We start from the raw sequence: 132,725 nt of genomic DNA, 5'->3' as shown, positions 1-132,725 counted from the left end.
GTTCCCAGTTCTGTCTGGTTCTTTAGAACCTGTAGTAAAAGCGGCGGGAGGCTCCGCCCACTTGCCCAGATGTCATAATTGACAATCTGCACATGCACAGAAGCTTCCCCCATGTGCATTCCCATTGCTAAGCGGTAGTAAAGGTAAGTAGAACCCACCCCTGGAGTGCACGTAATGAAGTAGCCAATCAGCTAACAAGCTTGCCCTTCAAAAGAGCAGGTATCACAACGCAAAAGATATTCTTCTCAGTATCAAAGCTCAAAGTGGGAAAAGGGAGCCTAAAACTCATCACATACAATTCATTGCATGAAAAATAATTGAAAATGGCTTATGGGAATCTATCAATTCAGCATATAGTATTAATTCTTATTTCCCCCTCGTGCCAATGCACGCAAATATATCTTACTTCTAAAAGTATTAACTAGAATAGTGACAGTTTAATCAACAAAAAAATCCAAAATTGTTAAAGGGTTTGGACAGTATTTCCCTCCCTCAAATTGCTGCAACTTCAATATTTTGCAGATTTTAATAAGTCTGTCAGTTTTATTACTTCATACAAAACAGTGCCAATTTTAGAAACTATAATAATATTACAATCAGTTATTTCCCGACTCATTCCTAGCATTCTCTTGGAAGCAAAAATAATAGCACAATCCCTGAAGACATGAAACAAACTTTTGTTTAATCTAAAGAAATAATATACCAAGTGAACTACAATTGTATTACTGTTCTTCAAATATAATAAGACTAGACAATGTATTACAGCTAGTCCTTGACTTGATGATTTGCTTAATGACTGCATTGTTTCATGATCAAAATTCCCTTCCCAGTTGTGTTTTTAAGTCAAGGACTATCTGTGACTGGACCCAATTTTATGACCATTTTTACCACAATCATTAATCAAATCACTACAGTTGTTAAGTGAATCTAGCTTCTTTCATTGACTTTGCTTGTTGGAAGCCGGCTGGGAAGGTCACAAATTGTGAACAGAATAACAAGAGTTGGAAGAGGCCTTGAAGGTCTTCTAGTCCAACCCCCTGTTCAAGCAGGACATGCTATACTATTTCAGATAACTAGTTGTCCAGTCTATTCTTAAAAGCCTTCAATGATATAGCACCCACAACTTCTGAAGGCAAGTTTTTCCACTGGTTAATTGTTCTCACTGTTCAGAAATTTCTCCTTAGTTCTTTGTTGCTTCTCTCCTTGGTTAGTTTCTATCCATTGTTTCTTGTCTTGCCTTCTGGTGCTTTGGAAAATAGGTTGATCCCCTCTTCTTTGTGGCAGCCCCTCAAATATTGGAACACTACTATCATGTCAACCATAATCTTTCTTTTCACTAGATTAGATAATCCCAATTGCTGCAATACAATATTCTATATACATCTTGTGGTTACAACATACAACGTCCTATGTTTATCAGCAATCAGATATCCATAGGATGTTGTAACTGTTCTAAATGCTAGCTGTTTGCCATGCACCCAAATTTTGAACCTTTGATCGCAGGGGTGGTATGGTCATAATTTTGAGGACAGGTTCTACCGTATTTTTCGGAGTATAAGACGCACCTTTTTCCCCCCTAAAAGGGGGTGAAAATTTAGGTACGTTTTATACACCAAATGTAGTCCCGCCCACCCACTGGCCCCCACCCTTTGGCCTCTGCCTCCCAGCAGTTACCTCCTTGCAAGCAAACAGCAAGAAAAAACACCTCCTTGCAGCTTCAGCACAGCCTAATTAGCACAAGTTGATTGGATCAGCCTCCCGACTCTCAGCTGATTTGCTCTCAGCTGTTTTGTGCAGGGCTCTGCTGCTTGCTGCAAAGAGGTAAATTGCTGGAGCAGATTTTTTTTCCCTTGTGCTAATCAAGCTATGCTGAAAACGAAACTGAAAGTAAAGCAGGCTGTTTGCTGTTTGCTGCAACAAGGCAAAATTGCTCAGAGGCAGAGGGAGATTTCTTTTTCTTCTTTTCCTCACCAAAAAAGATAGACCAAAAGCATCTTATACTCCGGTGTGTCTTATACTCCAAAAAATACATTTCTTAGCACATCGTAAATCCGAACTATCATTAAACAAATGGTCATAAATCAAGGACAACCTGTAATCCTAAATCATTGTAATATGTTGTAAATTGCCTAGTCACTGTATCAGTGACATGGGCAGCACAAAAATTTAATGAATAAAATAAAAAATAAATAAATAAACCATGGAACCATTAATCTTACGGATCTTAGAACATCAAATCTCATTAAATTCTCATTTCTCCTACCCATCACAGCCAATTAGAAATAATGGGAATTTGAATCTTACAGTATCTGGAGAGCAAATGGTTTGATTGATTGATTTAAGTAATGTCTACAGTCACCAACCTCACCCTAGTTTTTCTAGGCACAAAAAAATTAAAGCAAAAGTTCAAAACATATTTTAAACAATATCCCGAGAATGCCATCATATTTCATGGTTTGTCATTGCAATATTCACCACATCTCAATTTACGTAGCTTTTTTCTTTTTTCTTTTTTTCAAATCAACCCAGGTAGCTAGGTCCTTCTTCCTGTTTTTAACATATTGACTCTATAATAAATGCAGTTAATAATAATGAACCTGGAAGGAGGAATATATACAATTTAGACAAAATAAAAATCAACCTACTTCCAAAAATGTTAAAATATTTCACAAATATATTAGTCAAAAAGCATTTAATTTTGTTCTTGCTTAAAAAAAGTAAGTATTCTACACCCTGACACTTACCAGAGGCTTTCTTTCTTTATAATTAATTTAAATTAATTAGTTAATAATGAAAATTAATAAAACAAAACAAATTACAGCCAAAATGTTTTGTTTCTATGTTTTCTTGTAAACTAGGTATTCATAAAGTTAATTAGCTTTTTCTGGGAAGCCGTTTGTAATATTGACCAATGTGAATTTATTATTAGTCCCAGGAGAGATGAGTATTCCATGGATAAGCAGTCTTCTTAGTGACAGCTCTTGTTAGATGAATCGTTTCAAGCATTACTTAGACATTTTTCTACAAATAAATTAAATAACCAAGGGGATGTCACACTACCTTGTCTCATCCTCTCCTCAACATTGAATCATTGCTAACTGTTCTACCAAAGCACCTGAAGGCCAGACAAGGAATAATGGATGGAAACTGACCAAGGAGAGATTCAACCTAGAAATGAGGAGGAATTTTCTGACAGTGAGAACAATCAACCAATGGAACAGCTTGCCTTCGGAAGTTGTGGGACCGTCATCACTTGAGACTTTCAAGAAAAGATTGGATTGCCATTTGTCAGAAATGGTGTAGGGTCTCCTGCTTGAGCATGGGGTTGGACTAGATGTCCTATAAGGTCCCTTCCAATCTGTCTTTTTGGAAGCCTTATTCCTCGTAGTACCAGAGGTGGGTTTCAGCAGGTTCTGACCAGTTCTGGAGAACCGGTAGCGGAAATTTTGAGTAGTTTGGAGAACCGGTAGTAAAAATTCTGACTGGCCCCACCCCTATCCTCTGCCTCCCGAGTCCCAGCTGATCGGGAGGAAATGGGGATTTTGCAGTATCCTTCCTCAACCACGCCCACCAAGCCATGCTACGCCCACCAAGCCACACCCACTAACCTAACACCAAGCCACACCAACCTACCTAACTGGTAGTAAAAAATTTTGAATCCCACCACTGCTTAGTACCACTTATACCACATGCTTTAATCAACTTCCAGCTTCATATTCATGCAAAATATATTGTACTACATGCCTATGTGCTTTATTGTACTCTTTTTCATTCAGCAAATTATGTTAGTTTTCCTTCATAGATTTAATTGGTCTGTTGCTGACAGAGCAGAAGTCTGGTTTGCACCTACACTGCCTAGGATAAAGCCTGTATTTTCCAAATTTTACTTAATGTCACTTTTATGTCCCTTTAATTGAAATCCTCCAAACATCTTCCCGGCTTATCCAATTATTTTCCACATAGTTTTTTGCATTCATTCTTGCTATTTTTTATTTGTACTTACGTTTTTTCCAATTGTCAAGCAAAGCAGCTATTTTCACATTCACATTAAACAGTCACTGCATAAACAAACCACCTCCATTTCTCCAGTTATGCTATTTATATCTGGACACTTTAATTTTTCAATATTTTCATGGCATCTATGAATTACATCTGTCCTCAAGTTACCTTTTTTCCCTGTGAACAGATTAAATACTTTGCTTTCATCCTAATTTCTGTAGTGATTCTTTCATTATACCCTTCCCTATTCTTATCTGCTTTCTAAAAAGTACTGTCTCATTCACTTTACCATTTACTCCTCTTATATTCTAAATTGCAATCATCCATGTGCCATGGTCATCCTCAGAAGACCCATAGATACTGATTTCCCTGACCTGTTTCTGGCATTAGACAGTCGAGGCTTTTGCCTAATGTGTTTTAGTAATAAACATAGGTAATGCTTGTTACAACCATTGATATAATGATCATTTGAAGTAACAACAACACTTTAAAAAAATGACTTATGATCAGTTTTCACACCCATTGAAGTATCCCCATGTTCACGGAGCCAAAATTTTGGCACTTGGCAACTTGCCTGTATTTATGATATTTGCACTGTCTCTAAGTCATATGATCACCATTTATAACCTTCCCAGCCAGCTTCCAACAAGCAAAGTCAGCGTGGGAAGCCAGATTTGCTTAGTGGCCACATGATTCACTTAACTGCAATGATTCATTTAACTGTGGCCAAAAAAAAAAACATAGTAAAATGGGGCAAAACACATTTAAGAAAATGTTGCCTTGCTTAGCAATGGAAATGTTGGGTATAATTGTGGCCATAAGTTGAGGACTACCTGTACAGGGAAGATGTTAATTCTATCACCAGACTTAGTCATGCTGGTGTTTACATGCAGCATTCTGTGCTATCTCTAAAGTCAGTACTGATCAGTTTTGATACAACTTGTCCTATATGATGCGAGTGCAGCCATGCCCAATTTTTTCCAAACATTTTCTATGGAACCTAGTATTTCTTGTCTAGAGACTACCTTACAAGACAGCACACTGTTGCCTTCATCCCAACTTGGAGGTGCATGTACCCTCTTTCCCTGAAAATAAGACATCCCCTGATAATAAGCCCAATCAGACTTTTGAGTGCATGCGCTAAAATAAACATTCCCCTGAAAATAAACCTTCCCAGAAAATATTTAAACGCAGAGCTGGAAATCAGGTAAGACGGCAAGAGAAGCCCTATCTTATTCCACGTACCCCAAAATAATAAGACCTCCCTGAAAATAAGGCCAAGCACTTATTTCGAGGTTCAAAAAAATATAAGACAGGATCTTCTTCAGGAAAAGCAAACAATTGTTATTAGTTTATCAACAACAACAACTTCATGCATTATTTATGGACACTAAGATTTTACCATCATGTTTAAAATGAGTATAAATTAAAAGAAACATTTTTATTTTATTTTTTTGCTTTAATTTATATGCCGCCCTTCTCCGGAGACTCAGGGCGGCTTACAATGCGTTAAGCAATAGCCTTCATACTTTTGTATATTTATACAAAGTCAGTTTATTGCCCCCACAATCTGGGTCCTCATTTCACCTACCTTTGAAAGGATGGAAGGCTGAGTCAACCTTGAGCCTGGTGAGAATTGAACTTGCAGTAATTGCAAGCAGCAGATGTTAATAACAGTGCTTAGTCCACTGTACTACCATCTTAATGTTTGGTTTTCTTTTCAGGCATGTTAAAAAGTTAATACACATGACATCTTCCAAGTCCAAATTGCGAAAACACTTGAGGTGTATTCTCCATCATTCAACTGTAAATGCACACTTTTCTCTAAACAGGAGCATTATTTCTGTGCTAATAATTATTTGTGAAGTAATTATTTATAAAATTTATAGACTGCCCATCTTATCTCAGTGTAACTCAAAGCATCTGAACAATGGCACAACTGTCTAGCAGAAAATACGGAAAAGCTACCTATCGGAGTCTAAGCAAGTCTCAACCAATTTATGCCACTGCTTGAAAAAGTCAGGAAGCTGTGTCCCTCTTCTGTAGCCAGAGTATATCGTACCAAACGTCAGCCAAACTATTTCAGCAGAAAATCCCATGGAACCCTGCCTCCTTTGCTTATAATAAAAATACAATAATAGAAAATAAAATAATAATCGGCTGTTTTTTTCCTGCTACACAGCTTTACAGAAGCAGTTGTTTCAATCTGCCCAGCTCTGAAATTGCAGCTTTCCAAATATTTATGGTGAACTAAAACTTTACTACCAATTTGCAACTATAGAAATGTAGAGATTGTTAATCGCCTCCCACATAATGATACAAAAACTAGGCTGTATTGCTTTGATGTGGTCACAAATTGTACAAGAATCTCTGGGATGGCTAGATAAGGTACAAGATAGGAACACACTTTTTTCAGCAGCTGTTGTTTGTGTACCATAAACCAGTTGACTAAATACACAATAGAAATTTCAGATAGATATTGCTTTTAAAATCACTCTGCTTTTAAACAGTTATGGCTATTTAAATAATTTTATTGACAAAATGCTATAATAGGTTATTAAAGAAAATGGATGTCAAACTGAATTCATCCAAGTGTTATGCAAAATCCAGGTTTTTATCTTTTATTTCAAATTAAACCTATCAAGAAACCACTAACATAACCTATTGGCTGGGTTTATACATCAGTGAGACACAAGCAAGCAAGCAATATTATATCTTAGAGCTATATGAATCCAGTCTGTCATATATGTGGATACAAGAGATTAAAATACTATCTTCCTCTGATGGGCCTACCATATACAGTATGTTGCACAAAAAAACAACTCTGGATGTGTTAGATGGTAACAAACACTGGATATTCAGTGTATTTTTGCTGCCATCTGACAATAGTTTGGGTTTTTGCAAATGATCTAATCGTGATAGGTTTTATTTTCTGATAGTACTTTGATCCTGAGTGTTTGGTGTAGTGAGCCACTTTGATATAGTGGTTAAGGCACCGGATTATATACTTGGAGATTCTGACTTCTAGTCCAACTTCAGGCACACGGCCAGCTGGGTTACCTTCAGCCTGCCACTCTTGCTCAGTCCTGAGAAGCAAGCAATGGCAAGCCACTTCCAAATCTTGCCAAGAAAACTGCAGGGCTTAGTTTATTCAGTTGTCAGGAGTCAACCCTGTCTTGAAGGCACATTTTGCTCAAATAATGTCTTAGTCCAAAGTAGAATTCTCAAGCAATGCTACTGAGGAAGTAGAATGAACTTGAAGGCCATATACAAGAAATCAAATAGAGAGTGTTATTATTTTTCATTCTGGAGGGGAACATGAGCTTAAAAAAAAGGTGGAGCTTTAATTGTGGTTGAATTGTGCAGCCACCATCTTTACTTTTTTTCCCCACTTCCCCTGCAGATGCCTGTGCTGCAGACTAAAACTTCTTTACAATCACACATTTTAAAAGACGACACTATACAGGTGAATGGTTTATAATTTATGCCTCACCATCTCTGATTTATCTTTTTAGCCCTTGCAAGGTATTTTTTTTATCTCTGACTGAAATTACTATATCTGGGTTGTAAAAGTTAGGATAAGTAAAGGATATAAGAACGAGTTCACTTTTTGCAGAAGATATGGTACCTATATCTACAGAGTAGTTCTTTCTGAGCAAACAAAAGTATAGCAATTCCAAGAAATCTAATATTGGTTGACATTCAACTTTTAAGGTTGTTTTTGCCCTTAACTTACATAATTTTACAAGTTCTTGGAGAAAGGAAAGTTTTCTGATCTTTTCTGTCTGGAGTTTCATGGTTTTCAACTCAGAAGCCTAGATTAGCCTTCCATCATTTTTGTGTCCCCTAGTTATGTTGAATATGACTAGGCTGGATGGGATAATGAAAGTTATAATCAAACATCTTGATTGGCCCAGGTTGGAAAAGCGCTGCCTAGAGTATCAGCAGAAAGTATCTGTCATTAAGGGCAGGAATACAGTGGCAAATTTACACAAAGTGTGGAACAGTGACCTCTTCTGGTAAAAGAAAGTTGTACTTAGTAGAAATGTATTGCGAGTGTGTTATGTATTTTTTCTCCACAGAGCAAAATGAATAGTATGTTTATCTGATCTCTTAATTTACTTAACTGAAAACTGTTGACAAATACATTTCACACAGAATGACTCAACATCATTCCTCTGCAGTGATTTAAGATTTTGTTCTTTCAACAGTTTCATGAATTTTAAGTTAATTTGATCATTTGTGAATCATTTTTAATCATAAACTGTCTCAGGATCTTGTTTAATGAAAAGTAGTCTAGAAATGTTTTTGATCAATCACTCTGATTGTGGAATTTATTATACTAGAGTACAAAGAAAATCTTGGATCAACTTTTAAAAGATGCGTCAAAAAGCAAATACAGATGCAACTACTTATATCTAGTTTTTGTAATCTCAAAAATATTTATTAATAAGAATAAAATAAATAAGACATTGTTATAGATTTAATGCAGGAACTTTGTGACATTTCTGTTCTGTCTTAAAAATCTGTTCATAAAGCAACATGTTTCATTAAGCAATTAAAATGTAAGAAAACACAAGTTATTATGTGAGGAATAGCATCTTCCCTGGTAGATAAGTACCTCCTTATTAAATAATATTTTTTTTCAAATGGATACACCAAAAGTTCACACTATATTTTTTATCAACAGATATTCTGAAAATTGATTAGTTGTTCGGGATTCCTTTATGTGGACGGGACATGTTCATTTCACTGCTTAACTTTCATGTAAACAGAAAACTAAAAAATTAACCAAGAAAACTTAGGGAGGAAAAGTTAAGAAATCTTTTAAGTACATATATAAGTCAACCTACATTAAATTTGCTGCTCTATCTCCTCTGTTTCTGCAAACTGACATCCAACTCTTCATATTTGGGATGGATAATGAATGAATGTATATCAAAGAAAGGGTGGAAATAATGTGGAGTAGCTAATTTACTTTTAGGATGGAATTCCTTCTGTTTTTTCCTGCCAGTCATAAAGAGGACTGATACTATTCTGGTGATTTTGGAAAACAATAGCCACTGAGTTATCCTCTGGATGGTCTATTTACTGCTGAGTTTACAACAGTTACAATGCTCAGCTTTTTCTGTTCTCTTGGACAGCCAGCCTTCCTTAGTCCAATCAACACACACAAAACAACAGGTTGGAGAAATGACATGGGAAAATACTTTAATTTATTCACAAAGGATTTGCCTTTAAGTGGAATATATTTAACCACATTTATTATTTCTATATGAGCAAAAAAGAGCAGTGGCAAAATAATTACCCCTAGTTTAAGAAGTTTAAGAAGACTACTTGAAGTGTTTTCCACAATAACCCTAGTGTAAAAACTTTTAAGAATCTAACTTTTTGTCTAACATGTTTTCAAAGAAAGTTATTTAGATCATTGGGTTTTATAAGCTTCTCCAAATCTCCAGCCAAAAGATTTGCAAAACAAAATGAAAATGTTCAGGAAATTGTTAAGGCTTTTAACCTCAAAAATTACTTCTATTCTGAGATGGTAGTATGATCTTGCTGATCCTGTCCACTTATCATTCTGCTATAGTGAAACAGATGCTGAATATAATGCTCCCAACAGGCCAGGGGTTTTTAGAACGACCAAACACAAAATCTGCACAATTCCAGATTAACTTTTTATAGATCAGAACTTCATATAAGGCAAAAACTGTATTTATGCTCTATGTGTTACATATTATACAGTGACTGGTAAGAGGAAAAATTAAATCAACTGGCCCAGGTTCCTATGGATCATCAAACATCGATCAAATGTTATTGAATACAACCAAATGCAAAGATGGGCATCATAGAAGTTACGTGCTTTGTTGGATCATTGTAAGAAATTATCAATAGACAGATCCAAATTCTCAGTTTTTAAACAAGGAAAATCAATCATTTTTAGAATTTGCAAGACTGAAACTTAAATGAATTATTATACAAGTTCTGGAAAAAATAAATGTGTTTTTTTCCAAACTAAGCAAGTGATTGAATAGCTGAAAGATAAAAACTGGTGGAAAAATTACTGTATGAATTAAGAGAAAAGTGATACTTAACATAAAGTAATTTTAGGTACCGTCTTTTGAAATTAGAAGCCAATACACTTTCCATGTTCCAATACCATCTTCAAACTTGAATTTGAAACTCTTGGTAAAATTATTATTGTCCAATCCGGCTATCTTAGCAAATGTGAGATTGTAGAATTTGTTCTTCTCTATACCCAAAAATATTAAGTATGAACATATTATGACGAGAATTGTTGTATGTAGGAATAGGAACATCTTAGCTTTTTCATATTTTGGAGATGGATACCCATGCTATCCTACTTGACCTAGATTAACACTTCTAATAATGATGACTGTTTCCAAGCCCAGAGTTTTTCAGATATATAATACTGCAACTTAGAAGCAAACAATTTCAACAAGTTTAGAGGCTCACATTCTGCTTTGAATGAAGTAAAAAATATCTAATTCTGTTGAAAAAAAAATCCTGAGAAAATTATGAACTTAATTAGTTCATAATTAAGTGTTTAATAATGTAAACACTTAATTAGAAAGCTTCTCCAAAACTCCAGCCAAAATATTTGCAAATCTAAAACACAAAATTCTCAGAAAATTCTTAAGGCTCTTTTCAGATTGCTTGCATTCAATCATTACCTGGAACCACTGAAAGACCTGGCATGGGTAGGCTACATCATCCCACTTAATGTAGAAAGGATAGATAAAAGGGACAATGGGACAGAGGCCCCTCTGTACAGTACTTGATTACATTGTTTTAAAAAAATTTCCAGCCTCTTGAACAGAACTAAAGCAAAGATTAAGGGAACAGCAAAAAACATATGGCACTCATTGTTGAAATTGATGGAAACATTATATGTCATTGTGATGTGCTAGACGGATGCATATTATTGAAGACAAAGAAAAGCCAAATTCCCAGAGATGTTATTTAAGCAACCCCATGAAAAAAGTTCCTAAGATTTCAATAAAGTATAACAAGTATAGAACGGAATTAGACATCAGATTGTTCTTTTGGGTACAATATGTTTTAGACAGTTGATTCTGATAGAAGCACAAGAAAACTTAAGACTATGCCAATCTATAAAGTCCAGAAATCTAACTCGCAGAGCTCTTCTCTATTCTGATTCCCCCCCAAAATTTATTAGATTTACGATTTTAGAGTCTTCAATCAACACAGTCAATGATGTCCATGTTCTGAGGAATTATGTGGGTTGCTTTCCCTTCTTCTCAGAAGGGTCTTTGATTTAAGATCATGTAAAAATCTCATCTGGAGACCAATTTTGCAGTAACCTGTCTCTACCCGATGCCATAAACTATGGAAGCCTATTTTATCTGTATGCACTTGGCAACTGGATGACAATCAGATCTGTGTGAGTTTATTTATTCTCAACAGTTACCAACACAAACTAAATCATAGAGGACAAAGAGCTCCAAGAAGTATATTAAAGCAGCCATACATAAATCAAAATATTATTCAATTAGTCCAAAGTGTATTTAGTTTAAATATCTTTTTATTATACAAAATATCAGAGTAAAACAATCCAAAAGTTTAAAAAATACATGTATATGTATTACAAAATACATACACATCAACATAAGAGTTGCCAAAAAAAAAGGGGGGGGGAGTACATATTTGAGAAGCCAGTGTGATAGATCAAGTCACTTTAATTTTGTTTTGACCTGAGATTGCTGCACTGTTATTATCCATCTCCAATAGTATGTGCAGTTTGGCGTCTCTATTCCTTGAACTCCAAGAACTGCTGCAGCCTTTTCTTATGTTCTGAAGACACTTGCACTGCACTAAAATGAGAGAGAGAGATCAGAAAACATATTTTGTAAAACTTGTTCCAAGATGCATTAAAATACACACTATAAAAAGTTGTGATGACCTCCTGGAACATTTTTCTAAATAACTTTGGCTGAAGAAAAGGGCTCTGAAATAAAAAAATTAAGAAAGCAAATTCAGATGTGAATTATTTCCTCCAATCCTGACACCGGAATGGGACTTTATGGCTCCTACCCTTGGCTGTGCCTGCTTCTCCGCCAGGGTTCTGCCTCTGGGCATTTACCTCTAGCTTTTCTCCTCGGCTGACACGCCCCTAGCTGTTCGCCCTAGTCAATGGGCCATGGCCCCTCTGTCCCACATGCTTTAGCACAGCCCATTCTTTCAGGGGGGGCGTGGCTCATTGGCCAGGGCAAACAACTAGGGGCGTGTCAGCCGAGGAGAAAAGCTAGAAGTGAATGCGCGGAGGTGGAACCCTGGCAGAGAAGCAGGCGCAGCCAAGGGTAGGAGCCGAAAAGTCCTAGACCCCCTGACATGTCTTTAGCCCTATTCAGACATTTGTTAAGAGCACATGTCTGAAGAGCTCCTGCCTCCAGAGGGCAGCCTCTAGAAAACCTGCCTTACCGGCTCTACTCCAGTCTTTCCACACTGAACACAAGGATCTGAAGCATGTTAAATTGAATGTACTTAAGCTCACCCCAAACTGTTTTCAATGCAAGATCAAAGGAAGCATAGACTATTTTTTACCTACTTTTTTTTAGATAGGTAAAACAGGCTTAGTTGCTGCAGCTGTTCTTTTACTACTTATTTAATTGATATAACAATGCATTACATTTCGTTGTGATGTTCTAAAGGTGCTTTTTCCAAAAGGCAACTGGCCTTTCTTACTTTTTTTTCTTTTTATATTCTTTGCAGCCATCCAGTTATATTCAGAAGAGAAATACATCCTTCTATTCCCCACCAGTTAGAATTGAAGAAGCTTTTTGGATGAAAAGTGAAATGTTTTCAAAGGAGGAAAAAAAACAAAGAAAAAAAGGCCAACTGCCTTTTGGAAAAAGCTCTTTGGAATAACCATGACCTGGATCAAGGGTCTCCAACCTTGGCAACTTTAAGACTTGTAGACTTCAACTCCCAGAATTCCTCAGCCAAGAAAGCTGGGAGGATTTCTGGGAGTTGAAGTCCACAAGTCTTAAAGTTGCCAAGATTGGAGACCCCTGACCTGGATGACTGAGAATCTCCATAGACATTTCAATGTGATGATTAAAATTCATCTTTTCTTCAGGAGCTCAAGGTAATGTAGACAGTGTTCCTCCCATATTTCCCAATAACCATCCATCATGTTTTTCATTCATCCAAAATATGCTTTAAAACATTAGGAAATGAATACTAACATAGTTTAGAACCTTCAAACTCACTTTAAATGTTCTCCAAAGGTGGTGGTTATCCGATAGATTGCAGTTTTTAGTGATGATCTCAAAGCAAATCGAAGGGTCTTGTAGGAAGTGTCTGCAAGATTTCCTGAAGTTTTGGGAGGTTTGCTGGAAACATGAGGAAGTTTGAAGTGTTTGTCCATAACCTAGAATGAAAAAAAAATCCAATAAAGAAACATACTGACAACATTTATAGGCTTATGTAAAAAAAACTATATACTGCTAAAACTCTTGTCTGTTTGTAACCTTCAATTAGCCAAAATAGGACAATATAGAGCAGATGTCAAACTCGTGGTGTGACGTTGCTGTCATGTGACATATCGCAATGTTTTTCCCTTTCGCAGAGCTGGGATGGATGCGGCCTGCGTGTGATGCATACAGCCTGCAGGCTGCCAGTTTGACACCCCTGCTATAGGGCAATTATTTTTTAATCAACGTACTTCAAATGTGCTAATTTAAAGAATGTGTACAAAATCAGAGATTCATTACTTCTATGGAACTGAATTTCAAAGGCTTTCAGGCCACTTGTATTTGCAAACTTTTGGCGGCTGCAGGGCCACCACACTCAGCCACATTATCATTATTTCTGATACTCCCTGCCAGTTTCCCACAAGCAAAGTCAATGGGGAAGCCGGCAGGAAGTCAGAAGTCACTCCTGCTCCCAGTGGTTTTTGCCCATATGTTGTCGTTCTATTTCTCTGTTTGGATAAAAATGTATCTCTGAAAGATGACCCAACACATCATGGGTCATTTAGTAAATACCAAATGCTCATCAAACGTACTAAAACAATTCAGAAATCAGAAAGATCAAGGTTCTAAACATAACCAACGTAATTCAATTCTATAAAAAAAACAGTATTTCCCTTATGAGAAAATGTTAAATATGTTAAGCCATGCTTTAACTATAGTTCACTAAATAAGCCAGTCAATCAACCACATTGTTCATGCTAAGTCATAGTCTACAAACAGTAATTATCAATCAATCATGATTTACAAATTTCAAGGGCTACATATCTACTAACCCAAAATTTAATGAACCACATGATCCCTTACTGCAACATGCAATCACGGAGAAAATCATGCCCAGAAAAATAACTACGCTAATGCAAGTTTAATAATTTAGATATTTTTTTTGTGGCTGTGCAAGTTCTTTCCATGTCTTCTCCAATGCAAACCAACTGCGGTAAAACCTAAATGATGAAAATGCTAGTATCAACTTTGGAGTCTAAGCCCCATGAAGAATAGAATTACCTGTATCAATCAAAATGCTGTTCTGAACAATACTGTTTAAACAACTAATTCAAGACTTCCAGACGATAAAATTCTTAAACAGAAGAACGGGTCACGCATGCTTTGCATTCAAAGGTGAAAAAATTGTTTCAGAAAGTATGAGGACAGGAAGAAAGCACTTATCTGCAGCTCCTTAAATCAAATACGAATCCTCCAGGGAATATACAATAGCTGTAGCTATGTGATTCAAAAAAAAAAAAAAAAAAAATACAGCTGTTTTAAGGTGCTGCAGAAGTAGTGCTACAGTCATACCCTTAAAAGCACCTTTTTGATTTTAGTCTAACCAATATACCCTCTTTAACCATAGGAAAAACATTTAATAGACTTTAAAAGAAACAGCAAATTAAATCATTTTTTCTAGTAGTATGTTATGGCTTCATATTTCTTTTCTGTGAAAAGAATTAAGGCTCCTTACCTCCTGAAGAGTTAGCAAAGTGCTCAGAATTGCTGGCAGTGTCGTCTGAACAACACCATACCTATCTTCAGTAAACGAGGCTGCTACAAGATGTGATAAACCTTCCAAAAAAAAAAAAAAAGAGTAATTTTTAATTCCAACCGGTCAAATATCATGAAATTTAAGATTGCAGTGTTTTGTCATGGGACTCTCAATTTACAAAACCTTGATTTTCATTTTCACCAATCTTCCTTTCCAACAATGTAAAACCAGCCTCCTCTTGGACAGCCGCCGGATTCCTAAATCTCAACTCTCTGACTTTCCCAGCCAACATGGTCATTGCGAGAATTCTGGGCGTTGAAGTACGTGTACACTAACAAGAAACATTTCAGGTACTGTAACAAATCAATATGCTCAAAATATGCACAACTGATGTTGTCTCTCCTATGTACCCTCAGGAAAAATATATCGATCCTCTCCTCAGGACTCCAGAGAACAGAGATAAGGAAGCTTGGAGGCCTTTCCACTACCCCAAAGGCTAATGTATTCTCCTCAACCTCTGGAAAAATTTGAAGCCCAACTCTGCCAAAGCCCAATTAGAAAAAAAAATCCCTCCTCCCTAATCATGAAACTGATAAGAAATTTTGGATCAGCAGAGTAGAGATTCTTCCTCCGACTCATACATAGAGGAAAAGGCCACTGCCATGAACTACTGAGACGCTTTCCCTCCTTAGCCACTGTCGTGAGAGGACAGTGGAGCTTGGCAGCCTGACCATGGACTGGAATTTTCCCTACGCTTATAACATCAGTGGTCCCCCACCCTTGGACTGTTTCCCCTGATAGCTATATGTACTCGGTGTCGGAACTCCTCGCCCTGCGAGATTCTCCCCTCTCGCAGATTTGGCCCCCCACATTATCGAGGGCCTATCTCGATGACGGACTTTGGAGTCCGGAGAGATGGCATGGAGCAAGGAAGAATTTATGGGGCTTTTTAGGGAAATTTTTAAAGATTTTAAGGGGTTCTGGGGGAGGGGGTTGTAATTATTCTTTTAAAGATATTGGGAAGACGACTAGGGCGGATTGGGGGGGAAATCCACCAGGGTCAGAGCCGTGCCCGGCACAGGGTAACGATCCGGGGGGCACCGGACGAGGGATTGGGAAAGGGATGGGGGACGATATCTATGAGGGCTGTACCATCGGCACGGTGAATGGGAGGGGCAGATATGGCGGGAGCTGGGGACCACATCAGGTGCTGGGGGCTCGCACTTGCTGTCTGAGAGCAATTGCTTGCCCCGGTCCCCAAGGCTCTGCTCGGATACTAGGTGGCTTAGATACTCAGGAGCTGGGCCTTCGGCTGATGCTGTGCAATGCCAGGTCCGTGGTCAATAAGGCCCCCCTCATCCACGATCTTATACAAGAGGGAGGAGCGGACCTGGCGGGTATTACGGAGACCTGGTTGGGCCCGGAGGGTGGCGTCCCTCTGGTTGAAATGTGCCCACCAGGCTTCAGAGCATTCCATCAGCCGAGGGCTCAGGGGAGGGGCGGGGGGGGTGGCGGTTATTATTAACGAGGATCTGGGTCCGAGGGAGACCACTGTGCCTCAGATAGCCGGATGTGAGTCCCTCCTTGTGAGGTGGGGCCGTGGGGTTCAGATGGGCTTGTTGCTTACGTACCTGGCTCCCTGCCGCGTGGCAACAGCCCTACCTGAGCTACTCGACGTGATAGCCACGGTGGCAGTAGATACACCCAGGCTTTTAGTCATGGGTGATTTCAACTTGCCATCCGTCGGTGAAACGTCTGAGGTGGCTCGGGAGTTCATGGCTTCCATGACGGCCATGGACCTGACCCAGTTAGTTCATGGCCCTACTCACAGGGGAGGTCACACTCTGGATCTGATTTTTGTCTCTGGCCAGTGGTTGAGTGGTCTTGTTATAGGGGATATAGACATGGAACCCTTGTCATGGTCTGACCACTCACTCCTTCGCCTAGATCTTCGAACCGCGACCCCTCGCCGCAGGGAGGCGGATCCAATTAGATGGATCCGCCCCAGGCGCCTGATGGATCCTGATAGGTTCCAGACGGAGCTTGGGCCATTTCCTGAGGATCTAGCACATGACTTGGCCGAGGACCTGGTAGCCGCCTGGGATCGGGCGGCTGGTGGGGCCTTGGACCGAGTTGTGCCTTTGCGGCCTCTGACCCGATGCCGATCCCGTGCGGCTCCTTGGTTTACTGAGGAGCTGAGGGAAATGAAGCGCCGGAAAAGACGCCTGGAGAGCGGTTGGAGGGCCAGTCTCGCTGAATCTGATCGAACACTGGTAAGGTCGCATATTAAGGCCTACCTAGTGGCGATAGAGACGGCAAAGTCTAACTACTTTTCCGCCTCTATTGCGTCATCAGGGAATCGTCCGGCCGCCCTGTTTAGGGTGACCCGCGCCCTGCTCCATCCGGGAGTGCGGGAGGATCCCTTAGAAGGCAGGGCGGAGGATTTCGGACAATACCTGTATGACAAAATCGCCCAGATCCGGGGGGATTTGGACTCTGACTGGGTAGATCAGGGCAGGGTGACGAGGAATAGTCTTGAGAATGTTATCTGGGAGGAGTTTGATGCTGTGACTCCTGATGATGTGGACAGGATTTTGGGGAGACTTAGTGCGGCCACATGTTTACTGGACCCGTGTCCCTCCTGGTTGGTACTGGCTTCCCGGGAGGTTACACGAGGCTGGCTCCAGGGTGTTATCAACGCTTCGTTGAGTGAGGGTTACTTCCCCACCGCCTTGAAAGAGGCGGTGGTGAGGCCTCTCCTCAAGAAGCCATCCCTGGATCCGGCAATATTGGCCAACTATCGTCCTGTCTCCAACCTTCGCTTTATGGCGAAGGTTGTTGAGAGTGTGGTCGCACGACAGTTTCCGCAATTCCTGGAGGAAACATCTTATCTAGATCCGTTCCAGTCGGGTTTCAGGTCTGGGCACAGCACAGAAACGGCATTGGTCGCGTTGGTTGATGATCTCTGGAGGGCTCGGGACAGGGGTTGTTCCTCTGTTCTGGTCCTGTTAGACCTCTCAGCGGCTTTTGATACCATCGACCATGGTATCATGCTGCACCGGCTGGAAGAGTTGGGGGTGGGAGGCACCGTGTTGCGGTGGTTCTCCTCCTTTCTCTCCGACCGGTCGCAGTTTGTGTTGGCAGGGGGGCAGAGGTCGACCTCGAGGCCTCTCATTTGTGGAGTGCCGCAGGGATCGGTCCTCTCGCCTCTCCTGTTCAACATTTATGTGAAGCCGCTGGGTGAGATCATCCGTGGCTTTGGGGTGAGATACCACCAGTACGCTGATGACACCCAGCTGTACATCTCCACCCCAGGCCACCCCAACGATGCCCTTGAAGTGATGTCCCAGTGCCTGGAGGCTGTACGGATCTGGATGGGGAGGAACAGGCTCAGGCTCAACCCTTCCAAGACTGAGTGGCTGTGGCTCCCGGCATCCCGATATAGTCAGTTGACTCCATCACTGACTATTGGGGGCGAGTCATTGGCCCCCACAGAGAGGGCTCGCAATCTGGGAGTCCTCCTGGATATGCAGCTGTCCTTGGAGGAACATCTGACGGCTGTAACCAGGGGGACCTTTTGTCAGGTTCGCCTGATTCGCCAGTTGCGGCCCTTTCTTGATCGGGATTCCCTGTGCACAGTCACTCACGCCCTCGTCACCTCTCGCCTTGACTATTGCAACGCTCTCTACATGGGGCTCCCCTTGAGGAGCACCCGGAGGCTCCAGCTGGTCCAGAACGCAGCAGCGCGGGTAGTGACGGGAGCAGCATGGCGCTCCCATGTAACACCGCTCCTGCGCGAGCTGCACTGGCTCCCAGTTGTCTTCCGGGTGCGCTTCAAGGTGTTGGTTATCACCTTTAAAGCGCTCCATGGCATAGGGCCTAGCTATCTTCGAGACCGCCTGCTGCTACCAACGACCTCCCATCGACCCGTGCGCTCCCACAGAGAGGGCCTCCTCGGGGTGCCATCAGCCAGGCAATGTAGGCTGGTGACCCCCAGGGGGAGAGCCTTCTCTGTGGGGGCACCTACCCTCTGGAATCAGCTCCCCCCAGAGATAAGGAGAATCCAAGACCTCAGTGCCTTCCGTCGCGCCCTTAAAACCCATTTATTTAAACAAGCCGGGCTGGCTTAAGATGAAATTTTTAACTGTTTTTTTAAATGTTTTAAACGTTTTTAATTGGTAAATGAGTTTTAATTGGGCCAAATTTATATATCTTTTAATTGTTTTTAATATTTGTTCTGCATGTTTTTTAATCTGGCTGTACACCGCCCTGAGTCCTCAGGGAGAAGGGCGGTATAGAAATCCAATATAAAATAAAATAAAAATAAATAAAAGATTACTCAGACTCGATCATAGTCTGACATAGCTACCAGCATGGAATCCTCCAGCTGAATGCCCCACCCTAATTCTCCTTAAAAAGGACCTCAATCTTGCACCTAGCCATAAAAGTTGGCCAGAAATCAGGGTACATGGTGAGGAAGAGATATTTGGGATCTGCAGGAGCAGCTCAACAGGTGGAAAAGGCCAACAGCTACCTATGTAATCGACTTCAATACCTATAGCAAATTCAAGCAGATACAGCTGCCTATGGCAAGCAAGCAGCAGGTGTTAGAAAGAGCAGAAAGAGGTTCCAAATTCTTGGCCACTCCACCTCTAAAGAAAGCAAGATTTTTCAGGGCTTCTTTAATAAATTTTACTGAAGGTGTTCCAAATAAAGTTACAAAAATTTTAACAAGAAGTTGGAGATTTTTTTCACCTTCAATTTATTCAATTTATATCCAGGTTTCTAAGGGAGAGATTTTCTCAATCTCTTGTTCAAGGCTTTAATGAAAACTGTGTGGCAGCCATTCTTCATAACAATGGAAGATTCTCTGCCTGGTTAGATTGAAATGACTCCAAAATCAAAACACAATTTTTACAAACCCCTGGATAAGTAAAGTCCCAAAGACTGGGTAGACGAGCTATTTGCTGGAATAAATAGAGAAGGTTCTGCAGAAAAGCAATACCCTATATACTGATCTACCACCTGTATCCATAAGGGTCTAACCTAGTCTACCGAAAGCTGATCTGGGAAACAGGTAGCAGAAAAAAGTATTGCACCTTCTCAATAAAAACCCCAATGATAGGGTTAGGCCTTTCAGTCCTGTAGGGCAGGGGTCCCCAATCCCCGATCCATGGACCAACACCAGTCTGCGGCATACCAGAAATTGGGCCGTGCAAACAAGGAAAGCGCCATCTGTGGGATCCAGGCAGCATGTGAAACCACGTCCCCTCCGGGCCATGGAAAAACCTCTCTCCAAGGAACCGGTCCCTGGCACCCCAAAAGTTGTAGGGCATGTGTGTGTATCTTAAAAAGTCACCCAAAGATGAATCTGTGATATTCAATTACCTTAAAAAACAGAGCAAGTAACAGATGTATTTATTTATTGTTCATATTTCTATGCCGCCCACTCTCTGGGTGGCTTACAACAATCGACAGTATACTAAATAGCATATTGCCCCCAACAATCTGGCTCCTCATTTTACTCACCTTGGAAGGACGGAAGCCTGAGTCAACCTTCAGCTGGTGAGATTTGATCTGCTGATCTGCTGAACTAGCTGCAGTTCAGCACTCTAACCACTGCGCCACCTATAGAGCCGAGGTGGCGCAGTGGTTAGAGTGCAGCACTGCAGACTACTTCAGCTGACTGCTAGCTGCAGTTCAGCAGTTCAAATCTCACCAGCTCAACGTTGACTCAGCCTTCCATCCTTCCAAGGTGGGTAAAATGGGGACCCAGATTGTTGGGGGCAATATGCTGGCTCTGTAAACTGCTTAGAGAGAGCTGTAAAAGCACTATGAAGCGGTATATAAGTCTTAAGTGCTAAGTACTATATGGCAATGTGTTATTTATTTGGGAGAAGTTTCAGATATAAAGAGATTGTTCCTATTATTTTCTGATTTTTAAAATTTATTTTTAAAATCTTGTTTAGGGGTATGAGGAGGTTGGTGGTTCATTAAGCTTTTAATATGGTGTTTTACTGTTTCATTGTTTACTTTCTGTATTGTTTATTTTTTGTAATCTTCCTTCAAAATATAATACAATGAAAAATGTTTTTTTTTTTAAAAAATGAAGAGATTATTTACCTTCCAAAGCCCAAATATGCATTTGGGTATCCGAAAACAGGGCTTGGATTGATGCTTCAGGGTGCTGAAGGGTAAAATGTTTTGCAGATTAATCAATGAAGTTAGCTGCAGGTTTTAAATACTAATAGCAAATTTAATCATCAAGAGTACTGCTTAATGTTTTAATAGTTTCAATGTTCAACCCATTAATTCTAATATCCTTGCAAACCAAGTTGCTGATAAATTAAATCAATTATTAAAATTTAAATCAGTAGTTAAAATGTAACTTTCCAAAGTACCATTTCAAAAATCATTGTACAAAATTTTTGTTTAAGGATTAAAGAAAAGCATTAGTAAGAATACTTGCCTTCCTAAAAAGGCCAATCGTTGACTTACGCATGCAGTCTTACCTTGTTGAAAAAATACATTATCAGGACTCGTTTTGACAGGAAATTTTTGATCTGGAAGAAGAAGAAATCTATGAAGCACTAAAGAATATATGAAGTAGTTCAGAATAATATATAATTCCAGTTGTAAGCTTTAATCAAAACTTTTCTGCTATACAGGTAGTCCTCAACTTACAACAGTTCATTTAGTGACTGTTCAAAGTTACGACATCACTGGAAAAAGTGACTTATGACCATTTTTCAGTCTTATAACCATTGCAGCATCCCCCTGGTCACGTGATCAAAATTCAGCTGCTTGGCAACTGATTCATATTTATGACAATTGTGGTCTCCTGGGGTCATGTAATCACCTTTTATGACCTTCTGACAAGCAAAGTCAATGGGAAAGCCAAACTGTGTTACTAACTTAACAACTGCAGTGATTCACTTAACCCTGTGGCAAGAAAGGTCGTAAAACGGGGCAAAACTCACTTAACAAATATCTTACTTAGCAACAAAAGTTTTGGGCTCAATTGTGGTCGTAAGTCGAGGACTACCAGTATTGGGGTGGACAACAGGGAGCACAACTGGAATTCTAAGAGTATATAAAATCATTGCCTTAGATGTGCCTATTCTCAAAATTGGTAGCCTGAGGGACACTCAATTAAAAAATACATTTTTACCAAAACTTAAACTAGCTCCCTGGAGCTCTCTCTACCACCCTAGCTGCACCCATGCTATCAGTTATGTTCTGCAACATGGCCACCTTTAATTAAAATAATCTTTATAAAACGTCAGCTGAATCAAGGAGCTTTGTGCTAAGACAGATATTTGGGTATCTAGAAGCACCACTTTGCTTGATCCTGAGTCAATGGGGAAGCCAACAGGAGGTCACCAAGGACCATCTGTAAAGAAAATATACCGTGCAGATGAATGTATTGTTTGATTCGTGGTAATACCTGTTCTTTCTTGTTCTGTAACCACATATAGAAAGAACCTGTCTCTGCTGCTTCCTTAGCATCTTTTGCAACCACCATCACTGGGTGAGGTTCATCGGGGTAGCCTGTCAATTGCAGATCTGTAAGAAAAATCCATTCCATTTTTTAAAAAAGTTATTTCTTTAAAACAAAGTTCCTTAATAATTATCTTACTGGACGATCAAGATCAAAATTAACATAATAATATTTCCTACCTGAACTTGATGTCCATAGTTTTGGTCCTCTTCTCATAATATGGGGACTTTGGACAGATCCATGCCAAGGAGAGTTTAACTCCAACAGTCCAGGCTTATGACCCAAAAGGGAAGTATTAAAAGGTGATCCTAAATTGCTTCCAAGATCAGATGCAGGTGATGTTTTTAAGGGCAACAGAGACGATTTAACCAGGGAATGCATATGGGCTCGAGGAAATATGCTGGTCCTTGGCGTCTGAAATGAGCTTTCTTCAGGAGCTGCTCCAAGCAAGGAATCATATTTTAAAAAGCTACATTCAGGATGCCTTGCACCAACAAAATAAGTGGCAGCTGCTAACTTAGATGCAGCGAAAAACGGAGTTAATTCTTTTTGTAGCTTGTATGAAACACAAAAGAAAATTACTAGTACAATTTCCACTAAGAAAAGCAAGACTGCTGAGCTCTGAAGTGGCTGTGCTAAATCGATATTAAAATATTACTCTTCTCGGAATGGGCTTGATGAAACAAAAACGATTTTTTAAAGAAACATCTTACTACTATCCGATATTTTGCATTTCTAGAATCACATTTTGAAACAGATTGTGAAAGTAATTTAAATAGATATGTACGTATGACTTTATAGCAGCTGAAGTGATTATTATTAAATGGTACTGCAGAAAGGACATTTACAAAGATAGATAATCGGAGAGCGACTAAATATATTGTGGTTGACTTATCATGTTATCTGAACTCCGCCACTGTGGTTTATAAATCACAATTTATAGCTTAAGTTGGGCTTTTTCAACAAGCCATGGTTAAGACAAGCCATGACTTATGGAAAGATGTAAATTCAATCATGAATCTCCAAGTTACACCTGGAGATTATTTGGTATATTTTGATCATGAATAATGGCTGGCAATATAGATATTATATTGAGGGTGCAGCATAGAAATGAACAGGGTTTAAAAGATCAAAGTAGCTAGGAGCCTTTCAGTCTTGCGATCTTTGAAGATTATTTTAGGATGTTATCAGAAGGAAGAGGGCCCATTTATTTCAGGAATTTGAAAGTAGAATTGACAATGTGAAATTATTTCCATTTCAACTCTGACTCCCTCATCTAAAAAAGTGGCCCCAAATATTTCTTTTGAGCTGATTTGGGGTTATTGTGGACACTCAATAAGAATGAGAATATTCGCTCTCAAAAGTGTTAAATTCTCGAATTTGGAGGGAAAAAATCCAAAAAAACTAAAACATAGAATAACTGAAATTAGACTACTTGTATGCAAATCTCTGCAATGCAAGCTCTGAGAACTGCAAATGAGATGCTAAGGTGCCACATGTGGACTACAAGCTACAGGTTGTAGGATAAAAATTAAAGATCCATTCTTTAATTATACTTGTCATGGTTATCCTTGATAATGTGGGCTGAATAAACCCAATGTATTAGGACATAGACCACAGCAATGTAAATTGCCACAATGATATATCTGGGTACGTACGGGTAGCTCTCAACTTACAACCACAATTGGGACTGGAAAGTCATAGACTGAGGCACCACATGACTAGGCCTGATTTTACTACCGTTTTTATGGTGATTGTTAAGCAAATCATCTGGTTGTAGACGCAAACCATTCTCCTGAATGGGTACTTTCGCCAGAAACTGGCAAAAAAAAAATAAATAAATCACAAATTGTGGTCATGTGACTGTGGGGCAACCAGTCATACATGTCAGCTGGTTACCAAGTGTCCAAAATGTAGTTATGTGATCGCTGGGGGGAGAGGCGTGTCATGATTTCATTATGCCAATGAAACTATGCCAAGAAATTAAATCTAAAGCAGTTCATTAGCATGTTGCTTGTTATCAGACAAAAAAAGTTAAAATGCCAGTGAAACAGAAACCCACTCTGATCTTTTTCTCACACTTTCATGAATGCTACATTAGTATGCTAGCTAATTCTTTTCCTAATGCAGTTCTTTCCTGTCTGACAGACTTGGTGTGATTTAAAGGCTCAAAAAAATGCATGGCTAAGGCTACCAGATTTTGATTGTGCAAATCCAAATGACCACTAGATGGCAGCAAAGAAATATCTCTATCTTTTTGCTGCCACCTAGCAATCATCTAGATCTTGGCAACTCAGATTTGGTAGCCGTTGGATTAAACATTGTCCATTACCTGGAGAACTGAAGGACTGTGTCAAGTCTCCTGCAGATGGCTGTTTCAATCTTCCATTTGCAGCTGCAATCTCTTGTTGGATTATCAGCTTTTGTGTCAGATCACTTAGTAGGTTCAAACACTCCCCGCAAATTGAAGTCCAGCTGTATGGATGCCCGCCTGTCAGAGATACACAGAATGCCAATGAGTAACTATCACAATAACCTAAATAGTCCCTTCAATTCTGATTTTATAACAGATTTAGAGCAGAAAGAAAACCACCTATTTGACAAAAACATATTTTAGTAATACTAATAGAAATAATCATTTGTTGCAACAGCATCAATTAACAATGTGAGATAGTTTTCTAATCTAATATACATAACCAGACAAAATTTAATGGAGCAATGTGTGAAGTTCAGAATTTATATCCCCATACAATATAAACTTTTAATCAGGATTCTATTGCTTCTAAACTGTTAGGTTATCAGAATGAAGCCTACACATACTAGAATGTCAGAAGTGATATCCCGACATATATAGGTTTACTGACCAACAACAAATTAGGAAAAATATGCAAGATAATTATTCTAATTGCCATATTCTATTTTACACCTCTTTACATTCACCAATGGACAAAAAGTACAAATAATTTTCTTTTTAAGTCTTAAGATATTTTCTTAGTCAGTTTTCTTCTGACCATAAATACTTTGAATTCCCAAAAATACATGGTTTTCTAAAAATCTGTGTAAGTAATGTATAAGTAAATCTTATAAATAAATATTCATAATAAAAAGTTATGTCATGCTCACATCCAAATATCAAATGCAAACAAAACTCTTCAATTTAAATAAAAATCAATTTATTTCTCACTCTGTATTACTTCGCTTTTCATTTAACAAAACATCAGTAATTTTTCAAGTACCTGGTTGGCTGAGGCTAAAGACCTCTTGACGACGCACAGAAGAATATTGGGAAAGAAACATCAGGTCCTGTAAAGCCAAAAACTACAGAGAAATTGTTTTTAGAAATAGTGCAAAGCTGGCTTAATTTGCTTTCTATTTTCCAGAGTTGAACCATAATCATACAAAGTTTCTTTTAAAAAAAACTTTAAAAAGAACAATCAGAACATATGGTTAGATTCACAAATTGAATTAAGACAGAGTAGTTTGGCTTTGATAACAGACAAATCCCAATCTAGCTTCTGTAAGTAAGGGTAAGCCACAGCTAACTTGTGATTTTGACAATGGCAACCAATAATAAAAACTTGGTTTTGTTGCCAAATTCCCCTTGTATTATTTCTGTTATAATCACACATGTAATCATACCGATTGGCAGCCTCCATATCCAACCAGAGACATACCTTTAAAAGGGGTGGGGGGTTGCTGTTTAAGATTTTAGGTAAACACTGGTCTGCTTCTTCTGCAAAAGTTGGTTGGATAGGAAAGTGATGTGCCTGAAAATAGAAAACATATACTGCGGCTGATGCAAAAATAAGAAGCCATCTTTTATTGATATTACTTAGGGCATAATACTCATTTGTAAGCTTGTCAAAGTAGCAAGAATCAACAGATAAATGGGAATGTTAGTAATTCAATATAATGCAATGCAATGATGTTGACTTTATTATAACAGTAGTTGTATTAAACAGCGAGTTTTTGAAATGAAAGCTACTTTCATTTGAGAGCAGGGATAGTGTGTTTGGGTAGCAGAGGGCCTGTGGCACCCACCTCGGTTGAAAAAATTCTGAAGAGAAGCCATGCGATGTACCAAGTCATGAGTAGAAACAGACCACATAACCAGCTATGATACAGAAGAGACAAATCCAGGAGACCAGCCACCGTGTCCAGAAGAGGAAAATTGCTGAAAGACAAATAAACAAATAAAAATAAAGTTTATTTCCTTCCTACAATTTGATGGGTGTGATATGAATACATAAGCAATTTATCAAAAGCATAACTTTCTGAGCCCTAAACACAGTATAGCCAATCCTTGACTTACAACTGGTTGCTTAGCAACCATTCAAAGCTAGACCTCCCCAAGGGAACTTATAAACTAGTCCCCGTGGTCACGTGACTGAATTTTGGGCATTTGGCATATATGATGGTTTGCACAGTCACATGAATGCATATGACTTTTTTTTTTTTTTTTACTGAAAATTGGCACTTCCAATTTCTTGCAAAATCAGCCAATAGCAAACAATTGGTTCGCTTAAGAACTGTGGTGTTTAACAACCGCCATTGTAAAATCAGATTGGTCACATGAGTGATCTGCTTTACAACTGTCACGACTTATGACTATAGTGAGCAAGCTTCATTACAATCAAGTCGAGAACTACCTGTAAGTTATGTAAGTTAAAAAATTGAATAGTCAAAGATGTGTTTTGAGTAAGTTTGGGTGATGATTGCTTAATATATTGTTACTGTATTGATATCATTACCAATATTTTAGAATATGTATATGTTGTTTTTTAGGAAAATCTTTTTAAGGAATTTACTTATTAAATTCAAACAAATGTTTCACAAAAATAGCTTATAGCTCTATTGGATTAATGCTGTCACTTGCAAATATGTGTCCCTTGAAACCATTGTACAGAATCCTTTCAATTTACAGATACATTCTTGGAATATAATCCCTTCTTGGAAGCACTAAATCCTCACCAATAAAACATACTTAAAAAGCAAACTTTATCCTAAACTTCATCACAACCTGTGAACTTAACTGGAAGCACTTATATTGCTTTTTATAGTTTACAGAGTAGGGAAGATACAATTCACCATAAATACATGTTTATAGGTACTACTAACCTATCTGTATGAAGGTTCATTGTGGTCATTATCCATGTCCTTGGAATATAACCTGATAAATCATAAATAGGACAATCAACGGGTAACATCACAGGCATATATTGCTTTGATAAATTATGCAGAATTTTCAAACAAAAAATTATACTGCCAATACAAAACTCAAAGAATTTGTTTTTTAGTATACTGGTTTGGGTCCAAATTCAGTTAGAATAATCTGAGCACTATCAACAGGGCATGGTTGGTTGTAATAAACCTGTTACACTGATTTCAAAGTCTCATTATGTCAAGATCACAACCCAATATAAATACCTTCTTATATGTATAGACTGCTCCAGGTGTAGAGAACTGAATTTGAACCCTACAGAGAAAGACACATCTTCCTTCTGTGACATCTTAAGGGTGCTATCAATACTATCAAAATGCAAACAGAAGTATCAGTATGGAGGGGAGGAGAGAGCGATCCTGGTTTCTCAAGTAATTTCAGATCACCATTTATACAGACTCACATTTTACATTACTCACAACACACAAAGAAATGTTTCTTGCATCTTGTAGCAAAACATGTTTTTCTATGCTCTATTAACTTGGACTTCTGAAGTCATAGTAATAGACTTCATCTGGTTAAATTGCCGAAAACTAGCTGCTATACTTGGCGTAAATAATATCATCACACAGAACAATCTTGTTGTATTCCCCCAAATGGCCAGTTTTTCTAGGGAGCCAGAATATAATAGTCAAGGCAATCACACCCAGACTTGGGAGAACTACAGTAGGTTCAAGTCCATTTTCAATCATTAGCAGAATCAATCACTCTCTCATCCATCATTTCACAGGGTTGTTATGTGAGATACAATGAGAGGGTTGTTATGGACATAATCTTGAGCTTTTGAAAGAGGGCACCATATACAGTAAATGGGATAAATAGGATCCTCCCACATTTATATTGCCCATATGGATATACAGAGAAAAAAAAACAATTGCACAATAACTCCTCTTCCATTGATCCCAGGACCAAAAGTTAGATTCATCCTGCCTTAAAACCAACCTCTTTCTATCGTTTTGCAGAACAGGAAAGGAAGGGATAAAGAGGAAACTCTTACCAAAGAAGTAATAAGCAGCACAGAAGTTCCTAACCATATAAAACGACTCCACACAACTATGTTTGGCCAGCAGTGGAAGAGATCTTCTGAAGCGCAGATACTTGTATTGCTGAAAAAATTATATACACATATTTCTGAATGGAATATCATATTGAACGTGAAGACTTTTTCATGCTTTAAATTGGACAATCTTCTAATCCTGCCACATTACATTTATTGCCTGATAAAGTTTCAAGGTCAAGTTTTTATTTTTTCCTAATTTAATACAGTAAAATATTTATTAGCTAGGGGTAGGACTCTAATTTACACACTGCAGCTACACATCGATATACTTTTTATAGGTGCTTTATTGCTTTGTGACATATACCATGACAGGCACTCAGTACATGGAGATTGCACTAGTTGTATTTTGATAAAAGTCAATTTTTTTAAACATTTTGACAGTAAAACATAGGGATCCATGCTCCACCATAGTGTTCTGACCCAGCCATAGCAGAAACAAGAAACAGACTCCTTGTCACGAAAAACCCCTTTATTTACCTCTTGTGAATTAATTGCAGTCGCCCACCGAAAAATCCAGGCAGTAGTCCTTCACAGAGTTAACTGCAATACAGACCTTATCAATTCCTTGTGATAATTGCAAGGCCGTGAGCTCCCAGCCAAAAGGCTGCAAATTAAGTTCTGGCAAGCAGTCTTTGTGGCACAAAATACAATGAGCAAAATCTTCAGAAAAATGAATTGTTGTCTCCTACGACAACCACTCTCTTTTCCTTCTATTTATTCCCCAGCCAGAGAGGGGCCATTCAGCGTCCACATGTGCTTTGCTTCCCGACTTGACTCCTTGTCCTCCATTGCTCACCTCTTCTAACTGCTCTGCGCATACGTGCATCTGGAACAGGGCCCAGCTGTTCTTCCTCCTCACTCATATCAGCCTCCAAAGGCAGCTGCCTCTCCAGTGGCTAGGAAATGTCAGACGGCCCTGGCTCTATCTCTGCATCCGACGCAGAGCATCCATCAGAGCCTTCCCCAGACTCCAGCACTGGCCCAAATTCCCCCCCAACCTCCTCATTGTCTGAGTCTGCCGCCAGCTCTGCTGGTAGCTGGCAGGCCACAACAGATAGGTACATATAAAGTTAAAGCTATGCTAAGATCTTTCCTTCATCTAAGACACAAAGGTGTATTTTGCATATTTGCAGCATATTTGGTAGTGGAAATGATAAATATCAAGATATATTTGTCCAAGTTTAGAGTTCACTTCTGCCCCATATTACTGATCAGCCACTTTTCTCAACTATTGTACGTAGAACCACTTTTTCTCTACTTGAATTTTTAAACTGCACTAACTTTCTTGCCACTTCATGTGAATTCATGCAGCTGTATGTCTGGTTCCAAATTTTAAAAAAAGAACCTGATCACATCATATAACAGGTCTTCCATTTCTAGTTTTCCTGATGACTAAGCAGGTCTTCCAAAATAGATAAACCTGATCTAGACAAATTAGAATACTCATTTTTTTCAATGGGTAAAACAATTCTAAGAATGTGCAAAAAATACAAAGATTGAAATTCAAGGAAGCTGTTCAAATTCTAAACTTTTCTGATATAAGTCATAGACTAAGTAAAATAAACCAAATATATTTAACTCAGGTTAGATATAGATTTTCCCCATCAATCAATAAATTGCTAAAGTTGACCTGGAGAGTCATTATTGAGGGAAAATAAAGATACATATCAAATAAATAAATGCTCTTGCTAGCTATATACAAATACATAATGCTCTTGTTCTAACTTAACATGTACTTTTAGTCACTATTCTCTAGGTAACATACAAAGAGATTCTGCTATCTTCATAAGTTAATAATACATGAGTAAAATTAACTAATTTTGTTGTATACATGATGTACAATGACAATAAAGGCTATACTGTACTATAAAGTTGCATAACAATCCTATTGTTGTCTTAAGGTTGTAGCTGCTTTATACTTGCTTTTTCCATTATTGCATAGGGAATTAATTGGAGTGGCTTATACAGTAAATAATGAAAATAAATGATAACTCCCAAATAGCCAGTTGCAAAATTGTTTAACAATCCTGAGGACAGGTTTCACCAAAAAAAAAAAAAAGACAGAAAACATTTTGTTCTGGCTAACAAGTCACACATACATAAAATTGTCCTCATTAAATTGTATCTCCCTACATGCAACATTCCCAGCTTTCGTCCTAAGAGCTAAAACATCACAACAAGCCATTATATGATTTGATTATGTTGGTAATATGTGAATGTATCCTATAAAAGAAACCACAGCATAAAATCTCAGTGGGTTTATCCATCCTGCCAAAGCCAAGCCTGCACTGGCTTAGCCTAATGTGTGACTATTGTAAGTATTTTTTGAGGAAAGTTCATTCCCTGGACATATCCTGGCCACTATTGCAGATCAGATGTAAGGTCTTCGTACACTTGTATTTTATGAACTTACTTGTATGGCAGGAAATGGGAGGTAGTTCAAATTGTTGACAAGATATCGGAGACTGTAACTGTAACCCATAAAAGCTCCAAGGAGTAAAAGGAAGAGATGATATTCATTCAGGCATGTGTGAAGGGTAGCATCAGCAGCACTGCAGCAAAACAGCAATTTTAGTTTTTTTGCATGCAGTCACGCAGAATTTTATTCTTTGCTTCACTTTCAAAAATATAGTATCTGATTTTGCACTTTTTATAAAAGTTCTATTTGGAATGTTGCGAACTTCCAGATATGCTGAGATCAGAACTCCAGGAATTTCCATTCGATAAAGTTCAAAATCATCTGGAGATCATGAGAATGGAGAAGGTTGATTTAAATACAAGATGATTTGGTACTTTTGGAAGGGGTAGGAATCCTCTTTTTTGTAAACTAATTCCCCTTATTTTAAAAACAAAACAGCAAAATTTCACGCGAGTTCTTTCCCACAGCACAAGTGTCTTAGCATTATCCTACAGGGATGTACAAATGTTACAGGACTGTAATTAGCTGCAATGAAAATGGTTTTTTTTTTTCTCAATGATTAATGTCTCAGAAGCAAGAAACCTCAACGTAACTTCTACTCAAAGAAAATATTTCTGCTTATTGCTGCCAATGACTTCTTACAATAATTTAATCCTAAATAAGAAATTGGTCTGAACAAAATTATTTGTGTGATTTCCACACTTGAAATGGAGGGGGAGGAGGAGAAAAAGATCACTATTGGCCTTGTTTGTAAAACATACATGAATAACTAAGTCATTAAAGCAAAAAACATGATGTCCAAAACCAAAACCTGCATTCTCTCTTTGCAGAGGAAAGATTACAAACACACCCACCAGCCTGCTATGCCATCTACTACGGCTTGTCTGCTGCTGGCACACAAAGATCAGAGAACTGACCGGAGAAGATCCCTGAACGAGCCAAGATGTGTAAACAGTATTTTAAAATTTTTTGGTAATGCTGTTTTTATTCATTTTTACATGTTATATATAAACGGAAAGCTTCGGGATTATACCTTTCTGTAGTGGTAGCTGTGCAGGGCATGGACAAAAAGAGGAACTTCCCCTTGGTCATAACTGCAGCACACCAAGCCACCAGCATTCCCATCACAGCATGGGCAATGGAATGGATCACCTGCTGCGGGTGGATAATCTTGCTTATTAGGGCTAATCGGGAGCAGTGAATAGAAGGCACAACTGCAAAGTAAAGAAAACAACATTAACCATCTCCTCCTTAAACCACTCCCTTAGGTTTCCCTCCTATTGCATCATGTTCCAAACTACGGCATTCCAACCACCACCGTTTATTTTAATATTAGATAGCTCTTAATATGAAAGGTATTCATATTCAAACCATCCTGCCCATCAAATCACCTTCAGAGAAGTTTTTCAATGACAAAGGCCAGCTTTGTGAGAATTCTTAGATACTGATGATTCAAGGAACAATTAGGAGAATAACTCATGTGGGAATGCGATAGCCATGGTGTATGTGTAGACCAGTCTAGCTGGTTGGACACGTGTACGGAGCTTGGTAAAAGCGGGTTCAGCTAGATGATCACTGAAGGGCCCTATTCGTTCTCTCTTTGTTCATAATATTGTAGAACATAAACTGTGTAGCAATCCCTTTGAACTAACATTCCTGACAACTGAGGTACATCTCTGATAACGGGGTCCCTCGGTTGGCAGGTGATGGGATGCTGGGAACGAAGCCAAATATGATAACATAGCAAGAGTTAAGTTTTGTTTCTGCGTTAGGTATCGCTTTCCTAGAATTCATGTGATTTACTGTAATATGGTAGGATGTGAAAGTTATGTCCAGATATGGAGAAAATCCTTTGTATCACGGATGTAATATGAGAATGTATAGCTGTAATCATGCCTTCTGATACGCCCAATACCCTTGCTTAATAAAAGAGAGGTCTGGAGTCAGCTCGAGGCTCTCTCATCCCGAGAAACACTTGCCCTGTGTCTTCTCTAATCTGGACTCCTCATGGGAAGCCCGCCAGGATGATTGCAACAAACTCAATTTCTCTTTGGATTATAGAATAAGAGAGACCCCAAAATGAAGCTTAAAAGTACGGATATATTTAAGACACTAGTCAGGGCCAGGCGGTGCATCTTATTCGATATGGCTTCCAGTACTCACCTGCGTGAAACTGAACATTGAAGACATTTATTACCAGTATCACCACAGACAGCAGTAGTAGGCAAAAGATCACATAGGATGTATACAAATCATTGAAAGAATCTGGAACAGAAAAAGTGAATTCTTTTTGAGAAAGGACTATAAAGCAGCTGTAACTGGAACAACAGTTTAGGACCTATAAGTCTGAATAATGCCCTAAGAGTCTCTGTACTGAAGATATTACCTAGTTGGATAATGAAATGTCTATAAGAAAACAACCAAGCTCAGAGAGCACCAGAGATTCCATAGTTTCTAGCAAAATTCTCAACTCACTGTCCACGGTTGCATGTACAATCCACGCATGCAGGAGAAAATTTTAGCTGTCTTTCCCCGTATCTTAGTTTTTATCTAACTTTAGTAAAAGCTAAGAGCTGGCGAAAGGCAACTAAATTATTCTGGCAGTTTCTTTTAAGTTGACAAGATTTTGTCAGATGGCTTTTTTAATTAACTAAACCATTATAAACCATGATCAGAGATGTGACAATCTGAAATGCTGCATAAGCGTTATCAACATAATAAGTACAAAGCAGTGTGATTAAAATACAACGAAGTACTATGCAGCAGTATTATTCTGCAGCATAATTATCCAACATTGGGTACATTTTGTACATACCTGTGATCCACTGAACAGGATGGAAGAGGTCAATACTGGTAATGCTGATGAACACTGCCACACACAGAGGAAGCAATAGCACAGACCAAGCAATGCTTGCTGCTGCTCTCCATCTTAAGATCTAGAGTGGGGAAAATGCACTTTGTTTCCATAAATCAACACACAAATTCCCAAATAACTTTAGATCAAACATTTACAATTCTGATAGTTGCAGAAAGATAAACATGACGTTTAAAAATAACAATTCTGGCCACATATGGCCGAATATACTCTGTTTTATATAAAATATGTCACTTAAATCCAAACTGAGATCACAGTGGAATAACTTAAATAGTTTTTAACCTGAGATTATTATAGGTCACCAAAACAAGGGGTTAATTTGAAATTAACCTAATCCCATTCCTCTAGCATCCAGGAATGGGAATTGGAGGCAGAAACAGGGAAAAATAGCGCAATTTCAGCGTAATCATTTCTTTCTTTAGTTTTTTTTTAAAAACTCATCTACCATGTTTCCCCGAAAATAAAACCCTGTCTTATATTTTTTTTGAACCCTGAAATAAGCGCTTGGCCTTATTGCCATGCGCTCAAAAGCCTGATTGGGGTTATTATCAGGGGATGTCTTATTTGGGGGAATTTGCAAAATAGTTTAAGTTTACTGGCCAAGGGGCCAGCAAACAAGGGGGCCCCTCAGCTTACTCCATTAAAAACCTTTGTTTCATATCAAACTAGATGCAGTATGGTGCACGAATGCACATCCCTAAAATACATTACAAGTGGCAAATTCACTAAAATCATCCAGAGGATGTGGGAAAGAGGGCACTTTTATAATCATAAAATTTCAATCTTGGAAGTCAGTGATCTCTGAATCTAGATAGGCAGAGTGAAGCACACAGGAAAGAGAGTTATGAAAAATTCTGGTTCTGATTCTAAAGCTCCATTCAGACAGTTGAATGTTTACAATTCAAATTCCGGTAAACTTTGTTAGCACATGGGGTTATTGTCTAAGCAGTTCTCAAAGGCATGTACAGTTGTCAATCCACAAAAGATCTGTATTTGTCCACCACAGGAAAACCAGGCCAATTGTATTTAAAACAGATATAACACACTTGGACAGCATTTTATTTAAAAGCACTATCTACTATAATGAAAAGGATGGGGAAAGAGGGCTCAGTCCATCACTTTTATTGAGACTGGTTACATTTAACTCTTTCTCTTCCTGACCTGCTAGCTAGCCTGATCATTGATGCCCTTTATGTGTGTGTAATTTACTTTGGGATTATTTTGGAGGATATTTTAATTATCTTATTAGAGATAAGCTTTTTCAGTTGCAGAACTGAACAATTATTGCATACTGATATAAAGCATGCAAATGCAGTATTGGCCTTACTGAGTATGAATGGGATAAAAATATAATTAAATATGCCACAATCCTTAGCCTTCAGATTCCCAACTTCCTGTTTTTCAGATGTGTTAGTATTTCTATGATTCTCAACCAACTTTGCCAAAGATTGATTGGGACTTTTGAAAGTTGTAATTCCTAAACATCTGGGTGGCACTAGATTGGGAAAGACTACAAGTTATTTTCCTTTTAAAGTCATGAGCAGCAGAATCTCCATTTCCCATGCTCAATTCCCTAAAAGGAGAAATCTTCCAGTACTAGCAATTCAGCAAAATTTCATTAGTCTATCCCCATCTCCTGACAAGATTACAAAAAAAAAAAAAAAAAAGCTTCAGGATCTAACATACTGGTTGGTTTCATACATAAACTTAGTGATAAAGTTATGGTTTATTTTAGTTGTTGAATGAAAGACAATGTTGGCTTCACAAAAGAATACGAAGCCATATTTTGTAAATCACAATTACTGGATTTGCACATGTTTACATGCAAAACAACTGCCTTATGGCTTAGCTTCCCACTGCGAATCCAGCCACTGAAACCTGCTGACAGCATTACGGCTCCTTTCTTCGTTAAAAGCAAAAGATCTGCCAGTGGCAATTTCAGGATTTTTCATGGAGGGGAAAAAAAATAGAAAATTAATATTTTAAAAAGCGTGGCATCTTTATATTTTCATATCTATGTTGAGTCATTTGCAGGCGCATGTTGACATGAATCCCCCAAAATGCATATAGTAATTCCAGATTCTCGTGCGAGAAAGCAAGTATCCTTTACAGACTTTTGTATCACGAATCATTTATTCATCGCAGTCACGAATATGTCGATAACCAGCGTGCACGCTTAGTCTTTAGGCGCGTTTAATACGAGCGTGGAATTATACATACACTGAGCTGTTCCCGCGTTGAAACATCTCCCATCGTGCAAAAAGGCAGTGAACGGTATCGGTTCCCGGATGTACTCCCAGCAACCACCGCTCTCCTGCCAGTAGTAGGGCAATAGCTTCAGTGACGTTTTTTAAACACGCCCATCGTAACGCCGTTCTTGGTGGTGGGGGAAAAAAAAACCCATCAGCAAAAACAAAAAGACAGAAAAGGGGGTTCCGTTTCGCCTTCAGATTTGGGTCTTTTATATAAATATATTTTTTTAGTGAAAGTCGATTTTTTTTCCTCCGCGTGATCGAATGTCTAATCCACGAATCCCTTTGGGAACATCTGCAAAAGTGGAGAACGGGACGAGAAGGAAAAGGAAAGAAAGCCGAGATCATATCACAGTAGCGGGGGGGAAAAAACGTCTTTAAAGCCGGAATCCCATCAAAGCAGCTAAAAAAGTGAGTGGGGGGGGGGAAAATGAAAATCGCATTTTACAAAACTGGACCAATAACCTCTATATAGAATTCCTGAGTTTTTCCCTTTCGAAGTCGGACGTTTAAAAGCATTGACTATACATCTTTTGACTCATGGGAGAATGCAAAAGATATTTGCATCTTTGACTAATTGTTTATTGGAAGATCTTAGAAAAGTTGCAGTATCCGAATATTACTGCAGCTCATGTTTAGTACAGAAGAGCCGCTACAGGTAAATCGGGTTTGCTTCCTAGCCGGAATTCACAGGCCTATTATATAAGTAAAGGAAATGAAATCTCCGAGATTTTCTCTTGGTCACTTCTCAGTTTATATTCATGCAGAGTGTTTTGGCAACGGTATGGAAGTGATTTGCTATCACCTTTTGCTAAGATGCTTTTCGACTTCCCAGTTTAGCTCAGCATTTCTCAATCCCAGCAACTTTTAAGATATTTGGATTTCGGCTCACAAGAATTTCCCAGCCAGCCAGCAAGTCCAAAGATCTTAAAAGTTGTTGAGGTTGAGGAACACGGGTCTGATTGACGGTTCTGGGATTGCCGAGTGGTCTCCTATCCAAATTCTACTCAAATCCAACTCTGCTTAAACTCCTAAGAGCACCCACGGTCCTGCTGACACCGTCATAGCCAATTCAGGAAATGGATTTTCTGGTGTGGTTTTTTTTCTTTCTTTCTTTCTTTCTTTCTTTAAGGTGACTCTGCTATCTGAAAGGTTAACATAGCCACTATAGCAGAGGTCTTCAAACTTGGCAGCTTTAAGACTTGTGGATTTCAACTCCCAGAATTGGAGTTGGTTGGAGTTGGTTGGTTGGGAGTTGAAATCCACAAGTCTTAAAGCTGCCAAGTTTGGGACCCCTGCACTATATTTATTTATTTATTTTATTTTATTTTATTTTAATTAGATTTATATGCCGCCCTAGCTCCATAGGACTCAGGGTGGCTCACAACAATTAAGATATACAATCCCAATCCAAGTAAGAAACATGTTAAAATACATATTAAACGCATATTAAAATACATTAAAAATCAAAATAAATCAAATCAAATACATTCAATTCAATACATTAATTCAAATACATTAAAAATCAAAAATACATTATAATTAAACTATATCTTAAACTGCCATGGCTTTAAGCTTTATGCTCCGGAAAAGCTTTACCATTTAAGCTTTTCCGTAATGCTCTCCGTGGGCTGCAACTTTTCCTGTAATTTGAACATCGTTTGAGCACATTTTAAGGGTACCAAGCTAGGGAAAAAATGTATTTGCAATTGATTGCTGTCTCTTTAAAGGGAGGGAGGAGGAGGAGGAGGAGGAGGAGAGCAAAGTGGATTGGTTAAGATGCGACAAGCTACTTCTGTCTCTTTAAAAGCTAGAGACAGCGAAGAAGGGGGAGGGGTTTACTTAGTGCCTGCTGTTTCCGGCAATACAGGTTGGTTCTCTGCGTCTTCCATCGTTGTATTGCCCCGAGGAGGTAGCGACGGCGCCGCCTGGTGGTGTGGTTGGGTAGGACTCTGATTGCGGCCTGTCTTTAGGGAGAAGGATAAAATCTGTGTTTGGCTAGCGAAACCCCATTTCCCCCCCCTCCCCCAACTCCCAAGAGATGTCAGATGTGAATGTCAACATATGAGCATTGTAAACTCTGCTCAAGAAATTGACAGTGGTTGGATCAAAGCCCTTTCCCCGACATAAGAGCGATTCTTTATCTGCTTTTCTTTAAATGATCCTAATTAGAAGCAGATTTTTCCTAACTGTTGAGCTACATTTTTTTTTTATTTCTTCCTACTTGTAAATTTGCAGTCATGGGCAAAGGATGGAGGATGGAGGTTACCTGTGCTTATGATTACCTGGCCAGATGATAAGTTTTCTTTGAGGGTACTGTACTCCTTGGGTGACCCTGACAGCAATATAGGGTGTGCTTGAAAGAAAAGAAACCCAGATACAGATTTCTGTGTAAATGATTTTTTTTAAAAAGCATACTGCAGCAAAAATGATTACATTTCACAGTGCTGCTGCAAAATCCCTTAAGCATTGTTAAGCATTTTCTAGTATAATGTAGTACAGTACTGTGGAAATTATAAAGTGAATTCTTTTACTTGGAAAAGCAAATGCTTTTGCTTCATATTTTTCATGGAATAACCAGAATATACAAGTGAAAGTCGAAAGAAATTTGTTGAGCTTCAAATACAGTTAAGATGAGATTTTTTTCCCCAACATCTACTAGAGATACAGATTTTTTTATTAGCCAAATACAACTATAAGAGTTCCTTGTAAGAAGGGAGGGAAAAGCAAGTTTCCCACCACTTCTTCTCTGACTAAATGGTAGCCAGAGTGTTCTTTTCCTTGCATTAAAGTTTTTTTAATTTCACCAATTTTTAATCCCTTTCATTCTTTTTTTTAAATCAAGTTTTTATTATTATTTTTTAAATGCATACATATCATTGTGTGAATGCCACGATGTTTGAGTATCATACATTTTAAAACAAATAAACATATTCCTAATTATTACATTCCATTTTCCTTATTTCATATTATTTACTCCTATCTTTTACACAAAATTTTAATTTTCATATAAATATTAGCTAGTATGCAATAACATCTAAACCGATGTGTTTTAGCATCCATATTATCTTCCGTTATAGTTTCAATAGTATAACCCTCAAGAAAGAAACCCTGAAATTATCCATCTGTTTTCATAATTTTTAAAGAGCAACTGTCATCTCTGCTACTCCTTTGACCCATTGCTGACTCACCGATAGTCCCAGTGTTGCAGAATATACAGCCTCATGCTATATAACTAAGCTCCATTTCATGCTGAATAAACTAAATTATTTATATATCTTAAATAGAAAACTATCTTACAATAGATTTTTACCCCAAAAGTTTTTTATTAAAATAAATTCGATAAAAATCAAAAAAATCCGATTTAAATTAAAAAAATCTGATTTAAATCAAAAAAATCTGATTTTTTTGATTTTTTTAAAAAAATCATTGATTTTTATCCACCCTGATATAATATATCCAATACCTATAGAATATGGTGTATTTTCCAGTTAGTATCTCTTTCAACTATAACCATACAGCTTCTTTAAATTGCATTCAAAAAATCAAAGAAACAGACTTAATCACTTACACATATATTGTTAATAATAATGATAACCATAATTATACTATCATATTAATTAATCTTCATATTAATAATTTTATACACATCATCATTCTAGTCACATATATCTATGCAATTGCAATATTTTTCTTTTAATACTAACATCACTTCATTAATCAAACAGGATACTGTCTAAATATCCCTTTCATTCTAAGGCTTAAACCAGTAAACACAGCATCCCTCCTCCCCCCCGCCCCCCCATAAGACAAGAGAGTGATTAGTGCAAAGTCACTCAGTGAGTTCCACTATTGTTGGTAGCTCTTACCTCTTACCGAGGCAACTCATAATGGGATCTCAAGTAAACATTGGATTATGACTTCTCTGTACAATTTGACTTCAGACTTTTTTTTTCTTTTTATCCAGCTAAATTGAGATATATAAAGGTATTTTTTTGAAGTCAAATTGGCTGAATTAATAATATTAATAGAAGATAACAGAAGAGATAATTTCTTTTATAAAGTACTGGTGTGGAGTTATTTGCATTTTCCCCTATTATATGCAGGCATTTCTGTCCAGTAGGTTAATGTATCCTCTCAATACTTGTGCCAAATTTGTATTCTGGATGAAATGAAATGAACTGGAGAATCTGTTGTATGACATTGAATAGCTGCAAGAGCTTTGGAAATCAGTTTCAACAATGAAGAATAGAATTATGGTTTTCAGTCTAAGACAATATTTGTTCTCTTTATATTTTTCAGGATTTTGCTCAATTCCTATTAACAAATTAAGGATATCACTGCATGAATGGCTGCTGTGGATGACTTCAAATTCCAAGGTACATTTCAAAAAGGGGTTTCCAAAACCTTTACATTGTTTTGTGTCGTTGCTTTGCTTTGCAAATTTAATCTCTATCTCATTTATAATGCATGGTGCTGCCACTTATTTTTTTAACAAGCAGTGTTATCATTGTGGAACTGAATACAATTATCCTTTCCTAATGGGAATTATCTCAAGGTGTAATTTTTTTTAATTCACCAGGGAATTCAAATGACATATCTATTTCATTCTTTTTATCTTCTCCACAAAATATTCTGCTTAAATCTAATGCCAGCTTCTCCTTTGGCATTTAATTTACAATTAAACAGGAGATGCAATAGATGGGCCTTTGGTTTCATTCAAAGCATATTCGTTATAGTTATACAATAAGATTAACTCAAGTAACTGAGAAGGTGTAATACGCCAGAAATCTTCCTGATGTTAAGTAAGTATTGTTTGTTAGTTGAACTGCTACTTGTTACAAGTCTCCGGGTTGGGTTTCTGCTTTGTGGTGCTTCTTTTTATATTCAATTTCAGAATACAGTATAATGAAAAACATAATTTTTAATAAATAACAGTTCTAATGAACTCAGTTCTGGGCCCGGATCCAAAGCTTTGTTTAACTGAGTAAACAAATGTCTTGGTAATTTGACAATATATTTACTTTAGAATATGATGCAAGAGTTAATACCGTATAACTGTATGCTTTGAGAGGAAACACTAAGAAAAATAAAGTCTTTTGCAGGAAATGTTTGTTTTTCAGAATTTGACGATGCAGCCAACTTGTTGGCAGCCAATCCAGATGCCGTCACTATAAGTATTGATGAACCTACTGAAAAACCAAAGAAAAAACATGGACGTCTGCATGAATCTGGAAGAGAAGAAGACGATGAACTTCTGGGGACAGATGATTCTGATAAAACTGAGGTGTGATGAAAACATACTGATTCTATCCGACAACTGCTGTTCTTCTTCATATTGTTAATAAACACTGCACATATTGTGTATAAAAATGCGGTAGAAACTATTAAGGACAACTCTCTGCAGGAAAGAGAGACACTAGAATAGTCTTGGGATGATTCATATACTATAAATTTAGATTGCAGCTCAAAACCATCTAATGGGATGTGGGATTTTTCCCTTAATATAGTGTTATTGTGTTGAATCATTCAATAGCATTGTGCTGATATAGAAAGGTGCTGTTGCCATTGTTACAATCTTGGTTTGCGTTTCTGGTTCAATAAGTCAATATTAAGGGGATCCACTCATATGTAAACAGATTATGATTAACTTTAACTTTAGGATATTCTGCATGGCTTTTTTCCACTTCTAATAGCAATGCAAACTGGATATAAATCTTCTCTCCAAGAACTTTAGAAGGGATTTTTGTTCCTGTCAATGGGCAGAAATTTAGTGACACTACTTGATTGCCTTTGATATTAAATCTGAGCTCCTATACAGACTTTGAGATAGATTGAGTAAACTCACAGCTATCTAGCCTACAGATGGAAAGACTATATATGCACATATGACTGGGAATGAAGAAATAAGTAAAAACTGGGTTTGGGTCAAACCGTAAATCAAATCATTTCATCATTCCCAGTCATACATACATATATATTCTTTTAGTTCACTAGAGCATGGTCTAAATTATTGGGCTTTGGCCAGGTTGATGCCAGGTTATCTCTCTTTCTGACAAGAGACTTGGCAAAAATACATGCATGTGCTTTCAATGAGATGAGTTTGTAGAATTAACACAATGTAAGTAACCCTAACATAGAATATGTGGCATAGATTTTCCTGAAAGCTCTGCTTTCCAGCACAAATGTCAAATTCAATTTTCTCCGGAGTGGTTCCTGTTTCTAACATAAGTGACATTGTTTGTATGTGTAAATAATATATTTGAATAAGAAGTAAACCTGTACTTTCTTCTAAAAATCCTATCTTCCAGTTGCTTGCTGGGCAGAAGAAAAGTGCTCCATTCTGGACATTTGAATATTATCAGACATTTTTTGATGTGGATACGTACCAGGTTTGTCATCTCCACATATGTGTATAGTGCACCATGTGCATAATGTGTTTACTTTAATGAAATAGGGGTGGTTTTTTTTGTTTCCGTGAGCCAATCCTGCATAGCAGATCCTGCTCTGTATTTATTTTGCTACTTCCTTGTCCATATGTGACTTAACAAAAAGGTATACATGACCATTCCTTTTGAAAACCTTCCAAATATCTATTGCTTCTTTTTGCCAATTTAAATAGTTGGGATAGAACTTTTGTGGATAGCATTTTTGTACTTTTTCATGACCATTTATTATTTTTTTAGATTTTTCTTATTCTTCATACAACCATAATTGAGCCCCCAAATTTCTGTTATTAAATGAGACATTTGTTAAGTGAGTTTTGCCCCATTTTACAACATTTCTTGCGACAATTGTTAAGAGAATCACTGCAGTTAAGAAGTGAGTAACCTGGTTGTTAAGTGAATCTGGCTTCCCCATTGAGTTTGTTCATCAGAAGGTCACAAAAGATGATCACATGACTCCAGGATACTGCAACCGTCATAAAGTTTCATGTCTTTTGTCCCTTTTAAAAACCTTCTTGAACATTTGGCATTTCTTTTTTCAGTGCAGGGCTCCAGTCTGCATTGTATGACCTACTACTTTGCCTGCGATTGTGAAATTAAGGATATTGTACAATAGTTTGCATGTTCTATTAAGTCACCTGTTTTTAGTGTTGGAATGTAGATTGACCTCTTCCAATCTGCTGGCTGCTTCACAGATTGTAGTTCTTTAGCATGGCTTTCCAGATTTGCTGCCATAGCTTGGTTAGAACTTTGACTGATTCTGCTCCTGTTGCTTGCCATATTCCTGTGGGTATTCCATGACTTACTGTACAGCGGTTCCTCCCGGTTCCGCCCGGTTCCGCCGAGCCAGTAGCGGTGACGATATGATGTCACCGAACCGGTTCTTCCCACCCCCGCCACCCCCCGTTATTCTTACCTTTTATTTGGCCCCACCCCCAATCTATTGCTGCCTCCTGAGTCCCAGCTGATCGGCTGGGAAAAAAACTGTTTAAACTCTTGCCTCGGGGCTTCAAAGGGCCGCCCTACAGCTGATCAGTGTTAAAAGACAGTGTGGTGGTAGACCAGTGCCTCCAAAAACCAATGAGTAGACCAGTGCCTGCAAAAATAAATGGGTAGACCAGTACCTCCAAAAACAAATGAGTAGACTGGTGCCTGCAAAAACAAATGAGTAGACCGGTGCCTACAAAAATAAATGGGTAGACCGGTGCCTCCAAAAACAAATGAGTAGACTGGTACAGCTCTACAAGCAGTTAAAAGCCTGGTAGACCAGTACCTCTGTTAAATCCTAAAGAATTGTCATATGGCCATCAAGCCATGCCCACAAATTAAGCCACGCCCACAGAACCGGTAGTAAAAAAATTTAGAACCCACTCCTGTTACTGTAGCTAACTTCTAACTACTTCTTCTAGTACTAGAAGTTCTTGCAAGAGAGAGATATTTCCTAAATAATCTTGGATGTTGACATTTCTACTATACAGTAGTTCAGCATACCCCTTCCATCTTGTTTGATCTTTGAATCAGTTACTAACTGATTGGTATACCTTACCATGCATGTAGTATTGATCTAATAAACCTTTATTTGCTGCTCAGGGGGAAAGACCTCCGTTGTTTTATCTCACTTATAGCCATCACCACATTGTACTATTTTTACTGTGTGTTTTTTTTCAGAATTCAAAGCGACCAGGCTTACACCTAACATTAAAACTACAATGGTTGAATTCATTAAATGCTCAAAGCAAGCACGTACCAATTTACGAGTTAGCTTATTTGCAAACCAAACCTATGATTAAGGGAACTAACAAGGCTTTTTTTTTTTTTTTGTTAAATTAGAAGGAAAATGGCTGGATTTAATTATCCAAATCATAATGTAATTTGTTTGCTTTTGGTTTCTTGATGTATGAATGCAAGCAATATGTTGCACATTGTTTATTTCTGACTGAATAAACCATACTTAATTTCCTTAAGATTCTGATTTCCAATGGGGCAATGTATAGATGGTTTTGTTAAATTCAAAATGTGTTTGGTATTTCTTTAATTTAAATAGTTTATTTATCTTCAGCCATATGATATATGCTGCTTTAATTATTATCAGGTTTTGGACAGAATCAAAGGTTCTGTATTTCCAGTGCCAGGGAAAAACTTCGTGAGACTGTACATTCGGAGTAATCCTGATCTTTATGGTATGTGCAAACAATATAATTTTGAATAAGGGATCTTCTCCCGCTTTTGCGCTGAATACAAAATAAGCCAATCAAACTAAAATGGGAAATTGCTTTTGTTTCAATTAAGGTCCATTTTGGATATGTGCCACGCTAGTCTTTGCTGTTGCAATTAGTGGTAACCTTTCAAAATTCTTCATCCATCTGGGTAAACATGATTTTCATTACGTGCCAGATTTCCGCAAAGGTTCGTAAAATTATTTAAAACAGTTTGTATCTATTCAGTTTTTATTCAATGGAAGAGTACGGTAGCGGGGATTGTGGTGAACCAGTTTGAGGAAGGTTGCTGATTTCTTTGTAGCCAGAATGTTGAAAGGCAGGCAAGGAACTCTGATTCTCAGGGGAGGCAGGAGGAAGGCATCCATGCCATGTTCCAACAGGGAGGAGAAGCATCACTTACTCTGTAGACATCATTCAGGACAGAAAACAAACCTGACATGCTGAGCTCAAGCAAACCACCCACAGGAGGCTTGGCATTGTAGCCAAACCCTGGAATCAATGCCTCTAGCTCTACGTAGCCGAAAGGTGAAAGGTGGGTAGGCAGGAAGTACAGCATCTGTACAGCTTTGACTTCAGAAGAAGGCAAGAAAGAAGTTCACAAACATTTGAAGGGTGAAGAGACCCAAACCTGGGATAGAGTCTAGGAAGAGATGATGCCAAGCTCACCAACATGAATAATCACTAGTAAAAGAGATGCATTTGCTTGGCTGCTTCTGCTAATTGTACCATGATGTATATTCTCAACCAGCCTGGAGCAGATGCTTCCTGGATCCATCCCAGGCAAGGAAAGACCAGTTGTGTCATTGTCCACCTTGTAAACCACAGCAGTAACCAGAATGGATGGGTTCACTACTTGTGAGAAGAGCAGCAAGGTGATAGTCACCCCTCACATAAATTAAGAAACAAATAACTTGTCAAGTTGGATATTCAGCCCAGAATTATATTGCCATACACTCATAACTTTGTGTCCTGCTAAATTCTTTAATTAGCAGTTCTGTCCTGAATTGCTCATTTGTCCAGGGGTTTCTATTTTAAAAGATGTGTAGCTTGGCACATTGACATGCAAGGAGAGAACAATAAATGAGTAAGATACATGCACATCTTGAGGTCCCCAAAATAGCTTCCTATTCTAATAGATACATGAAGAGGCTCTCTCAGAATCCACACATTCCTTGGCAGATCAGTATATTATTGATTGCTTAACACATGGCCTACTTTCAACACCGGTGAGTAGTCAAGGCATCAAATAGAATTGAAAAACAGAGTTCTAAATGTATGAATGTTAAATTGTATGAGCCAGAGGCTTAGGGATGATTTCAGTCACTCGTTTCAACACTTGATTCCTTCCCCCCCACCCCCACCCCCAAGTGATGGGATAGAGAAACTGTCACTTTCCAAGGTTTGGTATATAGCGTAAAGGTCCTCATTTAGATTAATAAATTTTAAAGAAAATTCTGGAGGGATATCACTGGTTCTTGCATAGTTTACTCTGCAGTTCATGAAGCCGAACATGTTATGATGTAAATGCCTGTTAATCTTGAATCATAATCCTAAAATACATCTCTTTATAGTCTCCATAGCTGCGACAGCCATCTATGCTTATGCTTGGCTAGTTCCTCTTGCTCTCTGGGGATTCCTTATGTGGAGAAACAATAAAGTTGTGAACATTGTCTCCTACTCCTTTCTTGAGATTGTGTGTGTTTATGGCTATTCACTCTTCATTTATATACCAACAGCGGTAAGTAGTGTACAATTAAGTATTTTAGGAAGAACAGGTGACAATATGTGGAATAGCTAAATAGACTAGTACCAGTTTTTGATATTCCACATGCAAAATTTAACTGACAGATCTGTATTATGTGATGGGTGACATAATTCAGTTGTTTAGTCTATTACTTCTTGATTTAGTGATGGCAGCTGAGAACCCTAGGGATTGCAGTCCCTACCTACCTACCTACTGGGGAGGGCCTCAAGCTGGAGAAAGGTTTCAAAATGTCTGAAAGGTGACAGAGACCATAGCCGTCCTTCTCACAAATGTGTGTTGATAGAGATGCTACAAGTGTTTGACTGGACAAAGATACAGGACTGCATGTGATTCCACAGGGTTTCTTGTCATGTGATGAGACAATTGTACTACTCCTGTATGGCAGGTTTCTCCATCACAAGTGATGGAGATGGTGTACCTAGTTTTTTTTCTTTTTATTGGCCAAGTGTGATTTGACATACAAGGAATTTGTCTTGGTGCATATGCTCTCAGTGTACATAGAAGAAAAGATACGTTCATCAAGAATCATAAGGTACAACACTTAATGATAGTTATAGGGTACAAATAAGCAATCAGGAAACAATATCAATATAAATTGTAAGAATCCAAGCAACAAAGTTACAGTCATACAGTCATAAGTGGAAGAAGATGGGCAGGGGTGGGTTCTACTTACCTTTACTACCAGTTTGCAACAGGGCCGCACATGCGCTCTTCTGCGCAGAAGCTTTCTAATGACAGTGGGGTCAATGGGCAGAGCCTCCCGCTGGTTTTACTACTGGTTCTATAGAACCAGTGCGAACCAGGGGCAACCCACCACTGGAGATGGGTGATGGGAACGATGAGAAGATTAATAGTAGTGCAGACTTAGATAGGGATAGCAGATTAAAATGTTTTACTTTGCAGCCAGTAAAGCCAGGACTTTATTTCTTTCCTTTTCTCTTGCAGATTTTATGGATCATTCCACAGAAAATTCTCCGATGGGTTCTGGTGGCATTTGCTCTGTGTCTTTCAGGATCTGTTCTAGTAATGACATTTTGGCCTGCCGTTAGAGATGACAACCGGCGAATCGCAATGGCTACAATTGTGACAGTTGTCCTTCTTCATGCCTTACTGGCTGTTGGTTGTTTGGTATGACAATTTTCAACTTGTCAAGTATTATTTTCAGTTATTCCATTTTTATTTTTCAATATTGATTTTATTTAGATTTGATTAGCTGTTGTAGAATTAGACAATGACATGTCTAATTAATACATTCAGAATATTTGCAAGCTACTTACAGCATATATTGTATATTTGTGTGTATCCATATGCATGTAAGTGTACAATGTTACTTAAATATCTCTAGAAACTTGTTGGAGGGAATCCCAGGAGGCTTGTTGGAGAGAGAATTAACCGAGTTTTCAATTACTAAGTAACTTTTGACTTATATCCTTTGTCATCTTTACTATAGGTTGTCCTCAACCTATGACAACAATTGAGCCCAAAATTTCTGCTGTTCAGTGAGACATTTGTTAAGTGAATTTTGCCCCATTTTATGACCTTTCTTGCCATGATTGTTAAATGAATCGCTGCAGCTGATAAGCTGGTAACAAGGTTGTTACTGTGTTGAATGTGGCTTCCCCATTGATTTTGCTTGTCAAAAGGTTGCAAAAGGTGATCACATGACCTTAGTAATAGCAGTGGTCATAAGAATGAATCAGTAGCCAAGTATCTGAATTTTGATCACATGAGCATGGGGTGACTACAAAGGATATAAGTGTGAAAAATGGGCAAGTCACTTTTTCAGTTCCGTTGTAACTTTGAATGGTCACTAAATGAACTTACATCGAGGACTACCTGTACTATACTTTTCAAATAGATCTACTATAAATAGTGTTTTATATTGTTTTTCCATATCTGACACTCTGCATCTCCTATCTTGGTCATCTTTGAATATTTTGTTATTTCTATGTTGACTGTTCCCTGTCCATGTACATTACGGGTAGTCCTTGATTTACAACTGTAATTGAGCATGGAATTACACCCGTAAGTCATGCCATTCATGAAGCAGGTCATCCCATGACTGTACCCAATTTTACAACCTTTTTTGTGGTAGTCATTAAATGAATGCTGTGGCTGCTAAGTAAATCCATTGTCCACAATGGGCATTTTTGCTAAAAACCAGAAGTACATGGAAAAGATGTAAATCATGATCACTTTATGTGTGGGACACGTCCATAAATGTGGGCCTGTTGCCGAATAGCCAAAATGTGATTATGGGGTGATGGCTTCAAATCACAACTTCAAATCCGGATTGCAAATACCTTTTCTGGGGATTGTCGTAGCTTTGAATAATCACTAAGCGAACAGTCATACATTGAGGACTACCTATACAAATATATTGGATTGTGATATTTGTGATGTTCTGATTATCTCCCTCTTGCTCCCCATTAATATAGGCGTACTTTTTTGATGCGCCTGAACTGGAAGTCCTTTCATTGACTACAGTGCTTCCACCTAATGGAACAATAGAAGTAACAAAGGCTCAGTAAATAAGGTAAGATGTTACCTTCTTATGAGCTGTGGTGGCTCAGTGGTTAGAGTGCAGTACTACAGGCTATTTCTGCTGATTACCGGCTGCCTGCAATTTGGCAGTTCAAATCTCACCAGTCTCAAGGTTGACTCAGCCTTCCATCCTTCTGAGGTGGGTAATTGGTGGGCATATTGCCCCCAGATTGTTGGGGGCAATATGCTGAATGTAAACCACTTAGAGAGGGCTATAAAAGCACTGTGAAGCGGTATGTAAGTCTAAGTGCTATTGCTATTGCTTATAAAAACTTTTCTGTGTAACAGGACTCGCTGCAAGTGGTATCAATTTAAGCAGTAATACATGCAGTTAAATGTGCTTTGATTCTTAGATGGTTATTTCAAGCACATTTTTCCTGGGTGTTGCAGAAGGCTTTTGTTTCACAACAGCTCAGGAGCTCTCTACCTAGGGCTGCCCTTGAGGATCATCCGGAGACTTCAGCTGGTACAGAATGCAGCCACGCGGGTCGTGATGGGTGGTTCCCAATACGCCCATGCTACACCTCTCCTGCACGACTTGCATTGGTTGCCCTCCGGGTGAGATTCAAGGTGCTGGTGATGACCTATAAAGCCCTTCATGGCTTAGGCCCAGGATATTTGTCGGACCATCTGCAACCAGCAACAGCTCCCCATAGCCCGGTGCGTTCTCAAGGGAGGGCCTACTCAGGGTGCCGTCGGCTAGACAGTGTCGACTGGCGACCCCTAGAGGTAGAGCTTTCTCTGTGGGTGCTCCCACCCTCTGGAACCAACTTCCTCTGGGGCTCCGGTTGGCCCCTGACCTCCGCACCTTCCGCCGCAACTTAAAGACATGGTTGTTCAACCTGGACTGGGGGGATTAACATATATTTTAATTGGATATTTTATTGTTGTGAGCCGCCCTGAGTCCTATGGAGATAGGGCGGCATATAAATAAAATAAAATAAATAAAATAAATTTTGCACAAAGCAATGATTGGGGGAGATGGTGACATGCCAGCAGAGTCATGTTAGGCACTTTCTAAATTTTTGACATATTGAGCCCAAAAGGCTCACCATCACCGCTCTAGCAGTTACTCAAGCAAGCCATTTCTGTACTTTGTTGTAGAGAAATAAGAAGGTACAACAGTATACCGAATATTCCCATGTCTGCTTAAAGCCTGAACTTTCAACTCAATTAAAAACTAGACCAGTAAATAACATTTTAATCATAAAATTTCAGTCTGTCTTCCATGTGTTTCAATCTCTGTATGACTCTGCTGGAACTGATCATCAGGTATTTGGTGACAAGGTTCTACCAATATGCAGATAATATTCAGCTTTTTTCTTCTCTTCTGAGCCAAGAGCGTATGTGCTTGATCAGTCTGGAGGCAATAATGTGTTAAATGTTGGCCAAGCAATTTAAATCTAACAAGATGGAGGTCCTGCTGAGTGGGTAGTTCTCATGATCTGAAAGAGGATAGGAAACTCTTTCTGAAGGAGGTGTACATACTAGAGGTACAATAGTGGCCAAAATTGTGGAAACCTTTTGGGGAAAGTGTACTTTCTAAAACTAGCTAATAACATCACTTTTTGGGGGGGAGTAATACCGTAAAATTATATATCAATGGAAAGATAATTTAATCAAGAATGTAATGCAATAACTTTTGCTATCTAATTTGCTATTAGAATAGCAGTTACAGTATAAAGAAGAAAAGTGAAACACATAGAAAAAACTAGATATACAAAAATTATCACCATGTCAATAGTTGGGTAACCTTTAGCATGAATTACGGCCTTACAATGTCTTCCCTTGGAGTGAACCAAGTCTTTTAGTTCTGCAGCTGCTATAATGTGAAACCAAAATTGAATGATTGCTCCTATTAACTGGGTTTTATTGCTGGATCGCTTCTGACTAACAAGTTTCTTTAGTCGACTCCATGGATTTTCAATTGGGTTAAGGTCTGGGCTATTCCCAGGCCATTCCAGCAGTGGAATATGATTGAAACTCCAAAGAAAAGTGGTGTTATTAGCCATCAAACCTCAAAAATACACTTTTCTCAAAAGGTTTCCACAATTTGGGCCACTACTGTATCATCCTTGATCCAGTTTTATCACTGGAGGCCTAGCATTTATGGAGTCCACCCAGCATTGGCCAAACACATTGATTATGGTTGAACCTAGATTGAGAATGCCAATCCTTATTTATTGATCCTCTAGCAATCTTTCATTTGGACCAATGCAGTGCATTTTATATGGAGGAAGCAGTTGCTAACAATCCAGAAATACTTTTGTTACCTAATGGCAACAGTAGAGTTGAAAGAACTGTAGTAGTTGCCAACTTGATTCTGAGCCAAATCCATAGCACTATTAAGGTTGATCTCAAGGCTATTAGTCACTTGATGTTGCTTATTTGAAGTACTGTGTTAGCCTTCTTGGGTTTTTTGATTTAGGAACTGGGAAAACATCCCTGTTTGTTCCACTGTTGGGAAAAATATTGACTGGTCTCTGATTATGAAGTACTTTCTTACAAATCTATACGTGGCACTAGTTCTTAAAAGGCTTTGGTAGTGATCTAAGATACTGGCTGATAGATAGTGTAATCAAGGTGGTTGAATTCTATGGGTTTTTTTTAACGTCTGTTCATTATAACTAACTTTAGAATTTCTGTTATCACCTAGGAGATTTCTATGAATCAGCTGACTTGGTGTGCTTTGTGGTTTGTTGCTGCACAAAGAGAAGCAACCCGAAATGAAACCTGGACCAGGAGGAAAGTTTGAGTGGGATTTTGTGTCTCTAGATACTGCTTGAATGCAGACACACTGTCTATAAAAACATATACAGTCTGCTTTTATGTAAAATATCACAAAAGGAAATGGAGAACAATTTTAAAACTTTCCAAATTAAACTAATTACTGTTGAACATTTGTTGTCTTTAGGAACCATGTTTTTTTTTTTAATTAAATCAACTGTACTTACAGTTTTCTAGGGGATGGCTTCCTTCCTGTGCTATAATGACCTGCTGATGCTCATGTAACAATGATATGACAGAAGAATTCTCCAGTGTGGGGCTACTACAGGTAATCCTTGATTTACAACCACAGTTGAGCCCAAAATTTCTGTTGCTAAGTGAGACAGTTGTTAAGTGAATTTTGCTTCATTTTGCAATCTTCGTTGCTACAGCTGTTAAGTGAATCACTGCTGTTGATAAGCTGGTAACACGGTTGTTAAGTGAATCTGGCTTCCCCATTGATTTTGCTTGTCAAAAGGTTGCAAAAGGTGATCACGTGACCTTGGTAAACAGCAACGGTCATAAGTATGAGCCAGTTGCCAAGCTTCTAAATTTTGATCACATGACCACAGGAATGCTGCAATGGTTGTAAGTATGAAAAAGGGTCACTTTTTTCAATGCTGTTGTAACTTCAGTTACTAAATGAACAGTTGTAAGTCAAGGACTATCTATATGTGAAATGATCTCTCACTGAAATTGGACAGGTTCTCACTTTGTCAACAAAGACCATTTTGTTCTGGCACTTCTACTATTTCTTCAATTTAACTACACCAAGAATAGTAGAATTGCCTTGGCTTTCATTTTTTAATGAACTTATTTCACTGTATCTTATCGTTCTTTTGATCATTTTATTGTAAATCTAATGTGTTTTTAATAAAATGAAATGCTGTATATACATTTTTAAATACTTAGGTCTATAGTCTTTTCCACTACAAGTCTACAATTTAGCAGAATTTTTTCCCCTCCAGAGAGCAACTTCGCTTGTAGGTATCATTTAACATGGCCAAGAGTTACAGACACTTTCCATTAAGTATACTTCTGCATATAGATACAGTAAGAATACATAGAACTTTTAGATGGCCATTCTAAATTGAGATGTTGGAAATCACGTCTATATGCTGTAAGTTTAGGTTTGTCTGCTGCACCGTAATGCAGTACCTTCCAATCTCACCATCCTGTGTAGATAAATATCCAGAAGGAAGATCATTAGACTTTCTGAAATACATTTTACATTTGGTAAAACCAAAGAGTACAAGTAAACAACCTTCAGAGATATTTATAGATCCTCGGTTTAAAACAGTTATAACTACAGCATTTATTTTCTTTTTTGCCTGGAACTGATATTCATTGCCTGCCAAATAGATTATTTAATTAATGCCAGAACTCAGAAGTAATCTTGTTGAATTTAGAGGAATTACCTGTACAGATTTTTGTATTGGTTTGCTGCCAAAGACTTATCTTTCTTCTCAGTCCTTATCTGAATACCATTATCTGGTTTTAAAGCAGTAATAAAACCAGTGCAATAAAAACAGGTTTTTCTGTCCTTGTACTACAGCTGTCTCAGCCATTTTTTTGTAATTTGGTTACATCATAGGTAAGAATTGTGAAGACTCTGCTTTGTGAACTTTGGGTGAAAAACTTGTTTTAAATTCTATCTGTTGATCACTGAACATCAGCAAAAATTTTAAAAAATTATATATATGTAAATTATACTGTTATACTACAGTATTCATATGGACAGCAAAAAGCCAATAATAGTGATAGATGATAGAACAAAAGATAGGTGAAGGAAGAAGAAAGCCATTTAGCTTGGCTCAGGCAAAGTCTCTAAATCCAATACTGTAATTGCATCTATATTATTAAATTTACTCTGTAATAGTTTCTTCGTTAATCACTGAAACCCTTGTGAAAGAATAAACTTCTTTAGTATATGTCCAAAAGCCAGCAATATGAGAGCTAACCTAATTCTGTAGGGCCAAAACTTCATAATTACTACACAAATCTTGAGTAATTTCACCTTTCTGCCAAAATCTGGCCAGTACTATACATGTACAGAGGGTTACTACTCTGATATTTCCAAGCACTGATGGATTAAAAAAAGGATCCTTTTTTTTTTTCAAATGAGCATAGAAGAATACTTGGCTGACTCTCATGAAGCAAAATACCTTTTCATCTGAAGAGATTACTTGTGAAATAAATAACAGACGATAATGCCATCCCTTTGAGGACATGGTTGACAAGGACATTTTAAGGCATTAAGACCACAACAATTAATCTTTGAATATGAATCCTGGACAAAAAAGCAGGACAGATAAAAGGATTTTTTTCAAAAAAAATCTATGGAACTATGGAATTCCCTGACATGAAATAAAGTGCTGGCTCCTAGCCAGGGGTGAAATCTGAACCAGTTCGCTGGCTATGCTAAATTTTACTCTACTGCATGCGCAGTACATGCCAAAAGGAGGCTTGGGAAGGTAAGTAGAACAGCGAGGGGGGGATCAGTTGCAGCTGTTTTCTGCTTTCTAGCAAAGCTAAACTGCACGGCACAGGTAATCACGGATCGTAGCTTTTTTAAACTACCTGTTCGACCCAGTAGCTATTTTTTTACTACCAGTTCTCCCGAACCAGTAGTTTTTATTGCTACTGGTTCGCCCGAACTGGAGCGAACTGGTAGCATTTCACCCCTGCTCCTAGCTTTCCTGGTTTCATAAGACAGTTGGCCCAACTTATCAAAGTCAAGATGATCAGTGTATAGTAGCTTTCATGACAATGTGACTCCCTCTTAAAGCCATCTACTGGGAGACCATTGGGCTTCCTTGTGCAGTTGATTGACCACTGTGAAAACAGATTGCTGGATTATATGGGCCAGGGATCCCATTCAAAAACAAATTTCTTTCCTTAAAGCATCAAATACTGCTTCCTTCTGGAGAATTAAAATCAAGATGAAACTTTGAAAATTATTCAAACTATCAGGGATGGATTTATGTCTGATATGCTGTTGCTGTATAATATTAACCAAACTTGTGGAAATACAGTAGTGCTCAAACAAGCTAACATTAGACATCCCTTTCCTTTGATTTCTAAGAATAGAGGAATTAAAAAAAACATATCTGAACAGCAAATTATTTTTTAGAGTGCATCCACATGTTTCCAATACTGTTCAAGAAACCCTCATGTGAATTCAACTAAACCAAAGCACAGCTGTTCTGTACCTATGTTTTGAAGCAAATAAGCACATTAATTGGAAGAACTTCCTTGTCCTCTGCTTAAGGTTTACTGTATGTTATTGATTAGCCAGACTTTAAGTGTATGTACTGTACACATACATTAGTTTTACTGAAGATTTCAGAACCACCTATTTCAGAAGAGCACTAAACCCATTTTTAAAACAAGCCCCCAAAATAACTGACATGCACTGGGGGTGGTATAGAATATTTGACAGATAACTGCCTATCCCAATATCTGGCAGCTCAACTCCACAACCTGGTATTCCATGGAACGGAGGTACTGGATCTCAAACTACAGTCTGCAGATCATTCTGGTTTGAATTCAGTAGATTTATCAGGTGGTCTGCCTCCCATATTTCTCTGCCAGATCCTTCTCACTGCCTCAACTCCTGTCACTGTCAGCTGGTTAAAACCATGCCATTCACTGTCTTGGTACCATATCCCTGGATACAGTGCCAGTCAGTTGGCCAAATCAGCCAAGGGTCGTTGTTATTGCACCACAAAAATTAATCATTGGCTGAAAACAGGTTCATTGAAGAATATACAAGATAATATAACTAGTAACTAACACTCAGAAACAACAATAATGAAAAGATTTCAAGCGTGTTTAACTACAGCAACTCCACATGAATGTACCAAGTGGAACTATGATCTCATACATTCAACTAAAAAAAGTGCAAATTGGGTTTAAAAAAAACCTCATACCTTAACATGAAATTTTGCTGGACTAGCTTGTTTTCTGATGGTAATTGCCAATTATCAGTCAAGAGCACACTGATTGCATCCCACTGACGCTGATCTAATTGATCTAATTTTTGCTGGCAAGAAATAGTACTACTTAAAACATCCTTTACTTGAAATTAATTGATTTCACTTGCTATAGCATGGATGTGTCTACCAAGAATCCTTCAATGCTTTGGTGCTATTCTCAAAGGAATGGATTGGAAAGCAAATGTCAATTGGAAAGCAAAAATATTTGCTGCCAAGGGTGGAGTTGCATTGCTCATAACAAAAGTCGGTAAATGTACCATTACCTATAAATAAAAAGTTGAAAAGTCAATTGTCAAGTATGTAACAAATATAGGAAGAACAGGCAGGATGAGCTATTGAGAAAATTCCCCCCTTTTTCTCATACAAAATCCACAGTGGGGAACTGATATGCTTATCCCTGGAAACCCAGAAATGATATTTGGTTTTGTTACTCACTGTTTTGTGAGATATGATGTGTAGTTTAGAAGAATTGTATACTATAGGAATAAGCACTTCTCAAGGTACAAACTTCACAGATTTATTTAATAATTTTTTATTGTCAAATTTACAGATATGGTACTTCTTCTTCTTCTTCTTCTTGTGCCATGTCCGTCATCGGACGTTGGCGATCATGTTGGCAATCCTATTTTTGTCAACAGCCATATGAAAAAGTGCTGCTGAGTTTTTTCCAAACCAGTCCCTTAGGTTTTTGAAGCCATGATGTTCTTCTTCTGCCTGGGCCTCGTTTGCCTTCAATTTTTCCCTGGAGGATTAAGCGAAGGATGCTGTATTTTTCTGGGTGTCGCATCACATGTCCAAAATACTCTTAACTTTCATTTTTTAATGGCTTTGATTATTTCACTTTGCTTTCCCAGGCGGCTTATCACCTCCTCATTTGTGATTTTGTTAACCCAGTTTATACGTAATAGCCGTCTGTTAATCCACATTTCAAATGCTTCTAGTTTCTTCAAGTGGTTTTCTGTCAGAGACCAACCCTCTACTCCGTAGAGCAGGATAGAAAAGATGTAACATCTGACAAGCCTGATTTTCAGTCTTAGGCTTATGTCATGACTGCAGAAGACCTGATATGGTACATAATCTTAAAAAATTTGGTAGGTTTGTTCAGAAACAAATTCATATCTCTTATTTGTTTATTGTCAGCATTTCTTCCATTATTCCCAAGTTTTTGCACCATCTCTTACAGCACTGCTTTTTAAACTTGACAACTTCAAGATGCGTGGGTTCCAATTTTCAGAATTCTCCAGTGCGGCTACTAGCTTCTCTGGTTTCAAAAAAAATTGCATGCCTGGGGAATTCTGGGAGCTGAAGTCCACTCATCTTAAAATTGCCCAGTTTGAAAACCACTATCTTACAGCACTGATGGAACACCAGTATGTATAAATAAGGGAGGGTATTGCTACACTTGTGAAAAAGCCATATCTGAATATGCAGGCCACACCCTACATATTTCAGAAAACAGTTGACACTTAAAAACAAAAATAGTAGACGGTTCATTGCTAAAACAAATTGTGGGAATTGCAAATATGATCAAAATAGGGGGCTTTGAGCATGTGTCTTTTCAGCAGGCTATTCAAGGAATTGGGCAATGAATACAAGATTCAGCTTTTCCATATGGAAGTAGAGAGCTAATTGTGAGAAAAAGCCCTCACAAGAGTTTTTGAGTATAGGGAGAGTTCACAATTTTTCTTGATGAAAATAATAAGGCTGGTAAAAGACATTCTGTGTGACTTCAAGTAGAATACTGTACCTTAGCTAACTCAGCTGTATGAGTGGCCTTAACCAGTGGTGGGATTCAAATAATTTAACAACTGGTTCTCTGCCCTAATGATCTCTTCCAACAACCAGTTCACCAAACTGCTCAGAAGGTTAACAACCAGTTCTCCCGAAGTAGTGTGAACTGGCTGAATCTCACCACTGGCCTTAACCTTTCACATTAGGGTCAAAACATCACAATTTTTAACATGAAGCAAATATTTCAGTTTTTCTTTACAGGCCTGGATTTTGGTGCAAATGGGTTGACCAACAAAAAATACCTCCACCTCAATTATTGATTATTTTTTCCATTTTTCAGTGGAAGAAATAAACTCAGCTTTACTAAATTCATTCCAAATACACTTCCATGATGTGATTAATAAGCACTGTCAAGAACTGGACATAGTCAAAAAATTAATTAAGAATTCATTTGCTGCTGTTGCTCAGATTGGATGTTTCAAAACTCAAGTATCTGAGTGTCATATACTATGAAAGTGGTTTTTGCAAGAAGTCACTTCCAACACTATCTAGAAGTGTTCAACATACGGTAGATGCCATACTTGCTGCCACTCCTGATGACTGAAACTGCAAGTTTGGGTATACAATTCAGGTGAAAGTATGAAGTAAAAAAAAAAGGATGCAGAATCTGAACTAAGGCTTGAACTAATATCCTCTTATCTTGGTTATTATTTTTGTAATAATATTTCATACTAGTCTGCTAATGTAAGAGCAGAAATAGCATCATGTTTTGGCCTCCAGCCTTCTAATCATCTTTGTTGCTAAACTCTTTCTAGAGTCTCCATATCTATTTTTGTATCGTGGTGACCAAAGTTGGATTCAGTATTCCAGGTGTGGACTTGGAAGTTTCTTCCAACCTAGTCTATTGTAAAAGAGTCTTATAATAATAAAATAGAAAGTCTTAAATATCCCACATTTGTATTCCTTGAAGGTTAAGCAAGATAAAAACAAGATAAACTTCTGAATACTTGATAGCAAGGCAAAATCTATTGAAATCAATGAGAGTTGCTGCCCTAGATGGTTTTATATTTTGATTAAACCCTCTAGAGGAGTCGGGTCATTGATTTTGCAAGGAAGAAATCTAGCATTATAGTTATTTCCGGGAAAGATTTCTCTGGATTTCAATTCCTAAATAGATTATATAATCCTTGTTTTCGAACATGTTGAACCTTACAACATTATTTTTTTTAACCAATGTTCTGTTAAAGGTTTTGGAGTTTCTTCAAGGTAAAGAACTGATAACTGTTATGATGTTGGTCATTTGAGGCAGCTAACGAGCCTAGCAATTATTAACTTTAGCTCAGGCTCTCCTTTTCCCCCCTTCACTTTGTTCCACATTGAATTCTACTTTGCAGAATGTAGCAGCCTCTTCTTCTGCCAAGATGTTCAGAATGAAGAGATTTATGCAGAGGTTCTGGATTCTTCTGCATGTATGCCTGTCTACTATCATTGGTAAAATCTGCATGTTCTTCTTCCCAGGTACTGTGAAGAGCTATCTCCTGAAGCAGAGAGAAAAGAGTGGCATGGGAGACAACCCAAAATTCTTCTATGAAAATTGGGGTCCAACTTTCTTCAGCTTCTCTTACTTACTCTTTGTCTTGAAAGTCAAATGGAAAAGGCTGGAAGATGAAGCCTTTCAGGGCTGTCCTGCTCCTAACACCCCCATAGCAAATCTCAGTGGGAAAATGCATCGCATTCTGGATTTCATGCAAGGTAAGTAAACACCAGGATAATGTTTTAATTATTTAATGTTTAAATGTGGCATTTGCTAATATCATAAGTGAAACAAAATTTCATTTTAAAATCAGGGTACTAATTGATTAAACAGACAGAATTTATTTTTTTTCATGCAGTTGGAATTGACATAAAACATGTTAAAATAATTGGGGAAAATGTTAAGGTGGCATTAGAATTGTTGAGTTGAGTAGTTTAATTCTGACATATTAACAGGAAATAATTTAACTTTATATATGCATGATTGATGCAGGCAAAATGACTCTCATAAGTAACATATGCTATTGCATACACTATACATAAAATTACATATTGCATACGAATATACAAGATTATGCATATGCATGTATTACTGGGTCCAAGGATACACACATTCAAATACATGCGTGCAATCTGTGCCTCAGATTTTTTTTCTTAAAAACTTTAACAAATGCCTTCACAGAAAAGAAACAGAGCATGATAAAGCTTGAACTAATCCAAATACATATTGCAGCACAAACACAAACTGCACTTTGCCTCTCTCTTAACATATTCATAAGTTATTGGCTTCTACTTCATAGTAACTAATTAACTGCACTGTTTTGGAAATTAAGATAAAACTCAACTTCTATACAAGTAGCATTGTACACTTATTCTGCATATTCAAATAGTTGCCACAGGTAATTAAATCAAAATATTTTAGAGAAAAAAAATACATTTGATAGGAAATTGATAATGGGTGATAATTTTATAGTTTTATGTTTTGGCTTAATTGTAATGTGAAGCAAGCTACTAAGGTTTCTTCAACAAATCCTGCCTTAGTTTTATTGTGAACACACTCATGGTTCTCATCACTTAGATCAAGAGACATTGTACAGATACTCAAATAAAAATCAGAACATTATAATATAGAATTCTACTGCAAGTACAAACATAAGTTAAAAATCAAAAATAGCTAACCATATCATAAAATTCCTTCAAACAGAGGCAATGTTGAAGAGATCATTTTAATTAGAGGATTTTTATTGGTGATGCCAATAAGGTTCTAAAACTTTGCTCTGCTTGCAATTATTGTTGGGTTTAGAAAAAATGGAAAAGGGACATTTTAAAATGAAATACATGCTGCCAAATACATGCAACATTCCTGCTGAATACATGCAACATTTTTATATAATATGCAGATTTATTATTTATTATTATTTATTATTTGGGCTTGTATGCCGCCCTCTCTCCAAAGGACTCAGAGCGGCTCACAACAATAAATACACAAATTCAATTATAAAATATAACAAATATAAGAACCCGTTAAAATCACATTTAAAACCCCTTCAGTCCAATCCGGCCAGGCCAAATAACCATGTTTTAAGATGACGGCGGAAGGAACAAAGGTCAGGAGCCACCCAGAGCTCCAGGGGGAACTGATTCCAAAGAGTAGGCGCGCCCACAGAGAAGGCTCCCTGGGAGTCACCAGTCGACACTCTCTGGCCAACGGGACCCCAAGGAGGCTCTCTCTGTGAAAACACACCAGGCGATGGCTGTCACTGGCCGCAGATGGTCCGCCAGGCATCCTGGGCCTAAGCCATGTAGGGATTTATAGGTAATTACCAGCACCTTGCTGATCACCTGCTGATCATAATCAACAGATGCTGGTTATGAAAACAAAATATGTTGTTCTTTATCCCATACTGCTTATTGAGAATTAGAATTGTACCATCATAAAATATTCTTGGCAAAAGTATTCACGTGATATTAGCAGGGTCTTAATAAAGGTTTCATGTGTTGGAATTAATACATGGAGGCTCTAGTCCAATGTTTCTCAACCTTTAAGATGTGTTGGTTTTAAGTTCCAGAATTCCCCAGCTAGACTAGGAACTTGTTCAAAATGGTACCAATAAAAGTCTATTAAACCATATTGCCCTTTCAAATCTCTCAAATGTTGTATTAAGCAGCCACTAAATGTTAGGTGTCTCAAATACACAAGAATGTGACCAAATTCTTAAAATTACTATATATGTAGCATTTTAATTGCAAATAACTCCCCGAATAAATATGAGAACTATAACAATCCTTATTCTCATCTTTATCCTTCAAGACTGATCTGTGTTTTCTTGCAGGTAACAGGCCTTTGGTTCTAGCATTTGGAAGTTGTACCTGACCTTCATTCATATTCAGATTTGGCGAGTTTAATAAACTTGTTGAAGATTTCAAATCTGTAGCAGACTTTCTTGTAATCTACATTGAAGAAGCTCATGCCTCAGGTAAGGCAAGCATGCTAAAAATCTAGTCACTAGATTGTAAATGATTGTATTCCAGGTTACCAATCTGGATGTATTTCTTCTTAAATATAAACCATAGAGCTTAATGGATCAGGTTTAACATTATGTGACAGAGGAAGCTAATTTAACTTGGAAAACAATTATAGTGTATCAAATACTGTATGTATAATCTCCAAAAACAATAAATATTTGATTGTCTAAGTCAAATGTAATTTAAGAAAGGTTGCTGTTGAGAACCAACAGCGAAGAGGCAGCATCCTCACTGCTTTCTCTGACACCTAACAACATTTTATCTGCATGAATAGAAGCAAAAATTCATAGTATTAAAGCCATACTTTCACTGTGGTTTTTTTTATCTGCCAGCAGTCTCTGGAAGATGATAAGACAATTGTAGAGTCATTTAGGTATAGGCATGATAATAGCCCATGAGACTGAACAGGTTTCATGGTTTTGTACTTCTGGAAGAAAAATAGGAATACAAGTGGAGTTGTTACAGTACAAAAATCAAGAAGCTCTGGGCTATTACATATCCCACTTCTATTACTAAATGTGAGGATGAATATATCCAGTATTGATAGTCTAATTCTTGTTAGGATTATTCTTTATTTTAGATGGATTTAGATGAAGTATTCTTTATTTTAGATGGATGGGCCTTTAAGAACAATATTGTCATTAAAAGTCACCGAACCCTCCAAGATCGTATAACGGCTGCACAGAAGCTCCTAAAACAGCAACCCCTATGTCCAGTGGTTCTAGACACAATGGAAAACCTGAGCACAAACAAATATGCGGCTCTGCCAGAGAGACTGTATGTGCTTCAAAAGGGAAAAGTTGTGTATAAGGTAAAAAAGAAAAGTTATTACGTATTTATGTGAGGTGCAAGTTTGCAAAGCTAAACATGTACTTGAAACCTTGTGGGAGACATGACTTAACTTGGGGGAGACTGCTATCTAGAGTTCTTTTTTCTAAAACAGGTAAACTATTTTAAATATGCATTATATTAATATTATGCATATTTTCATGTAACATCTTTGCTGTTAATTTTCCATAATTGAAAGAAAATAGTGGCATCTAATTCAATGTGAAAATGTAATCTTGTCTACCTAATTCTGAAATAATTGCCATCCTATTAATACTGCCACATGCTCATATTCTTACACCATATGCTTTCATGAAAAGCCTAATCTTTTAATCTATTTTATAATTATTAATCTCTTTATATTACTTTACATCCCTTGCCTATACTTTATATTCCTGTCCTTAGAAATTAGTCACCAATTTTTTTTTCCTTTTACAGGGTAGACCAGGACCTTGGAATTATTGTCCACAAGAAGTACGTGAATTTTTGGAACAACTTTACCTGTAAAATAACACCTCAAAGTAACTTGTTTCTGAGAAGCACATACACTCCATTGCCTGATTACATTTTTAAAAGTATTTTTATTTATAAAGGGCTGTATTTATGGAAAGATAACAGTGAAAACCTTACATCATTAATATTCAGCAGTCATTAACTCAATTAAACAATAACATAAGATCTATTTATTATATTTACCCTAGATTACCTGCCAATGCTAATCTCCATTCTTGTAATTGCCAGTGGTAGATGCACAAACTGCTTTACACATTTGAAAAATATCTTTGTGGTGAATTTTCTAATGAAGCAATTGAAATAGGATAACATGATGGATTGCTTTATATATTAACAGTCTCTAGATAGTAAACAGAGCAGTGATCTCTTCTTTAGTGACAGGAGTGCAACAGTGTACATTTCTCAATTATGTTTCTTCTATAAGAACTGTATCTGGAATTGTTAAGTCTATGGATCTGAACAGAAGCAGTCTTTGTATAGGATCAAATTTCTGGAGAACATTGCTGCAGAAGCAGCTGACACTTGTAACAGACAAACATGCATTATTGTTGTCACGAAACACCTAGCATGTGCAGATGCATTGGATCCTTTGAACCCAAACCACTTAAGGACAGAAGCACCATCACATCCAGTTTTAAAGGTGTTTGCAGAGAAGAACTTTCTGAATGGAATCATTGTAATAATTTTCTTACTTTTGTTTCTATTAATATTTGTTTATGATAGTCATAGTTTAAAACGTAGAGAACTATGACCTGATACGGAAAAATATTTATAGAAACAAGATGCAATATTAAACTTGGTCCAAAAATCTTCGTCCAGCATGAATTTGTTTCCTTTAAATATAGTATCATCTTATAATATAGATAAAATGATGGAATGAAACGTGGTGGTCTAAAAGGAAAGATTGCCCCAGACTAAATTAACTCTTTATCTTATCAATTAAGATAAACTGAAGATATTGGGCAACATAACAGAGGGTTTGATGAATTCTTGTTTATTACGCTATTTCATCTATAATATACTGTACATCATCATATAAATATTATCAATTTAAATAATGCTCATTGTTGAAATTTTTTAACAAATTTCCATTGAAAAGATTAAACACCAGCTGCAGTTAGTGTACTTAAAGAATCATTAATGCCTGCTACATTTTTAAAAAGGCTTAATGTTTAATGTGTTATAACCTGAATACTGAATTTAACTTTTGTGCGATAGTCCTTCTGCTATTACCCTATGAACTGACACAAAAGCATCAGAAGCAGATAAAATGATGATTCGAAGATATGTAGCTTGGATCTCAGGAAACTATCAAAGAGAAAAAAAATAAACAGCAATAAACTATAGATATGAAATACAGCATTTTAAAATACCATTAATTCCCTTAGGAAAGTTTAAGTGAATAAGTGAATAAACATATTCGGTGCATTTAAACATTTGCTGTTAAATGTTGAAAATGGAATATATGAAGTACTACATTACTGTGGCTTTATAAAATATTACTATATTCTGATTTCCCAGCCATGATTTGCTGGCAGATGTTTTTGATTCTTTAAAAGTTTGTTAGGAACAGAATGTCGCTACATTATTACCATTTTGCTTGGCGTTTATCTGTAGAAAATGGTCAACCTTAGAGAATGAATAACTACATATCTTGAAGTTAAATATTTGTATGTAATTGCAAGTACACTTCCCTATTTACACACAAAACTAAAATTGCAATAACATCCAAAATGCTATGTTGTCAATATTCATGAATGTATCTTAACAGTTCTAAACATAATACAATACAGAGCCTACAATATTTTTTAAAAAAGCATGTAGCCAACAGTTCCACTAGCACAGTGGAACTTGCTTCTCAGTAAATATGCTTAGATGTGCAACATGTAAATAAGTAACTAATTAATGTGAGCAAACTTTTAAAAACATTTCTCAATATTCGCTAGCATTAACTCAGTAATTTCAGATATGTGGGATTGGCTGCCATTTGTGTATTTTAGTTTTTCACACAGATCATGCGATAATAATTTTTTAAAATCCCTCAAGATGACTCAGCTCCTGTTAACAACAGGAACACATAATTTTATTTCCAGCAATATGGAAGTGCTATTTGCTATTCTCTCCATTTCTTCATTTTTAAGTTACCTGACCAATGTATGGTCCTTATATTTCTTGGAATTCTCCCATCTAAGAACTAATCAGGTTTAACCATGTTTAGGATTATCCAGAGTTGCTTAAGTGCTGCCAATTGATAATGGGTTTATATCATAGTGTAAACATAAAAATATTCTTCAGATTTTTCTGAAACTCTTCTTCAGATTACAATGTAAATCTAATAAATATTTTCAAACTTCTATTTTTTAAAAAAAATGCAATCATTTACTTAAGTTAAAAACTGATTATCTTTTATATTGTGTTAATTCTAAATGAAAGATACTTACAGAAAAATCTTCTGTTTGTAGTTCCCCATCTTTACATTGCAGCTCTGAAAATAAAAATTGTATAATTTAACTGTAGAAAATAATTAAAATATAAATATAAAATATAAATCTTACATGTTTACTGGAACTAGTACTTAAGCCAGTTAAAAAATTCAAAAGTCAACTAATCTCTAATAATTAACCCTTATCTTGAAAATACAGGGTATTTTTTCTGATAAGTATCTCCTCCATCTAGTATTAAAATTATCTTCTAATGTTAGTGGGGTTAAGCCAGTGGGTAAAAATATTCATGTTAACCAAGAAAATTATTCATATTTTGGATAGTATCTGAATTAACTCCAACTCCCAAAGGAGGTGAAGTTGAACACTAAAATAGGATATGGGGTACAGTATGAAAGATGATCCTTAAACATTTTGAATGCGCAAATTTCTAATTTTGAGTTATCATAAGGTCCAAGTTACATACTATTCACAAGCTACTGTAAGAACAGCGATTGGCAGAAAATAGTTTTAAGGCATTAGGCATTCCTTCATCAAAACATTTTCCAATTGTTGAAGCTGATTTTTGAGATTTCTAGACTACATAATCCAGATTAGCACATCTCCTATTGTAGATCAAAAAAACTTTTCCAACGTATTTAAAGACGTTGACCTATTTGATTTGATGGCCATTTAAATTGCTACTTTTGAATTCTAATACGTTTAGCAAATATCAATATTTTTGCCTTTACGCAGTCTCTACAGTGCATAGTTGATGGTTTTAGGGCATGTTTTAATCCAATGAAAGTCTGAGATAAAACTACATATTTGGCTTATTGAAACATATGAGCTACTGTTGTGGGGAGAAAATCAGGGTATTCAGATAGATGGTCAGAGTTTATGTAAAAAGTAAGGAACAGTGATACCAACATACAATCCTATCTATCTTCCCAAACCAAGGTAATTGCTTTAGTTGTGTAATTTTGTGAAGTAAATTAGATTTTTAGACAAGCTTTTTCATGAAGCTCAAGCAGCAATAATAATAGACATCTAACTATAATGGAATTGATGAACTTATCTGATTTCTTAGGCCTAGATATCGAGTAGAAGGCAAACTTAAAATCAACAGAAGCAGCATATGGGCAAATCCTACTTTAGCCATATACTTTTCTACCAGGTACTGTAAAATAAAGGCAAGATCAAGGAATGTTGGGTCTAACATCAGCCTGTTTCTCTGCACTTGTTCTACTTCCAGCCAATCCACTATTTTTGTATTTAAATGCTTAGTAGATTATTAGATTGATAGTATGTCCCATTCTTTTTATAAAAGGGTCTATTACTGCTGTACCCGTCGTTTGAAATCATTGTAGAGCAATCAGTGAAAAAGAAGGGGGTGACTAAAACTGGGATTCACCATTCTAAATTGTTACATATGCATTTTGCCATTAAGTAATCATTACCTGGTGAGTTTCTTGGTTTAAATTGGTTAACCCACTTTTTAATTTCTAAGCACATTAACTGTCAGCCAGTGAAGAAGTAAGTCAGCATTCATATCTTGATGTATGTATGTATCTCAGAATCATAGTCACATCATTGTAGAATTGGAAGGGACCACAAGAGTCATCTAGTCCAACTCTCTGCAATGTGCAGGAAAAGCAATTAAACCATTCATGAGAGAAGGCTGTGCAGCCTCCATTTAAAAACCTCAGAGGTAGAGATACCATAGCCCTTATTGGTATATTATTCTACTACTGTGTCTATGTCTGTCTGTCTAACTTTCTACCTATTTAATAATGGTATATATAATGAAAAAGAGAAATAGTGTTTAAAATATCACCCACTGTTGTGGACTATTCTTCCCCAACAAGGTGGAGAAGAATTCGGGACGCTGACTTTTACCTATATTCAAATGTCAAAGAAAAGGTTCAAGTCAGAGCATACCTGAAATTGATAATTGGATAATGCATTACAAAGAATCAACTACTGTTTGCTAAGTGCAACAATAACAACAATTGTAAAATATTTTGAAATAGCCTTTGGTTCTGCAGATTACAAAGCTAATACTGAAATTTAAAAAAAATACAATATCTCCTTTGAACTTTTAATGGTATACTATTAGTCTAATGTTATAGAAAAATTGAGATCAACAGAATTTCTTTTAAATAACTATAGCCCTCAGACTTGATTGAATTCAGTAGATTATGATCATTCACTGAATCATAACAATATTAAGTGTAATTACCTCTTTCAATGCATTTTTCAAAATCAACTGGATCTTTAGATACACTTTTTTCAATGCGTAATCTCTTCACTAAAGAAAATATTTTTTAAAAAATTGTTAATTGTAAGAATACTAGTTCCACCCTAATATTTCAAAATTATTAATAAAATAATTCTTAGCTTTTACACAAGGGCACTTGTAAGACTAATTTCATTTTTACAATTCACCAAAGAAAATTATAAAGAACCATTAAAATACAGTAGAAAGCTAGGCTACGTCAAATGTGAGGAGCATGAGAAATATGTGATCAATATATTCCCCTCCACGTACAAAAATAATTTGCTATGGACACCTTTTGCAGATGGAGGATTGAGATATATAAAGAGGAGGACAATGCTATAAAATATTGGGACCATGATAATCTGGGTTTGGAAAGGGTTTTTCCTTTAACTGTGTTCACTTTTCAGGGCATAAAGCAGTTTTAGGCAATTTTTCTCTCAAAACGTTGGGAAACTGGCGACAATATTCAGAAACATGCAATCAAATGGATTCTAGGGATCACCCAAATGAAAGAAAATCACACACATTTCTTATCTCCCACATACGGTAGCTGTATAGACTTACAGAACCATGCATACCACAAACTAGAGTTTCCTTTGAAGTGACTGTTCATAATTTGTTGAATAGCGTATATTTGGTCTTAAAAGAGGTTGTCTGAATGCAGGGACAAGCACACAGCCTTTTTCCAGGGTGGATCTTATTTCCAAATACCAGATCTTAAACCCAGATAATTTTTTCATCCCCCTTTCCAAGAAACTTGTTAAATTCACAGAAGAGATTTTTGTATGCCCTTGTTCAAGCGAAGAAATCTACCTCCAATACAAGTAGTCCTCGAAGTAACAGTAACAATAATAGAGTTGGAAGGGACCTTGGAGGTCATTTAGTCCAACCCCCCCTGCTCACGCAGGAGACCTATATGAGGGATTCGAACTGCTGACCTTTCTGATCGGCAAGTTCAGTGACTTAGCCATTGTCAACTTACAATAGTCTAGTGACGGTTCAAAGTTACAGCGGCACTGAAAAAAGTGACTTAAAATCATTTCTCACTCTTATGACTGTTGCAGCATCCCCATGGTTATGTGTTCAAAATTCAGACACTTGGCAACTGACTCTTATTTAGGGTTGCAGAGTCCTGAGGTCAAATGACCACTTTTGTGACCTTCCGACAAGCAAAGTCAAGGGGGAAGCCACATTCACTCAACAACCGTGTTACTAACTTAACAGCTGCATTGATTAACAACTGTGGTAAGAAAGGTTGTAAAATGGGGTAAAACTCACTTAACAAACATCTCATTTAGCAACAGAAATTTGGGGCTCAATTGTGATCATAAGTCAAGGACTACCTATAAGCTGATTTAATGATATTAGCATGTTTACCAAAAACTTGATGGGTTATTCTTGTTGAAAAGTCCCTATTACAGGATGGCTTCATATTAACCAGAAATTAAAGGTATCAGTCTTAGGATATAAGTATGGGGGAGTTCAAATGTATCATTTTATATTCAAAAATGTGTTTAGTTACAGTTGTATCAAAAAATAAATTACTTAGGAAAAAAACCCAAATACACCCATAAAGAATTAAAATTATAAAGAGAATAGCCTCTGCAACTCATATTAATAATAACTAATAATTTCTTATGAATATAGTACGTAAAAATATTATGAGCCATGGCCCAATTCTTCTAAAGTGGAAATGTCTATACAGTATTCCCAAGTATAAATGCCTGACTATTTTTCATTATATGAAGTATAGAACTATATTATGGAACAGTACATTATAAAAAGCATATAAAATTGCAGAAAAGACACGTAATTTGAAAACATAAACATATTATAACTTACCTAAGTAACACTGAATTGTCAGTTTGCTAATGGTCACACATTTATGAAAGGAAATAATAAATTCCTGAGGAAACATCCCAGTTGTGGTCCAAAAAGTTTCAGATCGCCTGTTAGGAACAAATAAAATGCAATTATACATCATAGGCTATGTATGAAACTATGGTTTCAACATAGTTAAACAAACCATGGCTTAACACAATATTCACTCATATGGGTGAAGCTACCCATATTTCTTAGCCTAGCCCTAGCGGCCTGTTTCAAAATATTGCTGTGGGGATAACCCAAGAAACAAAAAAATATACTTTCCTTTGAGCTTTCTGGGGAAAAGAAATATTATATTATTGCAAGCTACCACGGGCAGCCCCAAGGGGGAATAGACGGCAAATAAATTTAACAAATAAATAAACAGATAAATAATACTGTACATATAATGTAACAAAAAGATTTTTAAAATCTTGAATTCTTGTCACCATTGAGCCTTGGCCTTTTCTGAAGCCAGTGTTTTTCCACCTTGTTTTTCCATAGGCAATATTTTTTCTACCTTTCACTTTTCCACAGGCAATGTTTTTCCACTTTCCACTTTTCCACAGACAGTGTTTTTTCCACCTTCTACTTTTCCAGTGTTTTTCCACCTTCTACTTTTCCAGAGTGTTTTTTCCACTTTCTACTTTTCCACAGACAGTTTTTTCCACTTTCCACTTTTCCACAGGCAGTGTTTTTTCCACCTTCTACTTTTCCAGTGTTTTTTTCACCTTCTACTTTTCCACAGTGTTTTTTTCACTTTCTACTTTTCCAGAGTGTTTTTTCCACTCTACTTTTCCAGACAGTTTTTTCCATCTACTTTTCTTTTCCACAGTGTTTTTTCCACCTTCTACTTTTCCACAGGCAGTGTTTTTTCCACCTTCTACTTTTCCACAGACAGTATTCTTCCACCTTTTCTTTTCTACAGACAGTGTTTTTTCCACCTTCCACTTTTCCACAGACAGTGTTTTTTCCACCTTGACAAGTTTAAGATGACCTTAACATGCATAATGTTAAAAAAAAAAAGAGAGAGAGAGTGAGTGAGTGAGTTTCTGCACCTTCCACTCAATTCCCCAATTTTGGGAGTTGAAGTCCACTCATCTTAAAAGTCGCCAGGGTGGAAAAGGAGACTCTCCCGAGGTCCCAAGTCAATCCTTTCAATATTCAACACGACCCCGAAGGCTCAAGGCTCACCCGTCAACGATGTTTTCCGCCGGGTACATTTCATCACTGGATGTTGCTAAAATAACATCGGCTCCCTCGGAGCTGAGACAATAATCTGTAAACTTCATCCCTGCTCAAGCCTCGCAAACGGTCTTCTCAAAGAGTCCCTATTTTCCTTCCCAGCGGCCGAGCGCCTTAGTTGCCTAGCAGCACCTAGCCTGAAAGTCCGGAAGTGGCGTCCTAAAATCTGGGTTAGATAATTTGCTTGCTGAGGGCATTGTATGAAATCAAACAGCGAAAGAGAGTCACAATAATTGGAGAGTGGAAGGGACGGCAGGGATCATTTAATCCAGGGATTTGTGGACTTCAACTCCCACAATTCCCTCGCTAACCGTGCTGGCTGGAGAATTCTGGGAGTTGAAGTCCGCAAAGTATTAAAATTGGCAAGCGTGGACACCTCTGCTGGTGACTAGTCCAACTCTCTGCAATGTGCAGGAAACCAATCCATGAGCAGTGGTTCTTTCAATTATATTGTAAGTAAATCCAAAGAGCTAGGTAAATTAGGAAAGGGTATGACGATGTGGTGCCCTTCCAAGCGTTGGACGTGAACTTTCAAAGGCCTTCTTCAACCCCGCGGGTTGGGAAATTAAGGAGTTCAAATTCACCCCCCCCACACACATTTCTCTTGTTCTCGGGAAACGGCTCTACATTTTTATCTCTAGGGTCTCCGCCCAGACACGCATGCGCATTGCTTTTTTCAGTCGCTCATCTCGCGGTCTAAAGTAGGGGCAAGTGATTCTTCTTTTACATTTTTGTATTTTCTGCGGTGGTTTCACAGAAACCTCCCTCGTTGGAAGGCGACGGATTGGGGGTGGGGGGGTGGATTGGATTCCCCAACTGCGCACCTTTCAGAGTGGATTTGTGGAGGCTGCTGCTTGTTTCCAATGTTCCCCTGCTGAAATCGAAACAAAACCTGGCTATATTGCATGTAAGTTGAAAGGATTTGCTAATTAACTAAAGTACTGGCAGCAAATGAAGCTTGATTGCTCTTTTGCAGTCATACGAATACCCTGTAAGCATCTTCAGAAGTTTCTTCGGACAACAATATTCTTTTTTTTTAAAGCTTCATGGCTTGGATTAATCTTGTTTTATAGACTAGTTGTTTGTCAACCTTGGCAACTTTTAAGATGTATGGACTTCAACTCCCAGAGTTCCACAGACAGCAAGCAAGCAAGCAGGCTGGCTGTGGAATTCTGGGAATTGAAGTCCACACATCTTAAAGTTGCTGGATTGAGAAATACTGCTTTAGATTATGATTTTAAAATGAGGACAGCTGTTAATGGATTTTTTTCTCTCCTGCAAGGACATAAAGACATACAACCATCTCTATGCTTTTGGGAAGCTCCTTCAGCTTAGGTGTTTAATATTAAAATATTTATGTATAAAAATACGCTGTATAAGTGAAAAAAACTAAAAGTGGAATAAATGTTGGAAATTTTATTCCGCTTCTTTAATACTTTACTTTGCTCATTTTGACTTTTCCTTCCAGAAATCTGAAAGCAGAATGTCATGCTATCTTAGTGCCGAAAATGTTCCAGAAGGAGAACCTGTATATGTTCGAGAGAATGGTCAGCTCTTCATGATAAATCAAGCTTCAGGAAGAGGAATCAATTATACTCCAAATTCAAGGCCTTCAAGATTGTTCTCCAAAGAATTCTCTGTTGAGCTTTGTGTCAACAAGGAAAATGACAATGGAAGGACAGATCATTTTATCTTTACTTACACAAAGGAGGGAAGTCTTCGTTATTCTTCCAAGTCTCTTTTCAGCCTAGTCCTGAGCTATATTGCTGACAATATTAATCATGTTGATTCACTGAATGACTTTCCAGAACAGATAGCAGAAAAGCTTTTCTATGCTGCAGATGCTAGGCAGAAATTCATGGAATCAAAAACAGGGCTTTGTGCTTTGCAGACGTTCACTAATGCTTATGGATGTTTAGTGCTTCAGAAACTATGCTTGAGAAATGGGTAAGCACATACTGTTTGCTAATAGTAGTATGTTTGTACTCTAATGAAGCATATATATATATATAATTTTATATATATATAAAGAAAATGTAAAATTGGAATGCTCTGTGAAAGTCAATGCAAATAGGATAGATTGAACTGCCTATCTCTATTTTTTGAACTGTTACATAACTGGAAACAGAAGTATTATCGCTTCATTTGCAGTTGAAGGATATTAATTAAATCTGAATTTAATCCTACTGGCTTTATATTTATAAGCTAATCTTATTAGTTTATCATTATAAGTTTTTAAATTTGTACTGCTGTTGTGGCTGTTTTGTTTGAGAAATAATGTTGTAAATGTATAAATAAGTTTACAAAAGATACAGGGTAACCTCCTTCAATTTAATTTACCCCACAAATGTGTTAAGACTTCATGCTCATTGAAAATTATAGAAATTGAAGTATTCCCCCCCCCCCAAAAAATAAAATACCCTATTTTCTATAGTATTACTGTAGATTTTAAATGTACAGGAATACAAACTTCTTAAACAGAGTCATCTGAAAATAAACTGTATTGACATCTAAAGAAAATGAATTAAGGCTTACTCCTTGCAGTTTTGCACCTAACTATTTTGATCCCAGCTGTACCTGCATCAAATTTGCCTTTTGTTGAGATGCTTTGTAAATTGTAAATGGGAAAAAAATGCTTTTATTGTAGTTGTGCTTTAGACAATAAGCAAAATCCTTGCTTTAATAGAACATGCACAAACAAGGGAGTAAGATTACTTCTGAGATCCTGACTGTATTGTATAATTTTACTATCACGTTTCTCCATGTGATAGTAAATCACATGGAGAAATGTGATTTCAATACTATATTGAAATGGAATTGAGCATAATTAGAAGTGGCTTAGGTTGGGCATTAACAAAATCTGTGGTTGCTTTTTCCAAAATATATGAGGCCCAAACTATTTTCCAACTACTTTCCAAACCAAACAAAATATTGTAAGAAAATAATCCTGTTTGTAAAGATGATTAGTAGTATTAAATTTTCAGCAACAGAAGACAGTGTCCAATACAATGTTAAGTTGTAGGAGCTTACATTTTTGTTTTTATTCTTTACAGTTCCCTAATTATCTCTGAAAAACTTGAAGAAATTAAATCTTTCCAAGGTCTGACATATTTGGATTTGTCCTGTTGTAAACTTGGAGATGACCATGAGCTGCTAGAGCATGTCACCAATGAAAGTCTGTCCAGGTACAGTAATAATAATTGTGAGAGAAATTAGCATTCTCATTTGTTTGTTTATTGCTCAAAGAACTAGGGCAACTGAAATCAGTTCCAGTTTTAATTATAACAAGCCTGAAATTTTTTTTATTTTTATTTTTTATTTTTATTTATTTTGATATGCCGCCCTTCTCCGGAGACTCAGGGCGGCTTACAATGCGTTAAGCAATAGCCTTCATACTTTTGTATATTTTATACAAAGTCAGCTTATTGCCCTCACAAACCGGGTCCTCATTTTACCCACCTTAGAAAGGATGGAAGGCTGGGTCGACCTTGAGCCTGGTGAGAATTGAACTCGCAGTAATTGCAGGCAGCTGGATGTTAAATGCTGCCTTAGTAGGAGGCATTAGCCTCCTACGCCACTCAGGCTTAGATAAATGCATTTATCTGTTACATATTTTACAAATGGAATAAATTATTACATATTTCACTTGTTGGAAATATTTTATTCGAATTGTTGATTTTTTATGTGCTAGCTGAAAGTATCTGCTAAATGCCACTATTTATTTATTTGTTAGATTTATATCCCAATTTCCATTTAGGAATTTAAAGTAGCATGCATAGCCCTTCTTTCTCCTCTGTTTTTCATCAAAGTGACAACCCTGTGAAGTAGATTGGGCTGAGAGAGAGAGACAGAGCCACTGACCCAAAGAGTTTCTAAGGCTCATCTAGATTTGATTCTGGGTCTTTCTGGTGACATCCCACACCTTACCAATTACAGGTAGTCCTTGACTTACAACCATTCGTTTAATGACTGATGAAAGTTACAAAGGCACAGAAACAAGTCACTTTTGACTGTTTTTCACACTTAATGACCATTGCAGCATCCCCACAGTTACATAATCTAAATTCGGACTCTTACCAACTGGTTCATATTTTATGACAGTTGCAGTGTCCCAAAGTCAGGCGATCCCCTTTTGCAACCTTATGAAAAACAAAGTCAATGTGGAGTCCAGATTCACTGAACAACCGTGTTACTAGCTTAACAACTGCAGTGATTCACTTTGCAAGTGTGGTAAGAAAAATAAAATGGAGCAAAACTCACTTAACAACTTCGTGCTTAGCAACATAAATTTTGGGCTCATTTATGGTCGTAAGTCGAGGACAATGACTGTATATTACCTTGGCATTCTCTATGCAGCTAATCATAAATAAGTGCTTTCTTCCTTCACAAGAATGCACCTCATGACAGGAAAAATGTAGAAGGAAGAACCAAAGGTGCTTTTTCCAAAAAGCAACTAGACTTTCTTGATTTTTTTCCCCTTTGATAAAGTTTTGCTTCTCATTCAAGAAGCTTCTTTAGTTCTAACTGGTTAAGAATTTCCATAGACACTTCCTTCCACAGAAGGAAGTACTTAAATTGTTCTGGTTTTTCTCCTTAATCTAATCTTGTATATATAGAGTTGAAATATATATATATATAGATCCCAGTCATCTCCCAGCCCTCAAATTTTAAGAGGGTATACAGAAGGTTCACATGCTATATCATGCTGAGCTGTAATGAAACCTGTTTATGATTTGGGATATTGTAACAATTCAGCAATTACAGGTTACTCCACATACCAGATTAACCAGAACGTGATTTAGTGCAGTATCTAAATCCGGTCTATAGTTCAAACAACAGCTGTTTCTGTGGAAATGTTCACCAACTTCTTCACTAAATAGTCCATGCAGAAATGTTGCCTGGACATGCACATATAGCACATGGACTGAGGATAGCTTTTGAAGCAGTCTTAAAAAGTTATGACTGCTTAAATATTTCAAAGAAAGGTACTTTTTTCATGCGAATGTCATACTTGTACTATAATCCATGTGATCCATTTCTTTTAAATGCTTTTTACAGCCTGTTTAATTAAATCATAAGTCTAGATTAATAGTGTCATAACTATTTAATTTATAATTCTTTGAAGTTTGTTCAAATTTGCAATTGCAGACATATACAACAAATTGGGTTAGATTAATAAATTAACTAGGTTTATTATTTATATACACTTACTTTAAGGTACTAAAATGTGTTTTCTGAATCTTAATGTTCTTTTTCTGAACATTATTAATGTATGATAATTGTGATTACATAAAGAGTTCAAGCTGGGCTTAAAATGAGAGAGGAAACCTGAAACAATAATTGATACTTTTCAGGAAATACTCTTTAATTATTCTTTAACAATTAACATTACTCCAGATATTTCTGTAAAAACTGCAATTTTTACGTTTTACTTCAGTCTAACTCACCTTCTCCTGAAAGATAACTGCTTATCAGATATTGGGCTTCGCAAAATGACAGCACGAGTTCGAGTGATGAAAAGAGGCCTTGAAAATCTCTCAGTATTGGATTTGTCTTGTAAGTATAAATTAAGATTAGAGAGCAGATATAGGCAGTCCTCAACTTACAACCATTCATTTAGTGACCATTTGAAGTTACACAGACACTGGAAAAAGTAATGTATGACCATTTTTTACACTTAGGACCATTGCAGCATCCACATGGTCATGTGAGCAAAATTCAGAAGCTTGGCAACTGGCAAGTATGACCAGTTTCAGTTTCCCTGGGTCACGTGATCATTTTTTACGATCTTCTAACAAGCAAAGTCAGTAGGGAAGCCAAATTCACTTAACCCTGTTATTAACTTAAGAACTGCAGTGATTCACTTTACAACTGTGGCAGGAAAGCATATAAAATAGTGCAAAACTCAGCAACTGTCTTGTTTAACAACAGAAAATTTGGGCTCAATTGTCATAAATCAAGGACTGCCTGTACCTTCCTTTCCTTAACTGAACTTTGAGAGACAAGTTACTATTTTTTGCTACATAGTCAGCAATGTTATCCTTCATGTTTGAGACAAATAGCATCAAGACTCAATAGATTATTCAAATACTTTGGAATGTTACTCAAGAGACTTCAAGTTCTCTGGGTGTGTCTTTATTTAAATGTCAATTTTCTTTAGTTGTTCTAGTTCTCTTCCAGATAAACTTTGAGGCAGTGCTGTTTGGAAATAGTTGGTTTCAAAATAGCAATCACTGATGGTTTTCAATATTTATATGAACTGTTCGAGGGACATTATCAGATAATCTGATGTTGGATATTATCTGCATGTGGTGACTTAAAAATCTATGTCCTTGTATCACCTCAAGTAATTAGCATAGCTCATTTGAATTCAGGTAATGGATTGGTTAAGGCTAATCTGGTGTTGGACCATAATATACTATCTAACTCTGGAGAAGATGTAGTACATTGAAACTGAATGTAGACAAGAGAGATCTCCCTCTACTGAACAAAATGATACTCTTCCAAAAGAAGTAGAAACATAGTGTGAGGTGCGTCTGGATCTATCTTTTTTTTCTGACCCTTTTCCTCTGCTGTAAATTGCTGAAAGACTTCAGTGGTCAAGTTAAATAAATGATTTGTTACTAATTTAATTCAATTCAGTTTAATGTATTAAGCTTATATGTTCCTAACTCCCTTGAGCAGTGGTTCCCAGTTTGAATACAGCAAACAAGATGGTACAATATCCTGGTTTGCTGGAGTTCTATGGAACAGGAGTTTTTGATAGCAAATATCTAAACTTTATTCATATGCAGTTAATCCTTGACTTACAACCGTTCGTTTAGTGATCATTCAAAGTTATAACGGCACTGAAAAAAGTGACTTATGACCGTTTTTCACACTTATTGCTGTAGCATCCCCATGCTCACGTGATCAAAATTCAGATGCTGGACAACTGACTTATATTTATGACGGTCGCAGTGTCTCAGGGTCATATGATCACCTTTTGTAACCTGACAAGCAGAGTCAATAGGAAAGCCAGATTCACTTAACAACTGTGTTACTAACATAACCACTACAGTATTCACTTAACAACTGTGGCAAGAAAGGACAAAAAAAAAGGAGCAAAGTTCACTTAACAAATGTCTCCGTTAGCAACATAAATTTTGGGCTCAATTGTGGTCGTAATTCGAGGACTACTTGTAGTGGGAAAGAAAAAGTGCAAATGCCTGTCCTGAAATTTGATATTTCTCCGTTTTTGTATCAGGCTTAGATGCCTGCTCTAATCCAACAGAACTCTGAGTGGTTTATATTCCTTTCCTACAATAACAATATTAAAACAATAAGACTGTATAACAAAATAATAATTTCAATAGCAAAACAATATTACATAGAGCTTAAAGCCACCCAGAACAATAACATACAGATCCTCTTCCAAGCCTTTCAAAAAAAGTTAGATTTTATGGCTTTCGTAAAATATAACAAAATTAAGGCTAATCTAACCACAAGAGGTAATATTTCAAAGAAGAGGGACTGCAGTCAAGAAGATATCATTTCATAAGCCTTGAACATGACAATGCCTGAAAGATGGGATCTAGAGAGCACCTACCCTACTCAATTTTATTGCTCCTATGTGTGACAGTCCATGGTTTGTTATATTACATTTTCTTATAATTCCTAAGACACCTCTTAATGTAACCGTACTTGCTAAAATATAGTCCTTTTTGGCAAGGAAATGAAGTTTTCTGAACTCATTTCAGTTAAGTAACAATAATAGCTTAATTGGCGTATTGTTTAGCATAGTGTCAATTAAGAAACATTTAAGTAACTTTATCTCTTGTATGCCCTTTAGCGTGTATAACAGGTTTAATTTTAACGCGATATTGTTTTTTTATATAGCTAATCCAGGAATCACAAATAAAGGAGTTAGGTATCTGCGTCCTTTCAAGAAGTTGAACTATTTGGATCTCTCTGGAACTGGCCTCAAGGTAAAAAGAAGCGTTTACTTTGTTTAACATCTAGATTTAGGCACATGAATATTTACACACACAGATACACCATACACTCTCACGTATAAAAAAGTCAACATTTCTGTTTTGTCATAAGTCTTGTCATTGACTTTGTTGTTTTATAGAATGGGTGGATTCACATATTAAAACATGATTTGTTTTAAATGTTGCCAGGAAACATGCTGATAAGATCTGGCAGAATCAGTGTGCTTTGAGTCCTTTCTGTAAAACAGTGTCTTTGATTGGGGCCTCCTCATGGCACATGCCCTCTGGAATGATATTCTCTGAAGACCCATGTATCACCCACCCTGATTATACTCCATGAGGTGGTGAAATCCTTGTTTCTAGGTCTTGGGACAGAGTAGCGTGAGAGCCCCGGTAGGATTTTGCTTGCTCTGACTTTGTTTTGTTTTACTGAGTTCCTCCAGATATATATCGTTTGTTTGCACCCAGAATCATCTGGAGCTAGGCATTCTTTCAATCAGTAAAAATAAATAAATGAGGTCAGTGTGGCCACCTCATTGCACTAAGCTATAAAGCATTGTTTACAAACAGAAAGGCTGAATTTAAACATTTTGCAAAACCAAACCATTAGACATCACTGTATGACACGAACATAGCCAATCTATTTTGGTTTCTCTTTATTGCTAGGGCACAAAAGAAGTCATTGATCAAATCCAGACGCTCATAGACCTAGTCCATTCAAAGATCCCTTTGAAAGAATTTGATCATAGCAGCTGCAAAACAGAAGGATGGGCAGAGCAGGTACTTCCTAAATTACAAATATCCATTTTTAATATATAATAAGATGAGTTTGTGAGTCGGAATGTTTTAAAATGTCAGGCTTCAATAACAAAGAACTATTTTCTTTAATGCTTAAATATTTTACTCATAAAGTATAACTGCAAGAAGATATGATGAAATGCAAACAAAATGTAACATTGCTTATATATAATTCCTTCCGGGTAGCAGACCAATATGGCGAATCTATATTGAATGCCAAGGCGAGGGGGCGATGTCTGGCATTTTCGAGGGTGTTGGGGGGCCAGCTGACCATCTTACAACCCCCGCCCAGCAAGCTGAAGCATAGCCGGCTCGATTGAGCCGTAGATGGAGCCGGAAGAACACCCGACCGCCGTGGAGATAGTTAGGGATGGCGCGGCGGGCGGTAAACGGCGGCGAACGTTGAAACCGAGGCCCAGCTGACTGTCATGAATCAAACGGCTGCGGGGCTGGAGCGGTTGAGGCAACGGTCAGCGATGTTGCTGTGGCGGTGGCGGCGCAGGCAGCGCCAGCGGCAGTCCCTGGGCTGCTGTAAACTTGATTTGCTGTGTACTGGGCGCTGCGGGCGGCGACGCAGGGGCAGCAGCCATGGATACGGAGGCGGAGCTGACCAAAATGACACTTACAACTGCGATGATGACACCAACAGCAGCAGCAACACCAGGAGGCTAGCTATGAGGATGCCCTCTCTAGACGATGGAGAGGGCTTTGCTGCAAGCAGTTACCCCCCCCCCCTCGATGTAATGGGGAGGGGGCCTGGACATTCACTTAATCACCTGAATTCAACTTAATCACCTGAATGGCCCTATCTAATAGAGCATGGTAGTGGTGGGGGCTGAGAACTGAAGACAATTTTTTGATCTTCCCCTGACTGCTTCTCCCCCCCCCCCCCTTACTAGACCTAGGCCTAGTTTGGCCATTCAGTGAAAAACTTGCAGCTATTCGATCAACTTATAGCCTTTATTTTAAATATCTTTTCCTCCTTGACTATCCTAGTTATCCTGATTATTTGATTTCATCTCTTCCGCCTGGATGCTCCACCTTGCTTTTTTCGACCTTATCTTCGGATTTTTGCTGGTATCAGAAAAGGAGGAAGCATAGACATCGAGAGTCTTGAACAATTTATTTGTAATATTTATACAAGTGGATGGGATGGACCATCTTCTCCTTTGTCTCTGTAACTCTGGACTGGTCGCCATGAGAGGGCGGTCATTGAGACTCTCATCCCCCTTTTTTTGACTAACTTATTTTAATCACAAGACTTTCCCATCACTGTAAGAGGGAGATGGTATTCCGATGTTCTATTATTTTAGCTTCCTTGTACAATTATCTACTTTACCCTTTTTGTCTTAACCATCTGTTTTAAACCATCTTTAACACCTTAAGAAGAAAATGGCCTTTCATCGCCTCCAATTCTATCTCACCTCCGATGTATTCAATAACAGAACTCCTAGCACTGCGAGATTCCCCCCTCTCGCAAGTTTGGCCCTCCCAGTTATCTAGGGCCGCCCTCAAGGACGGGTTTTGGAACCCTGAGAGGTGGTATGCTAAGAACCGGAAGCTTTGGGGTTTTTTAGATAGTTTTTCAAATTCTATTTTAAGGGGATCTGGGAGGAGGGTGGTTTCCAATGTAAATAATGAGGCTGTGGGGCCTCCCGGGAGGGGGGTGGGTTGTATGGGTTCAGGGATTAACCCGCGAGGGACGGGGTCTAGTCCATCTGAAGAGCACGGCGGAGGAGATGCTGAATCTGGGGCCAAGGAGAGGGTTAGAGCTTGTGCTGTTGATACACATTACATCAGTACTGTAGGTGGGAGGGGCAGATATGGCGGGAGTAGGGGGCCACATCAAGTTGCGGGAGTGCGCGCTCGCTGTCTTCAAGCGGTGGCACGCTCCGGCCCCCAATGCTCTTCTCGTTCCCCAGGTGGCACAGACCCTCAGGCCCTGGGCCTTCGGCTGATGCTATGCAATGCCAGGTCCGTGGTAAATAAAGCCCCCCTCATTTGTGATCTTGTTCAGGAGGGGGGAGCGGACCTGGTGGGTATTACGGAGACCTGGTTGGGCCAGGAAGGGGGAGTCCCTCTCGTAGAGATGTGCCCACCCGGTTTCCGGGCATTTCATCAGCCAAGGTCACAGGGAAGGGGCGGGGGGGTGGCAGTTATCATTAAAGAGGGTCTTAGTCCGAGGGAGGCCACTGTTCCTCAGACGGCTGGATGTGAGTCCCTCCTTGTGAAGTGGGGTCATGGGGTGCAGATGGGCCTACTGGTTACGTACCTGGCTCCCTGCCACGTGGCAGCGGCCTTGCCTGAACTACTCAACGTTATAGCCGCGGTGGCGATTGATACCCCTAGACTTATGGTCATGGGGGACTTCAACCTGCCATCCATCGGTGAGGCGTCTGAGGTGGCTCAGGAGTTCATGGCTTCCATGACGGCCATGGACCTGACCCAATTAATTCATGGCCCTACTCACACGGGGGGAAACACGCTGGACCTGGTTTTTGTCTCTGGTCAGTGGCTGAGTGGTCTCGAGATAGGGGATATAGCGATCGAGCCCTTGTCATGGTCAGATCACTCCCTCCTTCGCTTTGACCTTCGAACCGCCACACCCCGCCGCAGGGAGGCGGAACCGATGAGGTGGTTCCGCCCCAGGCGCCTGATGGACCCGGATAGGTTCCAGACGGAGCTTGGGCCATTTCCTGAGGCTCTGGCACATGGCTCGACTGAAGACCTAGTGGCTGCCTGGGATAGGGCGGCCGCTGGAGCTTTGGACCGGGTCGTGCCTTTGCGGCCTCTGACCCGGCGTCGATCTCACCTGGCTCCCTGGTTCACCGAGGAGCTGAGGGAGATGAAACGCCGGAAAAGACGCCTGGAGAGCAGTTGGAGAGCCAGCCGTTCTGAATCTGACCGAACACTGGTAAGGTCTCATATTAAGACCTACCTGGTGGCAATAAAAGCGGCAAAATGTAACTATTTTTCCGCTCTTATTGCATCATCAGATAATCGCCCAGCCGCCCTGTTTAGGGTGACCCGCTCCCTGCTCCACCAGGAAGCGCGGGAGGACCCCTTGGAGGGTAGAGCTGAGGACTTTGTACAATATCTGTATGACAAAATCGCTCAGATTCGGGAAAATTTGGACTCTGACTGGGTAGATTCGGGAGGGAGGATGGAGGCAAGTCTTGAGAATATTATCTGGGAAGAATTTGATTCTGTGACTCCGGAAAACGTGGACAAGATACTGGGCAGACTGAGCGCGGCCACATGTTTATTGGACCCGTGTCCCTCCTGGCTGGTGCTGGCCTCTCGGGAGGTTACACGAGGCTGGCTCCAGGGGATTATAAATGCTTCCTTGAGAGAGGGTGCCTTCCCCACCGCCTTGAAGGAGGCGGTGGTGAGGCCTCTCCTCAAGAAGCCTTCCCTGGACCCAGCAGTGTTGGCTAATTACCGTCCAGTCTCCAACCTTCGCTTCGTTGCGAAGGTTGTTGAGAGTGTGGTAGCGCGACAGCTTCCTCAGTACTTGGATGAATCGGCTTATCTAGATCCGTTCCAGTCGGGCTTCAGGCCTGGATACAGCACGGAAACGGCATTGGTCGCATTGGTAGATGATCTCTGGAGGGCCCGGGACAGGGGTTGTTCCTCTGTCCTGGTCCTATTAGACCTCTCAGCAGCTTTTGATACCATCGACCATGGTATCATGCTGCACCGGTTGGAAGGGTTAGGGGTGGGGGGCACCGTGTTGCGGTGGTTCTCCTCCTTTCTCTCTGATCGGTCGCAGTCTGTGTTGACAGGGGGGCAGAGGTCGACCCCGAGGCCCCTTGTATGTGGGGTGCCACAGGGGTCGGTTCTCTCACCCCTTCTGTTCAACATTTATGTGAAGCCGCTGGGTGAGATCATCCGTGGTTTTGGGGTGAAGTATCATCAGTATGCTGATGATACTCAGCTATACATCTCCACCCCGGACCACCCCAATGATGCCCTTAAAGTGATGTCCCAGTGCCTGGAGGCTGTACGGATCTGGATGGGGAGGAACAGACTCAGGCTCAACCCATCCAAGACCGAGTGGCTGTGGTTTCCGACGTCCCGATATAGTCAATTGGTGCCATCACTGACTATTGGGGATGAGTCATTGCCCCCCATGGAGAGGGTTCGCAACTTAGGCGTCCTCTTGGACTCACGGCTGTCTTTAGAAGAACACTTGACGGCTGTGGCCGGGAGGTCTTTTTATCAGGTTCGCCTGATTCGCCAGTTGCGTCCCTTTCTGGATCGGGACTCGTTAAATACGGTCACTCATGCCCTCGTCACTTCACGCCTGGACTACTGTAATGCTCTCTACATGGGGCTCCCCTTGAAGAGCACCCGGAGGCTCCAGCTGGTCCAGAATGCGGCCGCGCGGGTAGTTATGGGAGCAGCATGGCGCTCCCATGTGGCTCCCCTCCTGCGCGAGCTGCACTGGCTCCCTGTGGTCTTCCGGGTGCGCTTCAAGATCTTAGTTACCACCTTTAGAGCGCTCCATGGCTTAGGACCAGGGTACTTACGAGACCGCCTTCTGCCACCAATAGCCTCTCACCGCCCAGTACGCTCCCATAGAGAGGGGCTTCTCAGGGTGCCGTCAGCCAAACAGTGTCGACTGGCGGCCCCCAGGGGGAGAGCCTTTTCTGTGAGGGCACCCACCATCTGGAATGAGCTCCCCCCAGAGATACAGAAGATTCCGGATCTGCGCACTTTCCGCCGTGCCCTCAAAACATTTCTGTTTCAGCAGACCGGCCTGGCCTAACTTTCCCTTTATATTGCTTTTTTGATTTTATTTTAAACTGGGATGTCTTGAATTATCTAGGACCAGAGTGTTTAGTATATTTTAATTGGTTTTTTTTTTTTTTTTTTTTTTTTTTTTTTTTTTTTTATTAACGTTTGTATTACATGTATTTTTATCGTTCGCTGTTCACCGCCCTGAGTCCCTCAGGAATAGGGCGGTATATAAATTTAATAAATAAATAAATAAATAAATAAATATAATCAAAAAATATACAAAATAGTAATTAAATGAGTAACATTTGAAGAAACATATATAATATGTAGAACTAGCTCAGTCCTTTGACATGTTATTAAATCTAGCTATGTAGCTCATGTTAGTCCATCTTCTCAGTTTTTATACAATATATTATTTCAGCATGACAGTTATATAATAGATTCTTAATATTCTGTTATTTAGATGCATTAAAGTAATACATATAGATAACTGGACATTCTATCAGTATTAATTATAGTTTTGTATACTAATATTACAAGTATTATGTTATATATTATTTCTAAACCCCCCTTCTCCCTCAAAGGGCTCTACAATATATTATATAATATATTGTAAAGCCCTTTGAGGGAGAAGGGAGGTTTAGCAATATAAATAAATAATGATTATTTAACAAGAAATGTATTTTTAAATGAAGTATTAATTTTGGTTTAAGACTGTAAAAATGATAGTTATTACAGAGATTATAATACATATTCTTTCAATTCAGTTAACTATCACTTCGTTTTTGACATTAATGACACTTGTTCATCCTAACTATCATAATTTATACACAATTAAGTAATATTTTGCATTTAGGTTGATTGTCATACAAAAATCAGTACACTCACTATTGAAATTAACTTTTTCAGGTTATCTTGCAGTGGAAACATGCAGTCCTAGAAGTAGTTAACTCCAAAGAAAGTATAAAATCTAGATTAGCAGCACAACATTTCTGTAAGTAATTGAATAAAGACAGTCGTTTCCAAGCTAAAACTACTTTTAAAAAACCGAGGTATATTTTTGCTCACTGAAGCTGTGAGCTCAAGGAGTTGTACAGACACAGATGGTAACAGTTAACTTGAAATGGATTTTTTTAAAACTGCTCTCTCCTTATGAAATAAGATTCCTCCTTTCCTCAGGCTTCATTTAAAATGACTGGAAGAATTAAAGCACTAATCCTTTGAACATTTGGAAGCCTTCAAAATGCTTTATCTATATAAGTTAATGTTCTTTTCTTGATGCTGTTAGCCAAAACATAACAACATAAAAATGCAGTTGTGGCCATTTCATGAGAGGGTTATTGTTTTTGTTGTTTGCAGATGGAAAAAGACCCAAAGCAGAAGGATCTCCAGAATCACTGTTAGGGGAAAAGCAAAGAGAAAATTATGAGAACTTGCAGTTCTACAAAGAAAGAACAGAGACATCAGATAATCCTTTACCGCAAAGAGACATGGAAATGATTGAAAAATTCCCAAAGAGAAGGAGAATTGCAGGGGAGCAGAAAAAACGTCCCCTTCAATCAGAACTCTTTAGCTTTTCACAGACAGAATGGGACCTGCTAAACTCTTATTGAATAAAGTGAACATTTTAAACTAACTGGCTGATGTTCAGCTTTGTGTCTCATGGAAAATAAATGGTGCATTCTATTTTTGCAGTTGATGGACTGGAAAGAAATCAACTTGAAACCACTGTAAAGAAAATGAAACACTTGCTATACTTCTATACATACAATAAATGAGCTGGGTGAACATAAGGTGGATTCACTGAGAAACTGCTGGAAATGATACTAGCTATGATTCAGTTTTGCCCCTGGTGTTGATTTTTGTTGCGTATCTTAATTCATGCAAGTCATTCTTGCGTGATGTAACCTCTGTATGTTGTATCTGAAGAAACAGGGCAAGACTTAACCACAAGAAATCAAATATAGTACAGTAAACAAAAGGGCTGAAAAGTGTTATGTTTATGTCAATTGTGATGTTCAAAAATATACATTTGTACTTTTTGAAAAGAAAAGTAATACAAGACTGCTTGTGCAGTTTCGGGTTTCAAAATTTGGAGCTCGCCAACTAAGTTTGACCTTTCCATATTATAAACTGTCCTGTTCCAGGCCAAGCACATCCAAATACATGAATGGGTGGCTTTATTCTCTTCACTAAATGAGGCATGCAAACCCACACACTTGCAGTATAGAGATAGGTTCCCTGCCAAAGTTTAGCAAGTTTGGCTTACAGCTGAATAAAAGCAGCACCCAGAACTATCAGGTGGAGCCCTGAGGGTCAAAGTTTACAGTAGCATGATAGTTAAGTGAATCTGGCTTCCCCATTGACTTTGCTTGTCAGAAGTTTGCAAAAGCTGATCACATGATCCCAGGCAACTGTCATAAATATGAACCAGTTTCCAAGCATCTGAATTTTGATCATGTGACCATGGGAATGCTACAACGGTCATAAGTGTGAAAAAGTGAATGAGTCACTTTTTTCAGTACTGTTGTAACTTTGAACGGTCACTAAATGAACTCTTGTAAGTTGAGGACTACCTATATTAAAGTAAGTTGCTCTGAAAAGAATCTCAAATATTTAGGGATGTGGGAGGGGGCATTCATAAACATGGCAGCCTTTTCTTTGCATATAATTATGTGGTTTCTTTCCCTTTTTTTTTCTAGCTAGTATGTCTCCTGGCCTGCCATCTAAATATCAGACGTGGCTCTTCTGTATATTTATAAACTCATAAACAACTGAAGCTGATATAAGGTGAAAGTTCATAACCTCTGATTTACAAATAAGAAAGTGCTTTATTGGTACATGGGCATCTGTGCAAGATTTGAAGATTATAAAGACTGAATTTAAGCAAGTTGCTGATCCGGAAACAGCAGTGTCAGGCTCTGTGACAAACTGAATGAAAACCAAAATCCTCTTGTCTGTCATGGATGAATGGCTTCACTGTGAGAACTAGGTGAATGCAGAGCAAAATAAACGGCCCCTGCCACCAAGCAGGGCAAATGCTGTGTAGAGCAACAACACTGAATAAAACATTCTTTGTGAGGTCCCTTTAAAATTATCTGCAATTCCACAACAGCCTGGTTCTCTGTGGATTGTTTTTTAGTTTCTCCAAGGTTATGGTTCATCCTCTGCTTATCTTGTACAGAGGTATTCATCAGACCAGTCAAAGCAGTGTTGTATTCCATCTCGGCAAAAACTTCTAGGAATGCAGGTACAATAATCATAGAAGACCACCAGGGTACAACTCCAAGACTCAGATCCACAAGGAGGACAGTTGGCTTCTACAAGATTAAAAATACACACACATGAACTCAAATAATAAGATGTTACTTTCCAAAAATCATACAGTGGTTGGTGGGTAATCCTACCTATGCCCCCACCCAGAACTCTGAAACATTGGCTGTGGGCAGTGCTTACTTAGACTTATGAGAATTCTAGCCGTAACACATCTGAAAGGCTCAAGATTAGAGACATCGTATGCCGAAGAAAATTCTGAGTCTTTTAAATATATTGATGTCAATGCAATCTCTTGATCTTATTTACAAAGCTATTTCAGGGAAAAAATCGTGTTGGTCAGCAAAAACATAGCAACACACAGCATTTTACATTCCATTGTGCTTCCTAGTCAAACATGATCTGCCAGTTTTGGCAGAGTAATATATATGCCTTGAATATATTAGGCCTGTATGCAGTGGTGAAATCCAAATTTTTTTACTACCAGTTCTGTGGACGTGGCTTGGTGGGCGTGACAGGGGAAGGATACTGCAAAATCTCCATTCCCACCCCACTCCTGGGGGAAGGATATTGCAAAATCTCCATTCCCACCCCACTCTGGGGCCAGACAGAGGTGGTATTTGCCGGTTCTCTGAACTGCTCAAAATTTCTGCAATCGGTTCTCCAGAACCTGTCAGAACCTGCTGGATTTCATCCCTGCCTGTATGCTGTGGCAGAACATGTACAGAAAAGAAAGCAATGCATAGACCATAATGGAACAGGTATTCTTAAAAACCCTTAGTGGGAGCTGATCAATTTATAATTACGGGTAGTCTTCAACTTACGACTGCAATTGAGACCAGAATTTATCTTGCTAAGTGAGAAATTTGCCCCATTTTATGACTTCAATTTTTTTTTGCCACCTTCATTAAGTGAATCACTGTTGTTAAATTAATAACACATTAAATGAATCTGGCTTCTGCATTGACTTTGCTTGTCAGAAGGTCACAAAAGATGATCATATGACCCCAAGATACTGCAACGGTCATAATTATGAGCTAGTTATCAAGCATCCGATTTTAATTCAGGTGGGGATGCTGCAATGGCCATAAGTCCACCAAGAGCCTGGTGGCGCAGCAGACCAATAGCCTGTTATTATCATTCAGCTGCCTGCAATTACTGCTAGTTCAAATCTCCCCAGGCTCAAGGTTGACTCAGCCTTCCATCCTTTCTAAGGTAGGTAAATTGAGGACCCAGTTTGTGGGGGCAATAAACTGACTTTGTATAAATATACAAAAGTATGAAGGCTATTGCTTAACGCATTGTAAGCTGCCCTGAGTCTCCGGAGAAGGGCGGCATATAAATCAAATTAAAAAAAAAAGTGTGAAAAATGGTCACAAGTCACTTTTTTCAATGCCATTGTAACTTTGAATGGTCACTAAATGAACTGTTGTAAGTCGAGGACTACCTGTAAAGCCATCCATAAACTCTGGCTTATTGTTCTGTCCCCGTCCCACACGCACACACACCAACAGACGTCCAAGATTTAAAAACCAAACCAGCCGACAAAATCCTTTTCCTTATGATAACGGAACTTGGCAGCAACCTAGTGGCTGCCTGCCAAGAGTTTATTACTCACGAAGGGAAGAGATAACTTCTCTCCGCTTCTAGTACATCAAAGTAAAATGTTCAATAATTACAGAGTAAATCAAGTCCAAGTATTATCCAGCAAAGCCTATAGCAAAAGTCCGGCAATGCAGAATGGCATGGAAGCTTTCAGCTTTGTTCATCACAAGGCTTGACTGGTCACCACGCTTCCTTTTATACCCTGTGGGGTGTGGTCCAGTGACTCAACCTAATCTCAGGCACGCCTTTTCTTCTGTTGTGCGCGCTTATCTCTGCGATGCTGGCGTGGATCCAGCCAAGACTCATTACTCTCATCACTGTCCACCTGTGGCTGCGTGGACGTGCTTGGCCCCGGCCCTATCTCTTGCCCTTCGGCGGACACCGAAGGCATTGCCAAAGAGGAGGGTCCTGGAGAGGGAGGCCTTGCCAACTCCTCTCCTTCACTCTCGGAGTCCTCTCCTGCCGATGACACAGGCTCAGGTAACGGAGCCACAACACTTATGGCCTTGAAATGGAGATGAGCACTGTCCCTCCTAGAGTTGGCAATGACTAGAAGAGTAAAATTCACAGGGACTCATTTCCTTATGGAGCTAACTCTTTTCTCATCCACTGGCCAGAAAGTCAAAGGACTTGCATAAGGAAGAACATCAGCAAAACAGGAACATACCAGCTAGAACCGCATAGTTCTATGCTGTGTTACACTTGATTCCTTTGCTCTGGACTTGAATAACCAGTCTTCTGTTTCCCCTCTGTTGTATATGTTTGTGTATGAGTGTGTCTCTCTCTGTGTGTGTGTTAAGGGCAAGGTCAACTAATGCAAAACACTTTGGGAGACAACAAAAGCTTTAAAATATTCATTTATATTTAAAACCTTAATTTTATTTTTTCAGCAAATAAAGGACTCACGTGACCCTATTTCATCAGAACAATCTCCACAATCATTAAATCCGTTACACCTTTTGTCTGCGTAGATCCAAAGCCTGCGATTCTTGCAATAAAATATCAAGTGTCCAGGAAGGCTTTTTGGCAAATCACCTACCAAAACAAACAAATGTAAGCTAAAAAGAAGTTTCCTTACAATGTGACCTGTCAAAGAAAAAATATTATACTAACAAATAAATCCAGACCTGTCAAGTATCAATACTTCAGTACTGAAGAAAAATATAAGGGATATCCTGGCAATATTGATGGAACACTGATTTTGCTTAGAAATGCAAGCTATTGGGTGTTGAAATATTTATTGCAGAATACATTTTATGATTTAAAAAAAAAACTTAATTATTTCAGTTGCTGTTTTTGGTTTAAAACTTTCGGATGCCAAATTTAAATATTTTTATATACTGATTGTTAATTCTAAAGTGTATCTAGAAAAAAAATCCAGTTTTGCTTAGTTAAACTGTTCCCTTGAATTCTGAACTGTTTTTCACCTATGAGCATGGCCTTTTAGAGAGTACTGTACAAAAGCAGAGATTCCTGATAAAATGAGCTTGCATGCCAAAATAGGATGCGTTGATCAAACTTGCGGTTTGTGCAATGGTTTATTAAATAATCCATAATTGCCTGTGTTCACACAATATACTAAGCCAAAACCAAGCAAACAAATCATACTAAATCACGGCCCATGGGCCAGATACGTCACACACTGGCCACACCACACCCAGTTTAGCGAAGGGGGGGAAAGTCATGATATAATGTGATGCGGCCATGACAATGTGAGTTTGACACCTGTGCACTAGATGAATACCCATAGCATGTTCAACTCTAAAAGGAGTTTACTGTCAGAAGAATATTCTAGTCCAAATCTCAGCTGGAATTGTGTAAAAGTGACATGGGATTCAGCTCAGGGGTGGGTTCTAAAAATTTTTTACTACTGGTTCTGTGGGCATGGCTTATTTTGTGGGTGTGTCTTGATGGTCATGTGACAGTAGGCATGGCTTGATGGTCATGTGACTGGGTAGGCGTGGCCAACTCAATGTCACTCATGTCAAGGGGTGCCTTGCCTGGCCCCTCCCCTCCCAGCCATTCCTTGTCACACCCAGCCTCAACGTATCTATAGTTCTGTAAAAATGTTGTTCACCTTTTTTCAACTGTATTGCCTACATACTACATCCTTTCATGGAACACTGAAAGGAGGAAATGGCTCACATGCTTTGCCCAAGAGTGTGATAGGCAACAGGCTTTTAAGGGGCTCCCAGAAAGAAAGGGGGGCCCAATGTATTTTCCAAAGCACCAGAAGGCAAAACAAGAAGCAATGGATGGAAACTGAACAAAGAAAGAAGCAACCTAAAACTGAGGAGAAACTTCCTGACAGTGTGAACCAATATAGGTGCAGAAATATTTCAGTCATAATTTCACATATAAAATAGCCATTCGTGTAATACAACCTGCATATTGTTCAAAACAGTATTATGGCTGATGTTTGACAGCAAGCCTAAAAGTCAAAGATTACAAGAGTGCTTCTTTCTCTGTATGTATACAAAACATCACATACCAGGAATAGAATATTAAGATGGACTTTCAGCTGCTTGAAGAGGAAGAAATTTATTCAAGAACACAGAAGCAGCACTTGAGGTAGCTACAATTTGGGGTACAGAGACTAGAAATATTTATAGGAGAGATGGTCCTTTGTGAGGTGTATGTGAATGTGCCCTTGTTTGGTAGATGTGCAGGCCTGATGGAAAAGTTCCTATCTTACTTTGCTTAGTGTGTAAATCTTTTCCCTTTGGTGTGTGCCTACGTGCTGACTTTTGATGCCTTTTCTGTGTACCCAGGGAAACTCTGTATTGGAAAAGGGTTTTCCCTGTCTGCTATTATTTGCCAGATTAATTAGTTTAGCCTCGTCATGATATCAATGGAGGAAGTGGATTAGCAATCTTTGCAACATTGTATTGACTTTGTTTACAACATAGTATTCTAGTTTCAGTTACTTGTGGTCAAGTTAATGATCAAAAGAAGGGTTAGAGACAGTATAGGAATAAATCTAATTTTGAATTAAAATTCTTTCCATATTATAACTCATTATTGCTCAGACATGTTAAGACAAAGGCTGACTTCTCACAACCCTCTAAATCATAAACTACGACATAATTCCAGTTCAATCTAAGATGTCAAGTCAGTATGCCTTAGTCTGAATGTAGCTTCTGAAAAAAGTGGAAAGAAAGAATGTGTGAGGTGGGACAGTGATCAACACCTATTGATACATTTCATTTAGAATCAACTTCTCAGATCAAATCTGTTAATTGTAATCTTAAAACAAAATGGAACAATTTTTCAAAAAGGGACAACCAGAGTTTGCAGTGGTAAGGCTAAAGAAATGCAGAATATTTGAATCTTGTTTTTGACTATAGCCTAATTTTAATTTAAAACATAATGTTCAAATATGACGTAAGCTATCCAAAGTCAGTGAGAAGTTCTTCTAACTTCTCATTTCCTGCAGTCCTTTGCTGTATTTTCCTGAACTATGGTAGCAGATTTTTTAAAAAAATCCCAATGGGCTCATCTTCAAATAATTACATAGTAAAACCTGGTTGACCATATGGATTGGGGACAAGATGGAGAAAAATGAATTGGGGCAGAGGATGAATGCAAACAAGATTTGACACAAAAGCACAAACTTCCATATTCTTAGCAGAACAACACAACTGTATGAAAACTATTTGCTGAAATGAGAAAGATGCACAGATACATCAGAAGAAATCAAAGAGGTCTGAGATAATTTTATTCTTGATTCATTTCTGGTAGTTATTATAATGTTTCTGTTTCAAAAAGTACAGCAACTTATGTTACTATAGATAGTTGTCAGTTTAGGATTACAATTGAGGCCATAATTTCTATTGCTAAGCAAGAAAGTTGCTGATTGAATTTTTCCCTATTTTATGACCTTTTTTTGCCACAGCTGTTAAGTGAAGTGTAGTTGTTAAGCTAGTAACATGATTGTTAAGTGAATCTGGCTTCCCCATTGACTTTGCTTGTCAGAAGGTCGAAAAAGATGATCACCTGACTCTGGGCCACTGCAACTGGCATAAATACATGCCAGTTGCCAAGCATCTAATTTTGATCATGTGACCAAGGGAATGCTACAATGGTGGTAAGTGAAAAGTGGTCATAAGTCATGTTTTTTTCAGTGCCACTGTAACTTCGAATGGTCATTAAATGAATGGTTGTAAGTTCAGGATTATCTGTACTATATATGTTTAGCGTTTCAGTAATACTGTGCTTACCCTGATATTATGGGCTCTCTTTTCAGCTTAGGTAGTGTTTATATTATTTGCTAGAGCAGTGGAATAAAGGGATCTTATTTAGAAAAAGAATATTAGATTCAATTGAAAATCACAAATATTCAAATTCAGATGTTATTGGGGAGAAATTACTCAAGATATTATGCAACTTACTATTCAGGCTGTTCAAATGTCCTTAAAGTCATATAGAAATTAATGTGCAAATGAACTAACATATTTGCATATTAATTTCTATATTGCTTTAAGAACACTTGTACACCAGTTTTGGACCTTGAGATCTTGTAGCCCTATAGTAAGCCAGTTGTTTGCTTTAAGATATAGCATAAATGACCAAACATTCCCTTCTAAATAGAAATAATAACATGATACATTAAAACTGCAGAATATATAATCGCATATTCTTTACAAGGAGTCTAAGACAAGGGTAACAAACTCAAGGCCCGGAGCTGGATCCGGCCTGTGGGATGCTTAGGTTTGGCCCAGGGACTGCCCTGGAAACAGCAAAGAACTGGCCCACAATGCCACTGCCAGTGAAAACAGAGCTTGTGAGGGCCACATGTGAGCTCCGTTTTCGCTGGCAGAGAGTTGCGGAATGCCATTGCAGTCGAAAACGGAGCTCAGGAGCCTGTTTTCACTGGCAGAGCACTTGGGCCACCACAGGCACCCCTGACACAAGTGACGTCGAGCTGGCCACACCCACCGCGGTCACCCAAGGTCAAACATAACCCTGATGCAGCCCTCAATGAAATCGAGTTTGACACTCCTGGTCTAAGATATCCTAGAGAAAAATATTGTGATATGAAGAAGACAAGAGGAAGGACACAACATAAAGCTCTTACTACATAATGCTTCTTGCTCATCTTCCCCATTGGCACAATTTTGTCTTGTGTCACAAACTTCACTGGCTGAAATGCAGGTCTCTCTGTTATCACATAAAAAGCCTGTCTGCTTACTGGTAGTCACACATAAACGGTTAACTGAAAAATAAAACCAAGAGCGAACAAATTGTAAATACTGACACTCAATAATCAGAACTAACAGTACTGCAGTATATACCTCTATGAAATTTGATGCAATTCAAATTGAGGTTTTAGATCTACATGTATAATTAATCTTCAGATACTATAATTCCTTCTTTCCATTTTTCTATTAAAACTGAATTTAACATAATTTCTTCAGAACTATCACAGAACAAGTTGACACTTACTAAGACTCTGGGCAGTATACAAAGTTAAAACCACAAAGAACAGTACTGTACAACAAATAGTCAAAAATTATACAACAAATACTCAAAAATTAAAAGCAGTAAAACCATCAAAACTATAAAATGTCATTTGCAGAGGAGCATAGTTAGTCTGTCTAACCAGTGGTGGGTTTCAAATTTTTTTACTACCAGTTCTGTGGGTGTGGCTTGGTGGGCATGGCATGGCTTGGTGGGTGTGGCTTGGTGGGCGTGGCAGGGGAAGGATACTGTAAAATCTCCATTCCCTCTCCCATCCAGGGGAAGGTTACTGCAAAATCCCCATTTCCTCCCGATCAGCTGGGACTTGGGAGGCAGAAAATAGATGGGGGCGGGGCCAGTCAGAATTTTTACTACCAGTTCTCCGAACTACTCAAAATTTCCTGTGGTCATGTGACCAGGTTTTACAATGTTTTTGCCAAAATCCAGCATTTACTTCTGGTTTTCAGCAAATCCAGCTATAGTGAACAATTGGTTCGTTTAATGACTTAATCACTTAATGACTGCTGCAAAAGTTGTCTAATCAGTTTGGTCATATGGGTGACCCATTTAAGATCATTACGGCTGTAAAGGGCAGGTTCCATTACTGTTGCTAGTCAAGGAATACCTATAAAAAGCCAGTTATATAATATTGTAACAGATATCATGTTAATTATATCATGGTAAAAGCAACTTTGAACTTAGAGCAGCATGAGAATTAAAGGAGAATTCGTCTACTTGGAAAAAAAAAAAACTAACTACATCTACATACATTTCATATATGTCCTACAAAGCATTGAGCACTTGGTGTTTTGACAGTCACAATATTAATTTTATTAGATCATGTACCTTTTAGTGGCAGTCAAATTCATCTTCAAAAGGTGTGAAACTTGATGCAAATTGCAAACTGACAGTATATCAAAGTGGAATTATTAACACTCATTTAGATAAATGTTGGCCAATTATATTATGGATGTCACAGCATCCGACTCAAAAAAGCAGTTTGGATAATTATATAGCTGACATACAATTAAGAGATTTGTCCTATCTCTCATCTAATAAGTCTCTTTTATACTCTACTACAGCATGTATAAACATAGAAAGGTTATGTAAGGTGACTCTGCCACCTTCACCCTGATCTTCCCAGTTTAAGGAAGGAAATCTGGAAGGAAGGTTGCATCCAACTGATGTACTGATAACCTTAGAATCTCATTTTAGACCTTCCCACTTAAATGGGTAAATGAGGGATGGAGTGAGACAAAAATAGTATATGAGGCTGCACTACCTTCACTGCTTATGATAATGACATGTTGTCCTGCATAACATAAATGTGGTATTCCATAAACTTAGTTTTTTTTAAAGAAATAGATGCATTTTTATTAAGAGGGAAATAATATTCTTTAGATGTATCATTTAGCTTCCCTAGATTTAGTGGACGTAGTTTAGTCTAAATCCACCATAACAATGTTGCCATGCTCATGTCAGTTGGGCAGAGAAAGAGGTGATCAAGTGATTTATTTATGGGTTGTATGTTGATTTATTTGAGTACAGATACAGCTTTGCCCAGAAACTAAACAGGATCAGGGCTGGTTTGTTAGACTAGGAAACACTAAAAGATGGCATGACAAAACATGTCCATCCTATTGCCAAGAAAACTGCATGGTTATGTTTGAAAAGTCAATAGTGACTCAAAAGAGACTTACTGATGCTAGGTCATAAGGCTAGAATAGTCATTTCTAGCATCTAGCTGCAACCATGGCAACACTGTTTTGAGATGAGAGTATCTGAATCAGTCCATAGACATCTATTTATGGAAGATACATATAATATTAAATTAAAAAAAACATTCACTATGTAAATGTTACAATCAATAGATATTTCCCTGACAGCGAAACTTTACAAAGAGCACAGAAAGCATATGAGTCCCTCTAAAGTGGTTACCGATGACATATCAAACCGTGCTTTAAAAATGTCCATTACTGGTTATATTGATAAACAATTTAAGTTCTTCTTTGAACTATCTCTCTCTTGATATTTCAGACAACACTGTCACCATCCAACATACTGAAAGAGCCATGATTCAGACTAAAACTGAAATCTGGAAATAACTGACCTGGGGTAGGAGGAGGAATGCCGACAATCACAGTCAATGCGATGATGGCAATGATTATACCAAGTATAATAAGACTAATGGCAGATACACAGATGCATCGTCGTGTACAAAGGGTCCATGAAAAACACTTTCTGCAGCAGTCCAATTGGTCAAGAGTGGGACCTGCTATTGAAAGAAAACTACTGCAAAATTCATGCGCATATTATTGGCTTCCACCAGCTCCCAACAATTAATTCCTTTCTAAAAGACCTACATAAGACCATTGGAGTGGCATGGGGGAAATACATGGATTCTAACCATCATTGCAATTTACTCCATATCATGAGCAGCGCTTGCCTGATCGTGGCAGATCACAAAAATGTAAGCAACTTGGACCTGATTGGATTCTGCGAGGGAGATTACTAGGAATGCCAGGGCTGTAGCTCGATGGGAAATTTAAAAAAATAACATCCCTTTAATTGTATCTATTGTATAATATAATTGTATAAACGTTCCCTTTAATTGTATTCATTTTATGTATTTAATTCATGCTTATACATATATATATATATATATATATATATATATATATATATATTATTTAATATGTACTCGACAAATAAATAAATAAAAATAAATCATGAAGATGTCAGTGTCAAAACACTTCTGTATCATTGCCAGGAAAACAACAGAGAAGTTAGCCATCATCTGAACTTGATTTGCAGGAGACTTTACTTTTTCCTTCATATAAAATATTCAGTATATCCTTAAAAGTCTTTGCTCTTGTCATGGACCATATGATCTATTCACATTAAAAATAAAGCCTGCAGAGCTGCATGAATTTTGTAATGTTTTAATTTATCCAAATCTCTTAAAGCAAAATCTAATGCAGTGTTTCTCAGTTTCAGGATCTTTATAGGTGGACTTCACACTGGCTGGGAAATTTTAGGAATTGAAGTCCATCCCATCTTAAAGTTGCTGAAATTGAGAAACACTCATCTAATGGGACTTCCTTTTGCCTTAATGTCATGGAACACAAAGACTATTTTGTTCAGCTGGACTCCAAATTGGTCTTCATCAAATTATATGGTAAATCTAATAAACAAATACATTTGTCTTTTACGCCATTTATTTTAGAAAATTAGGGTCCTTATTCAGACAATATTCTTTAGGTTGTTTGGAAGATATTTTTTTAACCTCCTGTTTGTAATCTTCTTTCCTAAATGGACAGATTGAAGACTGAATCTGATTCTTTTGTAGGTAAAGGATGTGTTCCAAGCTATGCCTCTTGTGCAATTAACACTACAAGAAAACTAAGGAAATAAACAGGATTCCAAGCCCGAGAGAAATATACTTATCACATTTTGGGGTTTAGTTTTCCAATCTTGAAGTAGCTTAACAGAGAATAAATTTCTCAATATTTCTACTGTTATTCTGTACCGATGAGTGATATCAGATCCTTCCATTGATGTTATTCAGAGGAAAATCGTGCCATTTATTTTTCCCATTTCCTTCTCAAGTGCATATGTCTCTTTTTCTTTAGTGTAGATATGGATGAACGTACCATCCTACAGACCTTTAGAAAGGCAGGGAAGACATGCTTCTTTTCTTGTATGACAGATCAAGTGTGTAGAGACCCACGCTGAGGAATTATAATATACCTCTGCCCCAAGCACCTCTTTTTATTTTTGTTTATTAGCTTTTAATTGTATATGCTGATTTTGTATTTGTTGGTTATGATTTTTTCCCTTTTTGTATGTCTTGTGTGAGTTGGGTGGCCATATAAATGTTTTAGAAAAATTAAGTAAAATAATAACTGTTATCCTTTTATAATGCTATGAGTCTATCCTGAAATTCTACAAAGTCTCTTACTCAAAATTGTAAAATGCTAGTACATCCTTGTACAATTTCTTGTCTTCCAGTTGTTTTGCACTATCACTGACAGAATCCTCAGCTAGTAGGATTGGGAATATATGCATATAAAGAAGTGAAAAATGAATAATATTTAAAAATGCTATCCTGTTTTCCATTTGTACAGCCACATTTTCCATCTGTCCATCCATCCATCTATCCATCCACTATTCTAGTATCTTGGAAAATGTAGTAATAGTTACACTTAAATCACAAATGTTGTTAAATTGATTAAATTAACATTTAATATGGAATTAGATAATGATACCTCTCTCTGTTTCAAGTTTCATAATATAATATACATTTCCTAGTTGTAATCTATGAGAAGTCATTTTTGAATGGGTAGCATTTTCTATTTCTAACATAATTATACACCGTTAACAATTTTCTAATTCAAAACTGTAAAAATTTCATATGACAACATTAACTGTGTGTGTGTATTCGTGTGCTGTGACTGTATTTTCTACTCTCCCCAAAAAATCACTTCAACATACAAAATAAGCATCTAGTACTTTGTCACTGAATAAGTATTCAGAACTTTTTACCTTTCTTATCAGTGAGATGGAATTTGGTTGAACCCAGTGAATCCGTATCAATATTCTATAATTAATAAAAATAAAATAAATATTGAGCCAAGATCTTTAAAACAAGTAACTACTTTAGTAGCTACATCAGTTAAGGCAGTAGATTTGGACTAGGAGGCCAAGTTCAGGAGCTTGAAGATGCATAACCATGAAGCACATTGCAACACTTTTGGGTCATTACACAGGGTATTAATGCTGGGATAAAATTAAAGAAACCTTGAGGGATACAAGAAAAATAACTGAAGTAAATTAAAAAATACTACATCATTATGCATATTTGGAGAACCGTGTAAATATAAAAATATTCAATTATATTTCATTCAACTTTCTGCTACGGTACTAAAGTAACTTGCACATGATATTCTAGCATTTGTAGTTTGTTTGCAGGAAAGAAAAATTGTTATTTAAATCCAATAAGAGTAATTATAATTATCCTAAAGGGATGGCTGATTACCTGTGGGTAAGTTCTGTTCATTTTCTTTCTAGGAGCCGAGCTGGATTATACTGACAAGAAAGAGAAAATTGTTCTGAACATTCAAACATCAGTGTTAAAGTGGTGTTACTACTCAAGACAGAAAGAGGAGCTAGCTTTTATTAAGTGGTGTGTTGATTAAGAGACCAAGCCACCAGATTACATACCTGGGGTTGGGTTACCTGGTTACTAAGAGAAACAAAAGAACAAAAGAGAATGACTCTTTTCTTCTTTTATGTAGGACTTCATCCCCATCATATTGAAGAAAACAGAAGTAAGCACAAAGGGGGGAAAATCCTCTTTAGTTTATGTTGTCCTTTTCAGCCTTCAAAGAAAATTACCAATAATGATTCAGCCACTACTAAACACATACCGGTAAGTAAATTTCATAAATAGCAATAATTTATAGGCAAGAACAAACTAATTGTAGGCAAGAATGATGTTGCTTTGAAAGGTCAGGAAATAAACCAACTTAACTTTTAAATTATTTCTTTATATGTAAAGACAACCATTTGTTAAACAAAACCCCTTTGTAAAGCTATAATGATATAAACACATGATGTGAGCATACTTTTTCGATTTTTGAGTGCTCACCTGTGGCTTTGGTTCTTAATTAGCCAAACCTAGAACTGTTACTGAAGTAGTTCATAGTTGCAATTTTTTAACTGGATTTGTCGCTTTGACCAGTGTAATTTATAACGTAAATGGTATAGGAAAAACACCAATTTAGTTTTTAAATTTGGGATAACCTTTAATGGTATGAGATGTTTAAAAAATTTAAAGAAGATACTTTTTAAACAGCATGGATTTAGCTGTTTGAAATGAACAGAAGTATCTTATTTCTAACAAGTGATTTTCAACTAGATAGCCTCAAGAGCTACATATATCCCCATCATATTGGGGATTACTACATACAGTACAGTACATTAATAGCATCCATATGGTGTTCAGTCTATATGTAACAGATTAATTAATATACAGCCCATTGTCACAGTAACTGGAATTTTAGAAAAAAATAATCTATTTAAATTTTGAGATAAGTATCTATTTGTTTTGCTGTGGAAAGAGTAAAATTGCCTGAAGATCTTTCTGCATTTAAATTTAACCTCAGATTTACTTAAAATAAGTGCAGAGGACTAATTTTGCAGAGGATCTAAATAAAGCATACTGAATAAGCTATAGGATGGAAAGCCGGTGATATGCCTGTGTCAAAATCTTTCTAGAGTTCACATCCCAGTTCAATCTTCCTACCTTGGGGATAATGGCAAATTATGGTACTTCGCCAATGAAATCATTTATCTTCTAGTGAGTGACTCGCATGGTATCTTCACTTCCTAGATACGTTTTTAAAAATCAATACAAATTACACTAAAATTAATTTGGTGCCCAGATTGATAAAGACTAAGCCTTAAACACCTAATTCTATAATTTATTTCTCTGATTAAATTATAGAATTAGGTGTTTAAGCCTCAGTCCTGATCAGTCTCCTTAAAACAGGAGACTTATCACAATACAGTGAAAAACACTCATCTTATTGCAGGTTCTTGGCTAAATTTATTCAAAACCATAGTTCTCATAAGATTTTTCGTATCTTAATTAGCTGGACATCCTTAGGTCCCAGACACATCCACACCGAAATCAGAAGTTCTAGGAAATCACAGCTATGACTTGCTTCAGTGCAGATTATGGAGTTCTGCCAGAATTTAAAATAACTCCAAATGTTCTTATTTCCAGCAAAGAGGGAACGGCCAGAATAATTCTGTGTGTGTGAGCATTTTTTGCCTTGTGAATGTGTAGATTGGGAATATCTACATTCTGCCTGAGATGATCTGTATTGGGAACCACATTCACAATAGATATATTTTGTAGATCTCTACAGTTATGAAAGATTCAGATATCTCACTGTAGCTTAAAACAGATTAATTGAGCATGACTAGGTCAAACTAATTTTGAGGTATAATTTGAAACACATATTTTCTTATTTTGACATATATTTTGAAGCACATATAATTTTATACTTGTTTACATTAGGATCAAAATGATCTTGAAAAGTTGTGACACACAGTATTTTCCTTTTTAAAAAACCCCCGCCAAGAAACCATATTCTCTGTTTTTTCAAATTTTATTCCTGAAGATTCCGAGATGAAGGGCAAAAAATAAAATTCATTCAAATCTAGATTTTCTACTAGTTTTGTCTTTTGATCAGAGGTTCTGGGAATTTTTTTAATTAGCAGGTTCATTAGCTTTTGAAACTTTTGCACTTGTATTTCCTATATCCTATACAATTGGCTTCATTTTTAATAGGCTATGGTGATATATTGATAGCAGGGAATTAGAGACTGCTTCTATTGTGAGATTATCTAGCATAGAAAGCCTTAGTTCTTCCATCTAACCTGCTTGAGGAATTTTCAGAATTGTTTTCAGAGCAGAACCTTACGTTTTGTATAATAAGATCATTGAAGTAGGCTTTGCCTACTAAAGAAAGAAAAGCTGAATATTATAAAAACTGAACTACTGGCTCTTTTAATGATTTTTTTGTAGAATGACGATTATGGTTTTGTTCATGTTTCTCACACTGAACAAATTCATTGTAATATATTAAAGAGCCTCCAACAGAGAATGTACAACTTTCTTTCAACCTACACAGGTATGTTTAATGTAACCTGTGTTTAGCATTAGAGCTGCACCTGAGAGACAGAAACATCATAAAAAGTTGGAATTCAAAAAGAAATAATGTAAAGCAATTCTAGTTGAAGTAATTAGAACAATTTAATTAATGCCTGCAAATTAAAATAAAAATAATTAATATAGTAGAAGTTATCATGTATACTAAGAGCTAATGCTCAGAAGAGTTATATTTGTTTTTTAAAAACAGTCCAGAGACAATATTTAGTCTTTTGTAGTTGTTCAGGGGTGTTTTTCCAAAATATTCTATTAACATGGAACAAAGATTTTAGAGCCTTCTTTTTAATACTAAACAAATTTCCACTGTAACACGCATGAATATATCAAATTTAATTTTAAAGGCAATAGCTTTCAATTGCATTTTCTAGAACATAAAAATATGGATAGGGAAGAACTTTTGAGAGGAAAATCATGTTTTCTACTTTATAAGTCCATTAAGTTCATGTTAAATATTTCATAGATGAAGTCAAACAAAATTTCTAGTCATATTCTTCTTTCATACAGAGAATGCTGTCTAATTTTATAAGGCTTGTTATGGAATGCAATGCAAGTGACACTCTAATATCTAGAAGGATTTTATTAAAGTTTATTTCTGGCCCACAATTATTTCAACAGAGGAAACAGGCATAAGGTTAACAAAAAATTATTTTTAGTTGTGGAAAAAAAGATGTTTGAAATGGTAAAGAGTTTGCAAGCTATGCTACAGTCATTTAATTTATCCACAGCTAAGATAACTTAAAGTGCCTTTGACTACCAAAAAGTTATTACACTTTTTGAAACAGATTCCAAATATATTTTCTGACATATGTTCATAATATACAAATGTCAATGCATAGACAAATACTTCGGACTTTTAGTAATCCAAGAAAACATAGACAAGTGTAAATGCACTACAAACTCCTTGTACCCCATGTGATTTGCTTGACTGCTGAAAGAGGCTGAATTCCATTTCTTCTTTGATTCTGCAATTTTGTTTGAATCTAAATACTAGCTAACTTATTCCAAGGCCTCTTCAATTTTAAAAAGCTACCAGAATTAACAGAAGTCAAAGAATTAGATTAATAAATCTGTTTTTCCATTTTATATTGTTGATTGAGTTAAGTTAACTTTTGTAGGCAGAGGTCCTGCTTCTTGTTCATCAGCTTTACATTTTACTATTACAAGAGTAGAAGTTGGATATTGATTCAATTTTTGTTCATTCATATACTCCAAGTCTCCATAGATACTCAGCTTCTAGAAAAAGAAAACAAAATGGGATTAAAATGGGCCATTTAATTGCAGCTTTCATAGCAGAACTATTATCTGTGGAGATACATGTATGCCATGTATATATGGAGGCTCCCAAGATGGCCACAAGCCCCTGAGAGATCACTGTGTTTCGCACTTGATGAAGCCCCTTTCTTAATATTTCTTACAAACCAAATAGATATTAAAATTGCATGCTTATTTTATGAAAGGAATGAATAATTTTATTTATGAATAATGTTGGGTTATTTACAAATCCTAACAAGAGGGTTATTTGATCACATATTTCCATCAGAAAAAATCTGAATAAAAGCCATAGCATAACATAAAGTGACAATTTACCTCAGATGGAACATACTGTTCAACAGCAGTAGTAACAGTTGCACAACAAATCCACAGCAACACAAGTATAGACAGGAGAAGAGTGGTTGTTAATATCCAACCAGAATTCCTAGAAGGTAAGAAAACAGAATATTCCTAAAACAATTGGAGGTTTATTGAAAATATTTTCTATACATTATTTCCCTGACTGAAAACTAATTTGCTCTTACATTTAAACCCAACAACCTGAATGTAGTTTCAGAAGAGTATATTTGAAAATATAGGAATTTCAAATGGTCTCCGTTTTAGGTAAGGAATAATTACAGACAGCCAACATAAAGCCAAATACTAATTGGCATAACTGTTCATTTAGAAAAAAGGCAGTAGAAGAGGTTTGACATATCTATTTTCCAACCCCCCAACTCCAAAGAATGACAGAATTGGAAGGGACCTTGGAGGTCTTCTGGACTAATGCCCTGCTCAAGCAGCAAACCCTATATCATTTCAGGCAAATTGTTGCCCAATTTCTTCTTAAAAACCTCCAGTGTTGGAGCATCCACAACTTTTGGAGGAATAAAAGTAGGGGAGGTAAAAAATTCAAAGGCTTGCCAGTAATGCCTCACTTTTTGTTAGAAAAGTAAAGAAGCATTTTTGTGACTGAAAATACTGTACACTCAGATCTTATCCATCAATAGTCCAATCTGTTCTGTATGTATTATGTCTTTTCTCCTCATTGTGACTGAAACAATTTCAAAAAACTTTAGTTAATCATAAATTTTTACTTCATCTGAAGCAGGAATGCTTGCGACAAGCTAGGATGTCAAATCATACTTTGCTCCGTAGCTAATACCCATAACTATCTAAAGTAAACCAACAAAACAATTTCTCATTAATATAATAGGCATGTTAGCATATCTCAGACTCCGTTTAGCCGGCAACATTATACACAGCTTTGCTTCAATTTGATATCACTTAGAGAACAATAGTACAGAACAGTTTGGATTTGAAAGCAGTATTCAGTGAAAAATAAAGAATGTCAGTCGAGAAGGGAAAAATGATCCTTTATGGTGCAGCTTTCTACTTTTACAGAATAACTGGGTATAGCATAAATAACCAGGTGCTGATTTCTTAAAAGTTTGGTCAAGAATCATTCAACAGAAGTCAAAACATAACTGTGTTAATTAGTCAACTTAAATGTAGGTAACTAAAGATACTACTTTTCTATTACTCCATATACCAAAAATACATACATTGAAATACATTTGAAGAAACTCTCAGTTTCATCCTTATCAAAAGATCCTTTACGTGCATGTGGTCCTCCCAAATGTAAGTCTACTGAAAAAAATCATAATAAAACTTTATTGAGCTTTTAATCATGAAATCATAGGTATATAAAGCAAACCTTTGCACCTTTCAGTCTATGTGTTAAATTATTCTGGAATAATAAGTTAAGCAAAGTTTAACAAAAAGTTAAACAGAGGGTATCAAATGCCAAAGAAAACTTGTATTATACCCTATTTGAAATATTTTCATAGAGCATTTGCAGATTGAACAAATCCATCAATGTGTTGGCATGACTGAATATAATTAATTAAAAGTATTTGCTATGACTGTTTTTCATTCTCAGTGATTCGTATGGTAATTTTTATAATGTATTGTAGATATTTTAGATATGATCTTGTCACCTTTCAAAAGCAGCAAAATTGTACAGGCTTCATAAGCAAATAAATTGTGGAGCATTAGTCTGACTGATGTGGCTTACACACTGACACACTCATACATACACTGAAATCAACAGATTGGTACAGCAAAATGATAATTACCATTGCATCTCACATAATTTTGTTAGAATCAATGAAGTTCAGTTCACTTTGGGTAAGAAAAAAATGGAATGACCTATTCCAAAATAGGATCCAGCCACATGTGTTTTCCCTAAATTATAAAATTGTGCTTTTGTTTTTTAAAATTGTAACTATTCCCCCCATACATTTTGCATCTTTAGGCTTTTTAAAAAAGGAAAAATATGACAAGTGTATATGCACACTCAGCTCCTTTACTATGCATGTTTTTCAAGTTGTAAATATTACTGTTACTAATTGTCCAGCTTTATTTCTTCCAGAAAAATCGCTGTGCTAAACATTGTGCTTTTTCTTTGATAAACTAAAACTAAAAAGTTGGTTTGTCTTTTGCTAGAAAAAAGTCCTGGAAGAAAACAGCATCTAAAAAGATATGCATATTTACATTTTTATGAGCATGCTATGTCTTGCTGGAGTTCAGCCACCAAGGCAGCTATTTTTCATTTAAAAATACGCTTCAGCTGCTTTAATATAAACTAAAAGTTGTTCTGAAGTCTAACTAGTGACATTTAGGAAGGCATCTACATGCTTAACCAGTATGTCTACAATTAGGAAATTCTTCTTGAGGAAGTAGACTTGCATGAATGCCTTTGTAAATTACCAGCAGAACTCTGGAGGGGCAGAACTCATTCATGCCACACATACAGCGAGTTTCCCCTTTTGTGTAAATAATGGCGTTTCTAGTCATTAAACTGAATTTATCTGATGTTCAATTCTATATTTTCTTATCATCAGTACAGAAAACCAATTAAAGGGTGATAAGAAATCTTAAATTGTTAATTTAAAAAAATATACCATTTTCATAAATGCATAAAAACATCTTTTCATAATCCACAATTACTTCTGTTATAGTCCCCAACTTTTTCTGGTAACTTACAAGATGTCTTAGCTAGTGAAGATGCTTTCAAATCTTGGTTTTCCTGATCAGGACTTTGTACATACTGAACATCTGGTTTGGACTGAAATTATAATAAAATCTTCAAATTAGTGTAAAAGATGTGTACAAAGTTAAAATCATCATACACAGGAGTTAATAATTTTAGTTTAAGCAGTCACATATTTATTTTATTTATTTACAGGTGGTCCTCGACTTACAACAGTTGATTTAGTGATTGTTCGAAGTTACAACGGAACTGAAAAGTGACTTATGACTGTTTTTCACTGTTATGGCATCCCCCTGGCCACATGATTAAAATTCAGATGCTTGGCAACTAACTCATATTTATGATAGTTGCAGTGTCCTGGAGTCACGTGATCCCCTTTTTTGACCTTCTGACAAGCAAAGTCAATGAGGAAACTTTACATATGACTAACTTACCAACTGCATTGATTCACAAACAACCATGGCAAGAAAGGTTGTAAAATGAGGCAAAGCTCACTTAACAAATGTCTCGCTTAATAACAGACATTTGGGGCTCAATTGTAGTCTGAAGTTTGTTTGTTTATTTATTTATTTATTTATTTGTTTGTTTGATTGATTGATTGATTTATATGCTGCCCTTCTCCGGAGAGAAGTTGAGATCTACTTGTAATTGTTTAAACAAACAAACAAACAAACAAACAAATATTTATTTTTCGTGTTTCTGGGCTACCCATCTTCCTCAAGATACATTAGTTCGTAAGCATCTTAAAGTACAAACCTAATTAATTTAAGATTAAAAAAATAGGCAAGAGTTTAATTTACAACTGAATTGGAAGCACCTTTGTACAAACCCGTTTACATTCTAGTGACACAAGTTAGCAAGTACCTGAAATATCAGTATTTTGCCATCATCAGCTTGAAGATAGAAAGTCCAGGTAGAGGTAATGAAGCTATGGGCAGTTTCCATCATATCACTCCAGAAGGATCTTACAAGGGTAAGTGGGAAGAGTCGATGAATTTTTGGCATTAAAGACATGAGCTACAAATAAAAAGTTGATTTTTTTTTTAAAAAAAGTGTTCTTTATACATGCATGTAAATTAGCTGCAGAATAGGAGTACAAGCAGTGAACTTCAACTGCTTCTGCTTTAACAGTTGAGATTACTTACTTGTTCACGTCTCAGTTCAGCATATGGTAACTGATTCTGGCATCCAAGATGGCAAGCATATTGCTCATCAGACTGGGAGGTATATGCCTCAGTACATGCTGCAAAATAACATCAATTCTCTCAGTTTTAAGGACTGCAGATTCCATAGCAGTGATGAAGCACAGATGAAACCACTATTTAATACTATTATTTTTGGACTCTACTTCTTGACACCCATACTAATAGAACATGCCAGTATTTAAAAATGCAAACTGAGATCAAACTATTTTAACATTCACAATCTGTAAACAAAATCCAAGATAACTAAATGACAGAATATTAAAAAGAGACAAGGGGAAATAATTTGGTAAAGCTTTCTGTAGATCCTTTGTTTGTAGAAGGCAGATCCTTTTATTTTTTAAAATCTCTTGAGATGTAACTTACTATACATCAGGCAAGCATGTAATCAGAAAAACCATGTAAACAAATTACAAGGGAAAAATAGAGACTTCCCATAAATGTGTATCAACACATCAACTAAGGGTCTATTCTTATGCATACTGACTTGGGAGGGGAATACTAGTCAAGCCAGTAGGGTTTACAGTTGAATAAAGTGCCACACTGTAATGCACAAGATTTCAGAAGAGTGTTATCAAAACAGAAAGCAAGCAAACCTTCACTGGGCTTATGTCATAAGCCAAATCAACCATTCGATTACTTTTTCGTGAAAAGGCAATAAGCCTTTGAATTAACTTTTACCTCTCTGAACTAAATAAATAAAAATAAATGGCTTAAGCATTATATCCCTTTTTTCTGATGTGTAAATCTTGAAAATTTTTCAGAAAGGAGAATGGGGTAAAGGAAGTTTTAGAAGCCAGCCACAAGGCTTTCTAAAACAGAAGGCTGTTAGTGGCTCTAACCACTAATTGGTAAGCTGGGAAGGGCTTGGTAGAGCTCTGCATCAGTTATTATAGGAACTGTTTTGCCTAGAGTATGTATTGGCTGTCTGTTTGAAAATGGGATAGTTACAGTATGTTTGTCTGTTAACTAGGGTAGATATTCTAATTTCGATCACTTTTTCTTTTGTGAAATAATAGTTTGCTGTGATTTGGGGGCTAATCTTTTCTTGGCACTTGGGGCTCATTCTGTCTTATATTTCATTTGCATGAAGGCCTTATGTGTCCTTTGTGATTAGGCAACACCCTCCTTGCAATTTACCAAGTTACACTCCTCTAAACTCCTCTAAACATTTGGGGAAAAAAATTATTATAACTCGAAAAAGTCACTATATTACCAGAGTCACATTCCATCTTGGTCCGGTTCAAATCAATTCCATCATCCACAAACTGACAAATTGAAAATAATCTGCAACCTCTTTGACATGCATAGAGCTCTTCTTCCTGATAATTAAATGTCAAGAAAGACACCATAATGATTTTGATAACCTTATTGTAAAAGTTCTCAATACGGTATATAACAAAATATAAAGTATATCCTGGACAATTTAACTTCTATGATATTTCAAATTGTTTCACTATGTCATTTTCAACAGAAAGACCAAGTTTTGATAAGTTCGATATAACAGCTGATGAATGCCATGGTTTAATACATTGGTTTATAATAAAAAAATATATACAAAATGTATAAATATTACCGTGTTTTCCCGAAAATAAGACAGGGTCTTATTTTCTTTTGAACCCCGTAATAAGGGCTTGGCCTTATTATCAGGGGTGCTGTCTTATTTCGGGGGTGCAGGAGGCCCCAGGTGGCCTGCGCACTCACAGCCAGGAGTCTGGCAGAGAGAGGCTCCCTCCATGAGCCGCCATCAAGCCCTTCCCCTCCCACAGTGTGTGTGTGTAGAACATGAGTGGCCCAAAGGCACCAAGCCGTGCGAGTGCCTGTCCCCGCCCCGCTTGCACACCTCCCAGGCTTCACCATGTCGATGTGGGCGAAGCCGGTAAGCACCAGGTCCTTGAGGAGCTCATAGCCAATGCCGCCGGCGCCCACCACCAGCACCTGTGCAGAAGCCACAGCCTTGGCCAACTACCCCTGCAGAGTCCAGCTCCAGCTCCAGCCATCACCATAGAGTGGGAATCACACTCCCAGAGCGGCTGCTGCCCTGGCTGGGATTTGGAAGCTGCAGAGGCAGAATTTGGGGGAGAAAAAGAAAGACTTCTGCTGCTTCTGCTGCTTTTCTTGCATGCAGCCAAAAGCAGAAGCTTTACTCTTTCCAGGTGCCCGGCAGCTGCGGCGAGGGCAGCCCCGACAGACACAGCTCGGCCGGCCCAGCCACAGCCAACGCTCCTCACCCACAGCTGAGCTTGGCTGCAGGGGGCTGGCCGGGGCCTCTGCAGGCGGAGGCAGCAGCACCAGCAACACCTGCAGCACCTCAGCTATCTCTGCTGAGAGACCAGCACCCAGCTGCGGGATGCGTCAGGCCTACCGTTGTAGTTCTCCCTGACTGCCCCACCACACAGCCACCAACTTCCGCCCGCCGTGCATGGAGGTGTCTCTGCTGCTGTTGGCCACCCTGCCAAGGAAGCTCCGGGCAGTGAAGCTGCTGCTGCTGCTGTTGTGTGTGTGTGTGGGGGGGCTTGGTAGTGTAGGCTATGCAGACGCAGCGCCTAGGTGAGAGCAGGCGGGCCGCTACCATGGCGCAGGAGCAGGCGCTCAAGGTCCAAAGTCGGTGCCATGGGAGGCAGAAGGTACGGGGGGTGCAGGAGTTTGCAGGGATGTGGCTGCCTTGGGAGGATTGGGGGATGAGGGACCTGTGTGTGCGTGTGTGAGAGAGAGGGGAGGGGGACAGAGAGAACATTGCTATCAACCCTGGATAACTCTGCAAGGTTAGATCAGATCTCTTTTTCATTCTCTTTCTATGTCACACACGCAGACCATTCTTTCTTTGACGGACACCCCTGCCAGGACTGCAAGGCTGAAGGCTTCGGATGGAGCATTTTGGGGATGTATGTCTGTGCTGCAATCCCAAGTAAAGAACAATCGGCAGGAAAAGGGGGAGGAGGCCAGCAGCTGGAGATCTGGGCTGGGTTGCATAGCCCTCGCTGGCTCAGCGGGCAGCAATTAAGGGGCTGAACCTCCGTGAGGTGACCGGGGAAGGGAAGGGCTGCTTCCTGTGCTGGCCATGCCCAGCCCCTCACTAGGGCTTATTTTTGGGGGAGGGCGTATATTTAGGGCCACCCGAAAAATCAGGCTTGGCCTTATTTTGGGGACATGTCGTATTTTGGGGGAAACACGGTAAGATATTAGAAAGATAACTTCTCAGTGTTCCAATTTCATATTCCCTTCACTATTTAACATACAAATAAAAGTGCTAGAAACATAAATAAGATGCCATGAATATGCAAATACCACTCAATATGATCCTTACCACCATAGATTAGGGAGGCAGCAGAGAACCTTATTCATAGGTTAATGAATTGATATAAACTAGAAACTGGAGTTTCATTCTGAGTAGATCAGTTGGGCCCCATCTATCGGCCAAGAAAGGAACAATACAGAGGAAGAAATTTACTCGTTCCTTTTCCTTTCTTACAAAAAAAAGAAGTTCAACTGAATGTCATCTGTTCCATGCCAACAAATTAAAGGAGAAAAATATGTGTCTGTGTCTGTGTGGATTTCAATCTTTCAGAATATGGCACACTCCAGATGTGTAGCAACTCCTACATCTCACCTGAGCTGACAATGACCTGAGCTGGGATTAGAAAGCTCTACAGGTAGTCCTTGATTTATAACAGTTCATTTAGTGACCATTCAAAGTTACAGCAGCAATGAAAAGTGACTGATGACCATTTTTCACCCTTAGTACCTTTGTAGCAGCCCCGTGATCATGTGATCAAAATTCAGATGCTTGGCAACTGGTTCATGCTTACGACCGTAGCTGTCTCCCAAGGTCATGTGATCTCCTTTTGCAGCTTTTTGACAAGCAAAACCGATGGGGGAAGCCAGATTCACTTAACAATCGTGTTACTAACTGATCTACTGCAGTGATTCACTTAACAACCATGGCAAGAAAGGTCGCAAAATGGGACGAAACTCACTTAACAAATGTCTCACTTTAACAGTAGATATTTGGGGCTCAATTGTGGTCGTAGGTTGAGGACTACCTGTATTCCACCGTTGATCTGGAAAGCACCAGCACCGAGCCTGAGACCTTGGAGAAGCACTCTTCAGAAAGGCAGGCCCTACGTTTGCTAAAGGGGTTCACGGACAACCAAAGTGGTGCTCCCCATGCCAGGAGTGAGAAGATGCCTCTCTGTCTTGCTCTGAGGAAGAACCAGAGGCTGTTTCCACGGTACAAGTAGTCCTTGAGTTACGGCCACAACTGAGTCCCAAATTTATGTTGCTAAGTGAAACACTTAAGCGAGTTTGCCTCATCTTTCTTGCCGCAGTTGTTAAGCGAATCGTCGCATTCGTTAAGTTGGAAACATGGTCGTTAAAGTGAATCTGGATTCCCCCATCAACTTTTGCTTGTCAGGACGCAAAAGCGGATCACATGACCCCCTCCAGGCACACTGCAAAGTGAACCCAGTTGCCCAGCGTTTGAATTTTGATCCATCTGACCATTGAGGATGCTGCAATAGTCGTTAAGTGTGGAAAAAAAACCCGGTCATTAGGTCACTTTTTTCCAGTGCTGTCGTAACTTTGAATGGTCAATAAATGAACTGTTGTAAGTCGAGGACTACCTGTATAATAACCCAACCTGCTTTCATTGACAACATTTTAGCATATTGTCTGCATGGTGTCCTTTCCCGTTTCTAAATCTCTCCCCCCCCTGAAATTTTTATTGTCGTGCAAACTTTAACCTAAGACTGACTACTGTTGACCTCACCCCATTCCTAAGAGGTCTGTAAAGGGCAAGCATAAAAGCACCAGTGTGCCTACCGTCCCTGTCCTAATGTTCCCTTTAATTGTATTTATTTTATGTATTCAATTCATGCTTATCTAATATATATATTATCTAATATATAATTATATATAATATACTGGATTGAATGGGGTTTTAATGGGAATTTTAGTTTCTTTTATTGTTTGAATTTTAATCTGGTCTTGCTGTCGCTTATTGCTGTGAGCCGCCCTGAGTCCCTGTGGAGAAGGGCGGCATATAAATCCGATAAAATAAATAAATAAAATAAATAAATAATATATAATATAATATTATCTAATATATTATATATACATAATATATTATCTAATATGTACTCGACAAAATAAATCAAAATAAATGTGTGTGTGTATAATATATATTATCTAATATATATTATCTAATATTATATATATATAAATATATATTATCTAATATGTACTCGACAAAATAAATAAAATAAAAATAAATAAGTGTGTGTGTGTGTAATATATAATATAATATATATTATCTAATATGTACTCGACAAAATAAATAAAATAAAAATAAATAAGTGTGTGTGTGTAATATATAATATAATATATATTATCTAATATGTACTCGACAAAATAAATAAAATAAAAATAAATAAGTGTGTGTGTGTGTAATATATAATATAATATATATTATCTAATATGTACTCGACAAAATAAATAAAATAAAAATAAATAAGTGTGTGTGTGTATAATATATAATATAATATGTAATATATATTATCTAATATATTATATATTATCTAATATATTATATATACATATATATTATCTATGTACTCGACAAAATAAATAAAATAAAATAAATAAGTGTGTGTATAATATATAATATAATATATAATATATATTATCTAATATATTATATATTATCTAATATATTATATATACATATATAATAATATATTATCTATGTACTCGACAAAATAAATAAAATAAAAATAAATAAGTGTGTGTGTGTGTTCACACACACATGGGGAAACAGAGGCACCTCCCCTCTCGACTCCTCATTCCGGCAAATCTCCCCCCCCCATTTAACCAGCCCCCCGAGAGGAGGAGGAGCCCCGCAAACCATTTGTCCAGCCGCGGCTGCTTTAGGGGAGAAGCCACCCCCGCCGCTTCTCCCATTTCTTACCTTGGGGTAGGTATGGAGCGGATAAGTGCTCTGGCACGTCCGTTGACACAGAAGCGTGTTTCCCAACGCCGGCTCAAAAGCCTCGGAGAGGGTATTCTGAGCGGGCTCCAGGTCAGCCCAAGCCGTCTCAGAGCCCAGAACGACCAACAGGAGGAGAGACCCTAAACGGTTCCGTCGCGCCGCCGCCATCTTGTTGCCAACCGCCCCCCCACAACTCCTTCCCTCGACTGTTTGTTTTTGTTACTCCCACCTTGAGTTTCCCAGTTCCGACTGGACGCCAGAGCGCCTGAGAGCTACGAATGGATTGGAACCGCTTAGTTGACTTCCGGGTTTCTCTGCCACGATTTTTTTTTCTCCCGAGGAAAAAAAAAGTAGACCTGAGAACAGACTACACTGATACTAGCCCTACAATTTAAACATTAATAAAGGGAGAGGGGAGAAGAAAGCTTACAAAGGAAGAGAAAAGTTAGTCTTTCTCGCAACCTAGTTTTATTCCACTTATTTTATCAATATGCATCGTCAGGGGCATCTTCTTCCCTTACTGCAAAGTTAAGCAGTCTTGGCAACTTTTAATATAGGTGACTTCGACTCCCAGAATCCTCCAGACCAGGAGTCTCCAATCTTGGCTACTGTAAGCCTGGCGGACTTCAAAGCTGGCTGGGGAATTATGGGAGTTGAAGTCCTCCAGGCTTACAGTGGCCAAGGTTGGACACCCCTGCCTCAGACAACATGGTGGGGGAAGATCCTGAGATTTGAAATCTAAAAATGTTGTCAAGGTTGACAAACACTGACCAATTGGATGGCAGAGAGAGATACGTTTACAGGTAGCGCCACACAACCATGTAACTGCGTAAACACTCTCCTTTGTAAGTTAATTCTCTGTCCAATCGCCATTACGTTAAACTCATAGATTTCCCCCTCCCCTCCCCTCAGCGAATGGTTTTTCCCATAACAGAAACACCACCAGGCAGCTCTCTCTCTCTCTCTCTCTCTCTGTGTGTGTGAAGGATGTGGTTACTCTAATTTTTATAACTCTATGCTCAATCTGGAAGGGCCGGAAAGTCGGTTGAAAGTGAAGCGTTGTTGGGAAATGTAGTTCCAGTGGTGTTGGGGGGGAGGTGGGAGGGTTGGGGCGAGAAGCGGAAGGAGATGCAGTTCCGGCAATTAACAGGCATCGGACAAATAATGTTTTTTCCCAAGTGAGATGCAGCTCGTCTTCCATTATCTTTTACCTAATTAATTTATTACTTTATAAGAAAACTCAAGTGAAAAGTGCCAAGAACTGTGCTTCTCAACAACGACAGAAATTCAAGAGGTCCCGATCTGGCTTGAACATCGTTTAATGGTACCCAGTTCATGCTCCCAGCAACACATTTGAAGCCTCGTGTTTTATTATTATTATTTATTATTAAATATTATTATTATTTATTATTAAATATTATTATTATTAAATATTATATTATTTTTGAGCACAGATGCTTTTACATTATTTACAGGTTTTCTGCTTTTACTTTAAACTGCAAGATCACTATTAATCTCAGTTCATTTAGGAAGACCAAGACAGTACATCATCCTTCCTTCCCTCCTTTCATACAGAACTACCGTCTTGCTAGAAGCAATTATTTGTTCCTTGTTTATGGATTATTAGATGATGGATAAATTTGTTATAAGAACACCCAGAACTAAAGGAGAACCAACAGAGAACGATCCTGGGAAAAAGGTTTATAAACAAGCTACATTAGAATCTCTAAAGGTAAGTTTCAGATAGTTTCCCAAATATACTACCGGCAATTGCATTGTAATAATTTAGATTTCTTTCTTTGATTTCAAACAACATGACAGTATTTCTGAAGGGATAAATTGTAAAGCTAGAACTGTTTCCTAAAATATGTATTTAAAATCCAATAGGGCAATCGGTGCTGGGGGGATGGGGGGGATTACAAGAAAAGCCTATTTTTTCATACAAAGAAATATCATTAACAAAAATATCACAAGCTTGACTGTTAACTTTTCTGGAACCCTGTAATTTCAGTATATGATCCAAATAAAACATCTCAAAAATAACTTTTTAATTTTTTTTATCAGCCCAAGTAACCTTTCAAAGAATAATGAATAAATTTTATTAAAGTTTTAAGAAATATTTATACTTTAAATCAGGGGTGTTAAACTGGTGGCCTGCAGGCCAGATGTGTCCGGTGCAGGCCACGCCCACCTCAGCTCCGTGAATGGGGAAAATGTCACGAAACGTCACGTGACGGCAACATGACGTGGCGAATTTGACACCCGTGCTTTAAATGGATTGAACAACATTCTGGAAAAAGTTTGGCCAAAATGGAGGTTCAGTGAAGCTGCAAAAACATATTGAGAAGAATTATAACATCAAACGTAGTAATAATATCAAATGTAGCTTTTACCTTTCAGAATGGACGCAAGGAAATCAAATGAGATAGCTTCTCCAGCGATACTTACCTTGGTTAGCAGCTCAGCACATTTATTGTTTGCCTCCCATAAAACTGGTTTTAATAACTCTTCCTAGTAAAGTAAAATTATTCATTTGAAAAATTGAGCTATCAGGTCAAAATGAAATTAATTCAAACTAATTTAAAAATTAATGAGCATTTTGAAAAATGTAATGTATTTTCACATTAATGGGGTAGCATTTTAAATTATATAACTACTATATTTAGAAAGTATTTCCAATCAACACCTATTTTAGCAGTTTCAAAAGACAAAGCAATAATCTGAAAAAAATTGTTGTTTTAAGTTTTTTTTCTTTTAAGAATAATACTTACTAAAAAAGGAAATTTTAAGCATCCAAATTTATTTTAGTTGGGGTTTTTTTTGCTCAGTTTTCTTTTTTTGGTAAGTTTTTCTCAGCATATCGCATCCAAGCTGCTTCAAGAGAAATCTTTTAATTATTTATGTGACTTGTTTATTCTTCAACAGTTAAATGAAGTGGGAAGAGTTTAAAAATTAATCAGAAGAAAAGAAAAATCTTTAGGAAGAGAAAATAATATAATTTCATAAGGAAGAGAGCAGTGAAAAACTTTATTTTGTAGAGGAATAAATCAGAAGAATATGAACGATGCGAAACAGATACAGCAGTGTAGCGGGGGGGAATGACAGTTAATATGTGTTTGGGGCCAAGAGAGCAAAAGCAAGCAAGTGCATGTTTAGTTTCGGTAATAGTGAAGAATCGTGTAGTTGACAACATTATGTGGCGTTCTCATATTTTTATGAGGAGTCTTTGCTCTACGCACTCTCAGAATAGTAAATGAATTGAAGATGGCAGCTTAATGAGTTGATTTTGCTTTCTAGATTTCACTCACTTTATATCAGGGACTTGCTGTGAAACAAGTACTCATCTGTGTGGATTATCCGATTTTCTGTATTTGACTTGTCCATCATCATCAATAATTTAGAGGGCAATAACGGCACTGTTTGCTGACAGAAAGCACAGAAAATGAGTTTGCAGTAAATATGTGTGCCTCATTCTAGCTCCTAATGATGGGTTTCTTTCCTAGAGAGTGGTAGTTGTAGAAGATATAAAAAGATGGAAATCCGTACTGGAGCTTTCAATTCAACCTAAGGAGAACCTAATTGAGGCCTTGATGGAGTTAAAGAAGAAAATACCCTCCAAGGAAATTTTGCTTTCAACGAAAATAGGTAACAATTTGCTTTTTATATTCTGTCAGGAGAGGCTGGAATTGTGGGAAATTGGGACAGTTCAATTATAAAATGCTAAGCATTTAGAAGAGGTAGTCCTCGTCTTACGACTACAATTGAATCCAAAATTTATGTTATTTTTACGACCCTTCTTGCCACAATGGTTAAGTGAATCATCACAGTTGTTAAGTTAGTGACACAGTTATTAAGTGAATCTGGCCTCCCCATTGACTTTGCTTGTCTGAAGGTTACAAAAGGTAATCCCATGACCCCAGACACTGCAGCCATCATAAATACGAGTCAGTTGCCAAGCATCTGAATTTTGATCACGTGACCATGCTTCAGTGGTGGTAAGTATGAAAAACTGTTGTAAGTCACTTTTTTCAGTGCTGTTGTAACTTTGAACAATCACTAAATGAACTGTTGTAAATCGAGCACTTATCTGTTCACATATCAAAGCCACTAACTTAAGATGCAGCTCTCAGAGTCTTTGGAGAAGTTGCATCTAAGATGTAGTTTGAAATGTTCAAAGGGGAAAAATTATACATGGGGAGTAATCATACTGATTTAATTAATACTTATTTAAATTCTGGGTTCAGTCAAGTTTAATATTGGTCCTGGTTCTGCCCTTTGCATTATCACCCTAGGATTTCTTCAAATGATAAATATTTCCCTCTGTCAATCAAGCTGCATCTCTAAATACACACACACACACACACACACACACACACACACACACACAAACAAACATAGAAACCACCAAGCATTCAGAACAATGCCTTCTTCATTTTCCCCTTCTGTGCTCATGGAGCTTATTTTAATTGCTCCTCCTGAGTTACAGTCCCAAAATAGCTTTCAATTTATTTTAGATGTCACGAAGTAGACAATTTCTAGGAAAGCCACATTTGAATCCCCCCCCCCTTTCTCCCAATTCCTCTCTGTTGCTAAATCTCCATGTCACAATGGGTCTCAAAAAATAGTAATAATAATAATTCTGGTTTGGGAATAGATGCCACAGCAACCAATTGCTCTTCATTGAGCAGGATTTCTACATTGCAGTGGCAGCAGTAAAAAGAAAAAAGATGTTTTTCAGCTTTGCCCCACATTCCAACATCCTATTCAATGCTACCATGTACTCTATATCTTTAATTTACTTCTAGGTCATACAGTGAATAAGATGCGGAAACACCCGGACCAGGATGTGGCCACTCTTGCAAAAGAGGTCTACACCGAGTGGAGAAGTTTTATTAAAAACCACTCAAATAGACCTTTAATTGAAGTCAGGAGTAATCCCAGAACAGAGGGCCTGAGACAGAATGCCCGGAAGCTACTAGCAGAAGCTCTAGAACTCGAGGTAATGTGTCTGTCTTCATAATAAATTTCTAACAAATAGCTTTTCTTTGTAGCCTAAAATTACTATTTCGTTATTTGTGGGACTGCTTTTCTCATATTATTTGTTCCCAACTCACATGCTCTAATAGGATAGGTATGATGCAGGCCCCTTTCCAGAAGCACTCTCATATAATGGGACCTAGGACCCTTATGGGGCATATACCCTTTGTAATGATCTTCACTCTGCCCCAACAAATTAGCTCTGACCCTATTACCTTTGTTGAGCCAGGGTGATAGATAAACCTATTCTTTGAGAGGAGGAGGGTGTGTTGATGGATCCTGACTTTGTTGTTGTGGAGTTCTTGCATTGATGATGTTACCTAGTTTATTCATTTATCAAATTTATTTATATGACCCATTTCACTCTATAAGTGACTCTGGCCAATTTACAATAATACCGAAAGCAAACCATTGGGTAATGAATCGTCTGCCAGCAAACAACCAAAGAGCACTGGGAACTTCACAGTTCAACCCTGAGCAACATCTCTTCTATTATACGCTATTGATATGTTGATTTTTGTTGTTGATAATGTTGGTTTCAACAGTTATTTGAGCTTTTCATTTGGTTATTTTCCTGTACATCATCCAGAGTTACAATCATATAAGACAGGCAGCCATACACTGTAAATTTTCTAACAAAATAATCAGCTGAAGTTAGATGGCAGGCATTCAGATGCAAAAATTGATGTCCTTGAAGACAAGTTGCTTTTCAGTTTGAAGGAACAGATGATAAATCCAACACTGGCTTAGTTTTGGCTTCCTTATATTTCAACAAATTCTCTATCTCTTAAAAAAACACCCCACAATCAGTTTGTTCATTCCTCCTCTTCTCTTGAATTGCATTTTAAGAAAGTGACATCAACTTTCAGATAGGTTCAGCTAATCTTAAAAAATTCACTCTGACTTCATCCATTTAGACAAGGAGGGAATGAAAGTAGCAATAAACATTCTACATAAATCACAAGTTGATATTCAAAAGTTACTTATTGACAAGTAACTTGCCAATAGGACCTTTTTACCCCCCAGAAGGTACTTTAGTTATGGTGGTGGTAGAAAACTATATTTATTGAATTTGGTTGCTGGTTGTTACTATGATATAACATGCCATTTTGTCTTGATAGCAGAGATTAAAGAAAGAACAAAACAATAGAGAAGATAAATGTATAAATTGCAGATAGTGGAGGTTGAAACCTTGTGGATCATTGAGGAGACTGCAATTATTTCTTTTACTTCTATAAACTGCTCAGAGTCACCCTAAATGAGTTGGGTGGTCATAAAAAATGTTCTTAATAAATAAATAAATGAGTAAAAAACCCAGTTGTAGTATACTGTTGAGGGAAATGCATTCTCTATAACTTTTCCTTATTCCTGTGTACCTACCCATAACATCCAGTCAAATATTTGTTATTACTCGTTTTTAGTGAAGCGGATCCATACGCATTCCTCTGGAGTAGCTGCAATCATAATTTCATTTAAAATGTTTTGTACTTTTGCTTCACACAACTCCCAGAGTGGCCCAGGAGGATCATAAAAACAATATCAACTGCAATAAATTGAAATATAAAATCAGCTGAAACAACAAAAGCATGACAGAAGTCTAAAACCAGAAGAAGGAATAAAATATTTTAAAACCTACTTCAGTCATGTGCTGGAAGGCCTCAAGAAATAAACATCATTTTGGGCCTGTTGCTGAAGTGATATCAGAATTAACTGCTTGTTTACAACAGAAAAGAGCCTTTATTTCACCACTGTAGCCTTATTTCAAGAAGCAGCACAACTATTGGCTTGGGACTGAGTTTACAAATCATGCTTAGCCATAATGTGATTTGTTTTGGATTGGCATATTGTGCAAATAAAATATATTGCGCTTTGTAAATCATGGTTTATAGCTTAACCTGTTACATAATCTCAATTGACTATGATCAGTTCAGTGAAATACAATTGAACAAATTATTATCCAGCATTATGTAGTCATTTAGGAAATCATTTGAAAGAAAAGAAATATGTAAATGTGTAGTTATTATTTTATGTGCAATGTATAATAGTGGTCTCCTGTCTAGATATTCTACATCTCTCTAGATGGTCTATATTTCAGGCAAGCCTTATATCCGTAATTAAATGTTTGTAAATCAGAGTTTATTGTGAGACCCTACAGAGAGGGTCAATAGTGTACAAAGTGATGGTAAATATCAGCTCCCTACGGTACCCTTACGTAATGAACACAACAAGGATTCTCCCTGAGCTTAATGACCAGCTTGCTTGCTCTATTAAACTCCATAATAATTATCCTTTTAAATGAATTCATTAATTATCCTTTAAATGGCATGTCAAGGCACTGAAAGACTACAAAGCAAAATTTAGAGGCAGTGCTTTTATTCCTTATCAACTTTGGTCAGAAAAATTATGCCCTCCTGTTTTGTTAAGAAGACAGCAGCAGGCCCTGGAGCTAAAACGTCAGAAGCTTGGTAAACCAAATTATGAGTTGGAATCATCAGTTGTTGCCCACAGTTTTTCAGACAGATGCGTAACATTGCAGTGATTCTAGTCAGGCTTAACTGCGGAACTAGTTTAACAGTGTTGTACATATTATAAATATTTTATATATGAAAAAGTGAGTGCACAGATTCAATGGCAGTAGTTACACAAATATCTACATTTCACTTTTAAGCTGAGTTTTTTTAAAAAAATTCCTCCAATTAAATTGTAAGACATTTCACTATTTCTCACTTTTCTCACTGAATATAGTCACATGTTAAAAGATGTATATCAAGTGTCTACTTTTTAAAAAAATATATCTAGATGCAGGTGTACATAGAGCGGGCCCAAAGCAGCAGTCCAGCAACCCAAGTGCTAAGCAATCTGAGGAGAACCTGCTAAGCCATAAAATGTTTTTTTTTAAGTCACAATGATTTATACCATGCTAAACCAAAGTCAAAAGAATCTGCATTGCTATCACTTACTGTAGAATATTTATTATTTTATTAATAAGATTTGTAAGGCCACTAACTCAAAACTCTGTGACTCTGGGCAGGGTACAGCATAAAAACAAACAAATCCTTCCCAAACCACCAGGCTCAAGATTGACTCAGCCTTCCATCCTTCCAAGGTCCGTAAAATGAGGACCCAGCTTGTTGGGGGCAATATACTGACTCTGTAAACTGCTTAGAGAGGACTGTAAAGCACTGTGAAGTGTTATATAAATCTAAGTGCTATTGCTTTTGCTTAAACATATGCAATATATAAATATAAAATGGTGATCAAGCAATAGAACAGAACAACTACGAGGAAAGATTCTCGCTCAACTGGCCCTTAATGCTGAGGGGAAGAGCCAGATAGTTTTTCTAAAAGTGAGCAGAGTTGAGGCCTGTCATATGATGGAGTGGAGATTGGAGACCATTCCAAAGAACATGGCAACTATAGAAAAGGCATGGTTCTAGGGTCCCATGAGAAGGAAAAGAAGAAATCTGGAGTTTATATTCCCTGTGGGAGTATGTGAGGCAGACAGATATTCTTGGGAGAAGATAATCTTTCAAGTAATTTGGTCGTGTGCCATGTAGGGCTTTTAAGGTGATAATTGGTATCTTGAATTGCATCTGGAAGTCTATTGGAAGTCAGTGCATATCATGGAGAATAAGTGTTTCATGGGAATAGTGAGATGTGTCCATAACTACGGTACCTGTGCCACTGCTCTCTGGACCATCTGATGCTTCCTGATGGTCTTTGGTGGCAACCCCATGAGGCATAAGAAGTCCAACAATTTTACCACTCCTGTGATTTTGTGTAAACTGTTTATATATGCCTAACTATAAAACAGTGCTTCCATTTTTAAAGTTACATGCTAACAAATCACAGTTATTTTTTCATCTTTTAACTTGGTTTTATGATTGTAGTATTGTTTCTGTTTGAACAAAACAGTTACTTTTATAGATTTTACTGAAGGACCAGAAAGAAACCTACTAAAACAAATACATAGCCATAGACTTTTATTGCAGGATACAATGGGAAATATTTATTCTCAGAGGGATAGCATCTTGACATATTTCCCTAGCCTTGTAAAAAAAGTTTGTACTGCACCATATCAGTCTTCCCTGGCCTTGCACATATTTTTGGTGTTTTGGCTTTTTAAAATCATATACACGAAATAGCTATAATTTAAAGAATACACAGCTATTTTAGCAGGAAGGGGAATATATTCAAATGTCCAGAATAAGAAATGTTAAAAGCTTATTAGAGTAGACACAATTTTAATTAAATATGTATGCATATACTGTATGTAATAATTTAGATGGAATACATGATTCAGTTTACTTTATGGAAGCCGGTTTTACATTTTTACATATAAATGAAATGAAGATTTATCTGTAATTTCCTACACATTTAACCCTGGCATTGTTACACTGGAAAAAGGATACATTTGTCTTTACAGTATCTCCCTGCTGTTGAGCATGGGAACATATTGACAGCTGCATAAGTAAAACAAGTAAAATACAATGAGCTATGAGCTCAAACTATAGGTGTATGATTTGCTTAGGCTGGATCCCAGCAGTGTTAGAGTAAGGCATATCATATCTGTTCAACTCTGGTCAATATTCATTTCTAAAGTGAACTTGAAGCTTGATAGTAAATACTGTACACATTATTTGAATTTTCTCATATGAGATATTGCTAAGAAGACAGACGTATAAATCAGCAGAGCAGTTAGAAAAAGCACTCATATAAGTGACAGTGATTTTGAAACCGACAAGATATTCTAAATAATTGGAAAAGTGAGTTTGGGAATATGCGCTTTAAACTCACAATTCTGCAAAGGTACCATGATCAGTAATTCTCTCCAGTAGGAATAAGTTATTCAATGTAAATGAAAACTAACAACATCATTCTGGGTATAAGTTGCAGTTGAGTGTGATGAGGTTATGCCCACAGTGGCTGTAAAATAATATAAGATAAAGTGGAGTCTCCTTAGTTCTGTGATACCAATAATCAAAATGAAATAACCCCCTTTTTTTTTGTAGGCAGTAGCTGCTTTTATTTTATTTTGATATTGCTTCTTTAGATATCTCATTGTATATAGCTGGGCACATGCTGAAGCCGGACTTCAAAATTAATGCTTTAACAAGTCCTTTTCTGTTTTCTTGATCATAACATACACAGAGTCTCCATTTTCTTTTACAGCCTTGCCACTCAGTTTTGTGAAGGATTCAGAGCATCTAGGATTTGGTGTTGGAGTAGTCTAAAACCCCAGCAGAAATCACTATTATTGGAAATGGTACTCCTCCATTCATTAATTGCTTTTGAGTTTGAGACCCCAGGCTGACTACAGATTACTTTCCTGTTGAACTGAGAAAAACAAAACAGGAACTGACCACACAGCCTTATTCTTTAATTGCTGCAGTGAAATGAAATTGCTCTTCCTGTTTAACTTGTGATGTGAATTTCCTTGTTTGAGCTGATTAAGAAACCACCTCCCTTGCAAATGCTTAGTCTCCTTATTAAATATAAGGATCTCATTTCTTACTTACTTTCTGTTTTCAGATTGGTCACCTGCTGGCAGAAAATATTGAGCAAGAAGCTTTTTATCTCTCTTCCCATCTCATTAACACGTCCTACCGCAGGACTGTGCGGGCGCTCGTGTTCTCTTTGAAGCACAATCCTGAAACTCGCTCACAAGTGCAAAGTGGAGTTTTGTCGGTGAAGATGCTTGTCCAAAGGCACAAAAAGTGATTCATATACCTCTTGAAGATTTGGAGGATGTACAATGGCATAAGTATTCCAAAACATGGGACTTATTTTTTTTTGTGGACTAAGTATGTTTTGGATCAATAATAATGGAGAAACATGTATATTTAAAGAAGTTTAAAATTGCTGGCCCAATCATCATTTGAAGCAAGTGGTGGTATGCAAGATTGGGTAAGAGCCTTCTTCTATCTTACAACAATCTAGAAAGCAATCTCTTTTAGACAGTAGAGTCTGCAACTTTTGTAGTATGCCAGAAACTTACAAGAACTGAAATAAAATGAAAAGTGATCATGGTAGTTAACCCAAAACTAGTATATCTGCTGTTCTTCACAACTGCATCAATCTGTAGTAAGGTACTCCAATATATGGGGACCACCTCCAGGAAAGTCCGTACTGTATATCTCTGTGTTCCCTCTCCCTTGATCTCATCAGGGATGGAATCTTGATAAACCCCTCTTGGGAGGTTGGCAGATTCTGGTCAGGAGAGCCAATCCTGCAAGTTCAGAGATGCCAAGCTGTTTAGGGTTACGGGCATCTCAAATTGGATCCAAAAGCCCACCAGCGAATCAACCTCAACATAGGTGTCACCCTGTTGATCCTGTTTCCACTCTGCACTTAATAGCAATAGCACTCAGACTTATATATCACTTCAGCATGCTTTACTGCCCCCTTTAAGCGGTTTACAGGGTCAGCATATTGCCTTCAACAATCTGGGTCCTCATTTTATCAACCTCAGAAGGATGGGAGGCTGAGTCAACCTTGTGCCGGTCAGGATTGAAGGAATCAAACTCCTGCCAATGTGAGCAGAGTCAGCCTGCAGTACTGCATTCTAACCACTGCGCCACCCTGGCTCATACGGCCAGCTTAAGGCCAGCTTCCAGAGAGTACAGGTAGTTCTCGATTTGTGACTGTTCAAAGTTACAACGGCACTGAAAAAAAGGGGCTTATGACCATTTTTCACACTTGTGACCATTGCAGCATCCCCATGGTCACATGATTTACATTCGGATGCGTGACAACTGGTACATATTTATGATGGTTGCAGTATCCCAGAGTCATGTGATCATCTTTTGCAAATTTCTGGCAAGCAAAGTCAATGGGGGAAGCCAGATTCATTGAACAACCATGAACAACTGCAGTGATCCACTTAACAAACGTGGCAAGAAAAGTCGTAAAATGGGGCAAAACTCACTTAACAAATTTCTCTCTTAGCAACATAAATTCTGGGCACAATTGTGGTCATAGGCCGAGGGATACCTGTACTCTAAACTGACATGATTGCATCGTTGCATGTTCTCGTTTTACTTTTTAGACAATCCCACCCTTGGTAGCCAAATGGAAATAATCCCTTCACTTCTTTAGGATTTTTTAAAAAACCTTGTTAAATAAATTAGCCCCTGGAACAACTTCATCTCAATCTACGTGATAAACTCAAAAGAAAGCCAGTCCTTGGATAACTAGCTTGTCACCAGTCGGCTATGGAACATCTCATTTCAAGTCTGTTCATTTTACAGAGAAGGGATTAAATCATTGATTCTCTTAAATTCCAATCTTTGATGTACGACACATAACTGAAGTGCAGTCCTTTTTCCTTGTGGTGATGCGATATGCCGTTTGGTGATAATTTACCTAGCTTGACCATGACTGTGGAGTTATTTGGAGCTACTTTTTCCATGCTGCCGCTCCCTTTTCTGCCTCAACATCCCCTCCTGCTTCTTAGATGAAAGAGGATTCTTGTACTGTTTTAAAAGAATTGCTCTCTGTTAGCAATTATGAAGCCAAAAATGGACAGCACACCAATCTATACACACAAATATTATTTCAGCCTAACCACATGCTCAATGGAATTGATCCACTTCAGATCAATGGGATATCCTGCAACTCCAGGCACTCTTATCTGGAAGATTTACTTCTGATTGGGCATGTATACAATTGCACTTCTCCTCTGTAAACTTCGTAAACCAACATAAATGTTAGTCAATTCATGTTTGCGCACTTATGTTCACAAATAGATATTATGATCTTATAGCTCCATAAACTAGGTCTTCTGTGCGTACAATACAGGGTTTGTGCAATTGCAATAGAGGGGCATGTCTTTTTAATAATGGTGTATTAAAATCCTATTGTAAAATTACATTAATTTTTTGCTTCTACAGGTAATAAAACCTATAGGTAGCTTTTTCAGTCAGTGTCATTAAAGCCTAGAAAATGTCTAAGTAAACATCAGCTCCATTTTCCCAACGCCCTTTCAAAAAGCTCCACTTTTTGCTTGCAAATTAATAATAAAGAAAAGATCACTCACATTGTTGTCCCTTAGAAGCTTGAGTGGAGAACAAGTATTTCAACCAACACGTTACTGAAAATTGTTTTTAATTGTTTCCATTGTATTAGTGGTACAATTAATATCAAAATATTTACAGCATTTGTCCAGTCTAGAATATATCTTAAGATTGCAATTTAAATTATGATATTGCCAACTACCAACATCCCATGCTTGCGATGGAAATAAAATAATAAGGGGGAAAGTACTAAAATTTATTTATTTAATTTATTTAAATTTCTATACCATTTTAAAATTTAGTTTAAAATAACATTTTAAACTAAAAGCATCAACTTGTTTTTAAAAAGGGGTGGGTTTTTTAAGACTTTCCAAATACTAACAAGTTAGTTGGTTCTTTTAATGTGAGACCAACATCCTAGAAAGCAGAAGTTAGAAGGACATCAATCCCAAAGTGAATGTCATTAAGATTCCAGCGGGTGTTTGCTGCCTTGGTGTGTTCTTTGGGCCTAAAGGGTTGATTCCAGTGGTGCTATTCAGCCGGTTCTATCCGGTAGCAGTGGCTGCAGGAGGCTCTGCCCATCCGCCCAGACATCATGCTCTGCGCACATGCGCAGAAGGCTCTGCACATGTGCAGAGGTGGTGCGCATGAGTGCGCTTGCATTTGCGAACTGGTAGCGAAGGTATGTGAATACCACCACTGGTTGATTCAGTTTACTCAAGGCTCCATTGAAAGGCTCCGCTGATGCAGCTCTACAAAACAAATCGGGATTTTAAAAAATATGGCTGCATATCTCTCAGCTACATCACAATGACTGCTGGATCCCCAACTTCTGATGGTCTTCTGCACATATGTATGCCTGGACAGAAAGCACCCATTTGGATGAGGGTGGCCAGGAAAAGCCAAATGGCCAGTTTGGTGTAGGATCACCTCACTTATCCATGTCACGACAGTCTTGCTCTAGCGAGTGAAGCCGTTTTGCGAATCTTTCTTTTTCACACATTTTGCTATGTTTCCAGACAAGCTTCAGCAGATGCAAATACGTCCAAGCGGTCTTTCCAATGATTTGTAGTTCTTCCATTGCAGATTAAAGACATTTTTCCCATTAAAACATTGTTTTCCCTACTTCAGTTTTGACCTGAATGGCATGTATATTTGATTTCAAAAAACCCTTTTATATTTTCAAAGGAATAGTATGAAGATTCTCTGTATTAATCATATTTTATTCTCATCTTGACAGATAGGCTTAAGTGTACAATTTTATCAAAACTGCTTTAATATTTTTTATGAAACTGAAAAATATATTTTTAAAAAAATCCTATTATTTAGGTACGCAAACTGCTTGCACAGGACATCCTTCCTAGGATTTCAGTATACGTTTGCTTAGGTAATTAGGTAGATGAACATGATATAACGGTAAGCAATAAAACGGTAAGTAACTTTCACTAATGGCTTTTAAGTTCAAAGGTTTTTTTTTTTTTAATACTAGGATAAAAGCAAACGGGAGAACAAGAATTAAAATACAGTGTCACTAGAACTGTTTATCCTAGCTATTCAACAATAGGGATAAAGAGGACATCAATGCTGTAAAAGTTACAGTATGTCAATTCAACTAAACAAATGAGGTCCAGTTGTGGAAGATTCTTAATTTAACACCTCTTTCAGGTTTTACTAGGATTTCTGGAGGCAGGATTCCTTAAGATACCAGTGCTAGGTCACTTAAGTTCTAGGCAGAGGTGAGTTTCAGCAGGTTCTGAACAGTTCTGGAGAACCGGTAGCAGAAATTTTGAATAGTTCGGAAAACCGGTAGGAAAAATTCTGACTGGCCCCGCCCCCATCTATTCTCTGCCTCCCAAGTCCCAGCTGATCAGGAGAAAATAGGGATTTTGCAGTAACCTTCCCCTGGATTGAGGAGGGACTGGAGATTTTACAGTATCCTTCCCCTGTCACGCCCACCAAACCACGCCCACCAAATCATGCCACGCCTATCAAGCCACACCCACAAAACCGGTAGTAAAAAAAATTGAAACCCACCACTGGTTCTAGGTGAATACATTTCCCCCATCTCTCTATATTTTTTCCTCTTCTAATCATCGAGATTTGCTTGTAGGTGATATAACCGAGAAGAATATTGATAATCTTTCTTCTGGTAATTCCAGTGGGCGTCTAGCATTGCCAATAATTTCTGTTCCTTTATGAGTGTCTTCAGTTCCAGGGGTCCATATGATATATGTATGTTGATACGAACTATCCACATATCCCTTCTTTCCAAATGTTTTATGTCAGTGCTTTTCTTGTCCTGTGTGTATGTGTGTATCTTTTTGCATTACCGGTAGTAGTACATTGTAGCTTTACTTCCAAATTAAATATGGTTAGGCCCTAATAAGTTCCTACTACTTACGGTCAATGATTTAGAATCTGAACTAAGAATTGTTTTTTCCAAGCTTAGCCTTTAACTTTTTTTTTTCCTTATCAGTGTCCCAAACTGCCTAGAAAAGTAAAGAATTTTTATATTTCCTTGAACCAATTTTACAACTCCTGTATTTGAAGGGGTCTGTTTGATGCATGGTTTTCAATTATTGCTTCTTCAAAGTCAAGAAGATTGCAAATGAATGGGATGATCATTATGTTTCCCTCTTTTTTTCTCAAAATTAAAAATAATTTTTGTGCAGGTTTCGGAATGCCTGTGTCTCTGCCAGTTTGCCAAAAAATTTCAAATCATGTTTTAATTTTAACTTGAATAAAAAACTTGGAAACTTAGAACCAGGTCCTACACATACTTAGCCAAAACTCAATCCCATTTTGTTCACCGGGATCATTTTCTGTGTTGATAAGATTGAGAAATCTTGGGAAAAGAGGTAAGATTTATTTTAGTGAGTGCACAGCAGTTTTGCATATAAATGCACAGGACAGCAGGTCATGGGAGGTAGAGAAATCTTGGCTACCTTGAACCTTCCTTGGGGTTGATCATTTCCCTCATTTGTCTGAAGTGGTGTAGGGTTTCCTGCCTAAGCAGGGGGTTGGACTAGAAGACCTCCAAGGTCCCTTCCAACTCTGTTATTCTATTCTATTCTATTCTATTCTATTCTATTCTATTCTATTCTATTCTATTCTATTCTATTCTATTCTATTCTATTCTATTCTATTCTATTCTATTTGTAAATATGTTTACAGGCATTTCACTTCTCATTCTTGTTGCCCATTTTGGTTATAACCGAGAAGTAAAAATGTCGCAAAAAGCTGTTCTTCCTTAATAGATTAATGAAAACAAATGGAGTAATTGCTTTAGTGATAGCAATGCCCAATGTTTTCATTGATTAACTGTATTCTGTCCAACGTGGCAAAAAAACAAAACCTCTTTGGAGAGAGAGAGAAAAAAGTATGCCTCAGAGATTAAAGGTTTCTTTTTTTAAAAGCGGTTTGCCTTAGAAATGGACATCCTTATCCCATTCGAATGGATATACTCACACGTGCATGACTAACATTGGATCAAGATTTCTCATTAAAAGTTCGGCCTGCTACTGGGGTACCTAATCTTTTCTCTCTGGTGTTTCAAGCGAAACAGCATGCAATGTCTATGGATGCCACAAGATGGTGCTGTATACAATCAAACCTTCCATTTCTGCTACAGAGTGAAGCAAAGATGGCTGGCCACAAACTTTTAGTAGAGCTAAAGAATGTGACCCTTCTGAGAATGAATCACAATGGCTTATTGTAAAACATGGAGGGCAATCCTTTGAGCCATAAATCAAATGACCTTAAAAAAAATCTAAACTCTTGGGGCAAATTTAATTTCACTGTCTGGCTAGGTTAACCTTTCTCAACTTGGTCCTGCAACTTCCAAAATTCCCAGCCAATTTACTTGGAGAATGAAAGGTTGGGGAATTATACATTTCAATTTTTATAAATCTATTTTCCTCGCATGTTTCTCAACTCCGTTTGCTTAAACTGTTGGTACTTTTTTCCTTTGTGCTGTTTCTTTTAAAGTCAGGCACACTCGTGGGTGATGGCTTTGATGGGAAGGCTTAAGCCAGAGTTTCTCAACCTTGACAGTTTGAAGACGTGTGGACTTCAACTCCCAGAATTCTCCAGCCAGCAACGCTGGCTGGGGAATTCTAGGAGTTGAAGTCCACACGTCTTCAAACTGCCAAGGTTGAGAAACTCTGGCTTAAGGCTTTGTGTGCCTGGAGTACTAAATTATACCATGGGTTGTTTAATTTTTGATTATCATGGTGTATAAATCTAGCCATTGTGGTTTAACAACCATAACTTTTAGAATAGAATAGAATAGAATAGAATAGAATAGAATAGAATAGAATAGAATAGAATAGAATAGAATAGAATTCTTTATTGGCCAAGTGTGATTGGACACACAAGGAATTTGTCTTTGGTGCATATGCTCTCAGTGTACATAAAAAGACACGATACACTCGTCAAGAGTCACAGGGCACAACACCCAGTGACAGTCATACGGTACAATAAGCAATCAAATCATACTAGGAAACAATATCAATATAAATCACAAGGATACAAGCAACAAAGTTACAGTCATGCAGTCACAAGTGGGAGGAGACGGGCGACAGGAACGATGAGAAGACCAATAGCAATAGTAATGCAGCCTAATGTGAATAGTTTGACAGCGTTGAGGGAATTATTTGTTTAGCAGAGTGATGGCATTCGGGGGAAAAACTGTTCTTGTGTCTAGTTGTCTTGGTGTGCAGTGCTCTATAGTGTCGTTTTGAGGGTAGGAGTTGAAACAATTTAGGTCCAGAATGTGAGGGGTCTGTAAATATTTTCACAGCCCTCTTTTTGACTCGGGCAGTATATAGGTCCTCAGTGGAAGGCAGGTTGGTAGCAATTGTTTTTTCTGCTGTTCTAATTATCCTCTGAAGTCTGTGTCTGTCTTGTTGGGTTGCAGAATGACAGTTTAGGTGCAGATGACAGACTCAATAGTTTCTCTATAGAACTGTATCAGCAGCTCCTTTTAGGGCTTAGTGTATTATATAAACCCAACTCTTGTGGCTTATTCAGATACCATTTTTAAATAATCATTTAGTATGATGTGTGAACTTATTCTAAGAGTAAACATCTGGGAAAGGTTACATATTTTTTGTTTGTTTGTTTGTTTCAGGGATTATTCAGAGCTTCCCAAAGACTTTTCATATGCCATGCCTGGAATACTGGGGGAATCTTAAGCCTAGTTTCAGTCTGTGGCCCTGCTTTCCCCAATTTGATGCCCTGCAGAGTTACTGTATACTGTATGAATTAATATTCATATCATTCCTAGCTGACAAAGGCAATGGAGAATAATTATTATTTGAAGCATATGATCCAGCTCAAGGCCTTGAGCAGTTTTAAATTTTTTTGTAGTTTTTTTAATGTGCAATTCTTTTCATAAACATTGTTTACGGTGTCTATGAGCTCATATCATTCTTCATACCACCTGAATATTATATATATATACTTTTATGTGCATATTCTTTCTAGCCAGGTTTTACCTACGTAAACTAAGTTGTTTTGCAGCTCTGGTTGTGTGAAATCTCATTCACAAGCTTCAGGGCTTTTTTTCTGTTGACAAACTGCAACTCC

At 37.7% G+C, this 132,725-nt stretch overlaps 8 protein-coding genes across 16 annotated transcripts; 4 read left to right on the top strand and 4 right to left on the bottom strand.

Annotated features, from left to right (window-relative positions):
* Window positions 1-11,599: 11,599 nt before the first annotated feature.
* Window positions 11,600-36,320, bottom strand: NDC1 (NDC1 transmembrane nucleoporin). The gene is made up of 18 exons (XM_070939533.1): window positions 36,288-36,320; window positions 34,008-34,128; window positions 33,356-33,457; window positions 32,226-32,406; window positions 31,187-31,325; window positions 28,711-28,819; window positions 27,611-27,662; window positions 26,534-26,666; window positions 26,167-26,259; window positions 25,729-25,810; window positions 24,825-24,983; window positions 22,672-22,929; window positions 22,439-22,557; window positions 21,504-21,554; window positions 21,115-21,178; window positions 14,971-15,071; window positions 13,251-13,411; window positions 11,600-11,852 (listed from the first exon to the last, which is right to left on the bottom strand). Exons 1-18 carry the CDS (start codon window positions 36,318-36,320, stop codon window positions 11,789-11,791), a joined length of 2,022 nt encoding a protein of 673 aa, XP_070795634.1. The 3' UTR covers window positions 11,600-11,788.
* Window positions 36,321-36,442: 122 nt separating this feature from the next.
* On the top strand, window positions 36,443-52,954 carry YIPF1 (Yip1 domain family member 1). 2 transcript variants are annotated; one of them, XM_070941317.1, is made up of 10 exons: window positions 36,443-36,730; window positions 40,622-40,698; window positions 41,443-41,606; window positions 42,631-42,711; window positions 44,858-44,945; window positions 45,055-45,171; window positions 46,556-46,722; window positions 47,695-47,877; window positions 49,188-49,285; window positions 51,950-52,954. In XM_070941317.1, exons 2-9 carry the CDS (start codon window positions 40,668-40,670, stop codon window positions 49,278-49,280), a joined length of 924 nt encoding a protein of 307 aa, XP_070797418.1. In that variant the 5' UTR covers window positions 36,443-36,730; window positions 40,622-40,667; the 3' UTR covers window positions 49,281-49,285; window positions 51,950-52,954. The 2 variants fall into 2 exon arrangements, with proteins under 2 accessions (XP_070797418.1, XP_070797417.1); XM_070941316.1 differs by having other exon boundaries at window positions 41,425-41,606.
* On the top strand, window positions 52,263-63,336 carry DIO1 (iodothyronine deiodinase 1). Of its 3 annotated transcripts, none has more exons than XM_070941320.1 (5): window positions 52,263-52,348; window positions 59,307-59,540; window positions 61,655-61,798; window positions 62,459-62,658; window positions 63,114-63,336. In XM_070941320.1, exons 2-5 carry the CDS (start codon window positions 59,351-59,353, stop codon window positions 63,180-63,182), a joined length of 603 nt encoding a protein of 200 aa, XP_070797421.1. In that variant the 5' UTR covers window positions 52,263-52,348; window positions 59,307-59,350; the 3' UTR covers window positions 63,183-63,336. The 3 variants fall into 3 exon arrangements, with proteins under 3 accessions (XP_070797421.1, XP_070797420.1, XP_070797419.1); XM_070941319.1 differs by lacking the exon at window positions 52,263-52,348 and adding an exon at window positions 54,495-54,533; XM_070941318.1 differs by lacking the exon at window positions 52,263-52,348 and having other exon boundaries at window positions 59,210-59,540.
* Window positions 63,280-71,280, bottom strand: IFT25 (intraflagellar transport 25). 2 transcript variants are annotated; one of them, XM_070941321.1, is made up of 5 exons: window positions 70,947-71,280; window positions 69,732-69,838; window positions 67,851-67,919; window positions 65,630-65,673; window positions 63,280-64,496 (listed from the first exon to the last, which is right to left on the bottom strand). In XM_070941321.1, exons 1-5 carry the CDS (start codon window positions 71,042-71,044, stop codon window positions 64,389-64,391), a joined length of 426 nt encoding a protein of 141 aa, XP_070797422.1. In that variant the 5' UTR covers window positions 71,045-71,280; the 3' UTR covers window positions 63,280-64,388. The 2 variants fall into 2 exon arrangements, with proteins under 2 accessions (XP_070797422.1, XP_070797423.1); XM_070941322.1 differs by lacking the exon at window positions 67,851-67,919.
* A 413-nt stretch (window positions 71,281-71,693) lies between these two features.
* LRRC42 (leucine rich repeat containing 42) lies at window positions 71,694-86,290 on the top strand. The gene is made up of 8 exons (XM_070939532.1): window positions 71,694-71,904; window positions 72,466-72,944; window positions 74,051-74,182; window positions 76,435-76,553; window positions 78,876-78,964; window positions 79,637-79,750; window positions 85,421-85,505; window positions 85,871-86,290. Exons 2-8 carry the CDS (start codon window positions 72,481-72,483, stop codon window positions 86,122-86,124), a joined length of 1,257 nt encoding a protein of 418 aa, XP_070795633.1. The 5' UTR covers window positions 71,694-71,904; window positions 72,466-72,480; the 3' UTR covers window positions 86,125-86,290.
* A 1,032-nt stretch (window positions 86,291-87,322) lies between these two features.
* On the bottom strand, window positions 87,323-99,908 carry LDLRAD1 (low density lipoprotein receptor class A domain containing 1). The gene is made up of 6 exons (XM_070939531.1): window positions 99,888-99,908; window positions 99,395-99,449; window positions 96,960-97,121; window positions 94,467-94,604; window positions 90,296-90,424; window positions 87,323-87,831 (listed from the first exon to the last, which is right to left on the bottom strand). The coding sequence occupies exons 1-6, from the start codon at window positions 99,906-99,908 to the stop codon at window positions 87,683-87,685; spliced, it is 654 nt and encodes a 217-aa protein (XP_070795632.1). The 3' UTR covers window positions 87,323-87,682.
* Window positions 99,909-103,152: 3,244 nt separating this feature from the next.
* On the bottom strand, window positions 103,153-114,322 carry TMEM59 (transmembrane protein 59). The gene is made up of 8 exons (XM_070939530.1): window positions 114,064-114,322; window positions 109,315-109,420; window positions 108,042-108,139; window positions 107,761-107,913; window positions 106,890-106,971; window positions 105,407-105,491; window positions 104,178-104,286; window positions 103,153-103,823 (listed from the first exon to the last, which is right to left on the bottom strand). Exons 1-8 carry the CDS (start codon window positions 114,250-114,252, stop codon window positions 103,671-103,673), a joined length of 975 nt encoding a protein of 324 aa, XP_070795631.1. The 5' UTR covers window positions 114,253-114,322; the 3' UTR covers window positions 103,153-103,670.
* Window positions 114,323-115,207: 885 nt separating this feature from the next.
* Window positions 115,208-125,165, top strand: TCEANC2 (transcription elongation factor A N-terminal and central domain containing 2). Of its 5 annotated transcripts, none has more exons than XM_070939524.1 (5): window positions 115,208-115,408; window positions 115,712-115,816; window positions 117,588-117,729; window positions 118,890-119,083; window positions 124,654-125,165. In XM_070939524.1, exons 1-5 carry the CDS (start codon window positions 115,406-115,408, stop codon window positions 124,840-124,842), a joined length of 633 nt encoding a protein of 210 aa, XP_070795625.1. In that variant the 5' UTR covers window positions 115,208-115,405; the 3' UTR covers window positions 124,843-125,165. The 5 variants fall into 5 exon arrangements, with proteins under 5 accessions (XP_070795625.1, XP_070795628.1, XP_070795627.1 ...); XM_070939527.1 differs by having other exon boundaries at window positions 115,660-115,816; XM_070939526.1 differs by having other exon boundaries at window positions 115,605-115,816.
* The last annotated feature ends 7,560 nt before the right edge of the window (window positions 125,166-132,725 follow it).

Source organism: Pituophis catenifer, unplaced genomic scaffold (assembly GCF_029215685.1).
Source record: "Pituophis catenifer annectens isolate HBS135680 unplaced genomic scaffold, rPitCat1.0.hap2 SCAF_3, whole genome shotgun sequence".
Lineage (NCBI taxonomy): Eukaryota > Metazoa > Chordata > Lepidosauria > Squamata > Colubridae > Pituophis > Pituophis catenifer.
This window is presented reverse-complemented; position numbering and strand designations above follow the sequence as displayed.

Bases quoted from the DNA above. Each gene is read 5' to 3' on its own strand.
- NDC1 (XM_070939533.1), bottom strand. From the start codon at position 36,320: ATGGGAGATGTTTCAACGCGGGAACAGCTCAGT. The intron at 27,663-28,710 runs GTAAGAGTTTCC...ATGATTTATCAG, and splicing joins TGCTGCTTATTACTTCTTTG to GTTATATTCCAAGGACATGG. The intron at 13,412-14,970 runs GTAAGGAGCCTT...TTTTCATTCTAG, and splicing joins CTTTGCTAACTCTTCAGGAG to GTTATGGACAAACACTTCAA.
- YIPF1 (XM_070941316.1), top strand. From the start codon at position 40,668: ATGGCTGCTGTGGATGACTTCAAATTCCAAG. The intron at 40,699-41,424 runs GTACATTTCAAA...AGTCTTTTGCAG, and splicing joins GGATGACTTCAAATTCCAAG to GAAATGTTTGTTTTTCAGAA. The intron at 47,878-49,187 runs GTATGACAATTT...CCATTAATATAG, and splicing joins TACTGGCTGTTGGTTGTTTG to GCGTACTTTTTTGATGCGCC.
- IFT25 (XM_070941321.1), bottom strand. From the start codon at position 71,044: ATGAAGTTTACAGATTATTGTCTCAGCTCCGAGGGAGCCGATGTTATT. The intron at 67,920-69,731 runs GTAAGTTATAAT...TATTTTCTTTAG, and splicing joins GACAATTCAGTGTTACTTAG to TGAAGAGATTACGCATTGAA. The intron at 65,674-67,850 runs GTAATTACACTT...TTTTATTTTCAG, and splicing joins TGAAAAATGCATTGAAAGAG to AGCTGCAATGTAAAGATGGG.
- LRRC42 (XM_070939532.1), top strand. From the start codon at position 72,481: ATGTCATGCTATCTTAGTGCCGAAAATGTTCCAGAAGGAGAACCTGTA. The intron at 74,183-76,434 runs GTACAGTAATAA...GTTTTACTTCAG, and splicing joins ACCAATGAAAGTCTGTCCAG to TCTAACTCACCTTCTCCTGA. The intron at 78,965-79,636 runs GTAAAAAGAAGC...CTTTATTGCTAG, and splicing joins TCTCTGGAACTGGCCTCAAG to GGCACAAAAGAAGTCATTGA.
- LDLRAD1 (XM_070939531.1), bottom strand. From the start codon at position 99,908: ATGAACAGAACTTACCCACAG. The intron at 97,122-99,394 runs GTAAAAAGTTCT...TTTCAATAGCAG, and splicing joins CCATCTCACTGATAAGAAAG to GTCCCACTCTTGACCAATTG. The intron at 90,425-94,466 runs GTAAGAGCTTTA...TTGTTTTGGTAG, and splicing joins TGAGCAAGAAGCATTATGTA to GTGATTTGCCAAAAAGCCTT.
- TMEM59 (XM_070939530.1), bottom strand. From the start codon at position 114,252: ATGGCGGCGGCGCGACGGAACCGTTTAGGGTCTCTCCTCCTGTTGGTC. The intron at 106,972-107,760 runs GTACTTGCTAAC...TTATAATTTCAG, and splicing joins GCAAAATACTGATATTTCAG to TCCAAACCAGATGTTCAGTA. The intron at 103,824-104,177 runs GTAAATTGTCAC...TTCTTTTTCTAG, and splicing joins AACAGTATGTTCCATCTGAG to AAGCTGAGTATCTATGGAGA.
- TCEANC2 (XM_070939524.1), top strand. The intron at 115,817-117,587 runs GTAAGTTTCAGA...TTTCTTTCCTAG, and splicing joins CTACATTAGAATCTCTAAAG to AGAGTGGTAGTTGTAGAAGA. The intron at 117,730-118,889 runs GTAACAATTTGC...ATTTACTTCTAG, and splicing joins TTTGCTTTCAACGAAAATAG to GTCATACAGTGAATAAGATG.